This window comes from Mesoplodon bidens, assembly GCF_964165515.1.
Source record: "Mesoplodon bidens genome assembly, chromosome: 13".
Classification (NCBI taxonomy): Eukaryota; Metazoa; Chordata; class Mammalia; order Artiodactyla; family Ziphiidae; genus Mesoplodon; species Mesoplodon bidens.
The window spans coordinates 17,013,875-17,154,945 of NC_138169.1; the positions used below are offsets into that span (position 1 = coordinate 17,013,875).

The window sequence follows — 141,071 nt, forward strand, 5'->3', positions numbered from 1 at the left end:
GTGGGACAAAGGGAACTCACCTTTGGTTCCTAGAAAGGACGTGAACCATGTCACACTCCCCCACATTTTAAAATAGTCTTGACGCCCATGATTCCAGAGGCTCCTAGAGTTAAAGGGTTGAGAATGCTCAGTTTAGTTTTCCCTGGATTAGCTAAAGGCACACCATTTTGTCACTGCCTTTCAAACACATGGCAGAGAAATACGGGAGTGCCCTCTCTAGAGAATCATGGAAGTCTTAGAAATGTCTCTTCTAAAGACAGCAAGGGTCCCGTACGTGGGGCGAGGTATGGATCAGCCCGCAGAGCTGCTGGGGGAGGCCTGGGGTGGCTCAGGCCCCGGGCCACTCACCTGGAGCCGCCTCAGCACTTTACCTCATGTGCTGCAGGATATGAGAGGCCTGCAGGTGCCAGTCTAAAGAGTGGCAGGTGCTTGTGCCCAACTAGCCAGTTCAGTAGGAGTAAGAGAAAGGCTATGAATGGCTCTGGGGACAGACCGCCACTTATTAGCCTTGCGACTTCTCTGTGCCTCAATTTCCTCCTCAGGAAAACAATGAGAAACTACTCTATAGGTTGAGTGGATTAAGTGAAAAAAATGCCAAATGGCATATGTTATAATTACTATTCACGCCCAAAAGGTAACTTTAAGACATACTGAGAGCTTCTACTCCAAATTCCTCATTATACAGATGAGCAAATTGGCCTAGAAATGTTGGGTGACTCGTCCAAGGCTAAACCAACCACCAGGGCAAACAGCTTTGTTCTCTGCAGCCAAGCTCCATTTCCTCCAGGATGTTCGTTCAGTCTGGGCAGCTGTTTTCAGGACTGCTATGACTCTGGCCTGACGGAGTGCCCTTTGCCTGCTCCACCATCATGGCTTTGACAGCCCTTCACAGCTCGTTTCCTGGGAGCTCACACCCTCCTTCCAGACTCAGGAAATACAATTCAGTATGCTCAGGGAGCCTCTGAGTCATCTCCGTCTGTAAATCCACCTTTATCCGTCCATCCTGAACAGAGAGATCTCATCCTCCTCCAGTTTCTGGAACTGGAACTGGTGTTTTTCCTTTGGATTTTGCTGAGTGTCTTCCACCTCTAAGTACATCAGGCTCCCCTCCCAACCTCAGACTGGGGACTGAACACCAGAGGTGGACATAAGCCTTTAAGATTCTAGAGGAAGCACTGAAGACTTACCTCAGGGGCTTAAAAGAGGTCTCCCAGCCCACGCCCCCTCACATAGGAACTTCATCTGCCTCCCCACAGCTAACCGGCAGAGGTGACTGCGTATGCAGACAGCTTGCTGGACATATGCCCCAGGGAGCTGGGAGGACACTGATGACCACCTGAATCCCAGAAGCAGAGAACAGTTACCATGGCTACCAAGAGCTGTAACCATTGACTGCCTTGGCTATGGGGATCAGCTCAGCTGACCTCTCAAGGTCCCTTCCAGCCCTGGGATTCTACATTTACAGTGAGCCTGATGAGACCGTGTCTGCTGCAAGAAAGTAGGAAGTCCTGTGACATATACAGCTCAGGCATAGAAAGCAATTATCTCAGAGGTCACCTTGTCTTATTCATCAGAAGCGCTGAGTCACAAGGCTACTTTCTATCTCTGCTGCATCATTAGTAAGCAAAGCCTTGTTTTTGGTATAGCACTTCAGGCCCTTTATAAAGCGAGTTTGCGACCACCATGTTTAATTTTTCTTCCTTTTACAGCTCTGACCAGAAATTTTGATAGAAGTTTGTTCCATATCGTGACCAGGGAAACAGCCCAGAAACACTTGCGCCTCCGGGCCCGGAGGAGCGTGCTCCGTCAGACAGGACGCTTGGATCACGAGCCTTCTAAGAACTAGGAGGAAGGAAGTCATTCATAAAGGAGGCAGATGCTGAACTGCAACTTTGGTTTCCTCTGGCAATTCTGATTACAGGAATGTGGTTTGTTCTTATTCCACAGAGGGGAAGAGTTTCTCTTTAAAACTTGACTCCCAGAAGCTCCCTACCGGTCTGAGTCAGGACAGAGCAGGGAGGTGGCTAATTCGACCCCTGTAACCTCCACAGCAGGTGAGAACACAGGCCTGGCTGCATCCCTCTTGAAACCCGACCTCAGGACAGAGAAGTCTGTAGATAACTACAAGACTTCCAAGATCAGGAGAGAGATGCCCAGAAATCAGACTGCTGCCTGTGCTTACGAAAACAGCTGCAAGTCTTGCCTTGTTCCTGATGCAGGAAGCTTCATATTTAGTGGATGTTTGGAGATTTTTAAAAATCTGCTTATCAAGATTAAAGCAAAGCCTTTATTAAACATCCCTCCTTCAAACCACCTGCATTTAAACCTATACCCCTCTCCCGACTTGCAAACTGCTAGGGCTATGTGTGTGTCATTGTCACCTGGAGGGTCAGATCCAGTTGGGCTACACAATGCTGAAAAGCCACACCAAGGCACACCACACTGGGCACACCTCCATGGTTCTGTGCCCCTCAGGATCTAGGCAAAGGTTGGCAGCACTGGCCCTGGGACCAGAGCTCAAGCACAGGAGACCAGGAAGCTGAAGTCTGAGCCTCCTTGTTCCAGACCTAGCCATGCCGAGTGGACAAGCAGCTCTTGGCTACCACTGGGTGAGGCTCACCAATGTGCTTTTCCTTCTCATCTCCAAAGAAAAGGGTGAGAGATAGAGGAGGCAATCTTCAGTTGTGTGTGGGTTTGATTTAAGGCTTTGGCTGTGGTCTGCTGATATATTAAAATACTTTCTGGGAATGCCATCTCCTAAGCTCCCCATCAGAACAAGCATATTTCCAAAAATGAAAACATTGAACAAAGAGGTGGAGCTGAAATGCTGATGCAGAGCCCAGTGGACAGGCCCAGGTCTGTCAGGTCAGGATGGTGTCGTCCACCTGCTCCGTGGAGTCGGCCTGGCTGGCCAGCTTCTTCAGAGACCTTCGGTTGCATTCATTCAGCACCTCCAAGCTGGCCACGTCCAGGATCTTGCAGAGGGACTGGGGGGAAGATGGAAACGAGGAGACGAAGTCAGAAAATATGGCTTCAGATTTCTCCAATCAAAGACAAAAAGGAATGTTAACCCAGGACTAGAACCACTGAGGTGGGATCTGGCAAAATAAGGGAATCAGACGGATCCAGGGAAAGCCAAGACAACCACTCATCACGCCTTTCACGTGGTGAGGTATTGTTCAGTGCTTTAAAGGCTGCTCAGCGGGCAGGGGGCTGAGTGACAGGACTCTGGGCCTCAACGGGCAGCACTGTGGGATCTGTTGTAGGGCTGTGTGCCACGTGAGAGTCTACTTGAAGAAGGGGCTCTGCTGCTGAAAGACGTCTGAACCCCTCAGGAGTAGAGGAATGTGTTTTTAGGCACCAGACCTGTCACTCCACTACAATCTGCCTGTCAACACTCACGCATACGGACGGGGTGGCAGTGAAGAGTGATGCTTAAACACTGTCATGCAGAAGGCCTGCAAGGCCAGTGCCCACAGACGCCCAGGGGAGGCACGCCAGTCCCGGATTCCCACCTGAAACACCTCTTCTCCCTGCCTCATCTTGAGGAGGTTGACGATTGCCTGGTCGCTGTAGGCCCTGACGACGGTGTTTTTATCCTTGGTGTTGTCAAGGAGAGCCTTCAGGATGGGCTTGATGGCCTGGGGGTCCAGGGCAGGCAGCGGGTCCCTGTTTGCCCACCAGATCATCTTCTCAGCCACCAGCCTGATGTCACTGGATGGGTTCTGCAAACACTATGAAGAGGAACGCAGGCTTTCAGCCAGGCACATCCAGTCTGTTTCTCAAAGCAGCCCAGACTCTGCCCTGACACTCTCTTCATCGTGGAAACTGACCCCACTGCTCCCCTCCGATGCCATCCCCACTGTGCGAGGGTAATAACCAGGTGTGATTCGGACCCTATTCTCTTCCACCTCATCTCATGCCAGTCTCTCCTTTGCTCACCACTCTCGGCCCACGTGGGCGTTCAGCTTCTGCAAACACACCATGCTGCTTCCTGCCTCGGGCCTCTGCACTGGCTGGTCCCACTGCCTGGGACGTGCTTGGCCCAGATCCTCGCTTGGTTGGTTCCTTCTCATCCTTCAGGGCTCAGCTCAAATGTCAGCCTTTAGAGGTCTCCCCGACAGCCCTATCTAAATCAGGGCCTTCCCACAGGCTTTTTGTGTACCTCCACCTCCAGAGAGATCTTGTCTGCCCTGTTCACCTCTATACCTTCAGGGTCTAGCCCGGCTGGGCGCACAGCAGGTCATCAGTAATAAACGCTGATAAAAGCTGCATGCAGGGTGATGCCGTCATACAGGCTCAATCTAATCGGAGCCCTGTAAACTCTCCACTGTGGGTGCCTGCAGGGTGGTGCAGTCAGCCTTGGGAACCTCACTACTCAGAGCAAGGTCAGCACACCAGCAGCACTGACATTGCCTGGGAGCTGGTTACAAAGGCAGGGTCTCAGGCTTGGCCGCATCTCTTAGCATGCGGACTCTGGTTCTGTCTTGTGTGCACACAACCGTTTGAGAAGCATGCTCTATTACACAGGGGCTGGGGCCTCGCCGTCAGGCTCCCCAGCTTTCCTCCTTGGGTCTCGCAGCCACCATAACGGCCACCACAACAGCCGTACTAGTAAGTGTCATGCCTGCTAAAGGCAGGCAGGGAAGAGGAGGTTTATTAAGATTTGAACCCAGGTCTGTCCCAAAGTTTGCAAAATTGGTGTGCCTAGAAAGAATGCCTAAAATAGAGATTCTTAACGTGATTTGGGGTCATAGGTCTATTTGACATTCTGATAAAAAGTTGGGCACTCCACCAGAGAAAAATTCACACACGACCATTTTGCATTCCAGCCCTATGGGCTCAGAGATGCCGCAGGCTATCCGTGGAGAGCTCCTAGAATACAGAGGACACACTTCTGGTGTCTTTTGGTCACGGGTCCTTCTCACAAGCCTGGCTTCCCTGCTCACCTTAATGAACAGGCTGGAGAGTTTGGCTGGCAGCTGTCCTCCTCCTGTCTCGATGTGATGCTTCATCAGGAAGCCCATGCCCCGGACCCCACTCACAGCAATGGGGATCTGTGGAGAGAGGAGAGAGCTAGACGGGATGGCCTCCGGCTCTGTCCTCGGGGCAGCAGGGCCAGGCACCAGCCCTTCCCCAGGACTTTCTGGGGACCCTGCCTCTTCCCCACCAGTCCTCACCCCCCGGCAGCTCTCATGGACAGGGTCTGCCGTGGCTGTGAGGCAGATGAACCAAGCCCGAGTCACTAGTTCCCAGGTCAGCAATCAGAGATCTTCTGACCTAGAAGGGACCTCTAAATGCTCCAACCTGAACTCCTCACTGTTCAGATGATGAAACTGGGGCCCAGAGAGATCAAGTACTAGTCCAAGGGCACAGTAAGTTACTGGCAAAGGTAAAATTTGAACCCAGGTCTCTGACCACCGAGTCTGGCTGCCCCAAAGCCTTACCCTGTCTGCCATGGCATTGCTGAGGATCATGTCCTGAACTTCACTGCTGTATCTGCCTGCACAGAGTCTGCTGGGAGCCACATTCACAGCCACGGAGAGAGCCAGGCTCCGCCCGTGCCGAACCATCCAGTCGATGCCAGACACGTCCGCTGCGTGCAAGGACACACTGGGGTCAACCCGCACCTCAGAGCATGGCCCACCACCCACGAAGCCCACCTCCCCGACCTGAGACTCATGTGCCAGCTCGGAGCCTGGTGGAAGCCCCAGTCCACGCTGCACACGGACCTCCTTGCCCCTAGTGGACGTCAAGCAGCCATCCCTCACAAACTGCTCCAGACTGTGGCTTGTGTTCTTGGAGCAGAAACACTCGGGGCTGCAGGACCCCCAGAAACTCCATTTTATTTTAACAGCTGAATTTCCAAGGAGAGGGTGGTCCCGCTGCCAGAAGACCCTCTGAGGGGAAGGGGAGACAGAGAGGCCCTGAAGCCCCCCGTGGACACAAGAGGCTTACCCAGCAAGTACTGCTGAAGAACAGTGCTGAGCTCCTCTTCCGTCAGAAAGGCACACAGTTCCCCCAGGCACCCGGCCGAGGAGATGCGAGTGTTGTCCTGACGGAGCAGAGAAGGCAGTGAATGGGGACACAAGCCCACACGGGCTCCACAGGAACCACGGTGGAAGGAAGGCGGACCCTAAGGCCAGTCCTCCCTCCAGGCACTCACGCTCCCACCGCCAGAGCGGGACTGCCACTCACTGCAGCTGCCACTCGGTGCCGTGTTAAAAATTACACACCCAGCACTTAATTTTAGAAAACTCCAGCCTGTGTGCATACGTTAATCATCATTATAATAGCAATAATAACTATATTTACATAGCACCTTTCTTCTTACAAGCCTGAATGCTTCATATTCAGTATCTCAGTTACTATCAACAGCCCTGTGAGGCGGCGAGGGACGCGAGCTCCCGCCCACAGTGCCCAGGAAAGGCGATCAGAGGACCACTTGGAGCTCTACCCCCAACCCCACACCCACCCCCGAACTGCTCATGCGTCCGCCTATGTCCAGAGAGACTCCCTGCTGCCCCGACATTACTCAGGTTTGTCCCGGGAAGTCAAACTGAAGAGCTGATCAACCCAAGGCAATAGGTAAAGGCCGAGTGTTTTGTGTCAAAACCAAAGCCACGTACATAAGCAGCTCCCTGCTGCTCTCCCTGCCAGCTAACTACGGGACACCACATAGTGGATTCAGGTTATGTGCTACAGTATCAGGAAGTGCCAACTTGGCGTGCCTCCCCCAAAACCAACCAACCAACCAGAGCCTCAAGGGCCCATGGGGAGGCATCAGCTGGGCTGGCACTCTGGATTGCCACCTTCGATCCAGCGCAAGTTCTGAGGAAGAGGGTGGTTGGCCAGCACCTTGGGCCTCTGAGCTCCCTGCCCAGGTGCCAAGCAAGGCTAAAGCTGGCTCTCTCTGACACGACAGCCACTCTCTCCAACGGGATCTATTTTAAGCTCCATTGTGGTAAAATGCAAATTGGTTTACATACTAACTTTTGCTTGCACTGTGCATGGCCCTATAAAAACCTGACAGACTGTGACCAAAAGAAGGTGGAGTCTCCCATCTGTACCCCAGAGAAGGCCAGGGTCTCAGCTGGAGGGCCGTGATAGTCGGCCCCGTGCGTGGACAGATGACGGGGTGTAGCTCCATGTGAACCCAGAGGCCTCTCTCCAGAGATCAGCCCCACAGTGTACATCTGGCCACACAGCAGAGGGCTGTCAGAGGGCAAAGAGAAAATTCTTCTCAGAGACTCAAGCCCTCCTGGGCCCGCCACAGCACTGGGCTGTCAAGGGGTACTTCACAAATGCTTCTAGACGGGGTCAGGAAGGGCTACAGTAACGGCATCAGAACAGAACCAGGAGCCACAGGGCTCAGGTCCTGGTTTTGACTCTACCACTTGCTAGGGTGCAGCCACAAGTGAGTCTCACCCTCTCAAACAGTGCTAAGCCCTCCCACCTGGACAGACACCAGACAGTTTCCTGAGGGCTGTGCCCATGCTTCATTCACCTCTGGGCTAGGCCCTTCGGCTCAGCAAATGTTTCCTGAACCAATAAACGAAACTCTTCACTTTACAACTGGGGAAATGAGGGGCAGAGAGGGAAAGTGACTTGTTTAAGACTAGAGAACAAACGAATGAGAGACCTGGGACTTTAAAAACCTTACTTTCCTTAACTATACAACACATCACCGAGATCAATATCGATATCAAGATGCGCCTTGTCTCCCTCACTACCAGAGGCGTGGTAAACCAGAGTGATACGAATGTCGGGAGTGATTATCACTACTGACCAAGTTCTTCTAACACAAAGCAGAGATGCTAACCAAAGGAAAGAGAAGGGAAGCCAGCCGAGCCCCCCAGCCCCGCGTCCACCTGCCGCTGTACCTCGTCATGTCCCAGCGTGCTCAGCAGGAGCGAGACGATGCTCTTCCGGATAACCACATCCACTTTGGCCCCTGCTCCTTGAATCACAAACCTCAGGGCCTGAAGCATGGTGTCCCTACAGAACCAGTGCACCCAACTTAAAACCTGGCTCGGCTTCACCACTGCTCCCGCCGCACAGGCAGGGCCCGGGCTGCTTCAGGAGCTGCCCGGCCTCCCCACGGCCACAGCTCTCCCCACCAGGGCCTCACCTGACACCCGGGTCCTCCATGACCCGGATTCCGTTCAGCAACTCTGTGAAGAGAGGATCCACCTTGATATGGATGGAGATGAGCTTCCCTAGCGCATCAGCAGCCTTCAGGCGCACGCCCCGGTTAGAGTCCTGCAGGGCTTTGGTGAAAGTGGTCTGCAGCTGGGGCAGGAAGGGCTTCAGGGCAATCCCAACCTGTTTGAGAGACCCACACCCAAAAGCACAGCTGAGGTGGAGTCCAGGGCCACAGTGCACTCACTATAGGCACGAAAACAAATGATCACAAACCACCATAAGCTGCCCTGACTCCCACACATAGGCCAGGAATAGATGTCCCGTTAAGACAGGGGCGCCCAGCACAGAGAGGTCACACTCAGTCTCCTCTTCTGTTTTCAACATCCTGCGCTGCACTGGGAGGAGGCAGAGGCAGAAGATGACACCACCAGCACCACCACCACTACCACCACTACCACCCCACCACCAGCACCACCAGCACCACCACCACCGAGGGAGCCGTGGACTTGGCTTAGTGAAGCCCTGTCCACGTGGACAAGTGACTCAAAACCCTTGTCTCCAAATACACTAGAGCAGGCTGGGAGACGCTGTCAGTACCACGGAAGAACATTTTAGTGCAAAGACAGGGAAACGGACCAGGTGTGTAAGGGCAGGTACCATCTACTGAGCATTTAATGTTCAGCCTTCAGAACAATCCTATGAAACAGCCTCAGAAGGTCATCCCTGTACACATGTGCGCCCCCTCATCAACAATCCAGTCTAATCCCCAACCACACATAGAAAAACAGGCACATTTGTGACAAAATACAGGTGGATCCAAGACGAAAGATTTACTTATTGCTAAATGGGAAAATCAAAGTAGCTGTTGGGAGGTTCAACGCCAATTAAGGTTTAGAGATACTGGGGTCGGGGTTTTGCAGGCAGCTGGGAGGCAGACCACAGAATGAAGCTGGCAAACCTGCAGTGGGAACCACCTGCCTATGGGTGGCACCTGGCTTGTGGCTTGAGGGACAAATTCCAGGAGGGAAGGGCTCCATTTGTACACAGAGTTTAAAAAAAAAAAACACAAAACACAGAAAAGAACAGCAAAGAATGTAAAGATGATACTTAATTTAAAAGAAAAAAAAAAAGACTCAATTTCCTACAGAATGAAGCTGATGCTCACGATCCCATTTTTTATCTGGGAAGTTGCTCCCCACACTTTTCTCCCAAAAGGAAAAAGCTACAAATCTTAAGCTTGCTTTTGTTTCCAAACCTCAAGTAAGAATTTTTTTTTTTAATAACAACAAATCTTGGCTGTTTATGCTTTTTTAAATCCAAAGGGCTTAATTATTACACTGTAAAGTATCAGAAACAGTTAACGTGTTCTATCTTTGCTTCTGACACTTTGGGCAAAAACTGAAGTTAACTGCAGTTGCTCTCAGACTTCTTTTTCATTCTCTCCTCAGATTCATTTCACCTCATTTATGAGGTGGTCATAAAGAAGGGAAATGTTTTTGAACAAGGTTTTAATTGTATTTACGTGGCCCTGGATTTTGTCCTTTGACCCATTTATAAATAATAGCAACTGGGCTTCCCTGGTGGTGCAGTGGTTGAGAGTCCGCCTGCCGATGTAGGGGACACGGGTTTGTGCCCCGGTCCGGGAAGATCCCACATGCCATGGAGTGGCTAGGCCCATGAGCCATGGCCGCTGAGCCTGCGCGTCCAGAGCCTGTGCTCCGCAACGGGAGAGGCCACAACAGGGAGAGGCCCGCATACCGCAAAAAAAATAATAAAAATAATAGCAATTAACATGCACTGGTGTGTCGAGTGCTTAGAATGTGTCAGGCCTCGTGCCCGATGTTATTTTATCTGAGCCCTGTGTCACACCGCCCTTCGAGAGGCAAGCAGTCTTAGTACTCTCAAAACATAGGTGAGGAAACAGGCCCAGAGGCTGCATAACTTTCCCAAGGTCATTCTGGCCATACAGCTACCAAGTGGCGGACCTGGAATTGACAATGTGCAGTGAGTCTTGACTCCAAAGTCTTAACTCTCTCTGCTCTGCCAATTCCCCATAATAAGCTGTCACCCCGCCTCCACAGGACACTGCATGCCAGCGTCCTGCACACAAACCCATTCTCTAAGGCCTGAATGGACCGAGAGCTTGAACTCCTCAGTCGCTCACCTTGGCCAGCAAAAGGCTGAGTGTCTCGAGCAGAGCCGCCTTCACGTTCCAGCTGAACCGGTCCCCCAGGATGCGGATCAGAGGGCCAGTGATGCTGACCACGGAGGGTCTCAGGGCATCAGCTGAGGTCAGGCGGATCACCAGGCCTAAAGCTTTGGCTGCTTCCTCTTTCTGTTCTGGGCTGCCAGTCAGGACGCCCTCCCGCAACACTGGAAGGATGGAGGTTACTCCCTGACAAGAGAACCACACCTGAGAGTCAAATCTCAAAGGTTCTGGGCCCAGGTGTCTCCCACCCAGTGCAAGGAGCTCCTGTTAGCCATCCTCTCCTCAACTCCATGAGAGATGGATTCAGGCCGCCAGGGTCGCAGCCCGAGATGGTGCTGGCTGGAGAACAGTCCTGACGGTGACAAGAAGAGCAGAGTCCCAGCAGGCCCACCACACAAGGTACCTGCACTGCTGTCAGTCACTCCGTCTGAGGTGGCTTCCACCGCTTAAACCAAAGATGATGAACCCTGTCCCCATGGGGCCACCACGGGGAGCAAACACGCTGTCTGTGAAGGTGCAGAATGGCACCTAGAGCACTAAGCCAGATTAACACAAGGGCTGCTCCAGCGGCCCCACCTCCTGGGACCCAAGGGGAAGGCGGAGGAAGGCCGCATGCCTGCCGCACCCTGCACGGGCCCTGGCTTACCTTCTTTGGAAGGCAGAACCCTGGCACGTGTTCGCCTTTGCTCTCATTCCCTATGAGCCGGATTTCTTTGTGTAGTTCCTCAATTAGTGCCAGCTGGTTGCCAGCATCCAGTTTCTGTGGGAAGCCGGGACAAAGCAGACAGGATGTCAGAGTTCTAGGTAAAGCCCTCTCAAGACTGTTCCAAAATAATATAGCCGGCGGAAGGGTGTGGGTGGGAGTATAGATAAGACTGCCCACGAATCGACAGATGCTGAAGCCAGGTGATAGGTACGTGGGGGGCCTTAGGAGTCTAGTCTTATAAGCGCCTCGTATTGTCCACAACCAGAAGCTGGCTGTGGGGTCCACAGCTCCTCACCTTGGTGATGGCATTCAGGGCATCCCAGCTCTCCTCCAGAACCACAGGGCTGGAGTCGTTGAAGAGGCGGATCAGGCCTGAGACCAGGCTCCGCAGGTGGCTAGTGTAGTCCACCTTTGAGCGGGAACAATAGATGTTGAGGATGATGGCAGCAGCCTGCCTCATGCCCACTTCAGGGCTGCGGGTGGCTTCCAACAGATCCTCGATGATGATCCGGTGCCCGGTGTCATCCTCTACCGAGAGGATCACAGCCTGACAGTTGGCCATCTCCTAAAACCACAGGGGATGCCTCGGCTGAGCACAGCTCCTCCAGGACAGGACAGGATGGGGCAGGGTTAGAAAGCCTGTGGGAGTGACTGTGACACTCACCAGCTGCTCAGCTGGAGTCCCCAGCTTCTCCTTCAGGGCCAACATGACCGCCGGGAGGATCACGCCAAGATGACGGGTCAGGGCGTCGCCTGCCACAGACGAAAGGAAAGCCAGCACCCGGGTATTGACAGGTGGGGTCGTCAGCTGCGGAACGATGAACAGCAACTCAATAGGTGTCGCCCCGTGCTGGCCGCGGCACTAGGCTCTGGGAGATCCCATCCCACCGCAAGAGTCACCAGCCTCCCCCAGCATCTGAGTTCAGAGCTGGCCTTCACGCAGGCCCAGGGAACAGTGATGTGGCTGTGGCTTCTGGGCCAGAGGGGTTGCCACGTGTTGGGAATTACCTTGGGCACGAGGTAGGGCAACACCACACGGCTCTTGATGGCCATCACTTGCTTCAGACCATCCAAGGCAAATTCTGACACCTGCTCATCATCCTGCAGAGGGGCATTGGGGGCAACGTTCAGGAGTTGGCTCTTGTCTCCACCTCCGCTGTCTTGGACCGGCCGGTGCCAACGTCCTTCTCCACTCTCCTCCCCTCCTCCCTCTGCACCCACATGGACTGACTGTCAAAGGAGAAGCACAGAGCCAAATCCCACCCTGTGCACCCACTCCCTCTGGGGCCCGCACTGCGGCTGCCTTGGCAGAATCAGCCCCCCGCGTGTTGCCTCTACAGAGATGGTAAAAGCCCGACTGGTAGGTGTGGGGCACAGCCACTCACTAGCTGCTTCAGTAAAAACGGGAGGATGTCCTCCAGAGCCTGGTGGCCGATGGTGGAGTGCAGCTGCTCAAAGGTTTTGGCCGCCGCCTCTCTGACCTCCTCCAGCGGGTCACACAAGGCCTTCCTTGCCGTGGGCACAAGGGACTCGGAGAAATACAGCACCTGCAACAGTACAGGTGTACTGAACCCGACGTAGCAGAGGGAGAGGAAATCAGCAGGGGGCGGTGAGGACCTCTGGCCCAGCCAGGCCACCGCTGCTCCCTGGGCTTGACTTTTTTTTTTTAACTTAGATGGTTTCTGTGGAAATGTACAAGTATGAAAAAGCAGAGAGGCTGTGTAATCTACTCCCAAGGAGCCTTCACCAGACTTAATAATTAATAGCCTGATTTTTTCCGGCAAATTCTCCAAATACTCTGGTCTCCTACAGGAACTCCAAACTCGTTCTCATGGCGAGGACCCTAGTGATGTGGCCTCCACTCCCCAGACTCTTTTGATCATCCTCTTAGGAAACTCCAAGTCCTTCTTCAAGTCTCAACTCAAATACTTGCTCCCTGGGACTTCCCTGGTGGTGTGGTTAAGAATCTGCCTGCCAATGCAGGGGACACGGGTTTGAGCCCTGGTCCGGGAAGATCCCACATGCCGCGGAGCAGCTAAGCCCATGCGCCACAATTACTGAGCCTGCGCTCTAGAGCCCGCGAGCCACAACTGTTGAGCCAGAATGCCACAACTACTGAAGCCCGCACGCCTAGAGCCTGTGCTCCACAACAAGAGAAGCTTCTCACTGCAGTGAGAAGCCCGCGCACCGCAACAAAGAGTAGCCCCCGCTCGACGCAACTAGAGAAAGCCCAGGCGCAGCAACAAAGACCCAGCACCATAAATAAATAAATAAAAATTGAAATGAAAAAAAACTTGCTTCCTTATGAAGTCTTTGCATCTGCAACGGGGCCAATGACAGCTCTGTTGCCTCTGCAACCAACTCCACCAAAGCAACGCCCCCTATGAATCTAAGGACTGAATATGAATATGGCCACCAGCAAGGCCTCAGCCTTTGGGGCACTTACTATTTAATGAATCACAGCTCTTTTCGCGACAGGATTTACCTTTATTCTTTGAAAACTGCAAATATAAAACCCCAAATGTAATACGTATACTGATACACACAGGAGGAGAAGGATCCTGTAAATCAGACGAGGCTTTTCAGGCTGAGCAATTGGCTACGTGTTCAAATTTCTGACCTGCCACCCATTCATCGCTTTGGTGCTTCCATCCCAATCGAGGGCTCTACGCCTACCCTCAACCTACTCCCCATGTTGGGGAGGATCAATGCTTGGAGGATCAATTACCGTAGAAAAGTAGGGTCAGTGAAAAGGACTCCCACCCTCTTGAATGTAGCTACTATGGAAACAGTCTCGTTGCTGGAGACAATGCGTTTCCACCCACCGGGTACTCACTCTCATCTACTCCGCTCCCTCTGAGAACGAGCGCGCCCTCCTGCTCTCCACCGCCCTCCACCACTCACACATGCGCACCTCCTTTCTCCGCTAAGTGCACCACACGTGTTACCTGAACTGATGTAGTGACACAAAAGGATTACTCTGGAGCAACCTCAGGAGTGGTGAGGGAAAGACTATCTCCAGTCTCCAAAAGCTACTCCAGGCCTCTAAATCGCTTAGGTCTTATAGCCTGTAAAACCGATGGGAAAGCTGAGAGGGAAATTCCAATGCACGGCTGCCCCGCCGGCACCCCACTGCCAGCAACGCCCTCTGGAGCAAGGTTCACATGTCCCTGAGGGTGAAGTGTCGCTAGTGGTGCAGTTTGTCCTGTAACCTCCCTGGCCCTCTGAGTCAGGTGCAGGACCTGCGGGGCCCTGAGGAGATACTCACGGCATCCCGGCTGGTGGACTTCATGATCTCGCTCAGCCCAATGCACACTCCCTGCCTCTCGTCACTCTTCCGAGACCTCAGGCCTTCCTCAAGGATGGGGATGATCTCAGGTAGGATTTTCTCCCCTAACTTCCGGACGAGATCTCCCAGTGTCCTGGCTGCAATCTGTCGGCAGAGCTCAAGTCAGGACATCGACTCCCTGCAAACCCCAGGGCACCCAGTGCACAACTCCAGAATGAGGGCCCTGGAACCTCCCAGATTTTATCCGAGCCAGACTTAACTTTCCCAAACGCTCTTACCCCTGAAGAGCCCCCACGGTGCTTGCAAAACATGACAAAATAAAATGATCTCTCTGCATCACACACACCTACACAACCTAAAACAAAAGCTGGCACCTTATATATGACCAAGAAACTCATCGTGTGCTGCCCAGTCAAGGGCCGAATTCCCTGGATCAAAAACTGTGGCCTAGAAGTCACTTAACCCTCATGCTCTTGCCCAGGAAAGGGGACCCTGAATTTGGAATAAACACTTTAAGGAAAAAACCCATCTCCTCTGAGGCCTCATGCAAACCCTTCTTCAGAGCCAAATACACATCTGCTTGCCAGGGATGGGGGTTGGGAGTGGGCCAAAGAGGACTGGCAGAAGCGATAATCGGCCCCGGTGGGCCTCTCCTCCAGCTACACCAGCCTTCGTTCAGCCCCTGCTGTTGGCCGCATTCCCGCCCACCTCATGGCTTGTGCACATCCCATCCTGGTATCTCAAGCACTAGTCCCTTGGTCCGGAACAGTCTTTCATCACCTCCCCACCCATTAATGCTCACTCATCGTTCATCACTTCTCCTGAGAAGGCTTCCCTGACCCCCAGCTGGTTGACCTGTTATAAGCATTGGCAGTGCCACATAGCACTTGCCATAGTTGCATTTTCCATCTGTTTTTGTGATTATTTGATTAACATTCATCTCCTCTACCAGACTATAGCTCCACGAGGCTGCCTTTCTTCTCCACTATCTCCCCAGGTCTTGGGCCCCTGCTTAGCACATAGTAGATGATAAATATTTGTTGAATAACTAAGTAAATAAATAAATGCTCCCGTGTTAGATAGGGGACCCTAGGGGCTCTCCCATTCTCTGCAGGCATCAGAGGCTGCTTGGTCAGAAGCAAGGCCTGCGAAACTTACCGTTCTCTTATCTGCACATGTGCTGGCCAGGAAACCCAGCAGGAGCCCAAAGAGGGTGGGCAGGATCTCACGCAAGGTGCGGGGGGTATTGGAGACCACAATCTTCCAGACGTGCAGGGATGCTTGCCGCACAACCAGCTGGGTGTCAGAGCGGCCCATGTACAGGCCTGCCAACACCCGGTTCCGCCGATCTACCCCCAGGGCAGTGATGATTGCCTGCAGCAGTGGAAAGAAGCAGAGAACACGAGGTGGTGAAGCCTCCACAGTGTGAGTGCCAGGGAGTCTCCCTACCATCAGCAGAGGGAGGAAAATCAAAACAAGGCATGCACCTTGTTGGACTGGGCAGTTCCGAAGTTATCATCTTCAGAGGCAGTTTCTGTGGTCATCTTCCCAGTGACTCCTGAGATGTGGAACAGGAGATCCCCAAGGAGCTGAACAGAGCTGAACCTGAGAAGGAGGCCAAGAACAGAGTCACACGGTCGCAGGAAGATGTCTCAGTGCACAACCAAGCACTGGACAGAAAAGAGACTACAAGGAAATGTACCCAAAACACTCATGGTGGTTCTCTTAGAACAGGAGAGGTCACAGACGATACTCATTTCTTTACAGTCTCCCACATATGTTCCTTCCAAGTTATCTACTAATGAACATTACTTTAATAATAAAAAAGGACATGGGCTTCCCTGGTGGCACAGTGGTTGAGAGTCCGCCTGCCGATGCAGGGGACGCGGGTTCGTGCCCCAGTCCGGGAAGATCCCACATGCCGCGGAGCGGCTGGGCCCGTGAGCCACGGCCGCTGAGCCTGCGCGTCCGGAGCCTGTGCTCCGCAACAGGAGAGGCCACAGCAGTGAGAGGCCCGCGTACCGCAAAAAAAAAAAAAAAAAAAAAAAAAAAAAGGGTATTTTTAAAAAGCAGATACGAAAATTTCTATAATAAAGTTATTAAAAAGAGAGAAGAGAGCACAGAGGGAAGTATTAACAAGAAACCAGGAATGTGGATCATCAGAACTACAGACATAAGGAGAGGCCTAGAAGGATAAACTTTGTTTCTCTTCAAATTAAATTATCGATTTATTGTTTTTAATGATTACAGAAGTATCATATTGAAACTGAAAATTCAAACAATACAAAAAAATACAAAGAGAGTGTAAACAATCACCCAGACTCCCAGCACCCAGGCAACCACTCTGACACTCCGGTGACACCCTTGTACACGTCACCCTCCCACATACCATGTGTGAAGTGGGCCTGCACCACATACACCGGGCCACAGCCCGCACCTTTCCATCAACAATAGGTCGAGGAGCTTTCTGTGTCTGCTGACATAGTCCTTATGCCATCCTTTGTAATGGCCAAATCAAAGTTCATGGTGTGGATGTGCGATGACTTTTTTAAACCTACCTTCAGTTTTTCAAATGATAAACAATACCACAACAAACATCCTTCTAAATACATCTTTAAGCACTTGACTAAATATGTCCTTGCAATAAAATCCTAGAAGTAGAATTTTCAGATTAAAAAGCATTCGCATTTAAAATTTTGACACAAACTGAAGGACTGAATAGAGAAAACTTTTTAGAAGAGAATCAGAATTGAAGGCACTGCTATGGGATACCGGAGTTACAAAATGGTTAAAAGTGACAGTTTTTGGCAACATTTTGCTTTTCATTTCTCAGTTCCCCAAACACAGAAGTATGGCTACTAGGTCCTCCCACCTGAGTTCTCACCTTATTCTCCAGAGGTCGTCAAAGAGGCCTTGCTCCAGCTGGGGCAGCAGCAGGGCTATGGCCGTCTCGGCGTACATGGAGATGACCCGCTGGCCCGCACGCAGGGCGGTATCACGCACAAACTCGTTCTCATCAGCAAGAGCCTGTGCACACAGAGGGTGGGTCAGCCAGAACTGCCTCCCCCTAGGCACCCAAACCCAAGAGGAAATGGGACTCCCTGAAGAGCAGGATGAGGACTCCTGCCACCCAGCCCCAATTGGCGGGAAGCCCTAGCTCTCTGGGAGGGTGCACGTGTCCTGCCCTCCTCAGTAATTCTATCCTCAGCATTGTCACTGGTGCCTACTTTGAGGATACAGGGGATGATGGGCCCCACATAAGGAGTGAACTTGTCCCCGAAGGTGATGGGCAGGTAGTTGAACATCATGATATAGCCATCTCGGACGTGGGGTGCAATGTCCACTTTGCTGGCTGTAGCCACAATTTCCGGCATCAGCTTCTCCAACTTCTCCACCCCCAAGCCAGCCATGACCTCGGCCAACCCTGAAAGAAAGGGACAGAATGAGCCCACCAGATCTAAGGGTCCCAAGAGGGCACTGCCGGCCTGGCCCCTGGGCCCGCCCTGCCTCACCCTGCGCGGCGCCTGAGCGATCCACAGAGCTCTGCTCATAGGTCAGTGTCTCCATCAGCCACGGCAGCAAGTCCTCAAAGCATGACTCCCCCATGCCCTTCACCATGGCTCCAAGAGCCTTTGCAGACACCGTCCGCACCTGTCAGGTAATCAAGAGCAGGGATGGCGAGGAGATGTGGCTCAAGACCAGGTGACCATGCAGGAGCAAGGCGGGGTCCCCTAGGGTCTCCCTCCCTTTACAGACAGACGCAAATGCAGCTTATAGGGAATTCTTAGGAATCAATTTTCTGGAACTGGGCTAAAATAACGAGCTCCTGCCCCCTCTCCTCCCAGACTCACCTCAGGTACAGGGTCCAAAAGAGAAGCTTTCAGACCAGGCGTCACGCTTGGCAGGTAAGGAGCCAAGTCCTGCAAGAACAGAAGAGGTGGCTCAGCGGAGGCCCAATTCCGGCTTTCTCCAGCCCTGCTTCACGGTGGACCCTGACTACACCATTCTGCTGACTAGGAGCGCTCACAGGGGTGCTTGTCACTGGCAAAGAACCCCCACCACTCCCACCGGTTCCTTGAAGGCCCGTGTGATTGCTCAGGGAAACCTACAAGGGACCCCAGGCCCATCCTCAAGAGGATGCAGTTCAATGCTCTTCCTCCTCCTGAGACCAAGGGCTGCCCACCCTCGGGAATCTAGGAAATTCTTTTGGCACTCCTTTCAGAATTGCATTATCATCTTTTCACTCTCTTCACCTTAAAAGGTTTATGTCTCTTGATACGGCATTCAGCTTTCAGAAACAGTTTTAAATATAGAAAAAGCCTTATGTTCACTGCACCATCATTTAAAATAGCAAAAAACCTTGGACACTATATGACCAACAATAGAATTATATAAGTTATGATATATAAACTCGTTGGAATATTACATAACTATTAAAAACTCAGTTTTATGAATAACTTGCTATAACTTGGAAATACATTTATACTTGGAAATATTTTTTACATGTAATTTAAAAACATTAACAATAATTATTTTAGCTTTTGGAGGGCTATGCATAAAATTTTTTGGTTTTCCAACTATCCCAAATTTCCTAGGATTGACTAACTTTCGCACTTTCTCTCTTGTGCCCATAGCCTCAGCAAGCAAAGCAGAGCTGTGGTAGTGAGATCACACATCCAAGCCCCTAGGAGCAAGTAAACAAACAAACAAAGTAAATCTCCCAAACTAGGCTAATTTCCTCTGAGAGGCTTACAGAAGCAAATGCTTTCGACAAGAAAACACTGCAAGCAGTCAAAGCAGCAGCCGGTTTCCCAACACTCCTGAAAGGTCAAAGGCGAGGCTGGACCTTTCCTCCCTGTCAATCTATAAAAGGAGCCCAGGGGCTTTCCTGGTGGCCCAGTGGTTGAGAGTCCGCCTGCCGCTGCAGGGGACACGGGTTCGTGCCCCGGTCTGGGAAGATCCCACATGCTGCGGAGCGGCTGGGCCCGTGAGCCACGGCCGCTGGGCCTGCGTGTTCGGAGCCTGTGCTCCGCAGCGGGAGAGACCACAACAGTGAGAGGCCCACGTACCGCAAAAAAAAAAAAAAAGGAGCCCAGTAACACAGGCCTCACCTGGGGGCTGAGCTAGTAAGGACTTGTATTGCTATGTTCTGGAAGATGCCGAGAGCCTAGATTTCTACCCTCCACCCACCAATGGTCCATTTCTCCCCCCAAATATAATCAGGGATCAAATGCTCATAGCTCTCCTGTGTCTATTGTCAGTAGGGACTCTGTGCCCTAAACCAGCATCCATTGGTCTGTCCTGTACGAGCCCCAGATAGGCTGATACCTTCTGGTCTGTCAGGGAGTACATGTTGCCAATGATCTGGGCTGCCATCTTCCGTGTGTCCGTGGAACGGTCCTGGAAGGCTCTCTGGACAATGGGCATGATGAGGGCCAGGGACGGGGCATCAATGAAGTGGACAAACTTGGTGTCCAGCAAGGTCTGCAAGCACTTCTGGGTCTTCCGAGAGGGGTCCGTCAGGGCATCCAGCAGGACTGGGGCAATGGCTGCATGTCCAAACAAGAGAGAGGCTGCTTTGTACAAGTCTATGGTGTGGCAAATCTGCTGGATCCCCAGCACTAGAGGGGGCCAAAAGAGAAGGGAGTCCAAGGTCACCCCTCCCTAGAGCCCCGCAAATCGCCAACTGAGGAAGCCAGCTTGTCTGCAAAGAGCAATTCTATTCTTGCTCCCCAAGAGGAAGCGGTGTGGGGACGGCAGCCATCACCCCTTTGCACTGCACAGTTGTGGTCTGGTGGGGCACCTGTGGGCTAGCTTCAATGGCACTGAGCTGCAGCCTCAGCGCTGGGCCTCCGTGGGAGAGCTACTTGGACAACATGGATCTTATTCTGGAAGCAGCAACCCAAAGTGGTTTTGTGAAAAAACAGTTTGGAGACACCAAAGGCCCCTGAACCAGTGGTGGGAGTGAAGCACACAATACTCAGAGCAGCTAAGCCCAGATACAACAAGCTCTCAAAAGTTCAGCACCATCAGCCCAGCAGAAGGAATTCCAAGAGGAATACCTGGCTTATCTTTTCCACAAACCCAGGGAATTCAACAACTACAAAGACACATGCTGGTCAAGACTTTTAAGAGAATTCCTGGTGGTCCAATGGTTAGGACTCAGTGCTTTCACTGCCAGGACCCATGTTCAATCCCTGGTCAGGCAACTAAGATCACGCAAGCCAAGCATGCAGACCAAAAAAAACCCAACAACAACAACAAAAAACTAATAACCCAGTTAAAAAATGGGCAAAGGATTTGAATAGACAGTTTTCCAAAAAAGATATGCAAATGAAAAATAAGCACATGAAAACATGTTCCACATCATTAGTCATTAGGGAAATGCAAATCAAAACCACAATGAGATGCCACTTCGCACCCAATAGGATGGCTGTAACCAAAAAGACAGACAATAACAGAGGTGGCAACTGGAACTCGCATACACTGCTGCCGGGAATGTCAAATGGTACAGCCACATGGGGTAACAGTCTAGCAGTTCCTCAAAAAGGTAAACAGTTACCACAAGACCCAGCAATTCCATTCCTAGTTATCTAACCAAGAGAACTGAAACCATGCCTACAGGGAAAAAAAAAAAAAACCTTGGATACAGATGTTCATAGCAACATTAATAGCCAAAAAGTGGAAACGACCCAAACATCTACCGATTGATGAATAGATAAACAAAATGTGTATACTCATTCACTGGAATACATTATTGGGCCATAAAAGGAAAGAAGTACTGATACATGCTACAGTGTGGATGAACCTTGAAAACATAATGCTAAATGCAAGAAGCTAGACATAAAAGGCCACGTACTGTATGATGCCATTTACGTGAAGTGTCCAGAATAGGCAAACTCAGAGACAGAAAATAGATTAGTGGTTGTCAGGGGCTAGAGGTAGGAGGGGAAATGAGGAGTGAATGCTAATGGGTGTGGGGTTCCTTTCTGAGATGATGAAAATGCCCCGGAACTAAACAGCGGTGATACTTACATAATTTTGTGAATATGCTAAAAACCACTAAGCTGTACATTTTTGAGAAGTGAATTTTACATTATACAAACTAGTCAATTAAGAAAAAAAAAAAAAGGTCCCAGACTGGATTCCGAAAATGAAGGCATGCATTTGATAGAGATGAGACTGTTCTGGGCCTCAGAAATCCCCAGGGGTGTTGGACATTGTAAACAACAACAAAATCCACATCTACCTATTCATCCCTTAAAAAACAAAAACAAAAACCCATCATCTTCTGAATGAAAACAAGTCTGGAAATACTCAGGCTGAAAAGCACTGAATGGGTACCGATGTTCTATGCTGAAGCTTAAAAATTAACAAGTACAGTACTGGTCAAGGTAGCTGGCTGGGGTTTGTTTCTAGAAATCAATCTTTCCCTAATTACTCAAGAAAGAACCACAGTAAAAAGTAAGCTCCCTAACCTTCCCTCTATCACAGGCCTCCTGGAATGAGAGAGAATAGAAAAGTTCCCCAAAACCTAACACTTTGGATGATGCAGATGTGGTCCAGAGCTTGTCATTTAGCTGTTGACCTCAAGGCTCCCTTAGAGTCAAGCTATTTCTGGGCCAACAACTCAGTTTCCCTACCTGAGCAGTCAACGACTGCTCCAGACCAACAGGAAAACAGACCACTTCCAAACTACTTTCCACTTATTATCGTAGGAAAAGGGCTTCCCCAAATTTAGAGGTTATCTCAATGTGAACATATCTGTCCTCAGAGAGCCTAAGCTGAATGGGTGCATGTTCCCTGCAGTGTCCAGGGATTGGAGGAGGACCCGGGGCCAGTGCCCTCGTGGGAGAGGCATACCCAGGATCTCCGGGTTCCTGATGACGGAGCCAATTTGCCTGAGCGCCTGCTGTCCGGCCTTCTGCACTTTGACGTGGGAGTCGGTGAGCACCTCCGTGAGCTTGGGCACGATGTTGGGTAGGCAGGACGACAGCTGCTTAGGAGCACAGTACGCCATCGCCCCAAGCAATTCCACCGACCCTGCAGACGGCAGACACACGCCCAGCATGAAATCACTGAGCACAGGTTGGCAAGTCGCCTGGGCTGGCTGCCCGGGCAAGGGACACGTGGCCCGCTCCTCTGTAGACTGCTCCAGCAGTCCCGGGAAGAGGGCACAGGGCCTGGCTCCAGCCAAGCAAGCAAAATGCTCCTGAGGCCTGCTGAGACTGGGAGCCTGGGCAAGAGGCTGGGCAGTGCTGGGGAGACTGGCCAGACCTGGCTTAGAGCTGACAGTGATCCAAGGTCAATTCACTGAATTTCTCTGGCCTCAGTCTCCTCATCCACAAATGAGGAGACTGATTAAGATTGTGATTTTTCAAGATGTAGGGGGAAGCCTGAAGGACTGAGGAGGAAGCCCCAATGCTGACCCTCCGCAAATCTGAGCAACTCTGTTTTACAAATTAGGATTCCAAATAAGATTACATTTCTTAAAAAGGGTTTTCGGGACTTCCCTGGTGGCGCAGTGGTTAAGAATCTGCCTGCCAACGCAGGAGACATGGGTTCAACCCCTGGTCCGGGAAGGTCCCACATGCCGTGGAGCAACTAAGCCCGGCCCATGCGCCACGACTACTGAGCCTGCGCTCTAGAGCCCACGAGCCACAACTACTCAGCCCGCGTGCCACAACTACTGAAGCTTGTGCACCTAGAGCCCGTGCTCCACAACAAGAGAAGCCACCGCATGAGAAGCCCACGCACTGCAACGAAGAATAGCCCCTGCTCGCTGCAACTACAGAAAGCCCGCGCGCAGCAACAAAGACCCAACACCACCAAAAATAAAATAAAAATTGATTCTTTAAAAATTAATTTTAAAAAGGCAGTTTAATGGTGGGGGGAAAGGCTTTAAAATCACAGACCTAGCCACAGACAAGCCTTAAAGCTCTGGGATTTCCTGACTTAGGTCTGTGGCTCCTGTGAGAGGCCTGTTCTTTGCAAGAAAGCACACAAACTAATAAAGGAATGAGCTGCCTAACCAGAGTCTTGGCCTCATCCCTGGGCTGGGGAGCACACACAGCACAAGAGCTGTGGCTCTGGACCCCTGTGAGGGCAGTTTTCAGAACAGGAAGTTGAGACAGAGACACAGAGGGAGCGGCCTTACCGGCTTTGGTCCTCCAGGATTCCTCCTCCAGGGCCGCCAATAAGGAGGGGAGCACCAGCTTCACCCCATGAGCGCTCAGGTTGCTCATCACAGCCTTGGCACAGTCATCTGCAGCCTCAAGGGAGGAGAAAAGATGTTCAGGGGCCTCCTCGGCTACGCGAGGGTCAAGGCCTGATGCTGGACCGAGGGTTCTCCTGGTGACCAACACTCACTGGGGGGTCTACTGCGTCAGACACTGTGCCCAGGCCCGCAGACACAGCTGAGCAGGAGAAACGTGGTTTCTCACCTCACAGGGCTTCAGTACTTCACTGGGAACCAGGGGAGTCCGTACCAGTAACCAGTGTCCAAGATGCGGGCAGAGGGCTTGACAGCAGCAGGGGCCTCGAACCACTGCCAGTCATTCCCAAGTGCAGCCTCGGGACTTACCTCACGCACGTACTGGTTCCCATCCCCGAAGCACAGCAGCAGATGGGGCAGCACGTGAACCACGTACGGCTCGAAGAGCTTCCCCAGCATAGTGCAGAGCATCTCGAAGGCAAAGAGCGCTCCTGGGGGAGAAGGCAGGACGGCTGGGAACAGGATGTCCTCTCGGGGCAGCCACAGGGCAAGCTCCCCACCACCGCCTCACCCTCTGGAAACACTCAGGGCAGCTGTGGGACTAAAGTGGCTGCCTCGTGAGGGAGCAGCCCCTGTCCCTCCCCTGAGCAGAAAGGAGGTGAGAACAGGGAGCACTAACAGCTAGAATGGCGAGTCTCTCTCAGCTGAGGGTGTTGCTGAGTTAGAAAAAAGGAAGTCCAGGCCACATCAGCAAGGATGGGATGGAATGGCTCACAGACAGCTGCCCCCCTGCAGCACACACACAAACGCCAGCCTTCAGCAGGGGAGGAAAAGCCAGATTCCCTCCTCTGGCAGCCATGGGGACTGACCTCCCACGCTGGGCGGCACCGAGCTTGGAGACACTCACCCTCTCGGCGGCGAAAGTTCTTCTTGTCCTGGATGGCATCAGTCAGCGCAGCCATCATCTCCTGCTGCTTCAGCGACAGGATGCCCAGGCCCTTGACCAGGCCCGCCAGCCCGTAAGCAGCCCCTTTGCGCTCAGCGTACTTGTCTGACTCCAGCAGCTGCTGCATCAGCCTCTGGATCATCCCTCCAGCGTCCTCCTTGATGGCGGGGACGAGGGGCGGCAAGCAGCTGGCCACGGATTCCTGGACCTGGGGGAGGGGCCTGCCGCGTCAGTGCTGCAGCTCAACCACAGCCAGGCCCTGGCAGCCGATGCAGTCTTCCGCAGCACCTCACCCCAAGACGTCCCCCAGCCCCATCTCAGCCACCGCCTGTCAGACCACACAGAGCATCGGAAAGGCAGATGGTGGTACAAGCTCATGCCTGACCCGCATTCCGTCAGGGTGCACGCTACATCTGTTAGCCAGGAGAGCATCAGCCACTACGGTGCTATTTCTGGTCTGAAGAGAGAACCTAGGCCTGGGCAGGTGGGGTAAAACCTCAGGAAGATTAAACCCACTAACAGAGAAAGATCCAGAGAGAAGCATGCTACCGTGCCTCCTTAAAAACAGTCCGTCTCTCAGTTTTCAAATTTGTCAGTCACAGGGAAATGGGGCTGGGCCTTACAGGGCCAGGTCCAAATCAAGCAGTCCCCAAAGATGCTGTCAATCGTCTTCCAGCCACAGCTCATGAAGCCCGACCAGGGCAGCGAGGCAGTCTGCAGCCAGGGGCCTGGGCAGGAAGCTTGGGAGGCCAGGTACTCTGACAGACTATTTGACCATAATTCAGTAAACCTGTGGTTTTCAACTGTGCCTTTGAGGAGGACGCTCTGGGTTGTCCGAAATGCAAGTCACAGAAAATACGTGTAAATGTGTTTTTCAAATAAGAGAAAAAAAAAAATCCTTTGCACTGTGGCTTGGAGGCTGCATCACAAGGCCCCCAAAACATACAACTAACACAGGGAGAGGATCAGGAAAAGGCTAACACATCAAGAACGATTCTTTTTTTTTTTTAAACCTCTATCCCCAGGGACAGGTTTACTCTAAATGCAAAAAATGACTCTTAGAGGGCTTCCCTGGTGGCGCGGTGGTTGGGAGTCTGCCTGCCGATGCAGGGGACGCGGGTTCCTGCCCCAGTCCGGGAAGATCCCACATGCCGTGGAGCGGACGGGCACGTGAGCCATGGCCGCTGGGCCTGTGCGTCCGGGGCCTGTGCTCCACAGCAGGAGGGGTCACGGCGGTGAGAGGCCCACGTACCGCAAAAAAAAAAATAAATAAATGACTCTTAGAAAATGAGTAGAAAAAATGAAAACATCTAAGAGGTCTACTAGAATAAAGTAACAAACTAACTCCCCCTCCAGAGGTGGGTATTCCTGACTATAAACCAGGCTGCCCCGAGACGAGATGACTCCTCGAAGAGAGCTGGGCCTTCTGGACCCTGATACCCGACTCTGTCCCTAGCATCCCACTGCCCACCCACAGTTGGGGCCCCAGGCCAGGGGGCAGGTACCTGTTGGGAGGGAGTGGAGAGAGCGGCGATGAGCTTGGCGACAATAGGCTTCACTTTGGGGTCGCTCTTTTCCAGGTGCTTGGCTAGAGAGCCCATCAGGACCACCACGCTCTGCCGCACAGCGTCATAGCTGGCATCATTGGGTGCGTTCTTCAGGAACTCCTCAAACACCGGCAGCAGCGAGTTGACGTTCTCCTGGAAAGCCAAGAGCTCCTGGAGCCGCACATCAGCCCATAGGTTGTGCCTGGGGATGACGGTCTCTGCCCCAGGACCAAGCCCAAGTCTGGCTCTGGGACAGGCATCCTAACAAGCTAGCCAGCAGTGCCAGCGGGTTTCCCAGTTTTCTGGCAGGACTGCAGCAGACTTACAAGAATTTAACACCCTTTTGGGGGGTCTTTATGACTCAAAAGAAATACAAATGGAATTTTCCACGGGGGCTAGTGCCCTGCCAGGATTTTGAGCACTCAGCATCCCTGTGGCACCACTGCTCAGCCCACCTTGGCCCAGCTTTCTCCCCACCTCCTCAGCTAGCTGAAATCTTTTACCTTCCCATGCGTGTTGAGCGTCTCAAGGGCTGCATCTAACATGCACTTCCGGACATCTGGGTTTCGGTCGTTGAGGGCATCAGGGACAAAAAATTGAAAGAGTGGCTTCACCTGAGAACTGTCCAAACACTGGGAGAGCTTGTTCAGGGCCAAAGCCAAGCCACACCTAGGAAAGAAGGGGGAGCATGTCAGGGGGGCAAGGGCAAGCCAGAGGCCTCCTCCCCTGCTGGTGGCACCTATCCCAGTATGTCACTAGGAGAGTGAGCCTGCCAACAGCAAACACTGCTGCAGGGTCAGAGCACGACACGGAGCCCAATGCCCTGTGCTTACCCGCTGCTGTGCCCACTGGTTTGGGAACGGGCCTCTTGTAAAACAGAGACCTCCTATCTGCCCAGAGTTTACCTCCTACAGGGTGACCTCGGAGAGGGGACCGGCTCTGCCTCTGTTTCCCCATGTGTGAGTGCATCGCCTACCCCTCTCCCTCCAGGGGAGGAGGAAAGGGAGGTGAAGCAACCAGATGTGAAGGCATTCAGAAGTGGACACACTCTACAAAGGTTAAGTACTATTATTCTTTCAGCTACAGCAGTAAGGAGGGGCCCAGGGACCTCTATAGAAACAGAGTCCCCCAGAGGAAAGGAGAAACGTGTCGTCTAGCTAGCCAGGAGGAGCCAGAACGTGAACTCAGGTCTCTGACTCAGAGGGAGGCCTTGCTGTTTCCCTCCGCTGATCCATTATCCCATGCTGCCTCTTCACAGCACCCAGCCCAGCCAACCTGCCACACCTCAGAAAGCACTGAGTGGTACAAGGCTGAAGCAGCTGTTATACCTGGCTTCCCACTGATCTGGAGGAGATTCTGAGATAACTCGTCCCAAAGCATCCAGCACCGGGGGCGGCCGCTGCAATAGACAGGGTGATCAATGCACTGCAGTGCTCTCTCCAGTAAAGCCAGCGACCCAGGTGAGACGGGAGATGAGGCACAAGCCACCCTGAGCCACAGTGTGGCTCCTGTTTGGAGCAGGTGGGAGGTTGAACAGGGTCCAACCCACCCTCACACACCCAGACTGCATCGCGGTGCACAGACGACTCACATAGAGCTTCTCCTGGTAAATCTCCATAAGCCTGCCCATAACCTCCGCCGCCTGCCGCTGGTAACGCGCCACTGCTTGGGAGAGGGCTTCGGCCCCAGCCTGCCTCACAGCTGCCTCGTGATAGATGACGTCATCGATGAGCAAGGAGCAGAGGTCTGGCTGCAGATCTAGGCCCATGGTTGACCAGAGCCTGTAGCAGACCAAAGGTGGAGGTGGTCAGACAAGGATCTGCAGCACAGGCCCTGCCAAAGCCGACCACCCGACCCTTTTTCCCTCTGTAGGCTGAGCACGCTGGGTCCAGTTATTTCACGAGGGGAAAGAGAACAGAGCAGGAAAACCAGCCTTCCGACGGCTCTCACCTCTCTGCCAGCTTCCGGATCTCCTCCTCCTTGTCAAACTTGACCACCCAGAGCCTCCGTAGAAGGTTCAGGCCATTCTTCTCATCAGTATCAGGCGCTGGCAATACCATGTGGAGTTCCAACAGCCCCTGAGAGGGGGTGGGATCACACCTTGTGAGGCATGACCTTTGGGAAGAGCCTCTGACCTGCCCCCCACCACCCTGCCTCCCTCTAGGGCTGAACTGTCCAAGACGTAGCCACCAGCCGCACGTGGGTCTCCACAGTGAAATCATTTAAAACAAACTCTAACTTTTTCAGCTGCACCAGCCACATTTCAAGTGCTCAACAGCCATACGCTGGCTGGTGGCTACCACACTGGACAGCACAGATGTATATTTCCAGCCCTGCAGAACATTCCACTGGACAGCGCTGGTTAGGGAGTGCCATGAGTCAGTTCAGCTCATTAGCTGCTCTTCAAAGAGCTTTTCTTTCATGAAATGATGGCATGTAGCAGTAGAATCTTTTCTAACATAAAAATTAAAAATTTAACTCTAAACACGCAAGTCAGACAAAACCTCAGAAAAAGGACATTCCCTTTAAGAAATATTTGCCACATGGCCATTGTTTTTCAAATTTTTACCAAGGACCTGTGAAAACTCTGTCACAGAGCAATAGCAGGAGCCTACAGTCTGGCATTTGGGAATCAATGTCTCATACTCCAAGGGGATCCTTTAGTTTTGGGTCCCAAAGCACCAAGAGAAAGCAAGTATAAGGTAGTAGGTTGAAGAAATGAACCAATCCTGTGAGTTACATCTGTCTATAAAAGTACCAAGATCCACATTCCGTTTTAGAAATTAGGTGAAGTCTTCTGAGGTGAAGAAAAAAAATGGGCAGTAATACATGACAACTGCTTAGCTGTTCCAATTCCTAGAATGACCCCGAACCACACTCTGTGACCTCTCCTCTTTGCCTCCAGGACACACTGGTACATATGTGCGGCATCTCCCATCGGGGCAGCTCGAACAGGGACACTGAGGGACAAGGGACGCCAAGGTAGCCCCAAGAGGGAGTGGGCACGCACCCGGAGCGCAGTGTCCCGCACACTAGCACAGGGGGACAGCAAGGCACAGAGCAGCACGTCCACCTCTTCCTGCTCTGCAAAGGCACAGCCATCCTCGCCACTGCTGCTGGCACACAGGGTGGTCAGGGCGTCTGAAGCCAGAACCTGAGGAAGACATCCATCCGCTGGGCTCAGTTCCACAAATTTTTTTCCTACTATGGGGCCAGGCAGGGGAGCCAGGTGATGGGCTGAGGGGCCCAGGGAGGAATCTGAACTGAGAATGCCCACCCCACAGCCCTACTTGGGCTCAGACCCCAGCGCCAGGCCAAAGCCAGTGGCAGGACCCAAGCAAAACCCCTCACCAGCTGAGAACAGTCAGGCTGGCTCTCAAAAGCAGCCCCTCTGCCCAAGGCCAGAACTGAGGGCTGAGAGAAGAACTGAGACCTGAGGTTGGGGTCATGAACTGAGTCACAGCAAAAGCCAACTGGGAACCAGATCACCTGCAGTTGGGGAGAGCCTGTGCCGATCACCCAAGTCAGAAGGCGCAGCATGGCCACACGAGGCAGCAACTCTGGGCCATTCTAAGAGAGAACAGAAGGTAAGTCAGGGTGAAGGTCCAGGGAAGGTCTGTAACCAAGTCCGGTGGCACATGAAGCAGCACCCTCTCACCCACAGGGGAACATTCTGGGTCATACTGCTGACTCCACTGTAGAAACCCTGTCAGGTTTACAACTCAATCCACAGGAGCCAACCCCAGTCAACCAGGATCTTCAGGGACTAAAAATAAATAGACTTTTAACCTTGGTTGAAATTCACAGAATATGAAATACAGGTGGCCCATAAACATATGAAGAGATACTGAACCTCACAAGTAAAGTAAAAAAATGTGAAATAAAACATTACACCATTCTTTCACCCATCGTTGGCAAGATTAACACTATGTGAGGTTGTATTAGGATTGGAGAAAAGAAAACGCTTAGTGAGGGTATAGCTCAGAACATGTCACATAACCTAACAATTCCATGCCCAAGAATCTGTCCTATAGAAATGTTCACAGCGTGCAAGGGACATAAATGTACAAGGGGGCACACCATAGCGATGTTCAAAATATGGAAACGTTAGAAACAACCTCAAAATATCAATCAACAAGTAAAAAGTTAACTAAACCATGGTGCACCCACAGCACAGAACCCCATGCAGCCTGTAAAATTAGATCCATGTGACATGGATCATATGGATCCGGACACCGGAGGAGACCCAGAGAATACAGTCCCATGAAAGAAGCAGTGCAATCCATTTTTGCTTTACTGTGTTTGTGGGTATGAGTTTTGAATGTGCTTTAAAAAAAAAAAGTCCACAAGGGTATAGGCCAAACTGTTAGCAACAGTTACCTCTAGGGAGTGGCATTTCTCTTTTTGCTTCTGTACTGTTGGAATTTTATGCATGCATTACTTTGGCAAATTTTTAGAACATAATCTATTAAAAAGAAAACTCCTCAATGAATGAGCTCCAGTCTCAGAATCATAAGCAAGTCAAAGGGAGAGAGTGATCAGTACTATCTTCTGAGTTAGAAACAAAACAATAAATTAATACAAAATCCTTCAACTTCTTTGGGTCAGAAACTATCAGACACAAGAGACCCATAAGCTTCTGTGAGGTCTTGACAACCGCACTGAATACAACATTTGGCTTCTCTTCACCAATGGTTGCTGCTATAGGTACACGTATATGCTGCACGACCTCCCCCCCCAGAATTGTTCATGGGTCGGGAAGCGTCGGAAGCCCCTGCCTCCCCAACGCCCTCAAGCCAAAGGGGAGCCGAGCTCCCCGGGCCAACCTCGTCCACACGCCCTGGCGGGCTGCTGGGTGAGGCCCTCAGCTGGGCGTGGACAGTGAGGATCTGAAGAATCTGGGCCATGCGCTCCTCTTCCTCCTTGCTGTGGTGGGGCATCTCGGTCAGCACCATCTTCAGAAACGGGAAGACTAAGGAGAAGGCTGGCGCGGACAGGGGCACGGCGTCTGTGAGAGCAAGAAGCAGATGGATCCTGTAGGTCGGGCAGGACCCCGAGCATGGCTGCCTCAGTGTCCATCCTCAGGGCAAGTGGGTGGGGGGAAGGCTGGAGGCCCTGACACCCTGAAGCATGTGGCATGACAAGAGGGACGACAGGCAGTAGCCCAGTTCTAAAGCCAATCCTGCTCCTACCCCAAACACTGCCCAGTTCCACAATGTGAGAGTTAAAACAGACAAGGAGCTTCCAACGGCAAGAACTAAACCCTCAGTGGGAGTCACAGTGACTCAGAATACCAGGGACCAGACTCAAAAATCGTCCATCCCCCCTTTTTCAGATGAGGCAATCAAGGCCAGGGAGGGAAGAGACTCACTGGAGGCTACAGCCTCAGGAAGTCCCGGGGGACGGGGCGCCATAGCTCATGCAATCCCTGCACAGTTCATACCACCTTGTGCCCTTTGTCCGTCCTGTCCCTTACCTGGTTCTCCCTTGCCTGCCCTGCTGGTGATGGTGTGACTGTGCAGCAGGGTCACCGCCCTCTTCACGGCCACTGACAGCTCTTCCTGGCACCATGACTTATCCAGGGCACATTCTGGCTTCAGCAGGCGCAGAGTCACGTGGCTCACCAAAGTTCCTGTGTCCAAGAGAAGGGACCCAGCAGGGGATGACCCTCGCAAAGACACAGAATCTGGCCCAGGTGCAAACCAGGGACACAGGGCAGGGATGCCATGCCCCTCTGACTTAATAGTAATCAATTCTGCTCTGCCTAAGTATCCTCAACCTAATTTCTCATTTCATCTCCAGGACAGCGCCAAAGGGTAGGCAGGCTGGCAAGGAGATACCCTTCTGACACTAAGGAATTAAAAGTGCGCTGAGGGCTTTCTTGGTGGCGCGGCGGTTGGGAGTCCGCCTGCCGATGCAGGGGACGCGGGTTCGCGCCCTGGTCCGGGAGGATCCCGCATGCCGCGGAGCGGCTGGGCCCGTGGGCCATGGCCACTGAGCCTGCGCGTCCGGAGCCTGTGCTCTGCAACCGGAGAGGCCACAGCAGTGAGAGGCCCGCATACCGCAAAAAGAAGGGAATGTCAAAAAAAAAAAAAAGAAAAAAAAGAAAAAAAAAAAGTGCGCTGAGAGGAGGCATGAGCCACCCAAGGGTTATTCAGTTGGGAGTTATTCAGCTCTATCCATGTGGTCCTCCCACGTTCCATGCAACAGTTCAGCCAGCCAGGTAATACTTCCGGCAGGTTCTATGTGTACCACCTGACTCCAGCCTCACCCTGAAGGGAACATACCCCTCAGGCTCAAGGTATGTTCACCCCCAAGGTCGTTAAACAACCCATAAAGCGAGGCCTCCACAATTCCCAGCCACCCAACCTGGTCTTTGCTTCTCCACAGCCAACAGAAAGCTAAAGACCACACAGACCTCTGGTCATCCACACGTGGCCGCTCAGGAGCTCTGGGCTACACAGACAGGCCACGTGGCACCAAACCATCCCACTGCCACTGAATTTAAAACTGCTACAGGGCTTCCCTGGTAGCGCAGTAGTTAAAAATCCTCCTGCCAATGCAGGGGACAGGGGTTCGAGACCTGGTCCAGGGAGATCCCACATGCTGCGGAGCAACTAAGCCCATGTGCCACAACTACTGAAGCTCGCGCGTCTAGAGCCCTTGCTCTGCAACAAGAGAAGACACCGCAATGAGGAGCCCGCGCACCACAAAGAAGAGTAGCCCCCACTCGCCACAACTAGAGAAAGCCCGCGCACAGCAACGAAGACCCAACGCAGCCAAAAATAAATAAATAAATAGGATAAATTTATTAAAAAAAAAAACAAAACACTGCTACAGAAAGATCACCGACTAGCATCTAAAAGTTGGCCCTCAGAATGACGACTCAGCAGACAGAACGGGAGAGAGGAGGTGGCACTGTGTGCTCCCAAGGATACGCTGCTTGAGATGCCTGAGGCTGCGTTCATAGGAAAACAAGTCAGTAGTCTAGGTCACTGCGTGCCTCCCCACGAGCACTCGGGGGCATCTCTGTCCACCCCCATCCTGCCCCGGGGTCGTGCCCACAGCCAGCCAACAAGGACTAACCCAAAGCCTTGAGCCTAGGGGTCATGACACAGGCAGCTAAGGACAGGAAAGGGTTCTTGATCCTGGGAGCAGCGAGGGGAGATTTCAACAAGGGCAGGAAAGAGTCGACCAGGACAGGGATGTACTGGGTCAGGCCGGACGGGTTCTTGGCCAGGATGGTGTCCAGCAGTCCCAGCGCTGCCTCCAGCTCATTGTCCAGCTGTAAGCAGAGTCACCCCAGAAGGCCAGTCAGTGGGGCCCTGCCCCAGGACAGTGAGGAGCAGGCGGCCCAGCACTCTCGTGGCGCAGGCGTGTGGTGGCAGTGACTTCTTACCTCCTGCAGCCGCCTCCGGATCTGTGCCTCCTTGTCCAGCTGGGCCTGCAACATCTCCTTCTGTTTGCTGGTCAGCTGCACCTCCTCTTTTATGCCTTTCTTCTTCTTTATCTCCTGAAGGGAACAGGCAAAGCAAATCCATCTCCAGGGAAGGGAACTCCCTCCCTCCCACCAAGCAGGGCACGCTCAGCTCCCCAGTCAGCACCAGGACAGCTCTACGTCTGTGACGTGGCCCCCCCAACCTGCCATGTGGCCTCCCCTACTCCCACAAGTCCACAGCCACCTGGTTTCTACAGAACAGAGAGAGCAGTAGAGAGGCGATTTCTTGCTGGATTCTCTACTAACAAACACAAGAAGGGCCTTTATACGTTAGAGAAATGAAAAGTCCCTCCAGGTGCTGAAAAGCGTATTCTGGTAGCCATGCAGCTTCAGCCTCCCCTCCTGCCAACCCGCCCTACAGACACTCTCTTCCAGTATAAGCTAAAGCCTTGCAAAGACCGAGTGCACTCATTCATTTGATAAGTCTTTACTTAGCACCTACACGGTGCCAGGCACTGTTCTAGATGCTGGGGAGACCGTGAGAACAAGACCAAGTCTCTATTCTCACAGAGATGACGATCTAGTGGGTGCAGGTAGACCACGAACAGGGAACCAGATACATAAACAAGGTGACTTCAGATCATGACAAATGTTATGAAAGGAATAAATATGATGCATAGCAAATGAGAAGAGGCGTGGGGTCTACTCTGGATAGGGTGGGCAGAGGGGTCCCCTCTCCGCGAAGGGGATATGTGGGCAGAGACGTGGAAGACAAGAAGAACCCAGCCTTGTAAAGACTGAGGGAGGAAAAAAAACAAAAAACAAAAAACAAAAAACCGAGGGAGGAGCAAACAAAGGCTCTGAGACAGGAAAGAGCCCTGTGTGCTTTGCTCCTGTGAGAACCAGTTCTGTCACTGCCGAATACAGCGATGAACCACGATGCCCCAGTGGCTACACTGTGCCAGGCCCTGTGCCTACTATCAAGAGGACAGATAGGTCCCGGCCTTCCAGGAGCTGGGGGGACAGGCATGGAATCAAGCAACACCACTTAGCAGAGGAAATACGTGAACTACTGCCAGCAGAGAGAAAAATTTGTTTTCCTGGAGTTGGGGGTAGAGAAAGCTACCCGAGAAAGGGCAGATAAAGAGTGTGGCAGGAGGACCCAGGGTCAGTGGGGAGGTCGGAGGAGTGTGCCATGGGTCAGGATGACCCAAGGGACCAGCCTGAGGCCACCCCGTGTGTGAGGCCTCCATGTACCCACCTCCTTCAGCTCCAGCTCGATGATCTGCTCCTTGAAGGAGTAAGCTTTGTTCTCTCGCTTCATGTTGGCCTTTTTTATGCTGTCCTGCTGGGCACTGAAACACCAGAGCAGGTGATCAGCCAGGTTCAAAACAGCCACCAGGCCCTTCAGCCTCCCACCAGCCATAAGACCCCAGCTAGCTTTTAAGTCATATGCACCAGGAAAGTGCTGGATACTCTACATGCTCTTGTATCCCAGGCCTAAGTACTGTGCCTAGAACACAGCAAGCACTCCTCCAATGAACAGATACATTGTTTCATTTACTCCTCACAAGACCCTACAAAGGACACATAGTCTCCATCTGACAGGCACTTCTCTGGTGGTCCAGTGGTTAAGAATCCACCTTCCAGTGCAGGGGACGCAAATTCAATCCCTGGTTGGGGAACTAATATCTCACATGCCACGGGGCAACTGAGCCTGCGCACCGCAACTACTGAGCCTGCGTGCTCTAGAGTCCACGTGCCACAACTAGAGAGAAGCCCATGCACGGCAACCAAGAGGCCGCGTGCCGTGGGGAAAGATCCCGCATGCTGCCACGAAAGATCCCGCGTGTTGCAACTAAGACCCGACGCAGCCAAATTAATTAATTAATTGAAAAAAAAAAAAAAAGGAAAGAGAAAAAAAGAAAACTAAGGCTTGGGGCTATTGAGCCCATGAGTCGGGGCTCACCTCTGGATGATGGATTTGTCGTACAGCTCCCCGGCAGGGGTCTGCATAATAGCAAACTCCTCCCGTGTCACCTGGCACAGCGCTGGGTTCTGCACGGAAGCAGTGATGGTGCTGATGAGCTGAGGGAGGACCCGGTCTGGGGACAGGATGGAGAGGGAGCCCATGGCATTCATGGAAGACTGCCAGACAAACACAGACACGGTCAGTGTGCGCCACAGCTGGCAATGGAGAGGGGCCCTGCCAGGCCTAAATGCCCCAGGCAACTGGCTCCCCTTCTTCTTGCCACTGCCTGCTCTTTCTGAGCACTGCCTACTGGAGTGGACAACTACAGTGTGTGCCTGCCTTCTCAGCGAGCTGTACCTACCTGGTACTAGCACCCTGATTTGGGGGGCACATTCCTCTCCCAATCTCAATCTCCGTGGCTCAGGTGGAGCTGACCCCACCCTCTCCAGAGGTGGGCACGTGACCCAGACCAGAAGGATGGGCCTCAGGATAAGCACAAGACCCAAGTCAGGTCAACCAGGGCAGTAAGACCCCATGCCAGCTGAAATGACTGGAAAACGCAAACTTTTCCCACTGGAGCTGACGGGGGACAAGAAGTAAGCCTGGAATAGCTATCCTGCCACTAAAAAGGGGAGACTGAGAATGGAGCCCATACCGTGGAAAGCAGAGATGGGACACAGATGGATGAGACAGAGAGATGGACAGAGAGCAAGAGACACACCACCTACAAGGTCCTGAAGACACCTGAGTCCCTGTCTAGTCACACCCTGGGTCTTACCAGTTAGATAAGGGAACAAGCAAGGTCCCTCTTGTGCTCAAACTAGTTTGCATTTTCTGCCACATGAAACCCAAGGGTTCAACCCAGTTTTCATCACACCTTCACCTGTTTCTCTGAATCTCCCGTCTGGACTCTGACCTGAGACCAGAATCAGCTCACAGGCCAATTACCTGGTTCAGGGGGCTCTGTGTGGTGATCCTGGGAATGATCTGATCCAGGTGCCTGGTAATGAAGGCTTCCGGATCGATCTTCATCCTGGCAAGAAGCGCTGGCCACAGGCCAGATTGCACAGCCACTGAAGGGAAGGGGAGCTCTTTGAGGCCTTCTGCCCGGCCTGCTCCTACAGCACAGTCCCCGCCCCTCCAATACCCGCCCCAGGCACGCACCTAAGGACGGGTGGTGGGAGATGATCAGCATCTCCTGGGCCAGCTGTTCCGTGTTGGTGACATCACCTTCCAGCCCTGGCACCCCAGAGATGATGCATAGAGCCTCCTGCAGGACCCGTGGAGGCACGTAGGCCTTGCCCGCCTCAGTCACCTCCCCAGCATCGGTCACCAGAGCCTCTAAGGGCAGCACCTGTGGGGAAACAACACATGAGCCCCACTGCTCAGAGCCCCATGCAGGCCTGGCACACAGGAGGTGAAGAGGCTAGGGGGGCAGTTGTCTCTCATTCTGTTCTCTGGGCTCCCTGCTGGTGTGGATACTGACACCCAGTGCCCTGCACTGGGACCCACAGGCTATGAGATCGGCCTGGAAGGAAGCACCTAAAACAGCCCACAGGGGGAAAGAAGGCAACAGACACTGGTCCAGGGGACCTACCCTGAGACTGCAAGTCTGTCACTGACCCACATCCCTCAAGCAGGCTTAGGGAAGGAGGGAAGCAGTGAAACAGGGCACAAAGAGCATTGAATTTAGGAGCCGGGTCTTGCGGGTCAACTCCCAGTTCTGCCACCCACTGGCTGGGGGACCCTGAGCAAGTGATTTCAGCTACCAGAACCCTGGACAACTCATATAAAATAAGCATAGTAAGCCTGTCAGCCTTTTAAAGGCATTGTGAAAAACTGAAAGGGACGATGGGTAGAAAACACTTTAGAAATTATAAAGTGCTTTAAAAATGAAGTGTTTTTCAGGCTTCCCTGGTGGCACAGTGGTTGAGAGTCCGCCTGCCGATGCAGGGGACGCGGATTCGTGCCCCGGTCCGGGAGGATCCCACATGCTGCAGAGCAGCTGGGCCCGTGAGCCATGGCCGCTGGGCCTGCACGTCCGGAGCCTGTGCTCCACAATGGGAGAGGCCACAGCAGTGAGAGGCCCGCGTACCGAAAAAAAAAAAAAAAAAAAAAAAGAAGTGTTTTTCCACTACTCAAGAATAAAAAGGTTGAGCTACAGGTCATAAAACATGGGAAGAAATAAAAGCATCTGAAAAGGAAAAGGAATTATATGAAACAAGGTGTTACCCAAACTCCAGGGCAGGGCAGAAGATTCTGGCATCACACAGAGTCTGAGTGAGAACAGCCCAGGAGCAGTCTAGTTAAAATCCCACAGCATAAGCAGGGTCAGCTAAGGGGGTCTGCAAGCCCCAGTTCTGCAGCCCAGATGCCCTGACCTTGTGAGAACTGAGGACAGTCTTCAGCTCCTCCAGGAGTCCGTAGGCCAGCGTGAAGCCCCCGCGAGCAGACAGCAGCTTCCGAACCGTCTGCTGGGCCTGCCTGCGCACGTGCCAGGTGCGGCACAGGAGCACTGCCACCAGAGCCCGGTGGTACTGCCTGTAGCAGAGGGGCAGGGCGTCCTGAGGGAAGGCCAGGCGTGGGGCTCTCCACAGCCAGCCTCCCACCCCTCACACACCGCCAGGTCTCAGGCTCCTGTCAGGGTTTGTGTCATTTGGCCCAAGGGGAAAAGTAAACGAGCCCCACGTACTGAACTTTGTTGCCTGTGAGTCTGTGCGGATGGTCAAGGAAGAGTCTCTCTGTCAGATGCAGCACGGTACAGAGGGCTGGCGGGGGTACAGAAACAGCACAAGTGTTTTTAAAATAGAGAACACATCTAGAAAGAACTGGGAAGAGCTGGAAAATGAACACCAAAATGTAAAGGGAAAGTTACAGTTCACTAGAATTTTTTTTTAAGTTTTTGTTTTATATTGGAGTATAGCTGATTAACAATGTTGTGTTAGTTTCAGGTGTACAGCAAAGTGATTCAGTTATACATACACATGTATCTAATGAATTTTCTTTTTTGCTAACTACACACGTGTATTCTTTTTTTAACATCTTTATTGGAGTATAATTGCTTTACAATCGTGTGTTAGTTTCTGCTTTACAACAAAGTGAATCAGCTGTACCCATACATATATCCCCGTATCTCCTCCCTCTTGCGTCTCCTCCCATCCTCCCTATCCCACCGCTCTAGGTGGTCACAAAGCACCGAGCTGATCTCCCTGTGCTATGCAGCTGCTTCCCACTAGCTAGCTATTTTACATTTGGTAGTGTATATATGTCCATGCCACTCTCTCACTTCGTCCCAGCTTACCCTTCCCCCTCCCCGTGTCCTCAAGTCCATTCTCTACATCTGCGCCTTTATTCTTGTCCTGCCCCTAGGTTCTTCAGAAACTTTTTTTTTTTTTTAGATTCCATATATATGTGTTAGCATACGGTATTTGTTTTCCTCTTTCTGACTTACTTTACTCTGTATGACAGACTCTAGGTCCATCTACCTCACTACAAGTAACTCAATTTCGTTTCTTTTTATGGCTGAGTAACATTCCATTGTATATATGTGCCACATCTTCTTTATCCATTCATCTGTCGATGGACACTTAGGTTGCTTCCATGTCCTGGCTATTGTAAATAGAGCTGCAATGAACATTGTGGTACATGACTCTTTTTGAATTATGGTTTTCTCAGGGTATATGCCCAGTAGTGGGATTGCTGGGTCGTGTGGTAGTTCTATTTTTAGTTTTTTAAGGAACCTCCATATTGTTCTCCATAGGCACACATGTATTTTGGAACAAGCAAAAGTATATTCAATATCCTGTGATAAACCATAACAGAATATGAAAAAGAATGTATATATATATGTATAACTGAATCACTTTGCTCTACAGTAGAAATTAACCATCGTAAATCCAACTATACTTCAATAAAATAATTTTTTTAATTACTATGCAGTTCTAAAAAAGAATGAGAGCGCTCATTATATACTGACGTGAAATTATTTCCAAATCTAGACAGCACAATGCATACAGTAGGAATATTAACACTTGTGTAAAAAAGGCAGAGAACTGATACATAAGGTTATTTATTGGTATAAATATAAGATATCAAAGATACACAAGAAGCTGATAAAATTGGTTCTCCATGGCCAGGGACACTGGGTGGCTAGAGATCAAAGCAAGGGTATAACTTTCAGGGTAGACTCTCTTGGGTCTTTTTTTTTTTTTGTATTATGTGAATATATCTCCTATTCAAAAATTAGCTAAACATTTTTTAAACATCAGGAAGTGACTAACAGTTGTAGCTCATTAAGAGAATGTTGTGATTTGTCAGTCAAAAGGCTTTTCCAATCACCAATTAGCGGCAGATACCTCTAAGGCAACCTAGAATTTTAAACATACGTTTAAAGATCAACTGTTCCTTCTCTGCCAAGATAGAAACCAGAGGTTCTTCTATCTCCTGGTGTGGGTGGAGCCAGCCACACTTCACCAGAGCTTCTCAGCTGCCTCTCAGTGCACGAAAACCTCTACGACAGCACCAGTTACCCAGTCAGCTATAATTACACCTAATATCACAGCTCCACAACTATTAGTGCTGTCTCCACAAATCTCCCACTTCCCTCCCATTTCCCTCGCCTTCCACATCCCACAGGAGTACATTCATTTTTACAAAAGCTGAGCTGTTGGCCAGATCACTCTGCTCCAGGTTTTTGCTGAGCTGTCTGGTCAAAACAACAGGCAGTCAGGGAAGGATCCTCTCTGAAGACCCACCAGAGAGACTCAGCCCCAAACTCGACTTCAACTAATGGGGTAGTGGCTCACCATCCTCTGAAGCCATGAGCAGGAATTTGTCAGAAGTGAAAACCTGCTTCTTCTCATCCAAAATTAGCTGCCAGAAACTGCTCAGTTTGGCCTCTGCAAGAAACAAAAGGTCACTCTACCACACAGCTCCCCACATGCCAGGGCTCGTCCCCGCCATGCTGAAGCTGCGGGGGCTGGCTTTGCTGACAGACTCTCCGCTGTTGCAGCAGGCAGGAGTTCTCCCTCAGCGAGGGCAGTTCACTCCCAGGCTCACTGTCCTCTGGTTCCGAGAACTAACCGGTTCTTCTGGTGGCATTGCCTATATGAAAAGCTTTGGTGGTTCTCTGCTGCCCACAGGAGCCCAGACGAGCTGCTTCCCACCTGGAACTCCCACCTGTTCCAGGTGTCAGGCTGAACTACTTGAGGTCCACATGTGGTGCTTTCCCCGCTCTTCCCTTGTTTGAACTCACACTGGGCCAGCTAGTGAAAACCCTTCTAGCCCTCAGGGCCCTAGTTCGAATGCTCCCTCCTTCATGAAGATTTTCCTGAAACCCAACCCCTAAACTAAAAGAAATCCCTCCTTCAAAACTGCTCTTATGCCACATTTTGCCTTAAACAACAGACAACTTTTGCATATCCTCTCTCTCAGTAAAGCAGCTTAAAATTTGCTGAAACAGGGTCATGTTCTGCCTCCCCGCCACAGAAGTAGCCCAGTGCCTTGGCATATAGTCAGATGGCACACAATAATATATATGAGAAGAGCTGAACTCCATTTCTAACCACAGGAATACGTTCAGCTATGTCCCCATGCAGAGTAGGATGTAGACTAAACAAGCACAGAATACCACGTAGCCACAAAAAAAGGAAAGCTTTTGGAATCTTTTCCAAGATGTGTTCAGTACGCAATATGGCATGTATAGTATGTTACCCAGCATGTTTCGGCAATTACACATGGACCATCTCTAGACACGAAACTGGTTAATACTATCCAAGGAGGGAAACTTAGTGACTGGAAGACAGGATGGCTTAGGGGAAGCTTTTAATGTTATACCCTACAAATGTATAACCAATTAAAAACAACGTCCCACTTATCATCTGCAGGGATGAGCCTCAGCGTTGCACTGTGCAGGGGGAGTGCAGCCAGGGGACTCTGTCACTGTCCTCCTTTGCCCTGTTGCTCCAATGCTCCAGGACAGGGGCTTGTAGATAAAATCCATCCCTGCAGGTGACAAGTGGCCCTACGGCTGCCCAGTGTGGTAAGTGGCCAAGCTAATCCTGTAAAATCCTAAATATCAAGGCACTCCTCCCAAGGACTCTGAAAGAGGCCCTTGTCTGCTAGCATCCTGGACATCTCTGGACTCTTACCAGCCTGTGAGTCAGCCATCGAAAGCTTTGAGAGCAGCAAGGCAGCAGCGACCCCTTCGGTGACTACGGGAACCTGAGTGCTTTGGGAGGCTGCCTTCTCCACTGTCTGGATGAGCAAGGGCAACAAGTCCAGGGCCTGCAACAGTGTGTCACCTGTGGAGATAGGACCAGCACCTTACAGAACACCCCAATCGCAAGGAGGCAAGATTACTTGAGAAAGGAGTTATTCACCCATCTCTGAATGGCTAACGCCCTTCAGTTACCTTTCAAATCTCTCAAATAAGTGGAGTTAGAATCTAGGACTTCAATCAAACTCTACAACCATAAAGCTAGAGCTAGAAGGGTCCTTACTAATCCAATAGTCCAGGTATTCACTTGATGGATAAGGAAACAGACCAAGAGAGGTGAAGTGAGTTGCCCAAGGCCACACAGCTGGCTGAGGGAGAGCCAGGGCAAACCTCAAGTTGACTAATTTCTCTCTGGGGCTCTTATCCCACACCAGACAACCTCCGGACCCAAATCCCAAAACCAGAACCAATCTGCTGACCTATGAATTAAACTCTGTTCAAAAAAAAAAAAAAAAGAAAAAGAAAAAGTAGAAACCTACTAAAACTATAGCTAAATCCATATATGTATGTATGTGTGTATGTATGTATGTATGTATGTATGTATGTATTTAGGCTGGACTGGGTCTTCGTTGCGGTGCACGGGCTTAGTTGTAGTATGTGGGATCTTAGTTCCTCAACCAGGGATCGAATCCTGGCCCCCTGCATTGGGAGCATGGCGTCTTAACCACTGAACCACCAGGGAAGTCCCAACCCATGTTTTCTTAATTACGAAATTGGTATGTAGAGTATTTCACAGTGAAACAAGTATTTCATTTGGATGATGCCATGGATTTGAATCCAAGAAATGTGTATTTTAAAGGTTTATTTTATGTTTGTTTTTAAAGTATCAAGCAGAACTAGCTCAAGCTAAAGAGACTAGGTTAAACCAAGACTTGGCTATTTAGAACTCAATCTAAAATCAAGTTCAATCAGTGCAGCAAAACTGCAAACTGATACACAAGTACAGACACTGTAGAGAAGGGGGTCACCTCTCTAGGGGTAGCTCTGGAGTCTCCTAAACATTTTTTTAAACCCAGTCATCATAAGTTTAAACTTTAAGTGAAATATGAGCCCATCTCAGAGGTGGACATTAGTATTAGAGATTTTTACCTTGGGGATCAAGCTCCTACAGATTTGAAGTTTCCCCTCGCTGTGCTTGGGAAGGAGGTAGATGCTCATGCCCAAATGACAGGTTTGTTAGCACTGAAGCGAGGGCAGTGGTTGTTTCTAATAGGTCCAGTGTAAAGATTATATAATTTACACCTTATAAATCAGTCTTATCAGAATCATTTCTCCATGATTTCAGAAAACAGAGTGACAGGTTTTGGTTGTGGGTCCTCTCTGAATAAAGCTTTGTATTCTGAAGGTCTGATAAGGAGGAGAAAGAAGCCAGAATCTGTTGTGGAGACTGGGCTCTGATTCTAGGCTTTATGGATGACTAAGCTAGATGCTCCCAGTGGCTCAGGAGGAAATGATGCAAAAAAAGCTGGACCGAAAGGGAAAGCCTGGAACGGTGATGACGCCCTGAAGATCACCTCGATCACCTCTGTGAGGGAAGCATCTCACCTCGGAAGCAGACCAACATGCACTGCAGATAGGCGTGCCTCACCGCAGAGGTGGAGGTTTTAAGGCTGAAGGCTTTCTTGAACCATTCAGTGAGCTTCTTGGGCACTTCTGTGGTGAACCGGTTACACCAGAGAGCCAGGACAGAGGTGGTGTGCACCAAGGTGCCTTCGTGAACTAGGGCAAGAAGCAGAAGTCCAGTTAGCCCTATGTCTTAGACCCACGTCACATCACTGCCAGTTGCATGCGAAAGCAAGTAGGAGTAAAGGGAGAGGAAGCAGTGATGCTTCAGGGAGAGGAAGCAGGGCCTGCAGAAGGGGTTCATGGCAGGCTCCAACTGTGAAAACTGGGGGTCAAGGATGGGTCCAGGCTGCACCCTCACCATGGTGCACAATTACCTTCTTGCTGGAGGAAGGGGATGAACAGCTCAGCCACGGTCCCACTCAGGACTTGACTGGAAGGCCCGGACACCACGTGATGACTGACACTCCCGATCCCTGGAAGGCAGGGGATTCCCTGCTCAGCCCCTCATCAGCACAAAACTGCCAACACACCAGTCTTCCTGTCGCTGCCCACCTCCCCAGCAGCCATGCCTCTCCTCTGGCCATGACTGACCCCCCACTCAATCCCCCATCAGATGTCCTGCCTTTTACAGAAGCCAGACTGGGATGTCCAAAACTGTCAGAGGTGTCAAGATCCAATGGACTCACCTTACCTAACAGTTACATTACACCTCACCTACTACTACACTTCCTACTACCCGTGGAGAAATTCTGTACCTGAGAGGACGCTCATCTTCTGGGCTACAATAGTTAGTTTTCCTTCCGAGCCTGAGAGGAGAGATAGCAAAGATTCAAAATTCACATCTGCCACATTTCCCAAGGGGGTGAATAAGGTAGTCATGTGTGTGACATCAAGATACAGTTTCTGATTCCAGAAGCAGCCTTTCTATCGTGTAGCTGGGCTTAACATCACATGTACTGGCTTTTTTTTTTTTTTTTCTAACTAAAGAAATAAATAATATGTTCTTGCAGAAAATGTGACAAACAGAAAAAACATAAAAGCAACATCTAAAAATCACCCATGTTCCCACTACCTAAAATATTATTTAACATTTTGGTGTATTTCCCTCTATTTTTTCCCCCTATGCACACAATAATGCCTATGCCTAAAACTGAGATCACCCCCATCCACACTGATCTGCACATGCTTCTGTTCATTCTTGACACAAGCAAACTCAGAGCACCAAGCCCCCAACAGGTCCCGGTGCCCAAGGAAAGCCAGAGGCCACACCTTGGCCATCCGCATGCCCGGGAAGGACTTGCCCACCTCCGAGGATAGCAAACAGGTGCCTGGCCAGGGCTTCCATCGCCGAGGAGTCACTGCACTGGCGGACCAGGTTCTGCAGCGCCAGCACGGCTTCATCCATCAGGCGGGGGCTGTTGGACTTCAGCTGACCTGGACACGGAGAGCTGCAGCTCAGAAGCTGCCGAGAGCTGGGTAGCCAGGCTCTCATCTTTGTCTTCCCTGCTCCCAACTCTTCAATCCTGGCTCTGTGTTCTCATTATAAAGGATCTCAGGAAAGAAACTACACAACTGTAGTTTATTTCTAAACTGAGCTGTCTCCTACCCCTTTTTGTACAACAGGGACAAGTACAACCAAAACCCAAGGTGCCGTTTCAGGGGCTGGAGAGGGGTTGGGACACTCACCAGCCAGTCCTTTCACGATGTCCAGGGCATAATGGCTGAGATCGAGAGTCACTGATGCCAACAGACTGGAGATAGCTGAGGGGGACAGAAAGCACGCACCACGTTGGCCTCCAGGGGAAATGCCCGTTTCTGCCTGACTCCCCAGCCAATGCTCAGGCCTGCTGTGCAGACACATAGGACATGACCATTCTTCATCTCTGTATGGTCACATGGTGGTCACACCTTTGTCCCACAGTTCTGCTGTAAAGCTGTATACTGCCCCATTCCAATCAGCAAAAAACTGCCCCTCCAACATTCCATCCACACCTCTTACCAAGATAAAGAGAGACAAAGACTCAACTCTCATATCCTATGGTTTCAAGTGCCACCTCCACACCAAGGTCAAACTGTCTAGAGCAGAGGTTCTTAACCTGGTTTCCGGAAGGTTCTTAGACCTCTAAACATGTATGCAGTATTTTAAGTGGGTATACTTTTGTGCATTCTTCCAGCAAGAGGGCCCATTACTTTCAACATACTCTCAAAAGGGTCCCTGATCTCTCTCCCAAGAGTCCAATGAGGTAAACAGTGAATACATCTGCCCCCGCCCCGAGCACTTCCTGCTGCCAAGTAGTGGGGACCCGGCTTATCAGGCAACTTCACCTCCCTCCCACCATCCTGTGTGGCAGGAACCTACTTTCAAGAACATTCTCTGGACTCCTCAGTAAGGACTTCTGTATGGTGGGCAATATCAGATCCTTAAACTCCGAGTGGGACATGTATCGGAGCAGAGGGGGACAGTGATCCTGCAAAGAGAAAGGAGTCAGGCGCCCAGCCTTCGTGGGAACAGACCAAGAATAAAGGGTGGTTCTGAATCACAGAACTTAAAATGGGACTTAGCTTGCCCAGGCGAGTAAAGGCCACCTCACACTCACCAACAGATACTTCTGAGGCTTTACTTTGCTCATCAAGATGTTCTTCATATAAAAATCCAGCAGCGCACTCTAGGGAACACAGAGACCTGGTCAGACCCTGACGTTCTGAGATCCCTCTCGTGGGAGTGTTTCTAAAAAGTACCAATCGGTGCCCAAATGTCACAGTGTCAAGCATGAAGATCCCAGTGATCACGCCATTCCCCATCTAAAAGCCTTCCACAGCTTTCCATGGCTCCTGGGAGCAAGTCCAAGTCCTTGGTATGGCTCACAGGCCTACCTGCTACCCCCTTTCACCCAGACACCCACGTGCCCCTCCAACCGCACTTGCCTCCTCTACGTTCCTGCCCACACGCTGTTTTCTCTGCCCAAAATGCCCTTCCTCCCCTCTTGACCTTGTTAATGCTTATTCACCCTTTAAGTTCCTTCATTAGAGATGTGTTCCCTGACCCACAGCCTAAGACAAGTCCCAACCACAGAGTATCACAGCCTCTTGCGCTTTTCCTTTGCAGCGTGTCTCACAGAGATAATGAGATGACGATATGTCTAACGGCAGCCTCCTCAGATTCAGTCCTGCCCGGGAAGGGATCACAGCTCCCTCACGCACTGCTGCATCCCCAACACCTGGCACAGAGCTTGGCACAAGGCAGATGCTCAGTGGTGGGTGAATAAATGACTGCATGAACAGGTAAATCATCATCCCGTTAACTATGGCAGGATCCATCCCAAGCCACAACTGGAGGGGAAACTTTCCAGCTCCTCAAAGTTCATATATCACCATGAAAGGCCGGGGTCCCAGGTAAGAAAACCAACAAACTTCAGATAAGGCCAGCAGCTGGGGGCCACCAGGGCAAAACAAGCTCCCCCTCCTTCCCTCCAGAGAGTCCACTTGCCTTGTGCCGATTGACCACGTCCATCTCCTTGTGGCTCGTGCAGAACTGCACCAGCAGCCCCAGCATGGCTGCATAGCTCTGGTTGGGTTCTAGGCTGAGAATGGCTGACAAGTATTGTTCCACCAGTCCCGGGTTCTGAAGAGGAACGGGTAAAGCAGGTGTATCAGATGGCAGTGGAGGTGGTATGGAAGAAGAAAGGCCCGCCACCATGCTGCCTCCTGTCACCTCTTTCCACAGCTTGGTGAGCTTCTTCACAGCACCATCCACGGCGTGCTTGTGGGAGCCGCCTAGCACCTCCAGCAGGAGCAGGCACTGCACCTCTACCTGCAGGGACAGGGAGGCTCAGGTCCGGACGTAAGATGGGAGCGGAGATCCCATGGCCCTCATAGCCTGCCCAGGACCTTCGTCAGGCCCGCCAGAACCTGAGGTCATCTCCGCCAGGCCTCTCCCACTCAATTCCAGCCAGATCCTCTTCCCTCCACCCCCTGCCCCCCCCCACTTAACCCTGTCCTGGAACTACATCTGTTCACTCAAGCATTTCGTTAATAAGTATTTGTTGAGCACCTACTATGAGTCAGACAGTAAAAACACCTGGAGAATAAGACAGACACGGTCCTTGCTTTCATGCACCTCATAGTCCAGAGAGAGAAAAAGATACTAAACAAATAAACACACAAATGAATACATAATTCCAGCAAGGTTAAGTGCCATGTGAGAAAAGGATAAGCATTCTGTTTCATATATTTCTTCATCTGCCTTGACTATTCCTTCATTAATTCTACAAGCAATGAACGCTGATGAAGTGGCAGGCACTATGCTAGGCACTGTGGATACAGAAGTGAACACTGATATGCTGATCCTGCCTGCGGCGGGGGCCCACTATCCAACCCAGAGTGAAGCACCTAATAGGTGCTCAATTAAAAAGCCTCACAGAGACTGTATGTAGCACAAACACCCAAGGTCACCGGTGAGCAGTGTGGACTGCCACCCTGAGAAAAAAGGCATGCTTAAGAAGTCTGCCAAATTCCGTTTGCATGTATACAAAATGGCAGATGTACAAAGTTATTCATGGCAACAATTTTTTATAACAAAAGACTGTAACATAAGTGGTCATAAACAGGGAACTAGTTATATATATACTGTGGTACATCCACTCAAAGGATTAGTAAACAGTCATAAAGAATGAGATAACTCTATATAATACTCTGGAACAAATCTAAATCCAGTTAAGGAAAAAACACAAGGCGAAGGAAAAAAGTTTGTATGTATGCTACCACTTGTATAAAAAGGTCTATTTAGTCATATACACAGAGAATACCTCTACTACATAAGAAACTAGTAATAGAGGGGGACCAAGATGGCTAGGGAAGGGGTGGGAAGGAAACTGGTATATCATTCTACACCTGTTGAATACTGAACCGTTTTTTAATTATTTATTTAATTATTTATTTATTTATTTTTGCCGTACGCAGGCCTCTCACTGTTGTGGCCTCTCCCGTTGCACAGCACAGGCTCCGGACGCACAGGCTCAGTGGCCATGGCTCATGGGCCCAGCCGCTCCGCGGCATGTGGGGTCTTCACAGACCGGGGCACGAACCCGTGTCCCCTGCATCGGCAGGCGGACTCTCAACCACTGCGTCACCAGGGAAGCCCTGAACCGTTTTTTAAAAAATTATTATTAAAATGGCTTTTTAAGCTTGCTGATATCACATTCAGAACTATATTACTGTTCTTTCTTCCTGGAACGTTCTAACCCTTAATCTGGGCATGGTTTTTTCTTTCATATCCTTCAGGTCCCTGCTCAAATGGTACCTCCTCCAAAGGCCTTCCTCCCACCACTACTGTCCACCCACTCTCTCTATCCTCCTGCCTGCTTTTCTGCTGCACGACTCTACACCTTGTCATTTATATGTGGACTTGTTTGCGTCCACCCTCTCCCCACGACTGAAAGCTATGAGAAAGTAAGGTCCTCTCACCTGTCCCGTTTCAGCCTCAGCTCCTCGAACAGCACCTGACACGCAGAGGGCCCTCAACAAATACTTAAGGGACTAAATGAACTACTCCTATGTGTACAGTCAACATCAGCAACGAGCAAAGGAAAAACCCAGATTCAAGACACAGAAAAAACCACCACGGTTTCAAGCTCCTGACGCATCCTGTCCCATAAACACAACACTCCGGGGTTGACCCCTCCCGCTCACTAACCCACACTGACTTACCTTGGATAACGGTTATAAGAATTCATTGGAGACGTGCTAGTGAGGGAGCCCATGATAAACCATCTTACAAGAAGGCCTTTTGGTAACAATGGAACCCACACTCTGAAGGTGTTTTTCCAGCATATCCACTAGCTGTGAGGTTTCAGTGTTCTTATCCTTCCATCAGCTGCTCATGGCCAATCTATGGTCATCCCCAGAAGTATGCTGGATAAGCTTCCAGGGATGAGGCCTCAATAAGTCTCACGAGCTGGCTGTGCCAGGCAGAGATGCTCACTCCTCATTTACCTGCACAGCCCTCTGTAAGTTTCTACTGCCCTTTCACACCTCTTCTGAGCCCATCTTCATGGCAACTCTTTGAGGTGGATGGGTGAGTGGTACTTTTCCCCATTTTTGCAGCAATGGGAAATGGGCTCTGAAATTAGGTATCTGGCCAAATCTCATGGCCAAGAGTCAAATCCATACCAAGATCCTCAGACTCCTTTTTTGTTAAACCGTAAGACCATCCCTCTTGCCCTCCACTAAGCATGTCTAGGCATTCAAAAGAATCTCCCAACCTGGCCTATTGGGCCATCTCTGGTTAGCAGGCATGCTGAAAGGCAAGACAGGGAATGTGCAAGGAGCAGGCATAGAACGGGAGGAGAGAATTGGTATTTTCTGGGTTACTTGTTTTCTGCCTGTCTTCCCCATTCTGGCCTGTCACGTCTTCCACACATGCCATGAAGGCAGGGACCACGTTTCTCTTGCTCATCACTGTATTCCCAGGGCCTAGCACCATGCCTGACCCAGGAAAGCTCAAAGATATTTGATAAATAGACGAATGTTATTATGCTGCACTCATGCCCATCCACCAAAGTCACACACCTCAGGGTAACTCAAAGTGCCTGGTCACCCAGCACTAAGAGCGCTGGCCAGAGAAGGTGCTTAAACATGTCCCAACTCTGTGCAGAGAGCTGACCGGCACGCCTGCAAAGACCCGGGGAACCTACCAGTTTGTTCCAGATGTCTCCTTGCCGCTTGGCTCTCGAGGGAAAGACAATGCGCACCAGTAGGCAGGTCCAGGACAGGGCCAGCAAGGCAGCCGAGCCACTGCTCTTACTGAAAGGGGAGGGGAGGGGGGGATGAGGTCAGAGCAGCAGCCTGCATCTTGAGGACGAATGCTCACCGCAAGGCCCTGCCTGCTATGCAAGACCCTCCACTGACCCAACCGGAACTGGAAACTTGTTCCCCACAAATCATCTGTGACAACTCAGGACAAGGAGTGCCAAACTCCCACCTCTTAGCACTCAACTCACAACTATAAATCAAAAGGATGGTTTCCTCCATTCAGTGCCTAGTGGGCATTTGGTTTCTCCTTAAAATGGCCTTACTTCCACTGGTTTCCCAACCCTGTTCCTCAGGAAAGTGGTTTCTCCGCTGGGCCTGACATCTCGGCTTCTCCGTCCATTCAGAAGGCAGACTGCTGGCGCCCCTCAGAGTTGCAAAGGGGAAAGGGGCCGGCGTGCTCGCGCCTGCTCATCTGCACAGACTTCTCACGAGTAGGACTCCACCAACCCCCAGTGGGCCACCACCTTTACCTCTTACCTGGGGACACCTGCTTTGGAGCCAATGCCTGAAGACTGCAGAGAGTGCAGAAGGTTCTTAGCAGTGGCTTCTGGCTGGGCCTCAGCCAACTGCTGGATTGCTGCCTGCAGAGCCCTGCGTGAGGCTGCATCTCTAGGAGGAGGAAAGAAGGGGAAGGTGAACATGTGGACTCGGGGCAGGGGTGGGGGGCTTAGGCCAAGCCTGGTCTTTCTCAGGAAAATTAGACCGCACTGTATTCCAGTGGGTCATAGATGATGGGATTAGGAAGTAACTGGATAAATCTACCTCATCTGAGAGTTCTGGAAGCATCTAATAAGGGCAAATGAGCCTTAAGGCTGTAAGCAAACATCTACCTTTAGGGAACACTTCCTTTAGGCCTCAAACTAGGCCAAGTGCTTTTACACACATGACCGGTGCCAGCGTAGAGACTGAGCACTCAACGTGGCAAGCAACGTTCCAAGAACTTGACTCTTACTGACAACCACCTGAGGTAGATAAAAGCATCATCCCTGTTCTGCAGATGAGGAAACTGAGGCACAGAGAGCTTCAGTAACTTGCCCAGGACCCAGGCAGTCTGGCTCCAAAGCCTGGGCTCTAACCACTACCCTATACCACATTTCTGTACAAACTGCTCTGGACACTGGGCCTTTGATCGGGACTCACCTGTATCGATGCAGAGTCAAGCAGAATAATTTGCAGAGGCCTTTCACTGCTCCCTCCGGCAGATCTAAAACCAAAGATTACACAGAGGTTAGTAAAATAAAATCTACTTCCTGGGCATCTGCTCGAGCCAGGCATTCTGCTGACATGATCTCTGCCCACTGGACACTCCCCGGGCATTTGAGATAGAATTCCCAACAGGAAAAAGTAATGACAAAATAGGACTCTAAAGAAACATCTAGCACGGGAAGGCTCTTGGACAGACATCTGTTAAATGAATGAAACTAAGGCAAAACAAGTGGCCTCGAAATTTAACATGCTGTCGAGTGGAGGTGCTAGAGTACAGGAAACGTTCTGCTTCTTGATCCGGGTGCTGGTTACATGGCTGTGTTTAGTTTGTGATAATTCAGCGACCTCTTCACTTATGATATGTGTACTTTTCTTTATATACGTTCTAACAATTGGTTTTAAAACATAGGACAAAACTTAAGTACTATGAGGGATCAGAAAAGAGAAGAACACCTATAACAGAGAGGTTTCTGAAGATTTTAAGGGCACGGAAGCTTGGCCTAACAGATGAGTAGGCTGTGGACAAACGGAAAGAGGGGCCTGCATGCAGAGTGGTGTTAACAACATGAGCAGAAGCGCCCGGGATAAGAAGGCACAATGCCTGTGCAGGGCGCATGAGGAGGAGGAGGAGGAATAACAACACCCAACACTTAACCAGTGCTCATGAGGCACCAGACCCTGCTCTAAGCATTTTATATACATTAACTCAATTCCTGTAAGGTGGGTACTGCAATTGAGCTCATTTTTAAGATGAAGAAACCAAGGCATGGAAAACCAAGCACGCCAGCTGAGTGAAAGAGAACTGGTGAAACAATAGCGCTCAATAATGGAGAGCCAACCTGTGACAGGTTCTGCATGCCAGACTGAAGCCCGCAGACAAAGAAGGGAGGGTCTGACACGGGGAAATGTACGCTGAGTGTCAGACTGGCCAGCGTGGGAGGCACCGAGAGCAGGAGGCCCACAAAGGGTTTGCACAGGGCCTCACACTTCAGGCACCCGAACGATGGGAGCATGGGGAATGAAGGAGGGGCGGGCACCCAGCTCCCCCAGGGCCCTGAGCCTGGTACTGGTCCATCTGATTTGAGGCTACCTCAGTAACGGAGGAAAAGAGTGACTGGAGCCGGGAACAGGTTGTGGCTAAGAGAACAGTAGCAATAACAGCTAACAGACACTGGGCATTGACCAGAGCCAGGCACTGAGTCAAGCACCGTCCCCATGTGTTCTCATTCACGCCTCACTCCAAGGAGACAGGCTCACAGGTTAAGTAACCTGAACCGGGTCCCACAGCCTGTAAGTGGCAGAGCCATGGCCAGAACGCAGAGCCCTTCACCTCTGACTCTGAACTAGACGCCTGTGACTGGAAAGATCAGGCACAGCAGACACCGCCTCAGAGTCTCAGGCTTCAAGTACAGGGAGGCAGGACTGCGGAGAGCATCAGAGGCCTCAGGGCCAGACTAGGCTGAGCCAGGCCGACCACCCACATCGACAGCTCTGAGGAAGACTTCAACTCCTCGCTCTGGCAGAAAACACCTTGCACCACTGCATCACCTCTGATGAACTCACCTGGTGACCTGCTTGCTACCCTAACAAAAGGAGAGGCCAGAAGAGCTATCACTATGCAATGACTCCTCCTTAGACTCAAAATTAGGAAACTGAGAATTAACAATTTCATGTGGGAGGTTAACTTCCACCAATCAACTTGTATATCAAAGACTACTAAACATTTTACAAACGTAATTCACCCTGAATTGTAGAATTTCAGGGTGACTGAAGAGTAAAATCACCCTGAAAAGGCCCTGAGTAGTTCATAAACTTCACCCACACATGTCGAACTCCTTAACTCCACAAAATGGGGAAAAGTGTAGTATTCAGCAGTTACTTAGCAGGGAGTCAGCCATTATGGTTCAGGGAGTCCAGCTAGGGTCTGTCACATGGCAGTCTTTTCTAACTAGAACTCTGTTCAGAAGTGACCAGAAAGACTTTTGAAGGTGCCATAACACTCATATGCTAAAGTTTTGATCCACAGGAGAATCTCTCAGAAGCTCACAAACAGCAATTTACTTAATTTACACACTACTTTAACAAGCGTGGGTATGTAACCAGGCAACAGTAGATCAGAAGCAGTGAATGAGAATGGGGGTGAGAGGGTGGTAGGAAGTAGGCTTTTTCCTAACAACAAGTGAAAGCTGACAGAAACGGAGACCCAATTCTATACCGCCATGGTTCTCAAACTGCAGCGAACACAGGAATCACCTGCGGGCTTGTTAAAACACAGACGCTGGGTTCCACCTGCAGGGTTTTGGTGAATATGAGTCTCTGGGGTGGAGCTGAGAATTTGTATCTCAAACAAGTTTTGAGGTGATGCTGATACTGCTGGTCTAGGGACCACATTCTGAGAACCAATGCTGTATAGTAAAAACACACCAAAAGGAAACTCAAAAACTAATGAGCATTTATTGGTTGAAGGCACACTAGTCTTATGCATGCCCCATAATTTGCAGCAAGAGCCCTCGGGTTATAGTACAGAATCAGGGTAACTACATGTGCTCAGCATTTCCCAAAATGTGCTGCCCAGACCCTAAACAGGTTTCTGGCAAAAAAGAGGTTCAAGGAAGCACTGGATTAAAATGTGACATCTGGGCTTCCCTGGTGGCGCAGTGGTTAAGAATCCGCCTGCCAATGCAGGGGACAAGGGTTCGAGCCCTAGTCCGGGAAGATCCCACATGCCGCGGAGCAACTACTGAGCCTGCGCTCTAGAGCCCACGAGCCACAACTACTGAAGCCCGTGCTCCGCGACAAAAGAAGCCACCGCAATGAGAAGCCCACGCACCACAACGAAGAGTAGCCCCCACTAGCCGCAACTAGAGAAAGCCCGCGCGCGGCAACGATGACCCAACACAGCCAAAAATAAATAAAATAAGTTAAAAAATAAAAGAAATAAAATGTGACATCTCACAGACTTACATGATCTTGGAATCCTTTACTAGCCAATCACTTGATAACATCTTGCTTGTTTTCACGGAACACTGACTGGGAAAAATGGTGCCCCCGGTCATAAAGAAAATGTTTTTCCATCCAATATATCACTTAAGAAAGATTGTTGGTATCTTTTAGAACTATTTCCAATGAAAATGGTTAAAACTGGTAAAAAGGTTTGGCGCCTAGAAAGATAAACTCTCCACCAACCCAACTGTTTCCGTGCAGATTATAACAAGCAAATACAGACAGTGAAGACAGAAGTTGCTGTGAGGGGAAAAGAAGGCCATGGTTCTAAACAGAGAACCCAGTTTAGTTTGAAATGAAATCAACGAAATGAAAACAAATACCTTTTCCAGCAACACATTTCCCCAGCTCACTGAGGATTTCTCTCCGTTCCTTCACACTGGCTGTTGTCACCTTCCCTGCAAAACGCTTTAGTGTCTCAGAAACCTGTGAAGACCAAGCCCACAGAGAAAAATTTCAGCAGTCAAACTACAAAACATTGCGGGGCAGGGGTGGGGGGAGACAGAGAGAGAGAGCTGTGGGAGGTACAGAACTCAGTGAAGCTCTCTCTAACCCGGGGTTTCTCAACCTCCACACTCCTGACTTTGGGGGCTGCCTTTATACATCGTAGGATTTTGAGCAGCCTCTACCCAATGGACACCAGTAGCAGCACCCCATCCTCCCACCACAGCTGCGGCAACCCCAACTGTTTCCAGACATTGTCAAACATCTCCTGGGGGACACAATCACCCCCAGTTGAGTGAGATGTACTGCTTTTAACCCAACCAGTCAGCCACTCAGTATACCTCATTTAAACTTGGACAAAAAGAGGCAAGGTCAAAGGCAAAGACCTCAGGACAGAAAATATCCCTTCCAAACTATGCAAAATCTAGGGAGGGCCTACTAAATGCCGGGTATGTTCCCTTTATATTATCTCTTGTAAAACTCCCATAAGGAGGAGTATCCTAGCAAGTCATAAACACAGCTGGCTAGCGGGTAAAAGGTCAAGAAATTGAATCCCAGCGCTGCCTCCTACCAGCTGTGGAAACTCAGTCAAATTGTATCATTTCCTTGACTCTCAGATTCCCCATCTATACAATGCAGGTAACAGCAACTACCTCATGACTGTTAAACAGAGACTAAATGAGATAGTGTATGTAGAGCATCTACCTCTCATCCCAAGCACAAAATCAGCTACTACTACCAGCAAGCCTTCCAGACAGGCACCATATCCCCATTTCACAGGTGATGAAGAAACCAACTCCCAGAGAGGAAGCCACTGCTCAGACTGGACTTGTGGGCCACAGCACCTGCATTTCTGAAACTAAACCTGAAACCAACAGGTCTAAAAACTGATGCTAACAAGTCCTTAGCTTTCAACCACCATCCATGTTACCACAACTGCATCCCCTGCACAAGGACATAAGCATGAGACCTAGAAAGAGGGGCGGTTTGCAAATATTCCTGAAAATCTGCTCCTGAACAATATTCTACAGGCTACAAAGCAGGCAGGTTGTGGATACATGAGCAGTTGAGCAGGGCATAATAAGACCCAAGTGGGTAACACCCATCCTCTTTTTCTTTTGAGGGTATTTCACGGACAGGCCTTATTAGTAGAATAAGACTCAAGGGTGCATAGAGAGAGAAAATAATACTGAGTTCTTCTTACAGATAAATCCCTGCTATAATTCTATTAGCAATGAATAAAATCATGTCCAAAACTGTCTTCTACACAAATTATTTGTTTTAATATTGTCTCTTGTTTTTATAGTCATTCACGTATATAATTAAAGAGTCAAAAAGTTCTGGGAGGTTTGCTCTAAAAATCAGGCGCATGCCCTCACACACAAGGACAATCTCTTTCACCAATATTGGCTGATTATTTCGGTAGTTATCGCCATATCTCTAAATAATTTGCTTGTGCTGCTACTTCTGCCTTTCTACCAAAGACCTCTCTCCCTCTTCAACTCCACCAGAGACCCTCTCCATATCCCTGACACAATTCCTTTGTTTCATAATGTGGGTTAGCCCAGTAATTCAGTGTTTACATTATATGCAAATGGTATTCAATTTCCATTTAATAAACTGTTTACTCTCTTGCACAGCTTTTTAAAAATTAACCCTAGAGTTAAATAACGGCTCCCAATGCCCATTCCCTCCTCACCTCAGTTTGCCTTGTTTTATCTGTTCTAATTAATAATTCAATCCCAAACTTTCTGCCACTTGTCTAAATCTCCGTACATTTAGGCAGACCAGGTATTCTACCAAATTCCACCTTCCTGAAGAAGCCTCTCCCAGTGCTTTCCGACCTGCCCCAATTTGGTGGGTGATCTCCTACAGCTGGGACTCTATCACCCTGAAAATGTACTTTCTTGTGTATGGGTAAAGTACATCCTCCATCTCGTGAAGTCCTTGCAAGTTTGAAAATGTTTTGGCCTCCTACCTGAAGTTTGTCTGGGTACAGAATTCTAGGTTGAAGTTTTCCTAGAATACTGAAGACCTTTCTTCACTGAGTTCTAGCTTTCAGTACTGTTGGGAAACCCAACGCCATTCTGGTTCTTGATCCTTCGTCTGAGACCTGATTTCCCCGCCCTGGAAGTTTCTAAGATCTTCTTTTTGAGTCCAAGGTTCTAAAATTTCACATTAATGTGCTTTGTTGTGAGTCTGTTTCCAACCATTGTACTGAGCATTTTTGATCTGAAAACACATGCTTCAGTTCACAGAAAGTATGCTGAATTATTTTGTTGATGATTTCCGTGGATATTGGACCTCCCACACTTTTGTGTGGCCCTGTTTTACACAAAACAAGTTTTCTCCAGAGAGAAAACTTCCAGGCTTTTGCCAAGATGGAGAAAGAAAGCTGGGGCTCTGACTGCATCTGAAAAGGGCTTTCAACCAATCCTCCTAACTTAGCCCCTCCCCACTCACCCTCACTTCCAGAGGTTAGCTGATACCACCAATTCCCAGCTGTCAGAGATTCTGCAACGTAAATCAGGTTGGTTCTCAGCTTTCCTAACTTGGCTTAGGATTCATTTCCCTTGGGTCTGCTGAATCCTTTACCGCTTATCACTTTCTAGCTTCCAAAAGTTTGCCGCTATTGTCTGCTTCCCATTCTCCCAATTCTCATTTTTTTCCCCAACTCTTTACTAGTTTTAGTGAGGCTGGAGGAGATAGCAAAAATAGATGCATATATATAATCCACCCTCTACCTAAAATTCTCACATAGCTGTTTTTCCATGCTAATATTAAATTCCTGGCTATAGTTTCTCCCCCAAAGATGAAAGAGCGTTTCAGGTTCAAGGCTCTTTTTCTTAATCAGAAAATGAATGTTACCCACTTGGGATCCTGTCAGAATAAAACTGAGGAAGATCCTTCAGAGAAGTCATTTGCTGGTGAGATCAGATGCAAAGAGCTTAAATGTTCACAGGTTTCTCTCTAGAGGAGCACCGTCCAGTAGAACTTTCTGTGTTGATGGAAATGTTCTTTTGCACTGTACAATGCAGTAGTCACCAGCCACATATGGCAACTGGTGCACTGAAATGGGGCTAGTGCAACCGAAGAACTGAATTTTTAATTTCATTTAATTTTAACTAACTTAATTAGTCGCTTGGCTATTAATTAACTGGCTACCATACTGAACAACACAGCACTGGAGAAATTTTTTTTTTTGCATTTGAGTTTTAATGTTACACAGCGTGTATTCTCCCAATCCTTTTCAAAATACCCAAGAGACTATGCTTTTCTTTACAGCATTCACTATAACAAACTTGGAACAAATTACCAGCCCCTGGGACTTCCCTGGTGGTCCAGTGGGTAAGACTGCGCTCCCAATGCAGGGGGCCCGGGTTCGTTCCCTGGTCGGGAGCTAGGTCCCCACATGCGAGCCGCAACTAAGAAGTCCCCATGCCGAAACTAAAACCCGGCGCCGCCTAAATAAATAAATATTAAAAAAAAAATTACCAGACCCTCCCTTGCACAGGAAACTCAAAATTCGCATCTTTTGAATGCTCAGCTTAAGGAATCACTCTCTGGCCTCAGGGCCTCCCTATCAAAATCAATTAAAATCTCCTCACCCCGATACCCAAGTGAGCCATGCTGTCCTTTAGAGACCCATTTCCTTCTCCCATAATATCGTCTTTTCACCCTAAAACACGGCTAAAAGGAGGATGGGGTGGAGGAAAAAGGTCTTCCCTTAACTATGAGGTACTTCACAGGTGATAACACTCAGGGTGACAAGACTCTTCCTGAATTGTGACAGTTCTTTTATCTAACGCTGCATCTAATAACAACCATCAACGTATATGGAGTCCTACTTTATTTCACTGGCTCCTCACAACAACCCTACACGACAGGTACTAGTTTAGCCCCATTTTATGGATGAAAAGACTGAGAATTGGCAGGGTTAAGAAACTGGCCCAGCGTCTCAGAGAAACTGAAACTGACCAAGACTCCAACTCAGATCTGTATGAATCCAAAGAATATGCTATAAATCCCTGCACATAGTAGGTGCTTGAGAAATATTTGCTGAATACAAAGTTTAAGAGGGAGTTGGCGTTGGCCGGGGCTCACTGCTGGAGGGCTTCGGAGAAATGGAGCAGAGACTCCCTGAAAGGGGAACTTCGGCAACTCCGGAATCGGGGAGGGCCCGACGGGTTCCAGCCGCCGAGGCCGGAGTCCCTGATTCCTCGAGCCCGCGGCCGGTCCGCGCCACCCGGGCCGGGAGCCGGGACGAAGCCGGGTCCGGGAGGGACCGGCCCAAAGCGGCACCTGGGCCGCGCCCTCCGCAGCCGCCGTCCCCCGGCCCCCTACGCCAGCGGCACTAGCGGTCCGGCCCGACCGCCGCCGTCCGCGCCCAGTCGCCGGCCGCGTTGGCCTCGCAACCGCCCGCCTCACCTGCGTGTCCGCCGCCATCCTGCCGGCGCTGACTCCGGAACCGCTTCCGGAGCGCTTCCGGGTCACAGCGCGGGCCCACACCGCAGAGCGAGGCCGGGATGCCACTGGGGCCCGGGGCCTGGCGCCCCCGGGCGGGATGGCGGCCGCGGCAGCCTGGGCTTCGAGGCGGGCAACTGGACTGGGTACCGGGGTGAGCGCCGGGGACTATCAAGGCCTCCTTCCCAGGGCTTTTCTCAGCCCGGCCTAGTGGGAGACGAGGGTCCCTGAGGGTTTGTAACGCGGCGAGACCGCCCTGCAGCCATCGACCCACGAGTGCGCAGGTCCGCCCCAGACACCTCCGTGTAAGCCTCTCCTGCGTGAAGACCATTTTACAGAAGCGTGTCCTAGATACTTCCTAGAGGAGTTCCCTTGATGACAGGAACTGAGCTCGCTAAAAGGCAGGCAGCCAACTCGTGTCTTATCCTATTAAGAGTTTGTACCCCAGCGGTGGACAATGTGAGGGTTTAAAAACAGGGGTATACCTGGCAGTCAGGGGAGGACTCTGGAGCTGAGAGAAGAGCCTGCCCGGGGACAGCTCCTTAAGACAAGGCCACAGGGTGGGAGGCTGCGGGTAGTGGGCCTCATGGTCCGGAGTTGCTTTAAGTTTTATTCAGCATGCAGACCTGCCAACTCTCTAACTAGTTCAAATACGGTCTGCACAGCTCAGTTGTCGTCCCTGTCAGCAACGGCTTTCAAACTTTTGAGTCCTGGTTACAACTAGCACATTACTGGGTGACCCAGTGCAAATCGGTAAGTGAAACCTAAGATTCACAACACCTACAGCATCAGCTGTTCTATCTCCTTAAATAACAGTCACCACTAAACTCATCATTAATCCCATCACCACCCAGTTTGAAAAACCCTGGCAGCACTCATCCAGTGCTTATCTCAATATGACACCCTACTCAAAGTATCTTGGAGTGACCCAGGATAGTGGCCTGATGGTCATGGAATCAATTCCATTTAATAAGAATAGTTAAAGCTGGGTCCACAAAAAGTACAGGATACTAGGAGGGCAGTACTTCACTTACAAAGAGGACACCAAATGTCAACTCCAAATAAAGCTCTATGATTTCACCATGGCTTTAATTTCTAGCACACAGAACTATAACCTCAAAATGCACAAAATGAGAAATCCAGAGACTTTTAAGAGAAGTAAGCCTTTATTTCCTTGTTTCACAAATAAAGCCAGCTGAGTTGGCTGCTTTTTGGTGATTAGTCAAAGAGACCAAATCCCATGTCCTCGTCCGACTCCTCCGACTCTTCCTTTGCTTCAACCTTGGCTGGGGCTGCAGCGGTAGCAGCAGCAGGAGCAGCAGTGCTGGCAGCTGCCACGGGGGCAGCAGCCACAAATGCAGATGGATCAGCCAAGAAGGCCTTGACCTAAAGCAAGGGGGAAAGTTCATGGTCAAAATAGTCATCTACACCCACTACTACCCACAACCCTTCAGCCTCTGCAGAGCTCTAGTTTTAAGGACCAATTTCCGTATCAGTGAAATCCTCCTCTGGAAGTGACCAGACAGGACGGCTTGGGTATAGCCTGGTGATCTTAGGCCCAGCTCCTACCTGTTAACTAACCCCTCCTTAAGTCTCTTGTAATTTCTAAAGTCGCGGACACGCCTCCCCTGCCTCCCAACCTCAAGTATACAGTTGGCCCTCTGTATCCAGAGGTTTCACATTCACAGATTGAACCAAATGCTGATCAAAAAAAAGAAAAAATTTCCGAAAAGCAAAACCTGAATTTTCTGCACGGGGGCAATTATTTACATTGCAGTTACATTGTATTTACAACCATTTACATAGCATTCACATTGTATTAGGTATTGTAAGTAACCTAGAAGTGTTATTTAACATAACACCACTTTATACAAGGGACTTGAGCACCCATGGATTTGGTGTCCGTAGGGAGCCCTGGAACCAGTCCCCCTAGGGTATCTATACTCTTAAAAATGTATCTGCTACGTAAAACACTATTATAAAAACACTAACTCAACAGGCAGCTATTTATCCTCCTGCTAACAACTGTCAGGTCTGCTGTGGTCCTGGTAGATTTTTTTTTTACCTTTTCAGCAAGTGGGAAGGTGTAATCAGTCTCCACAGACAAAGCCAGGACCCGCTTGTACCCACTGATGATAGAATGGGGTACGGATGCAACAGTTGGGTAACCAATCTGCAGACATACGCTGGCAACATTGCGGACACCCTGTGGAAGGAAGGGAAAAAAAAGAAAAAAATCACACTTCAGGTGTGATGTCTTTGCTGTTGAGTCCAAGCAAAGCTCGACAGCAAACAAGACTTGCTAGATTAGTATACGTCTCACACAGGACACTCCACCTCACACCAAATGCTTCTGGCAGGGAAATTCAGACCCAATAATTTATAAATGCTTTTTGCTGTTATTCTCAACATGGGCGTTCCCTATACCATGATGGTGGCATTTACTTCAAAAGCCACCATCTTGTGAAAATATAAACTATTAACATAACCATTGCATTCCAAGACAGAAAAACATTAAATTAGTTCCAGATGTGAATTTCATTCACTAGTGAGATTTCCAAAAGTAACTGGAGTTAAGAGTATGTATAATTGCAATGTTCTGTTCATCCAAGAAAAAAGGGGTTATATCTCCTACCACCTTACTTGTTAACTAGAGGATATATTAGCGGCAAAAGCTAAGCAATAACAGTCCCTGAAAGAGTCCATCTTCCCAAGACAGGGTACTTGGCAACACTGATGTATTAACTACCTCATCTTCTCATTCCTCTTTTGACTCACTGACACTACTCAAAATCTCCTATCTTACTGCCCGCACTAGAATAACAGCCCTTACCGTGTGCCCAGCACTGTTCTAAGGCTTTACAGTCATTAATTCATTAGATCCTTCAACAATCTTATATTGTTATTGCCATTTACAGACAAGGAAACTGAGGTACAGATTAAACAACTGTCCCTGATAATTACACTGCTAGTCAGCTGCATGGCCAGGATTCAGTCTGAAGCTAGACACACTCTCAACTATAAATGCAAGAAGGGCCTGGAATGGGCAGTGTGTACCTCCAGGAAGCGAGAATGCAGAGTTTCCTCTGTGATGTCAAGTACTTCAGGGTTGTAGATGCTGCCATTGTCAAACACCTGCTGGATGACCAGCCCAAAGGAGAAGGGGGAGATGTTCAGCATGTTCAGCAACGTGGCTTCACTGGCTCCCACTTTGTCTCCAGTCTTAATCAGCTGCACGTCACTCTGAAGAACAAGGGAGTTGGCAGTTAACACTGGACATCCAGCAGGTCGGCAGCAACCGAGCCCGGCTAGCACTGGCAAGCCAGGTCCACTCACCAGGATTTCGATGGTGCCCCTGGAGATTTTAGTGGTGATGCCTAAAGCCTGGAAGAAGGAGGTCTTCTCAGGCCCCAGACCAGTGTTCTGGGCAGGCACGGTGACTTCGCATGGGGCTATGGCACCAGCACGGGCGGCAGCTGGCACCTGAACCAAAAAATGAGAAACAGTGAGAAGTCTTCTCTCCACAGACACAACCTGAGAAAAGTCAGTTTTGTCGCTTTTAAGGAGCCAAAATTAATAAGGTCTCTCCAACCAACCTGATTCTCCCCTTACCTTATTGGCCAGCAGCATGTCCCTGATCTCAGTGAGGTCCTCCTTGGTGAACACAAAGCCCACGTTCCCCCGGATGTGAGGCAACAGTCTGCAAAGAGAAGTTTATGGGAGACGGTCACTTTTCAGCACCGTTCTTCTCCAGGAAAAGGGAGGAGGACACTGAGAAGGGCGGATAAAGATGCCCAGGAGGATGAACTGACTTCTCCAAAGCTGGGTTGTTTTCCAGATGCCCTCGGATGGCCTTGCGCATCATTGTATTCTTGCCCATCAGTACCACGGCCTTCCCTCGGAGAGACATGCGGATCTGCTGCATCTGCTTGGAGCCCACATTGTCTGCTCCCACAATGAAGCATTTCGGATAATCATCCAGAAGTTGCTACAGAAACAAGCCACAAACAAGCAACGTTTCACAGGACAAAAGAGGGAAGAGATTAAGAGAAACCAAATCCTACAATAACTGGTTTCCATCTCACTCCCTTTCTTCTATGCTTTGGAAATGTCTCAGAGACTGGGACAATTCCTCTTACTGCCAGCTGCCTGAGTTAAAACGCCAGATTTTCAAAGATTTGCTTGCTGAGTATGAATGGTGAAAATTATGTTTCTACATTCAATCAAAAAGTTTTAATTGTAACTTGCATTTTTAATTTTTCCCAACCATGAAGCATGTTTCTGTTTCACCAAATCAGCTGCATTAATAGAAAAAAAATACCCTTCCAAGTAAGGTTAGATTTAAAGTATTCAAAATGCAACATAAAGCAAATATAGTAAAATATTGCTTGTAGGACCTAAGTTGTGGGTATGTGATCATTTTACAATTCTTTTAAGTTTTTTGTGAGTCTGAAATCCTGAATAAATGGGGAAGAATACAATGGACTAAACTCTACAACGCATCCTAATGCCTGAAGAGCAGCATGGTTACATTTCTAGGCAGGGGAAGACCCAACTCAAGGCCATCCAAAAGAAAGCATTCACTTAAAAGTTCAGTTTCGGGGGCTTCCCTGGTGGCGCAGTGGTTGAGAGTCCGCCTGCCGATGCAGGGGACACGGGTTCGTGCCCCGGTCCGGGAAGACCCCACATACCACGGAGCAGCTGGGCCCGTGAGCCATGGCCGCTGAGCCTGCGCGTCCGGAGCCTGTGCTCCGCAACGGGAAAGACCACAACAGTGAGAGGCCCGCGTACCGCAAAAAAAAAAAAAAAAAAAAAAAAAAAGTTCAGTTTCCTAATAGGACCTGAATATGCAACAACTCGACTCTTTATAATGAGTCACTCATTACCTCAGACCTTCCCAAACAAGGAGTCAGGGGAGTAAAAGTACTATGGGCGCTATTTGGAAGCCGACAGACCTGGGCCTTAATGCTGTCACCCTAGGAGCCACTTAACGGGCCTGAGCCTGTTTACCTGCAACAAAGGGAGGAGGAAGGGCGCGGATCTCGGGAAATTGGGAAGATTAAATGAGATTTGCCTAAAATGGCCTAATGTGGTAGTAGGCACTCAGCACATGGCTGCTGATTGTCCCCGTTAGTGCCCGGGACCGAAGCAGCACGGTGGTCGGCTGGGACCCACCCCGCACTTACGATGATCTTAAGGAAGTAATTGGACTTCCAGGTCGCCCTGTCTTCCCTGGGCATCACTGCGGTGCGTCAGGGATTGCCACGAGGGTTTAAAGACGATGTCACTGAAGAGAGAAAGGGAGCTCAAGACACCCCGACACAAGTCCCCAAGACATGGCGGGCTCCAAGCCCAAGGCACACGTGGAGCAGATCACGCGCGGGCGCCCACCACCCCGGCCCGGCCCGGGGCTGCATTTGCCGCCGCCGCGGCCCAGGCCAAACAGGCCCAGACCCTGCAGTCCCGAAGCGCCCCCCCAAAGAACCATCCTCCCCGCCGCCAGTCCCGCGTGAGACTGCACGGTACGAACGAACCTCACTCCAGGACGCCTGGCAAAAGGAGAGCCTCTCGCCGGTTTGCATATTTTATAGATGAACGAAGCAGCCAATTAGAAGCTGCGGACAGCGCCCCCATCTATTGGCTGGGGTCAACGTCTGTCTGGAGGAGCCGGATTGATACAGACAACCATTGGATGATATCGGTGCCATTCCAACCAACAGGAAGCTCCCTTTAAACGAAGTAGTTAAAGGAGGGCACTGCTGTGTCTTGGAGGACCTTTCTCAGAGTTGCTTCCCTCTGCCGGACTGGAGCCGCTCTCGTGTAGGCGCTAGAGTTTGCGAGCTGAGTCCGCGTTTCTTCCGGTCAAGTCGCAACTAAAGAGTATGACGTAGAGCTGAGAAATAATTGCTCATGAAAAAAAAAAAAATTGCTCATGGTTTAGAAACAGAATGGTCTCTTGTCTTCTCTGCAGTTTGTTCTTCTCCCTATCGAAACAAAGGAATCCTTTAAAACCTAAGTCGGATCATTTCCTCATCTGCTCAAAACTGTTTAAAGGCTCCCCATTTTCCCCTCAGTAAAAAGCCTAAAACTTAAATAGCCTACAAGGCTCTACATGATCTGTTCCCCACCTCCACCCCTATAATCTAATCTCCAATTTGCCTACTGATTCATTTCCTTCCAGCCGGATGATGTTGCACTAGCTATTACATCTTCCTGGAAGCCTTCTTGCCGATATCCACACCTCCATTGAGTCTTCGCTCAAATATCATCACCTGCTGGAGGCCTACCCTGATTGCCCTATTCAAAATTACCCAAAAACCACTCCCACTCCCCCCTTCCTCTGATCTATCTTTTTGGCAGCACTTACACCTTGTAACACACTATATAATTTATTTGTTACATTGTTGTTTGTCTCTCTCTGCAGAGATTTTTGCCTTGTGCCTGGCACATAGTGAGCTTATAATAAATATTTGTTGAATAAATGGATTCAGGGTTTGCAGACAGATAACCTTGGATGCATATCCTTGTTCTGCCACTTGCTAGCTGTGTCATCTTAGGAAATGATTTCACCTTGCTGACCCTCTGTTTCCCTTTCCTTATCGGTAAATGGGGATAATAGTATTCACATTCTAGAGCGCTATGTCTTAAGACAACACAGTTCCTGGAATATAGGAGGAAATCACTAGATGTCAACTTATTTTATTACACCTTCATTCAACACTTATTTGAACAATTGTGCTACATCAATAAATATCTTTTCGGGGCTTCCCTGGTGGCGCAGTGGTTGAGAGTCCGCCTGCCGATGCAGGGGACACGGGTTCGTGCCCCGGTCCAGGAAGATCCCACATGCCGTGGAGCGGCTGGGCCCGTGAGCCATGGCCGCTGAGCCTGTGCGTCTGGAGCCTGTGCTCCGCAGCGCGAGAGGCCACGGCAGTGAGAGGCCCGCGTACCGCAAAATAAGTAAGTAAATAAATAAAATCTTTTGGGACTTCCCTGGTGGCACAGTGGATAAGACTCCATGCTCCCAATGTGGGGGGCCCAGGTTCAATCTCTGGTCAGGGAACGAGATCCCACACACATGCCACAACTAAGGAGCCCTGGAGATGCAACTAAGGAGCCCGCCTGCCGCAACTAAGACCCGGCGCAACCAAATAAATAGAATAAAATAAATATGTTTTTAATGAATGAGCTTAGATCCTAGGTCGGAAGTGGGGAGGGGTTATCCCTATCTCCACCCTTTTCACTTGACCAAGTTAGAAACCTTGGTATGTTGTTTTCAAGCCTCCTGGTGCCTCTGATGATGAGCCTGTATAGAGAACTGCTGGAGTCCATTACTGCTAAGAGCTCTTTTTAGTGACAATGTATTGATATAACTGCATGCTCAGCATTGTGCTAAGTACTTTGTGCACATTACCACTGTTAATCTTTGCAACAATCCCCCAAGGAGGTACAGTATTAGTATTTCACTTTTATTGATAAGAAAATTCACAGAGGTTAAATAATACACCCAAGTCCATCAGCTGATAAGTGGTGGCTTCAGAACCGAAATCTAGGAGCAAGTTCAAAGCCCACTGGCCTCACTATGCTATACAGTCCCTTCCAAACCCTAAAGCTGTTTCCCTCCAAACGCACTTTTCCAAGTATATACATTTTCACATAGTAACTTCCCAAGGACATCCTGGCTCTGATGATATAAATATAAATATGTCTCTAATTATAGTACATCAATATAATGGAATACCATGAAGCCATTAAAAAACGATGCACATATTTATTTATTGACATGGTTAAATACAAAGTATAATTGAGTGAAAAAACAAATTACAATGAAGTGTACTGTGTTCATTTATAGAAATAAATCCAACGTGGGCTGGAAATATTATCTTTGGGTGAGGGGTGAAGGTGATTTTCACTTCTGAGCTTACCGTGAAAGGGTCAGGGTTCAGACTAGAAGTCAACATGCAGCTTTTGGAGGACCATTCCAAACAACAGGAAAACAGTGAAGTTACAAAGCTGTCCAGGAAGCTCTCAAGGGCCAAGGACTGGAGTTCTGGCTCTAATGAGAGCGAGGAAGCATGCAAATACAGACATGACCACCAGGGGGCAGTCGAGAACCACCCTCAACTGTAAGTGAAGCCACTTTCAACTGGGAAGGTTTTACACGCGAGGTGTGGTGCCGGAACGTGGGAGTGGTGGTGTCTGGTCAATGTAGGAACACAGACAGAGACAAGCCCTGGATTCACATCCTGTCTCTGTGCTCATTCACAGGATACCTTGTGCACGTCGGTTCTATCTGAACCTCTTTCTCCATCCATGAGTGTAAGGCCACCCCCAGGCCCATGTAAGGATGCCCTTGGAGAATCCATGGCAAATTGCAGTGGGCAGGGCCTGACCCATGCAGGAAGCCAGGAGGACCACAACAAGTGCCCTGTGGGACAGGGATCCCATCCCCAGGGCTTTGGCATTAAGTAAGTGAACTTCAATGATTTACCCCCGAACTGTGGTCCTTGTGAGCCTGGGGAGGGTTTGGTATCTTTTCTGGGACTAAGCTGTTAATCTCAGACCACAGAAAAACGGCACTAGCACAGGTGAAAATAATGGCAAACTTTATTGGCATAAATCACAGGAATTGAAATGGGGAAAAGCCAGGTTATAAGTTTACAGAGAAAAAAAATTAAATTCATCAAATAACCATTGACCCAGAGGGTGGACCTCTGAAACCCCAGGTCCTCTAGGGGAGGGGTCACTGTAAACAGAGCAATAAGGCCTGTGGGTAGGCGTGGAGACATCAGACCCATGGCGGGGCTGACCTCCCCAGACCCGGGCTGCTCTCAGCCCTGCCCCCAAGGAGGGGTCCTCTTCCCTCCCTGGGAAGCCTCCTTGAGAGGCTCGGCACACCCAGCCTCTGCTAGGAGGCTAGCGGAGTGGTCTGGCTCTTCCTCACTTTAGACCACACTGGGACCCCGTCCCACTAACCCAGAACCCCAGCCCTACCTGTCTCATCCTTAGGGAGAGCACTCTGGGGGCTTCCTGTTGCTTCAGCGAGATCTCGTCCTTTTGCCCAGAATCCTAGCAGGCCCCCAGCCAATGACCTGGGCTCTTTTCCCCAGGACACCAGTCTCCAGGGAGGGCAGGAAATTTGGGGAAGGGATGCACCCAGTGGAATCAACAAGACTGATGGTCAAAATCAGATACCAGCTTTCCTGAGGAGGCAGAAGAGCCCCAGAGAAGCAGTGAGAAGGCCGAGAATGTTCTCTTTGTTGCCAGAAAGTTCACAGGGGAGTGGACACTCCTAATGGCTTACTTAGGAAACAGCACCCCCAAAGTGTACTTCCCCCTTCTCCTCCCTCAGGAACAGGACGGATGAGGTTCGAAATTCTAGGCCCCAAAGGGCAAGACACCCTTAAGGCCGGTTTCAGTGAAGAGCTTGCTGGCCTGGATAGTAAGGAAGGGGTTTCAAAATACAGCAGTTTATAAAAAACAGTCCTTGTGAGCTGTGAAGTTAAAGAAGGGAAGTCACAGAGCTGCTCCCAGTTCACCTGCTTGTGCTAAGAAAAAATAAAATACAAATTGCTTCCCCCCCTCCAAGCCCTCAGTATAAGGCAAACCCCATATACCAGAGCCACCGTGGCATACACAGGACAGTGGCAGTGCACACGGGGGAAAGGTACAAAAGGAGACGTCTTTAAAATCTCTTCAAAATCATTTTTGTATAGAGGAGTAAAAGCAACTCAGACGATATGAATTCAAACCTCAGTGTAGAAATCTATCAAAGTTGGTACAGTGTCCAGGCACGGGGTGAAATCCCACCTCACACCATCCCCGGAGAAGGAGGAAGTGACTATAAAACATTATTGCTGGAGAGGCCTTTCTCAGTAGAACCAGAGCAGTTACAGGGGTCGGGGGGCAGCTGCCCAGGCCTGGGGAGACTGGAAGGGCAGGAGGCGCATAAGGAATCTTCCATGGCCCCTTGGACACTTCCGCCCTTGGATGGATGGATGGGTGGATGCTGGCATTGTCTGGAGGGAGCTGCTGTCCCCCAATACTCTCAAAACAAGGATAATTAGGTTGTGTGGGGGGGATAAGGATGAAAAGAGGCCCCCATGTGACCCTGCCTGCCCTCCCCACCCCCACCCCCAGCTCCACTGCCGAAATATGAGTGAGAGACGGCTCCAGTGTGGGGTGTTGGCCTGGCCAGGCGGGTTCGTGGGGACACAGGTGGAGCCCTCCAGCCTCTGCCTCTGGGGAGGGTGAAGAGCTGGCAGCCTGGGGGGAGCTGCAGGAGGAGGAAGGAGGCCCAGAGGCTCTGGCAGGGGGTAAGAAACGCAGGCGGGACCCCTCAGGACCCTCTTGCCATCCTGCACCAGCCAAGGACGTGGTTCCAGTTTCAGTCGGGTTTGCCCCTTCACCCCTGAGCGAGGCCTCTGGGTCACAGTAGCAGTTGGGAGGCTGGGCCGGGAAGCGGGGCAGAGGAAGGGATGAGCGCACCTAGCAGAAGAGCTTGACGAAGCAGTTCTGACAGTAAGGCTTGTCGTTCTGCTCCTTGAAGGTGCCCTTGTTGAGCTGCTTGAGGCAGAAGGCACAGACAAAGTGCTCCGGGTGGAACTTCTTGGCCATGGCGGTGATGCAGCGGCCCGTGATGGGCTTCTGGCAGCCGGAGCACAGCGAGCCCCGCCGCTCGTGGTAGTGCACCTCACAGTAGGGCTGCCCGTCGTGCTCGAAGAAGCTGCCATTGACAAATGGTGTGAAGCATTCCTGGAGACAGAAGAGGGGTGGGCCGGGGTGGGGCAGGGGGCTCAGGCTGGGGCTGGGGGCTGAGGCAGCTCCCAGGCGATGGGCAGGAGACACTCAGGGTCATCACACTCGAAACGATTCCCCCTTGCTGAGCATCCTCCACGTGCCAAGTGTGGTGTGCTCTGCTTACTGAAGTCTCCCAATGACCTTGACTTGCCACCGCTAAGTTGTACTGCCTGAATTCAGGCAAGGGTCTTATGCCTGGGCACTTCAGCAGGTGGCTTAACGGTGTGCCCAGAAACCCTGGTGTCGAGAAAAGGGTTCCAGGGTCAAACTCTGCATCCTAGATTCCCATTTGGAGATCCAAAGGCACGCTTAGGTATTAAAGGCTCTGAGAAGTCTGGCAATGAACAGTTTCCCAAACTTATTTGATCAGGGGACACTTACTGGATCTCTAATAACATCTGGGGGGCATTACCCCCCAGAATGCAGTCTGGAAACCATTGCCCATTTCCGCTGAGGCTGCTAAATGCTTGTATTATCTCATTTCACCCTCACACACCCTTCTCCCGAACATGACCCATCTCAGGGCTGCTGCACAGGACCACCTTGCCCTTGGTTTCCGCCAGCCTCAGTACAAGCCCCGGCCCAGGACCTACTGGACTTGAAGGAGTGTACGCCCTGCCTTCTCACCTCATTAATACCCCCAAACAGGGCCTGTAAATCAGATTCAGAAAGCACAGTGAGGTAGGCCCTTCTCTCCCCACTGCCCGCTCTCGGCCCCCTCCAGAGGAGGGCTGGGGGCCCCTTACCCGACACACAAAGCACTCAGGATGCCACAGGGTGTTAAGGGCCGAGATGTAGTTCTCCAGGATGGCTCGGGCGCAGCCGCCACACTTGGGGGCGAACATGTCAAAGTAATCCTTCCGGCAGTAGGCCTTGCCGTCTTTCTCATGGAACCCTGTGGGGGGGGGGGGCAGATGAGGCCTCCAGAGGAGGAGCCACCCTGACTCCAGCCTCAGCAAGGTCTCCCACCATGACCCCGCCTCCCCAGTGCTCCGGGTGACAGCGAGTGAGAAGGTACCGCTCAGTACCTTCAGGCCCAAAGAAGGCTCCACACTGGGCACAGAAGAAGTGCTCGGGGTGCCACGTCCGGTCAAGGGCTGTCACCACTTTCTGTGAAAGCAAAGTGTGGGGCCAGAGCTGAGCGGCTGCCCCACTGGACAGATCCCACAGCTGAGACCCACAGGCAAGGCTGTCCTTCCGCCCCGCCCCAGCCCCAGCAAAGGAAAGAGTGTAACACTCCCAGGATGGGGGTCTCTCCCAGCTGTGCTCTGAAGACCACTGAGAATTCTGACTTGTTGAAGGATGTGATATGTCAGGCACACTCTGTCTCCTTTAATCCTCATGTGCAGTTGAGATCATAGGTTCTATTGTGACTCCCATTTTATAAGGGAAGAAACTCAGGCTCAGAGAGGCTAGACGTTGCCTTAACATCACACAGCAGGAGAGTGAGGGAGCCCTCACTTCACTCCATTTACCTGGGCAGGGCTCCTAACCTCTGGGAGTCTCAGCAGAAGGGAATCGGGGATGAGAGGTAGCGCTGCTTAATGTGCATTAGGACGGGCTGTGCATCCGGCCTGAGTGTGAATCCCAGTTTCCAAGCTGTGTGAGCTCAGCCATGTAATGTGACCTCTCTGAGCCTCAGGGGGCACCACCTGCACCCAGGAACTCACATCCAGGATGGGCCCGTTGCAGTAGTAGCAGCGTGGAGAGAAGAGGTTGTGATAGTCCTTTTCACAGTAGGGCTGTCCATCCCGCTCAAAGAAGTTCCGGGATCCGATCTCCTCCTGGCAGTGGGTGCAGACGAAGTGCTCCGGGTGCCACGTCTTCCCCATGGCGGTCACGACCTGAGGAGGGAGGCAGGATACGGTTCAGGATGCAGGTCTGCCACAAAGCACCCTCCCAGAGAAGCCAAGGTCCCGTGCCCACCTACCGCTCCCTCCCCTGCCCCACCCACCCCATCATCACCTGCCCCGCGATGGGTTTCTTGCAGGCCCCGCAGACCCCCTTGGCGACTGTGGCGACCCCCAGTTTGTTCAGGTCAGACTGCAGGCTCCCCAGCATGCTGTCAAGCTGGCTCCCAGGCTTTGGGGGCCCTCCCGGGGGAGAGCTGCTCCCTGTCTTCCCCTGGGCCATGAACTGTGGAGAGAGGGGAGAGGGCAGGTGAGGACATCCGGGCCTTGGGGACGGGGTTCACAGCACCAGGGGCTCTCCCCTCTCCTGGACAGACGGGCTGGTGGAGGCAGGAAGTACAGCCCCTCCAGGGGCTTCAGAAGCCCTCAAGGTGGGAGTGGCATCTGCAAGACATTCTGGTGTCAGAGGGGCTCACGGTGGGCTTGACCGAGCCCTGGGAACACATGGCAAGCAGGACATTAAGCCCCAGCCTTGGCACTGACCCCTCCCTCGTCCTGCCCTTCAGGGCTGCTCTGGCTGCCGTTCGGAGGCCAGCCGGCCGCCCAGCACAGATCTCCGTCCGCTCTTTGTTCCAGGCCGTGGATCTTAGATAGGGGAGGAAACAAGAATAAGAATTTCTTTTTTCTTAATTAAGAAAGAAAGAATAAGAGACCTTGTCATCGGACCATTTCACAAAAAGGACTTTAGGATGAAATGAAAAGATGGATTTTTTTCCCCTACTAGCAGTACCAAAATCAGGAGAAAAAGCCTAGAGAAAAACAACCACGAGAGAGAGGCCCAGGGAGAGATGAAGAGGGAGAGAGAGGTAAGCCTACCAAAAGGTGCAGGACTTAGGGAGGGGAGGTGATGGGGCCGGAGAGCAAGGAGGCCTCGCCAGGTACTGGGTCTGGGGCTGAAGGGGGGGAATAGGTTTTGGTTTTCCTTCTGGGAATGGCTTCCTCAGATGGAGCCTGGGGCAGGACCAAGGGGCGGCAGGAAGGGGCAGGCAGAGGGGAGGCCCCACGGGGAAGAAAGAGGGCAGCTGATGTCTCGGGGGTGAGAGCGTGGACATCAGGTTAAGCGAGGGTCCAGGGTCAAGGCCAGGTCTCAGGAAGGACCATGGTACCATGCAGGGCTTGTGGATGGAGGAACAGAGGGGGTGTGTATGTGTGCAGAGCGGGAACACCACTAGAGCATAAGGACAGGGACAGGGAGGGCTGGTGTCAGGGCCCCGGGAGGCCTGCCTGCATCGGGGGGAAGAGTGGGTCCTCGTCAGTCTGGCAGCCCATGGACCTCACAGAGTGGGGCGCAGGAGTGGGCGGGGTGGGGCCCTGCACACCGTCTTCCCGTGGCCCCGCCCCAGCACTCTGGACCCCGGGGGGACCTCGAGGAAGAGCCGAGGGCCCCAGGGTGGAGGAGGTGGGCGGGCTGGGCCGGGGAGAAGAGCTGCTGGCCGAGGCGTCTTTGCGATGCTGGAGCAAAGGGCTGGGAGGAGGAGGAGAAGGCAGAACAGAGAAGGTTCTTCTCAGGGGAATGGGAGAGCCAGGAGGGAAGACAACCTGGGAGGAAGAAGAGAGGGAGAGAGATGAAGGCAACGGCGGAGAACACATCAGCTCAGCAAGTAGGGGCTCCCTGGGGCCCTCCCACTCTGGCACCAAGAGTGAGGCTGGCCTCACAAGGCCACGGGATGCAGGACCACCCCCCCCACATGCCAAACTTCCCCTCTGGCCGCTGCTGGGGAAGAACTGGAGGACCTCCGCCCTGGCCCAGCCCTGGGCACCTACTCACTACCTTCTCTACCAGCTGCCCCCTAGCCCGCCTCCCACACGGCTGCACAGTGATGATGACGCCCTCGGTCAGCCAGTCCTCGGCAGAGGCCCCCGCGGCCCCCTCGGCCTCCTCCACCTCCGGCTGGATGCCCAGCCGACCCTGCAGCTCCGCGATGAGCCGCTCCTGGGACGGGGTCCTGCTCAGGGTGGCGGGGTCCAGCCGGCGACGAGGGGAGGGCTCCCGGGACATGGGGTGAGCGTGGCCGGTCTCCCGGCTCCTTCTGATCATGGAGCGGATCTGGTGGGGGGGGGGAGGGAACTGTCACAGGCCACTCTGGGCTCAGCAGATGCTGCTCAGTCCACACTCAAGAGCCCCCAGGAGGGGTGGGCAGGACCAAACCACGAGAGAAGAGCCAAGCTGAGCTAGGGTGGAGGCAGGGGGCAGAGCAGACTCCCTCCAAGTCAGCCCTGACCTTGGGTAAGACACTTCACTTCCAGGGCCTCAGCTTCTCCATCCTTGAAATGGGGTAATGGTATTTTCTTAGCTGCCTTACAGGGTTATTACAAGAATTATTTGAAGGAATGTAAGTGGACATTCTTGAAAGGGCATAAGAATTTCCCTTCCTCCCTCCCTCCCTCCCTTCCTTTTTTTGATTCGTAGTAGAAAAAATGTGGTCTTTCCTTACAGTAAATCCTTCAACCAGGTTTTTTTTCCTTGTTTACATTATAACCTACTTGTTTCTAGCAGTTTGGTTTTTTTTTTTTTTTTTGGCCGCACTGTGTGTCATGAGGGATCTTAGTTTCCTGACCAGGGATCAAACCCGTGCCCCCTGCACTGGGAGCGTGGAGTCTTAACCACTGGACTGCCAGGGAAGTCCTGGTTTGGTTATTTTTTTTGTTGTTTTATTTTACTTTGTTTTTGAAGAGGGCTTAAAATTTTAATCAAGAAGTGAATAATAACCGTTAACATCAGCCACGGCTTATTGGGGACCATGTGCTATGTTCTTTCTAAGCACCTTCCAGGCATTACTTCATTAATCCTCTGGACAACTCTGGGGGAAATGGTCTATTACCCTCATTTTAAAGACGAGAAAACGGAGGCTGGTGCGGGCATTGCCCAAGGTCACCCAGGGAGCAAGTGTTGGAGGCGTGGTTTGTATTCAGTTCTATCTGGTTCCCAAGCCCATGCTTTTCACCATTCCACACACATCCCATCAGGATGTCAGGGGAAGCTCATCTGAAGGAAAAAGCCTTAATCAAGCAAGAGGTAGAGTGCCACTAAGAGAAATTCCAGGGCCCTGGGAGCTCCGCCGGCCCCACAGAGCCCACTGCCCTGTGCTGGTTGTCAGGGTCTCAGGCCACGGCATCTCGGAATCGGCTGCCCAAGCAAACATGCGCAGAGTGGGAGGCTGCATGCAATTAGCCAGGCGTGGTCCGCGTGTGGCCTGCCGGGGCCATGCCTAGCAGCCGTGCGAGCTCACGCCTGCCTGGCCAGAGGTGGAAATCCTCTCCGTGGTGCTGGGTGTGTCCACGACCACAGCCTGTGGAAGTTCTGGCCGTTCCCTCCTGGCCTCTGCAGCGGCTTCGGTGGTGCCCTCTGGCCTCCTGGGGGTCTCGGGTCCCTGGGCTGGCCTGACCAGGCTGCCCCCCGTGGCCGTCTCTCCACCTAACTGCTCCTCCTCAACTGGGGCAGGGCATCTGCTCTCTGGCTCCCCTGGCTCTGGCCTTGCCCTCTCCTCCTGCTGTCCACATGCCTTCGTGAGACTCCAGGTATCCGGGAAGATAGCCTGATGGTCCACGGCCATGGCGGTTGGCTCGATTACTTCCTGGAAGCTGGGCGTAGCTCCCCGGGGGGACTCAGGCCTAAGCGCCTCCAGAGCCCACGGCCACTCCCATGTGGCAGTCACGGCCTCTCTTGGGCACAAAGCGTTGGCCGACAGCACTTGGGGTTCCTCAGCTTCCTGGGGACCTGTGCACCCAGCGTGGGGTAGAGTGTGGCCGGGAGGCACCCTGGAGAGCTCACTCACCAGGCTCGCGTTTGGTGGGTCCCTCCAAAGGCAAGCCTGGCTCCCTGCACCCGGTGGCCCCAGAGAACTCTCCGTAGAGGGAGACCTTGAGTTGGGGGTGTCAGGCATCTCCCCAAGGCCAGCCAAATCAAGCCAGCTGGGGGCCACATTGTCCTCAGGGCAGAGGACCTCCAGGGTGTGGCTGTGGCCTCGAGGGGAGGGTTTCCTAGGGGGTGGCAGGAATACAGAGGGCCCAGGAGGAGGAGAAGGAGGAGAAAGTATGTGGTGTGGGGATGGAGCTGAGCTGGGCAGCAGCCTTGGGGAGCTCAAGGCCACAGCAGAGGAGCTGGTCTGGAGGAGAAAGACAAAAGACAGAGGGGAGAGGAGAGAGAGTTGGGAGACATGAGGAAGGAAGCCCACTGCAAGGGGCAGGCTGGGCCTCGGGGCTCTGAGAGTCCCCGTCTACACTGACAAGACCGTCTACACTGACAAGACCAAGGTGGTGGCGAAGCTGAGGCATGAGGACTGGCCCTGCAAGAAGACCCAGCCCCCAGAAAGGTTTTCCTGGGCTTCATATCCCTGGCTCCCATCAAACCCAGGCAGCAGAAAGCAGCCTCTGAGCCATGCCTGTCGGGCACCGCCCCCCACCAATCCAAGTACAGACGAGGGAGAAAAAGCTAAGGTGAGGTGGGTCACGGGGAGGTCAGTCCAGGCACCAATCAAGGGACAGACAGCCACAGGCAGCTCTCGCTCTGTCTCTCCCAGACAATCCCAGCTCTCCTACATCCCCCGAGACCTTGCCCCAGGGGCACAGTGAGAACCAGCGCAGCTTCTCAAGGGATCTCAGAAAAGCAGCACCGCCTAAAGGGTGCTGGGGCAGGGCTCCCTCAGGCCAACTCCTGAGTCCAGTGTACTTGCTCCTGACGGTGGCCACTCAGAACCACTGGCACATGAGGGCCACAAGCCCAGGCCGCTCCCATCCCCCTGGCCCCGTGAAACCCCAGCCGAAGGGAGGCTTGGAGGCACCAATGGGGCCAAAAGCCGGCTCCCCTCCTCCGATTCCCTAAGTCATGCCCCCGTGGAAGGGTGGAGTCAGCAACTGTTGGCGAGTTCAGTCCCCATCAGTCCCCATCAAAGCACTGCATCCTCTAAATAAAACATCTCGGGTCTGGCAGGCCTGGGGAGGAGATGGGGCGCCTCATGCAGGACTGGCCCAGTGGCCTGACGGGTGAGGTTTCCCAGAGAGAACTTGTGGGAACTCACAGAGACCCATGGAGGATGGAAGGAGGATGGCGAAAGAGGCCTGTGGATTCAGGAGCCAGAGGCAGAAAGAAAGGTTGTGTTGAGGACAGCCAGGCAGCGTGGGAGATGGGGCTCCAGGGCAAATGACCTCTCGGCACAGGATCCCACACGGCCCAGCAGAGCACCCCCTCCCCTACCAAGAGCAGCCATCGACACAGGGTCCTTTGTCCCAGCCTCCTGATCCCTCGCCTGGGTGGCTGGGAGCTGAGAGCACCCAGGGAGGAAGGAATGTCCTGCTGAGCACGTCCTGCCTTCACAGGCTGAGAGGCAGCTCAGTCCCCACGTGGCCGGCCTGGCCCTCCCTCCCCCGTATCCTGGCAAGGCCAGGGCACTGCCTGCGGGGTCCCAGGCTCAGGGCGAGGCACCCAAACACGCAGGGGCCAAGTTCCAACTACTCATGCTGAGGTACAGGAGGGGAAGGATGGGGGTTCTGAGGGGCCAGGGCAGGGAAGAGGGACCTCAGGGCACCTTAAAATCCGACAGCGAGGCCATCAGCTCGTCCAGCTCCCTGGTGGCAGAAGAGGCGGAGATGCGTGTCTGCTGCTGGCTGGAGGTAACTCGCTGGGGGCTGCTCATCTCGCCCTGGTTCACAGTGATGGCGGGGCTGCATGCAGGCATGACATCAGCGGGGACCCCAGAGGCCAGCCCGTGCACCCCCAGCATGTCCCTCCTCTCCCCAGGGAATCAACAATTCAGCTCTGACACTGGGGTCCTGCCACCCCTAACCCCGGGAAGCCCACCAGCTCCCAGTCTCTCCTGGGGACCCATCGTTGGGAGGGGCTGCTGTTAGCCAGCAGGACAGAGCACTGAGGTGAGCTGATGGAGAGACGCAAGGTCAGCTCAAATGGCACTGCTTTCCCAAGAAGACCAAGTCCAAGCCTGCCCGGTCAACAAGCCCCAGCATCCTGTGTATCCTCCACAACACTGCACGTACATGTGAAGCTGTTCCAACAACACAGTAACGCCAAGGAGAGCTAAGACTCGGTAGACACTTACCACGGGTCCTGTGTGCACGTGCTTTACGTGTGTTATTGGGTCTCACCCCTACTGAGGTAGGTGGTCTTATCCCCCTTATCCCATTTCCCCTTATCCCATTCTACAGAAGGGAAAACAAAGGCTTGAGAGACAACACTTAGTAAGTGCACAGCCAAGATGTGAACCCTATTGTGTGGCTCCAAAGCCTGTGCTGACAACTGCTGGGCTACGGGTGCCCTCAGCGTGCACAGTGTCTGTCCTTCCTGATGGATAGTGGCTCGTTGAAGGCAGGCATGGTGTCTGCGTGACTCGTCACCATCCCCCAAGGCCTGGTGCAGGGCCTGGCAAACAACAGGCACTTCAGAGGGAACGGGTGACACTGGGGATGAGACGGCAGACCCTGGAGCACGGGACGGGCTGGGCGAGACCTTCCCCTGCCTGGGAGGGCCCAGTGAAGACTCACACGGGGCTGGGCACAGAGCTCTCCAGCTCATCCAAGAGACTCTCCACGCTGGGCCGCACGTCCTCCAGGCCCCGGCCTCCGTTCCGCTTGGGCTTCTCTTTGGTCAGTGGCCCAGCTTTGCCCCCCAGCGGGCTGTTATTCTCCGGGATGCCGTAGTGGGGGCTCAGAGCCCCAGGCAGTGGGGGGCTTGAGTTGGCCTCATCTTGGGAGAAGGAAAAGAGAAAAGCTGCTCAGCCCTGAGCCCTGCAGGGATCCAGAGGCCAGCAGGTGGGCCTGGTGGGCCTGACATAGTCCTACCTGCAGGGAAGCCTGGGGGGTTATGCTGCACGGCGTTCAGCTCCAGCAGCAGGCGGTCGAGTTCAGAAAGGTTGCTGCCCAAGGAGGAGCTCATGACGGTGGGTGAAGGCTCAGCTGACTTCTGCTTGTTGGGGAAGCTTTGAGAGGCAAAGGGAAGACCTCGGTGAGAGACGCTCCCCAGCTCTGACGGCCCCCAAATCCTCAAGAAGAATAAGACAGAGGGGATACAGCGTCTCCACCGGCCAGAGGACGGAGAGCGGGGAAGTGATGTGGCAAGAAGAGGGGAGAAAGGAAGTCTTGCTTCAGTTCTTGAACCTTCCTCAACGCAGGGCGATGTGAGAGCCAGCCCAGCTGCTGCACGGTGATGGCAGATAAGGCCACCGGGCCAGTTGAGAGGCCTTCTGCCGTCTAACCCAGTGACCCTTGAGGCAGAATCCCCCTCCCCCCCAGCGCTGTGCCGTGCCTGTCCCTGGCCTCAGTGGCCTCTGCCCACCGATGCGCAGGATTCCCAAGCAGGGGGAGGAGCTGGGCAGTACCTGTACACGTGCTCTTCCTCGCCGGTTCGGGGACACGGAGGGCCAACGCCGTCCTGGGGGTTGGAGGCACTGGAAGTTTTAGCACTGGAGCCGTACACAGGGGACGGGGATGGAAGCTGCAGCAAGGACAGTGCTCAGAGCCTCCCCGGGGAGGAAAAGGAACAGCCCGAGTCACCCCCGGAAGGTTCCTGCTCACAGCCAGTCTCACCAGGGAGTTTCCACACTCTGACCAGGAGACAGGTGATTAACACTTGGTCACTGCCCCCTCACGTGGCGGCGGGTGGGGAGAGCCAGACGCTTCCCGCCTCTTCTCCCCACTTCCCTGATCGCTGGCTCTCCGAGCCACTGCCAGACAAGCTCCTTGTGCCCTGAAGCTGACTTCCGAGCCCCTGTCCCCACCTTACCTGCTGGTGGATGAATCGGGAGGTGCTGGGCTGCCACTGGTCTAAGGGGTCAAGGACCGTGCCATTGAGGGCCTCGCTGGACGGGGGTGGAGGGACAGGGGGTGGCACGGCAATCTCCTGGTATGTGTGGTTTCCTGTTGGGTACGAGTAGGGGGTCTCCTCAGACAAGAACACAGGCCGTTTGGAGATGTGGGAGGTCGTGGACTCCAAGTCTGCCAGCAGGGCGTCTGCAGAGAGAAGGCGTGGGGAGCGGGTAAGAAAATGGATCCTGGGGACTAAGGCTCCAGTGGCAGCACCTTCCCTGCCTACACCCAAGAGTTAATGACTTCTGAGCACCTGCTCCGCCCATGGGAGAAATGACCAGCCTCAGGTCAGGAAGGTACCAGCCCAGACCAGCCTGGCTAAGAACAGCTCCCAAGGCTCTTCTCCCCAGCCAAGAAGAAGGTGCTCTGAAGGTTCCTGGGGCCGCCCTGAGGGCTCTCCTACCTCTGGGAGCCGGGCACCTGTGTTCCCTTCCGACAGGGCTGTGCAGCTGGCTGGCTGGCTGGCTGGTTGGCTGGCCGGCTGGGAGTCTGTCAGAAGAGCCTGCCTGGAACCCGCACTCTGACTCCGCAGGGCAAGGCAGAGAGAACGGGCGGGAGGGGCCCCACGTCACAGGGAGGGGCCTGGGCACTGCCAGGTCCCACTTAATTTCCAAGAGCTTAAGCCCGCTCAGCCCCCAGCCTGGAGGGGCCCCTGGGGTGGTACCTGCCCTCCTGAACAGGTAGAAGCCGAACCTCAGGCTCCAAGCTCCTCCCGAGTCTCAGGGTTGCCGGTGAGGGACAAGGCTGGTGCAGCGTTCCCCCCCACCCCCCACCGTCAGCAGAGAGGGGCAGGACTGCTCTGTAGGCTGTTTCTGAGGAAGCCTGGCAAGCAGCCTGGCCCCAGAGGCTCCAGGGCCCCACTATTCTGCTTTTAACAGCAGCAAGGGAGCCGAATCAGCCCTCAAGTGCAAGCTTCCATTACCCTGGCACTAGGCAGCCCACAGCGGGCCCTGCATCTCCCCAGTCCCCAGACAAGAAGGGTACAGCTGGAGGGGTGGGGGCAGGAGCTGCTGATCCTGCCCTCCCGGGCCCCTCAACAGCCCCACAGCCTGGCCCTACATGCCATGCCCTCGTTCCTGCTGTGCCACGGACTAGTTCACTCTCCCCCCCTTGCTGGCCTGCTGCAGTGGGGGAACTCGTTCCCTGGCCCTTGTGATAATAATCACCAGAAAGCAATGGCTGGATCATGGCCGTTTACTAGTAACAGGCACCGTGTTGGGCACGTTGCATACGTGGTCTCAGTTAATCCTCCTAATACCCCATGAAGTTGGAATTCTCACCCTCCCTTTACAGACGGGGAAACCGGCTTCAAGAGGTGGTGGGACTGGCCCCAAAAAACAAAGCCAGTAAGTGACAGGACTGACTCCTCAGAGCCCCAAACCCCAAAAATCTGCCCTGCAAGAGGCTGCTGTGATCACAAGATGGTGTCAGATTTAAACAGTACAACTTCCTGAATGACGGGGCCCAAGCTCTGAGGGCTGCCAGTCTGATCCTTCCTGGTGGCCCTGTCCCCAACCCCACCCCTGCTCAAAGGAAGTAAGAAAGAAGCAAGGGCCTCACCCAGGGCCTGGGTCTGTGGGCCCACACCTCCCAGCTACGTGCCCTGATGTCCTACCCCCAAGGCTGGCAGCACCTACCCCAGGCTCCTACCCAGCTGATCAGAAGCTTGTTCCAAGGCCCGGGATGTCTCTGACTTCCAAGGAAGGTCAGTTCCTGCAGCCCCTGACTCCTCCAGGTCCTTTGGAAGAAGTCTGACTTCCTATCTCTAGCAACCGGAACTAGAGGGAGTCTGTGTGTCTAGGTAACAGTGGAAAAGGAACCAGTGTCCAGGGCCAATCCCAGTGGCCTCTCCACGGCCACACCTGCTGCCTTGGCTTCACAAGGCGTCCTGGCTTCCTCTGGGCCCAAGCCAGCAGGAGGGTTGGGGTCCCTCCTTCTCCATCATGGGCAGAGCCAGCCCCCAACAAGTGCAAGTCCAGTAGGGGTAACAAGGGCAGCTGCCGTGCTTGAATGCCCACCACGTGCCAGGAGTTTCACCTGTGTCACCTCTCTTCCTTCTCACGATACCACTAGCACAGATGGCAAAACTGAGGTTCAGAGAGGCAGAGGCACATCTCCACACTGCCTGAGCTGGCTGAAGTGACACCGCTGGGACCTGGACTCGGGTCTCTCGGGCTCCACTCAATAGAAGACAGATGGTTAAGCTTCCTCGTCAAACCTTCTGAGCCAGGGACACCACCAGCCTCTGTACCAGACACCTTCTCCCACCTCACTCATGACCTGACTCCAAGCCTGGCTTATGGTTCATGGATGGATTCTGGTTTATGATTTAAACAGGCTCTTCTCAACACAGATACAATTGTTGGTCAAAAGGACCAGTCCTGGGGGGTGGAGACAAAAGATCTGTGGAGTCGAGCCAGGCCTGAGTTCAGTCCCAGCTCCTCTATCTACACTACCCACAGCCACAGAGCAAATCACTTAGCTCCCCACCTCACAGCACTGGCGTGAGGTTTATACGGGATAGCAGATGCTATAGTACACGGGAAGTTGCAAACACCACATCTCATGTGCTTTGTGAAATTCAGAAAAAGATTTTCCTCCAAGGAGGTCAGGTTGGGCTGCAAAGTGCTGACTTCTCCTAAGTCCTCTATGGGTAGGGTCTGGGCAAGACAAGAAAAGGGCAACCTTGAAGAGAAATGCAAAAGCAAAGTAATAAAGTAACATTCAAAGGGAAACATTCGGGGACTTCCCTGGTGGTCCAGTGGTAGAGAATCCACGTTACAATGCAGGGGACGTGGGTTCGATCCCTGGACAGGGAACTAAGATCCCACATGCCGCGCGGCAATTAAGCCTGCGTGCCACAACTACTCAGTTCGTGCGCCTCAACTAGAGAGCCTGCGTGCCGCAAACTACAGAGCCCACGCGCCCTGGAGTCTGCGCGCCACACCTAGAGAGAAAAAACCCGCATGTCGCAACTAGAGAGAAGCCCGCGCGCCGCAACGAAATATCCCGCATGCCTCAACTAAGATCCGACACAGCCAAAACTGAATAAATAATAAATCTTTTTTAAAACACCCCAAAAACAGAGTGACACATCTGTGGATGTCAGAGAGCGGAGGCACACCACTGTCCAAACTTGTGTCTGAGTGAGAGTTAGGACATGCACAGCCACTGGTTCTGCGGTGTAGCTTCCTCCTCTCTCTCCATCCATGGTCTTTGCTCTGTGATAGACAGAACTTGGTGCCACTGTCCCACCAAACCCCTCACAAGCGCCCCAGGGGAGAGCCAGGAATACAGGAGGCACGGAGGAGTACTCGCTGGCCTCTACTTTGGATTCCTATGGGTGCCAAGACCTGCTATCTCCCCACAGGCTGCAAAATGGTGATGGGCCAAAGTCTCCTTGCAAGCTCAGCAAGCTCCTCCCCGGCCTGAGTAAACAGAGGTGGCAGATGGAGTTCACCTGCAGTCCACAGGGCGGGTGGGGGCGGGGGGAAGGTCCCCAGTTTTCAGCTACAGTTACTGCCTGGTGCCAGCTCTGAATACCCTAGGGGCAGGCTCAGGATTCCTTCTACACATACCCCGAAGAAGGTGTCAGAGGAAATGGTGCCGCTGGAACACACCCTCTCTCCCACATGTTTGGAGGATGGCTTCCATACACACAGAAGCAGTAAGCAGCCAGGGCTCACTCATTCAGCCTAAGGAAGGCCTCAGACTTCCTCAGCATCGCTCCACTAAGCTTCTGGGTCCAGGCCTGAGACCACGGGAACAAGTCAGAGCGACTAGGACCACCCTAGTCACCCTGGGGAAAGAGGTCTCTCTAGGGCTTCCCAGCCCCTTGCTGGAGGAAATCACCCTAGATTCTGCAGGCGTTTTGCCTCTCCAGACCAGCGGATACAGGCTCTGTCACTTCCATCCAAGAAGAGGGAAAGCCCAGGTCTCTGGGAGTCTATCTAGTGTATGTGTGGAGAGGAAGAGTTCTCCTTTCGAAACTGGGGATGGGGGAGTTAATGCAAAGTTTCCAGTCCACCAGAGGCAACCAGCTTGTTGCGCCCTGGCAGCGAAGGGGTGCGGACCGTCCTCCGCTGCCCGCCAGAGGGAGCTATTGGCTCATCGGCTCTCCGCCACGGGGAGTAATCGAAGGTAACCTCAAGCAATCACGGAATTTTAGAGCCGGGGAAGACCCGGGAGCCCCCAGCCGGCCATGGGTGCACCGGGAAAGTTTCAGTGCCAGGGAATGCCTGACTGAGCTGGAGGGACGGAGCAGGCTGTGAGGAGGAGCACAACGGCGCCAGGGGGGGCAAGCCTCTGGGCCGTGCCTGCAGCACACATCATTTGAAGGCGTGACTCAAGAGTGACACAAGAGACAGACACATGCCCTAGCTTCCAGTGCCCAGCGGCTGCACCTAAGCAGCCACTCAGAGGGGTTGTGGCTTCCACTGAGAGGCTGCCCAGGGGCAAGCAGGTGGGTGGGCACAGCACACGGGGCCGGGACGAGGTGAAAGGCCCTTCCCTGGGGCCCAGCAACCACCAGCGGAGCACAATCCTGAGGACAGAGAGGGTGGGGGGGTGGGGGTGGGGGTTAGCCGCTGGCTCTGCAGCCCTGAGGGGGTTAAGACTCAGGTGTCCAGGCTCTCTGCGCTGGGAGGGAGGAGACTCGGGGGCCGGTCGGGCTGCATTCCAGGGCAAATGCTGCAGCTGTGCCCCTCATATTCCCAGACCAGCTCAGGTGCCCAGGACAGAGGGAGCCCCAGGCCCCCTCACATCCCCAACATAGGGGATCTCCGCCAGACTGAGGCTTGGGGGCCTGGGCTGACCCACAGACACATGGCGCCCAATAATAAGTTAAAGAGACTCAACTAACCACCTCCACCTCCACCCCCAACTGGAGTATAAAGACAAGTCAAGCCTCTTTCACAAGCCTGGCTTCCTCCTACCCAAGCCCAGCAACTTCTTAGTATGTGATAAAGACTATCAAGATCAGAGGCCTAGAGCGGGATGGATGCCAAAGAGAGTGAGATAAAGGGCCATCCAGGATCCCTCAAATGTTGGGGGGGGGCGCGGTTACCAGAGTGATTTCATTCTTCCTCCCAGGCTCCTGGGACACGAGATGTTAGAACTCACACAGGGGAATTCTGAGGCACACAAACTCTGCTCTGTGGCCAAGTTGCTCGTCCAGGCTGCCTAACTGCTCTTGTACCTCGGTTTTCTTGTCCGTCCAATGGGAATTCCACCACCTTACTCACAGGAGTAAGGATTACATGAGAGAGTGGATATAAAGTGCCTGCTTTAGCACAGTCCCTGGAATAGAGCACACGCTCAGTAGATGGAGTTCCCTCCCAGAGAGATGGTTAGCCCTGGAGGGGAAGGAGAAATGCGTTTCAACATCCTGGAGGCAAAGGATGTTGCAATCCTAGATCATCAGTTAGGGGCACCATTCTGGGGAAAACAAAGTCACCATGGAGAAGCCTGCCCAGCAGATCTTCATGATGGGGCAGGTACATGTGGGGCATCATCGCATCCCAGAGTTCACAGGCTCCTCTGCCACACCAGCGCTAGGCTGATCTAAAAGAGGTGGGGTCCTTTGGCCACCAGGAAGACCCCAGCTTGACATGCCTTATATTCTTGATACCTAGCCTAGAAGAGGCCCACAATAAGAACAAGGCTCAGCTCACCCACCTTCTTTCTGCAGGCCAGTGTAACTCAGCTTTCGCAGCCCAGGCAGGTGTTTCCTTGGGAGCTGAGAAGCAGAAGGAAGGTGTAGCGAACACTACCCTGAGAGCTCCAGCACAGCCATAAGGGACTGCCATTGCACAAGGCCTTCCCAGGCCAGGGCCAACTGTCCATTCCCTCCATTTACGGTGAGACCCAGACTCTCACAGAGACAGCAGCAGCTTGGTGAGTCCCTTCCCCACCGGACCTGGAGAAACCCAGCCTTTCAGCCTGCCTACCTTGCTGGGTTCAGAACTGTGGGCAAGAGAGGTTTCGGCTCCCCTGCTGACCACCTGTGCAGGCTTGGTGGCCTCAAGTGTCAGAGCAGAAGCTGCCCAGCCTCCTTACAGCTGCCCAAGCTCAGTACCTAAGCAGTGAGCGGGGCTCGGCCCTTCCTAAGGAAGGAGCTGTGTAAACAGCAGGACCGGCTCCCCTCTACGGGGATGGTCTCATCTCAGCCCCTTTGCTGAGACTCTTCCAGATTAGGAAGGAGAGCAGGACGAGAAGGCGGGTCTCCCCCTCCCCCAGCCCTGAGCACATGAGCAGTTAGAGCAGAGGTAATCTAATCCAGGGCAGCAGGGCACTTTTACATGGTGAGTAACTCCCCAGGAATGGGGAGCTGGGTATATTTATCCTGATAACTGTCCTGGGAGGAAAGACAGATCTGTGACCGGTAAGGGCCCATCTACAATTTAGGCCAGATCTGCTCTGCACTACCCAGCCCGGGGACCCAGGGCCTGGACACCGACTAGGAACTCAATCTCCTGAAGGGGCCTCCCCTGCCGATTTGGGTTCTTGTCAACTGACTGCCTCCTCTCCAAGAATTAAGGGGCCCTGTCTGTCTTGCTTGATGCCATATCCCCTGCAGGTAGAATGAATGGCTGAATGACAGCGGGGCTGTGAGGACGAGGAAGATGGGGAAGGAGCTATGAACAGAGAAAGTAGCCAGTGCCAGGATGCTGTGATTCCAGGCCCAGCCTGCTGGGTGCCCGTCATCGGGTCGGGCATCTTCTCTAGTGGTAAAACGGGCAGAACCCAATTTGTTCCCATGCCTGATAGCAAGCTCTGAGGAGGAGATAACATAATTTCCAGTGAAATTTACACAGAAGCTTTCTGGAGCTCTTCGGAGTTTGTCTAAATCCAAGATATTGCTATTACCTGAATCCCAGACAGTGAACTGCTCTCCCTAAGGAGATGGAGGAGAAACAATCAATACTGTAGTGTCATTTAAATATTTAATAGCCGTGCCTGGAGGTTATGAAGACTCAGCCACCATTCTCCTTCGCTGACTCATGCCTCACTCAACAGGAACTGCCATTTTACTCTCAGCCCTGAAGGAAGTGTGGGCTGGGGGTGACACACAGGAAACCAGGGGAGACGACGGCCAGGAGTCTTCCAAGCTGCTGCTCGGAGAGGTGGGAGGCGGCCCTTTGGAGAAGGCGTTTCTTGCCTGGGCTTCCCACATGCCTTAGGAGGGCGGTTTCCTGTCTGCCCTTCCTTGCAGGGGCTGACACAACATGAGTGTGTAGGCAGGCTGGCTCTCTTTACTGGGTGCCTGGCTGGCGCCCAAGGTCACAGAGCACAGGTAACCAGAGACACGAGAGAATAAAGGCAGAAAGGCAATGCCAGAGGTCACCCCCAGCTCCAGGCAGAAGCCCAACTGTGCCAGGCCCCATCTGCACTGGGCACCCACACAGGAGCCCCCAGTGACCAGGCCCTGGGCCACGGCGGCTTCCCCATCTGATGGGGCTCCAGCAGGTTAAGCAGCAACAGGTGGGAGAAGCTGCCCAGGTATACTTTGCACACCTCCACCCCCCAAGCTGGGCACAGCAGCAGGTCCAGGCTGAGTGGACAGCGGAGTCTCATTTCTGTCGTAAATAACTCATCTCTGGGTCCGGGATCAGCGGGCCCCACCCTCCCCCAGAGGGCCCAGAACCCCGTGGACGCATTTCATTGGACAGATTTCATCACCTCCTCGGGTCACCCAGAGACTCTGGACTTTTTTAAGGTCGTGTCTAGGGTTCAACTCCAGGCCCACCCCGCAGTTCCTTCAAAGGGTAAAACGTGGATTTACATACAACAAGATAGACAGCATCTAACCCATGTGGCTCAGGGGCTGGAATTTTTCTCAGCAATTCCAAATCCACCCAATCCATTCCTGCAATCTGGGCTCTTTGTGGCAAGTCAGTCTGTTGCAGAGCAGGGCGGCTCCGGGGGCCTCTCACCCCTGCTAATCATCAACAGAGGTTAGGAGGGGCTTAGAAGTGAGTCATCCGCCCTACAGAGACCCAAACAGAAAGTTCAAAAGTTGGCCTGTTCCAGGAATGAGCTGTAGTCTTTTCCCGATGTTTGTGGATTTCATAGCACTACTTAGCCCCTCCTGACTAGTCAAGCTCTGACTAATGAACACGGCTCACGGTGGCCACAGGACAGGTCCGTTCTTCCCCATCTCCAGCAGCTAGGCCATTTCCTGACCGCACTCTCTCTTGCTGGCCTTCCCCGGTTCTCCTATAGCACCTGTGATGTCCTGCGGCCCTCTTCCAGCTCCTCACATGTCACTGTCACCAAGTACCATCAGTTCTTCCTTCATGGGGCCTCTCCCCTTTACTTGCCTCCCTTTCTGTCACAGGAAGCCAACAACTTAGACGGGCATCCGAATCCACGCTCGGCCCCTTCTCAAACTCACCGGCAGCGCCTGCCCTGCGCTCCCCCATTCTAACCCTTGCAGCAGACGCCAGCAGTGTGAACTTGAAACCTCGCCCCTTCTGTGCGCATCCACTAGACCGCTTGCCCTCTGAGGGCAGGAACCTCCTCCCCCCCTGCTAGATCCACAGCGCAAATACCCTCATGAGCCTCTTGGACAGTGACTGGGCGTTTGCCAAGCCAAAGAGAGTCAGAATACTCAGCCACCATGACCCTCTCTGCCTACAGAATGAGATCGGAACCCCTGGGGTTGGCATTCTGGTCTTGAGCCTCTCAGAATACAGCCCCGACTGGCCTTTACCTTCTCTGCCGGCTCACTGCAACCTGCCTCGCTGGCCAAACTGGGCCCCCTCTGCCCTTTCCCCAGCAAACTGCCTTTATTCACAGCACTGAACATGCCTCCCACCCCCATCATCTACAGGGATATCCACACCCCCAGAGGGAGCGTGGAGGCCAGGGGCACAGGTAAACCCAGAACACCTTCTGAGGATCAAACTGACTCAGAAGCAAAAAAACACAAAAAACAAAAAAAAACCCTGACTCAGAAGCAAGAAATTGAAATCACTGCCTTAAATTAAAAGGCTACTTTATGGAGTCAGGTGCAAAATGCAAATGAATTGTAAGATAAGAACTGAGGATTCAGAGAGACCTTTTGTACATGCACATAGGGGCTTAGGTGACATTTAAGCAGTCCCACAAAGCCATCCTGTCCATACCATAGATCTGTCTTCTCATGTGGCGCTGGGAGCTGGGACAATGACATATCTCTCTCTATACCCCTCCTGGCATCCCAGCCTGCATGGCAGCGTGGCCGAGTGGAAAGAACGGGCCTTCAAGTAGAGAGGGGGACAGGTTCAAATCCACACCACTCACCAGCCTGGGTGGCAATTCTGGGCTTTAGTTACTCAGATAGCTCACAGAGCACAGGGTGAGTAATCAATGAAAAAGTGTGCGAAAACCACCACGGCTGGGGAGAGCCTCCCGGGCCTCCCGCTGTGCCACAAGGAGACACTCGGGTAAAGAAACCCGCATCATCGCATCATGGCATCATTGCCGACTTTCATCTCCCTAAGGATGGGAGGGGGAGGAGGCGGAGCCAGGGACTGCGGCCAGGAATCTTGGGAGCTGTGACAGGTCTGTCACTAAGTCGGGCCTCCTTGCTGAGCAAACCACTGACCTCATCCCTCTGTTCCTTGGGTTCATTCCAAGTCCTCCTCAGAGAACATCAGCTGAGCCCAGAAGCCTCCAACTCACTCCCTAGCAAGGACAGAGGCGAGAGCGAGAAGTTACAGGGCTCCAACACCCCCCAGCCCCATGCCAGCTCTGCTACCTGCTGGGAAGCCACTGCTGTCTGAGAGCTCTGTGGCATTGAACCTGGAATCTCGGCAACAGAGGAGCTCTTAGTCTCTGACCTCCCAGAGCAAGCCCAGGGCAGAGCAGCCTTTGCAGAGTGCCACAAAGGAACCTAAAGACAGGGCCGCGTGACCAGAAAGCAGCTCAGACAGGAGGGCACGGGGAGAAACGTGCAGGCCTCACAACCCCATTTTATAGATCAGGACAAAGAGGCTCAGAGATGTCTGATGAGTACGCTCTGCAGCCTGGCAGAGTCCCCCACCCCCACAAGGACAGCTCTGCCTGACTGCAGAGCTCATCCATGTTCTTTCCATGACAGCCCACTGGGAGAGGAACATCGCTGTCAGCAGCTGTCCCTCATTCTGCCTGTCACCACTCTCCGCACTCTCCATTTCCAAAGCTCCAGTCTCCAGAGCCCCTGGAGCAATCCAAGAAGGCTGGCCACTGGGGTGCCCCTCTACCCCGGCCTCTGCTGGGGCCCTTGCTCTGGGTCTCCCTTCTTGTCTTTGCCCCTCAGGCAGGGCCCTGTGCCACAGATGAGCCCCTAGTGGTGGCACGGGGAGCTCCATGTTCTAGGCTAACTCGTTGCCTGGTAGGTCTACTTGCAAGACTGTTTTCCACCTTGTTGCCCATCCAAACAGCATGATGCAAGATGGGGCTGCCCCAGGCGCTGACCTCCGCCCTCTTCTTATCTGCACAGATTGAGGAGCCTGGGCCATTGTTCTGGGGCACAGTGGCTCCCCAGCCCCCACCAGAATCAGGCAGAGGTGGCAAGGGAATCATCAGGAGACAGACTGGCAGTCAAGGCTCCACTGAAGGCACTAAACAGCCAACGGAGGGAGGGACAAAGAATCTCTCGCATGATGTACGATCAATCAGCCTGAGGTGTGCCACCACCTGTCCTTAGCTAAGGATCATAAAGTATGGACATTTGCTATTTATTTGCTTTCGCTGTTTGAAAATAAGCTTAAGTGTGTTCATGCCTGTCAGCCCAGCCACATGTGTTCCAATATGCTTTCCTGAGGGAGAGAAAGAGCTGGAAGGTGCGCAGAACCCCAGGCAGCACCCTCAAGAAGAAGGATGGGCAGCTCATGATCCTTATCTGTCACGAGTATCATCTGGAGGGTATGACACTGCAGAACACAGTTGGAACCACTATCTGAGATAGTCAAGAGCGGGGCAGAGGGGGCAAGAAAGAGCCGGGGCCAGTGGCCCCCAGTTGACCCTCAACTACACTTCCACTTCCCTAGAAGTATCTATGCCATCCAGCCCTGGTCTTCCCACTTTCACAAGTTTGGAAGCCATCTGCTTGGTTTGGGGCAAGACAAAATTCTCGGGCTGCCTGACTGACTGTTGGTACCTCCTGAGTAAGGGAGGAGCCCGAAGTCTTGGCCCAGTCCTTCCCAAGCTCCCCACACAGGCCCTGGTGGGATGGTGTCGCTGATCTACAAAGGAGAGGTGCTTCCAGCCATTTCCTGAGGAGGTCAAGACAAATTTCTCTGGAAGCCCATATCCTAGCTGACTCTCTGCACTGGGAATTCGGCCTCTTCCTGGACAGGGAGGGAACAGATGGAGGCCACAGTCCTCACGACTTTGGCTAGCAAGAGTCACACTGGGAAACCACAAGACAAAAAAAGGAGGGAGGGGCTTCCCTGGTGGCGCAGTGGTTGAGAATCTGCCTGCTAATGCAGGGGACACGGGTTTGAGCCCTGGTCTGGGAAGATCCCACATGCCGCGGAGCAACTAGGCCCATGAGCCACAATTACTGAGCCTGCGCATTTGGAGCCTGTGCACCGCAACAAGAGAGGCTGCGATAGTGAGAGGCCCGCGCACCGCGATGAAGAGTGGCCCCCGCTTGCCACAACTAGAGAAAGCCCTTGCACAGAAACGAAGACCCAACACAGCCATAAATAAATAAAAATAAAAATTTTTTAAAAAAAAAAAAAAAAGGAGGGAAAGACCTGCCTGAAAGTAAAAGCATCCAAGGACCGTCAGTCTCGCTGGCAGGGCTCACAGGTAGGGACATCAAGGTACAGAGGAGGAGGACGGGGCGGGAAGAGAACCAAAATAAGCCCCTGTAGTCCGCCACCTAGAAGCCTACCAGCCCCAGAACTGAAGCAGAGAGCCAAGCAGATGCCAAGCCTCACGGAAGAACCGAACAGGGTGGTCTGTGCCCTGGGGCTCACATGGCAGAAAAAGTCCCAGGGCTCAGCTTGGCTTGGCATGGCTGGCCTCCCTCCACCATGCCCAGCTGGTTACATCAGGAGATTGCCTGGGGTGGTGGGGGAAGTATCCATCTCAGCCCTGCTTTGGGTTTTATTGGAGGAGACATCTGGGGCTCTTGGGAATCCAACCCAGCAGAGCCAGGACAGATGGCCAAGAGTGGTACCCCCGCAAGCCCCCCCTCACCACAACTAGAGAAAGCCCACGTGCAGCAACGAAGACCCAACACAGCCATTCACTCACTCATTCATTCATTCATTTATTGATTGATTGATTGATTGGTTGTGCAAGTCTCCTTATGGTTACCAGAGGAGAAAGCAGGGGAGGATAAATTTGGAATTTGGGATTAACAGATCCACACTACTATATAGAAAAGACATACACAAGGACATACTATACAGCACAGGGAACTATATTCAATATTTTATAATAACCTATAATGGAAAAGAATCTGAAAAAGAAGATATATAACTGAAGCACTTTGCTATACACCTGAAACATTATAAATCAACTATACTTCAATAAAAAAATAAAACTTAAAAAAAAAAGTGCAAGTCTCTGTCCCCATCCACCCACTCCCTGTTGTACCCCGAACTGTGAGGTCTCCCTCCATGGGCACCGTCCCTTGCAGGGAGTCGGGGGCAGGGGGGTGCCTGATCCCCCAACTCCACTGTCCTACCCCACACGTAGTTGAGGTAGGAGCTGGGACGAGAGGAGTCAAGTCTCACTGGCTGTGAACAAAGACTCCTGTTTCCACGTGAGAGGGACAAACTTCAAAACCCAGGCTCAAAGTGCAGCCATGGCGCTCTGGCCCGGCGTCCAGGTCCTCTGAGGGAAGATCCCAGGGGTGGTGCCACCCGTAGAGCCAAGGGCAGTTCAGTGTGCAGTGGCCGACAGCAGGAAGTACCAGCAGCCACTGGGGGTGGGGCAGTGGGGCTGAGCCCAGCTGCTCAGGCCCAGGAGCACAGACTCCCGGTGAGGGCAGATTTTACAGTTCCTTCCTTGCCCACGCCTACCTACCTTTCTGGTGAAATAGGAACCACACATGGCTAAGGGTTGGCCCAGATAATCTTCCAAGAGCTCTTTCAAGTAATGAACTCTGATTCTTCTTCCAGAGGGGATTCTAGAGGGAGCAGGAGCCGGGGAAGGGGGGTTAAAGGAGGCAACAGAGAATATGGCAGACGCCACCAGCCCTAGGCCTGCAGGCTGCATCCCACCACACAACTCCCTGGATGTGTTTGTGGGGTTTTTATTGGCCGCGGGACCTTAGTTCCCCAACCAGGGATCGAACCCATACCCCCTGGCCCCCTGCAGTGGAGGTCCCTGTTTGTGCTTTTAAAAGAAATCTGTGTTAGTCTTAATAAATTGAGAGATTTCACATGAAAGCCAGATTGTCTGGCTTCCCAGGAGCAGTCAGAAGAGCTAGCAATAGGAGTCTACTTACCTGTAGGGCCACCACTGGCTGTAGCATGAAATCTAACGCCCTTTCTTTTTGGCCCACTCCAACCATTCACAACACCCACCGGCCTCAGCAAGTAAGTGAGTTTGCAAGGAAATGCAGTGTGAGTTTTGTAGTTGGAAAGCTTCTAAGTCCTAGCTCTGCCACTTGCTGGCACTGCACCTCTTTGAGCTCAGTTCCTACATCTGTAGACTGGGTACGATAACAGCCTCTAACATCACAGGGATGGGGAATTCCCCAGGGCCTGCCTCCTCCTGTCCTTCCACCCTCTCCCTGGGTGCCCCCTCACCTTTACCGCGGTGGCCCCGATAATGTCTACAAACACCATGCTGGGCACAGAGGTGGCAAAAATACAATGTCTGGGGACTCCCCTGGTGGTCCAGTGGTTAAGACTCCGTGCTTCCACTGCAGGGGCATGGGTTCAATCCCTGGTCAGGGAACTAAGATTCCTCATGCCACACGGCGCGGCCAGAATAACAGTGACAAAACAAAACAGTCTCTGGCCCCACAGAGCGCTAACTAGTGGAAGACTGTCATAACCTGGGCCAGGGGGAGAGAGCAGAGGTTTTTTCCAGGCACAGGAAGGAACAGAGGCAGAGGTGAGACACAGCCTGGCAGACAGAGGGGGCTGGAGCTCAGAGCACAAGTCCCAGCTTGGGGGAAGAGGAGCGCAGGACCTGCTGTGGAGTCTGGACTTACAAGGGCAAACCGTGGGGGGAGGGAACGCAGGACCAGGCTTGCGTTTTACACCAGTGTGTGCAGGGGAGCCGGGAGGGAGGCGGGGCTTGACCAGAGGCGGCCCAAGAGTCACAGTGCTCTAAATAAAACTAGGCGAAATCAAGGAGACCTGGTAATTGAGTGGCTATGAAGACAGAGGAGTACAGGATGCCTCCCACGTTTGTTTCCTGCGGGAGGACGGAACATCCACCAGATGAGATAGGGCAGGTGGGAGGAGAAGCAGGGCCTCGGGGAAGAAGGCGCACAGGAGCGTCAGGGTGACAAGGGCAGCGATCCAGGACAGGCAGAGCCACGGGGCTACCCAAGCCCAAGGGCCTTTCTTTTCCCCTGGCCAAGCACCTCTGAATCTCTCCGGGGCCCAGGAAGCAGAGGTTTGGGGAGCGATACAGTGCTGCCACGCCTGTGTGCTCTGGCCCGGGTGTGGGGAAGCTATGAACTGCATGCAGCCAGCTCCGGAATTCTCAGAGCGCTCACCCCTCCCTCAGCCCACTCCCGCGGTGCCCCAGTCCAGCCCTGAAATCCAAATACAAGGCTGCCTCCATCCCCCGACAGCCCCCCTCCGGAAGAGGGGTAAAGTCAAGCGTGTTATCACAGGAACCAGGTCCTTCCTGTCACACAAGCATACAGGCTCACCACTGGGGCCAGCGGGCCCAGGACACAATCTCAGGCCCCAAACTCTTAGGGAAATGCCCTTCAGAACTGGCCCAGGGCTCTACCCCAGCTGAGCCAGGGAAGAATTCGCACTGACAGAGCTCAACACCTAACTGGAGGATAACAGAAGCCCCAGAGGCTGGCCCCACCTCAACTGCCATACCGAGGCCACCCAAAAAGGTCATTCCACTGGGGAAACAAAGGCTAGCGACTGTCCGTGGCCTTGTCGCTCAGGTTAAGTTTGATGAGTTTGTAAGATCCTGTTGGGACAACACACGGTGCCACAGCAGAACCCATGAACTTATTAGCACATACACACAAAAGCCTCCTCCCTCCAGGCCTTTGTACATGCTGTGCAGTCCACTCTCCTGTCTTCTTTTCCAGGCTAAATCCTTTCTTATCCCTTGAGACTCATCACAGTTCAGTTTCCTCTTCTGCAACACGAGTATAAAAAGGATTCGTTCTACCTACCTAAATAAATAGGAACACGTGGTTTCTATGCTGGGGGTGTCTCTTCTGTAAGAGATTTCCAAATCTTATTATGGAAAATAAACATTTTGGAGGGGGCGGGGATTCCAGCTTTTTTATTTTTCCCCTTTTACACAAAACAAAGGAGAAATAATACAGGATTAAAACGGCAAAAGTAGTTAATTGGTAGAACACATACACACAAAAAATTCCAAAAAAAAAAAAAATCCAGATAGGAAGACAAGCCTGCTTACAATGAGGAAACACACATAAATTAAGGTAGTCTGGGGATCTTCCTGGCACTCCAGTGGTTAGGACTCCGCGCTCCCGATGCAGGGGGTACGGGGTCGAGCCCTGGTTGGGGAACTAAGATCCCTCATGCTGCATGGCGTGGCCAAAAAAAAAAAAAAAAAAGTCAAACATATGCTACATGGGTGACAATGTTTATAGCAACATTGAAAGGGAGAAGACAACACTTATTTAGGGACAGATACACCACAATGTACAGGTTTTACAGCATCTTCTGTAAGAGATTCCCAAATCTTATTATGGAAATCCTTATGATTTATATAAAGGATGAAAGTGTGGGGCTTTTCTAAATGTCAAGACTTCAGTTAAAATAAACACACATCAAAGAGTCAGCTTAGGGTCCCATTTCCTCCAGGAAGCCCTCCCTGACCACATTCCTGGCACAGGGTTCCAGGTCCCTTTCCTTTGAGTTCCGAAAGCACCGTGCACACCCCCTATGAGAGCACATATCAAACCGGGAGGAACTGTCTGCCTGACTGCCTCTGTCCCACCAGCCTGTGACAGCCCATTAAGGGCAGGGAGTCTGTCTCCATCCATCTTTACCTCCTTGCATCGAGCAGAGCCCAGCCCCACCAAGCCCATCTGTTGCCGAGACCTGCTCACCACTGCAGTCCACGCCACTCTGGGCTTCCGTGAGCGCTCAATACACGCTAAGCACCATGTGGGCGAGCAACACATAAGCACAGGGCCCAAGCCCTCCCTCCTCTTCTATCCCAGGAAATTTCCCTCTACTGTGATCTAGTTACCTCTCCAACCAGCACCACTCCTGCCCTTTAAAGAAAAAAACAAAAAACAAAAAAATCAAAGGAACACTGCACAAGACTTTGTGGCCTGAGCAGAGCAGCCCCTGGTGGGTACATAAGGTTTCAACTCACTGTGTGGCCTGTCTGGCTTCCTCTGTGGGTGGGGGAGGGCAGGTCAGGGAAGGGGGCTGGCTCACAAGAGTGAGGCAGCTGGCGGGAATCTGGTACCTGGGCAGCCAGGCCCTGGGGCTGGTGGCACTTTCACTTGGCACTGGAGGGGGAGGAGGAAGGCAAGGAGGAACAGGGAGAAATGCAGCCCCAGCATCCTGTAGATCGGATCCTGTCACACCTCTCCCTGTGGGGCAGACAAGCAGGAGATGGGAGCTGGAATGTGTGGATTTTCTGAACCCTGAACCACTGGAATGTGTTAGCAACACCAGCCATGGGGCTCTGTAGTTGGAGCAGCTGGTAGCATCATTGATTATCACCACCGAGCCACAGATGAGACAGCCAAAAAGCACGCACGGATTAGCGATGCAGAGGGAAGCTCCACAGGCAGGGGAAACTCGCCAGGAAAAGAAAGAGGACGACAAGTTTTTGGATGAGAAACTGAAAGAGAGAGGAAAGGAAAAAAATAATGTTTTGCAAACATTTTGGTTAATTTCTTTAGACTTAAAAAAAGCCCTTTTTACAAAGGAACAAAGAGTTCCAGAAATAGTAAATTTGTGGGTAAATGTAAAAGCCTAGCAACATAGTGTGAGTTTTATAATATAAGTAGAAGTAAGATTTATGACAACAATAACACAAAAGACGGGAGGGGAGAATGGAAATATCTATACCGTTGTAAGGTTCTTACATTATATGTGAAGTGGTTTATGATTTGAAGTGGTTTATGATAGACTGTGTTAAGTTAAACCTGTAAACCATAAAGCAACCGTGAAAAAAAAATAAACCAATGAAGTACAGCCAAGTAAGCCAACAGTGGAGATAAAATGGAATCTTAAAAGATACACCATGAATCCAAAAGAAGGCAGGAAAAGAAGAAAGAATAAAGAACAAATGGTAGAAACAGAAAACAAGTGGCAAGATGGTAAACTTACACCCAATTGTGTTGATAATTACTTTAAATGTTAGAAGATCTATACACTCCAATTAAAAGGTAGAGATTGTCAGACTGGATAAAAATGCAAAATTCAAAATAAGCTGTCTATGAAAAACACTTTAAATATAAAGACACAGATAAACAGTTCCTACCAGTTTGATAGGTATAGAACGATGGAGAAAAATATACCACACTCACACTAATATCAAGAAAGCTGGAGTGGTTCTGTGAAAATCAGAGGATGTGGACTTCCAGACAGGAATATTATTAGAGATAAAGAAAGACACTTCATAACGATAAGAAGTCAATTCGTCATGAACATGTAATAGTCCTAAACAGATACACATCCAATAACTGAGCTTCAAACCAGATAAAGCTAAAATCGACAGAAATGAAAGGAAAGAAGACAAATCCACAATCGTAGCTGGAGAGTTCAACTCTCTAATTGACAAAGCTCAGTAACTGAGAAAAAAAAACTTTCAAAAGGAAGCTGAAGGAAGATATAAGCAAATAACCCCAAAGTTGTAGAGCAGCAGGACAGGGAACCCACAGAGGGCTGAAGCAGAAGTGGCTGGGGGACACCAAGGAGCAGGAAAGGCTCCTCTCTTTTTGCGGGGCCCACAGACCTCGCCCAGAGGGGAGGGAAACATACCAACTGACACTATACTTCCCAGCGGTTTTCACTCCCTGACAAATCTGGGTGGGAGGGCAGTGTTCACACCTGCCATGCATCTGTTTGACTTTCCTCAATCACTACACTCCCAAGCACACTGTGATACACACACACACACACGAAATACACACATGCACACATACCAGCCTGTCTCCCTCGCCTCCTCCCTCCCCAGTGGCATCTGAGTGGGAATCAGAACAGTCTACAGGAATCAAAGGGGGCTATATGGGACAGTGACTTACAGCAGTCTCTGGATTCCAATCCCAGCTCAGCCACTTACCAGCGATTCACTTCAGGCAAGTAACTTACCTTCTTCATGCTTTAGCATCTGCATCTATAAGAATACCTACTTCAGGGCGTCCCTGGTGGCGCAGTGGTTTAGAGTCCGCCTGCCGATGCAGGGGACACGGGTTCGTGCCCCAGCCCGGGAGGATCCCACGTGCCGCGGAGCGGCTGGGCCCGTGAGCCATGGCCACTGAGCCTGCACGCCCGGAGCCTGTGCTCCACAAGGGGACAGGCCACAGAGGTGAGAGGCCCACGTACCGGAAAAAAAAAAAAAAAAAAAAAAAAGAATACCTACTTCAAAGGGTTGTTGTGAGGAAAAAACAATATGGTAACGCAAGCCAGGCACTTAGATCTGTGCCCGGCACAGGGAAAAGGTTATATTAATGCTGGTAACTGGTATCCCAATTATGTAAATACATATGCATTGAAGAGATTATACAGAAATGCATAAAAACAGTATTGTGGTTATCTCTGGACGATTATCTCCCTTAGTTTTCGTTATATCCTTCTTTGTGCATCTCTGTACTTTTTAAGTTCTTCTACAATGAATGTGTATAACACTGATAATCAGTATTAAAAAAAGTTAAATATTAAAAGGAACATGAATATAATTAGTCCTTTTCATAGGCATTTATAACAATATAGTAAAATAAACTTTAAAAACAATGAGGAAAACTACTATACATAAAATAGATAAACACAAGGATTTACTGTGTAGCACAGGGAATTATACCCCAAATCTTGTAATAACCTATATTGGAATATAATCTGCAAAAGAAACCCCAAAGAACAAAAAACTGAATCACTATGCTGTACACCTGAAACTAACACAATATTGTAAATAAACTTGAATTAAAAAAAGAGAGGAAGGGACTTCCCTGGTGGTCTCCCAGGGGGCCCAGGTTCGATCCCTGGTCAGGGAACTATATCCCACATACCACAACTAAGAACCCACATGCCGCAACTAAAGATCCCACATGCCACAACTAAAGAACCAAGTGCTGCAACTAAAGAACTGGTGTGCTGCAACTAAGGAACCGGCATGCCGCAACTAAAGAACCGGCGTGCCGCAACTAAAGAACCCACATGCCCCTGTGAAGATCCCACATGCTACAAGGAAGATCCCGCACGTGGCAACAAATATTCCACATGCCGCAACTAAGACCTGGCGCAGCCAAATAAATAAATAAATAAATAAATAAATAAATAAACGAGAGAAAAAAAACAATGAAGAGATATAAACATAAAAGATTTGAAAACAGGTATTCAGATAAATACTTGAACGAGAATGTTCATAGCAGCACTACTCACAATAGCCAAAAGGTGGAAATAACCCAAATGTCCATCAACAAATGAATGGGTAAACAAAATGTGGTCTATCTATACAATGGAATATTATTCAGCCATAAAAAGGGATGAAGTACCGATACACGCTATGACATGAATGAACCTCAAGAACATTATGCTAAGTGAAATAAGCCAATCACAAAAGGCCAGGTATTGTATCATTCCATTTATATGAAATGTCCAAAATAGGCAAATCCATCAAGACAGAAAGCAGATTAGTAGCTGCCAGGGATTATGGGGAGGGAGTAAAGGGAAGTGACTGCTTAACGGATACAGGGACTCCTTTGGTGGTGATGAAAATGTTCTGAACTAGACAGAGGTGATGGTTGTGCAAACTGTGAATGTCCTAAATGCCACTGAATTGTATACTTTAGAGTGGCTAATTTTATGTTATGTGAATTTCATCTTAGTTTAAAAAAAGTGAAGGGTATGTATATCACATGCATGTTTATGTATTTACAAATGTGTAGAAGATGGGTGGGTAAGATACACAGCAAACTGTTAACTACAGTTACCCCTGGTGGGGGAAGGAAGGAAGGACTTTCACTCTGTACCTTTTTCTTTTTTGTTTTTACAATAGGTATGTATCTTCTTTGCCATAAAAACTTTTACAAAGTAAGTAACAATACTGGATACAAAATGGCACGAGAAAGGTCTCTAGAAGAAAACAAGGCTTGAGGCTACACTGTGGCAAGTGTGTGGTTCTAGAAATGAAGAAAACTAGGAACCCGGATATTCCCCAAGAAGGGCTAGAAAGAGGGAAAAAAGCACAGGCTTGTTCTGCTATGAAGTGCCCCAGGCAAGTACTTTCTCCTCAGAGGGTCTCAGTTTGTCCCTCTGTAAAACAGGTGGGTTGAACCTCATAAGTGATTTTCAAATGATTTTACATTTTTATTTTCAAATTTTTGAAAAACCACAAAACCCCTTTTGCAATTGCAGTCTTCAGTGGAAGCCCAATATATAAACAGATACGAAGTGAGCAGCTCTGACTGAAGAGGTGATCGGCAGAGACCCCAACCACAGGAGTGGGTGACATCCTAAGGCCCCTTCCACTCTAAGAAAGACTGAATCAGTCCAGAACCACAGAGAAGGGAGAGTGCTGACTGGTCACACGCAACAGATTTGGAGGAAAAATCTCACAGGCAGTAGAAGCAGGGAGAAGAGAATGGGCGGAGCCGGGATGAAGCCCAAGCCAGTGACGAGGAAAGGAGCTTCTACCGGCAATGCCATCAACAGCCAGCAACCAGCAAGCCCAGGGTCCCCCAGGGGCAGATGAGCTGTGACACCCCTGGCCCCATGCCTCTGTCCAAGATCAGGCAGATAGATAATAGCTGTCTCCAGGTCAGAATTCCTGCTGCAAACAGGGTGCAAACAGGATGTTTGGGAACAGATGATCACAAGTGACCACAGGAAGCATGACAACCACCTCCAGGTGACACTCCTCTTCTTCCCCAGCTTGTTTCTGGCGTGGCTGCCTCAGCAGACCAGGCAAAAAGACTTCCAGTGCGGCTCTCCAAAGACAAAGAGGCGGGAATTCTTGAAAAGTTTAGGACAGGGCAGAAGAGACCATCTGAGGGGTTCAGACAGGCAGGAAACAAGGCCACCGAGCTATCTCAGCAGCTCCCTCACCCCAAAGATGCAGCTAGGCTGACGCTCCTAAGGACGGTGAGGAAACCACACATCCACTTGTGAGGACACAGGACTTTCCAAGATGGGCAGCATGTAACCAAGCGAGCCCAGGAGGGCACCAGGTCAGGTCTCCGACGAGGCACGAGTGTAGTGTGCCAGGCGCCGTGGCCGCTCCTTCATCCCCGCCCCATGCAGCTGTCCTGCAGCTCACCAGTGATGAGAACCCACCCCAGCCGGTCAGCAGAGTCCAGAGGGAGTCCACGGGGCAAGTGGTAAATCCGTAGGAAACCAAGTGCAGGCTGTGGGACACTCCCATTTCCACCCAAGGAAGAGGAATATTCCTGGAAACAGAGAGCAAGGAAAAGCCTGGCCACGACTCTCTGAGCCACTTCAAACCTGAATGGGGTCTGGGACTGACCCAACAGATCGGCTGTCCCTAAATGGGTACAGAGGCAGACAGGGGGCAGCCTAGGTACTGGGTCCACTCAGCTGACAAAAGCCACAGTTCACGGCCCAGAAAACCAAACTCTCCCTTGTTCTACTGCTACTAGGAGCCTCACTGGCCTAGACCCATCCTGGGAGGTTTTGTAGATGTCACAGACCATCCTTTACAGCTTGCCTTCGCCAGAGGAAGGCCTGCAAGTTCTGGGAGAAGCCCTGCACTAATCCCAGAGCAGCTCTCTGGCCGCTCTCAAATTTTAGCCTTAGATGAGCAATCAGTATAAACCAAGCCACCAAACAACCTCCTCCCCCACTGCTTCCTCCTCAAAGCCACGGAAGAGCCTCAGGGGAAGCGAGATGTCACATAATCAAACCCCAACTTAACACCACCAGCACCAGGACATGACCATTTCACCTGCGAGCAGAGCCCCAAACACTCGTCCTCACCCCACAGGGCCACAAAGTGTCCCAAATCACATTCTCGGGGGAGCTAACAGAACTCAGAATCCTCCCCCAGGCCCAGCTAAATGGCCATCCAGGTGCGTGTGCTCTAAATGCCCGCCACCAAGGCCACAGCAGACACAGGCAGCAGAGTTGTCAGGTGGAAAGGTGACAGAGAAAGCCAACCCCCCCAGAGCAATGTCTAGATTATTCCAGGGAATAATAATAAGAATGATAATCATTACCGTTTATTGAGTACTTTACAGCATTTCAGGAAATGCGCCTGTTTCACAGATGAGGGGACTGAGGCTCAGGGTATAAGGTGACCTGTCAAGGTCACACAGTTGGCAAGTGGCAGCACGGATACAGACCCAGGAGAGGAGGGGCTGATAGGCGAGCCTGTGTTCTGTCTGTGGCACTATGCTGCCTCCCCACCTGCCTGGAACCCAGAGGGTTTCTGGCTCAGATTCTCCAATGGAGGAAGTGGTTTGCTGGAGGTTCAGCATCATGGTGGGTGTCTGCAGTTCACACTCATTTAATCATCAGCTACCTTCAAATATTTATTAAGCAACCGCAGAGAGAACCGAGCCATACTCGGAGGTTAGAGACACTTGAACAGCAGGTAAGATCCCTGTCTTCAACGGGCTTACAGGGCAGAGGGGGAGACAAAAGGAAAAAAGCCCAGTGTACACAGATCTGTGAAGTTACAGTGAAGCGGGAGGGTCAAGAGGCTGGCTAGTTTTAACCGGAAAAAAAACCTTCTCAAGAAGGTGACTGCAACTGAGACCTTAAGGGCTGAGAGTGAAAGGAGACAGACAGGTCAGGAGGCTATTTTCTGCAACATGGACAAAGGGTCCAGTCTTCGGGCAGAGCTAAGTGGTTGGAGTGGTCAGAAGTCAAAGCTAACTCAGAGAATGCAGTTCAAGAAGCCCCCTAGACTTGGCAACTGTGTGTTTGCCGTAAATGCAGGGCAGAAAGAAAGCATTTTTAGAACCTTCCAAAGTGGGCCCGCTGCAGGCAACAGAGAGGGCCGATGCAAGGGCGGGAGCTGTCGAATTCAACAAACCAGTGCCATGAAGGATGGGCTTCCAGTGTAGCCGACTCTGATTTTTCGAAAGAAATAACATACGGATTTTTGGGTGCAATCTCCTGATACTTTAAATACTAGCAACTAATTCAGAACATTTTTAAATACCACGCAGGCCAAGTAACACGGGTCTGCAGGCCAAACCCAACCTGCGAATTCCCGTCTCTGCGTTAAGGTTTCCAACATGAAGAACCGAAAAGAGAAGGGGTTGGGCACTCAAAGACCTAAGATCAAGTTTTTGCAACATTATCTGTGGTGATACTGGGTGTGACCCCTTCCTCTATGTGCCCTGAGTTGCAGTTTAGCTTCCTCATCTGTAAAATGGGGGAAGCTACCACATACCCCAAAGGGCTGTTGTCAGAATCATCATCAATGACGAAGCACATGAACATGTTTCCTCAACCTTAAAATGTTGCAGAAATGGGGCTTCCCTGGCGACGCAGTGGTTAAGAATCCCCCTGCCAATGCAGGGACACGGGTTCGAGCCCCAGTCTGGGAAGATCCCACATGCTGCGGAGCAACTAAGCCCACGATCCACAACTACTGAGCCTGCGCTCTAGAGCCTGTGTGCCACAACTACTGAAGCCCGTGCGCCTAGAGCCCATGCTCCGCAGAGAGAAAAGCCACCACAATGAGAAGTCTGCACACCGCAATGAAGAGTAGCCCCCGCTCACCGCAACTAGAGAAAGCCCACGCGCAGCAATGAAGACCCAATGTAGCCAAAAATAAATAAATAAAATAAATAAATTTTAAACTGTTGCAGAAATGGTTTAACACAGGCCAAGAGAGGGGAAGGGGCAATAACAGAGAGAGCAGACAACAAATGAGGCCGTGAAGAGAGAGTGAGAAGGAAATGAGCTGGGTCTTTGCTGGCGTGCAGACCGGAAGAATCTGGACAATAGAATCCACGTCAGGGGTGGAAATATAAATTTAGGAGTTGCCAACATACCAGTGATAAAAGAGGTCACACAAGTAGATAAATTGACCTGGGTACCTAGGAGAGAAACAGGGAGCCCAGAAAAAGCCTTTGGGAAAATGCAATTTTGCGCCCCACAAAGGGATCAGAGAAGGAGGGGGGAAGGAAGCGGGGGGTTCTGCGGAGAAGCAGATTTTAAGGAAGGGAGGGGAAATATGGCTGCTACAGAGTGAGATGCATTCTTAGCAAAAGAGAAAACGTGGAAGAACGGCCCAGGCTGCATTAAAAACAGAAAAAGGAGCAGACTAAAGAAGTTAGCAGGGGCAGACGGGGGTGGGGAAAGGAAACCAGAAGGAAAGAGGATCCAGGTGTATCTGCGGATGGGTCACATTAGACCGCGGATGTCGACACTGATGGGAGATGCTGGGGGGGTAGGGGGCCGCGCGGGGAGTTACAGGAGGTGTTGAGGTGGAAAAAGGGGGATACAGCAAATAGCAGACCGTCCTGGAGGGTCTGTCTGCTGTGTGCTGAGCGCTCCCACGTCCATATCACGAGGCCTCCTGACAACGAGGGAGGCGGCAGCTCCAGCTCAGTTCACAGCCCACTTGCAGCAGAGGGTCTTTCTGTTGCTGCAAGAGGACTGAGTGTCCATGGCTCATTCAGGAAGGCTCCCAGGCCGGCGTCCAGGAGAGTCGAGCCGTCTGAGGATCCTTGCGCTGAACCGAGAGGAGATCCCCGGAGGCCTCGGCCCACCTTGCTCGTGCTAGCTCCCCCTGGGTTCCACTCTTTCAAAAGGCTGCAAGTGTGTGACTCGTTCTCTCCAACAAGAAAACAGAACAGAACATGGCTGTTTCTGCCAAGCGAGTTCTGAATAAGCTGCATTCCATTTCATTAAAACAATTACCTGAGTCCCAGCCAAGAATTACATAAAGCTTCCTCCCAGCACCACCCCTCCCCACCCCCACCCCCATAAAACACACATCATCCTGCTCCTCAAACAGGCAGTCAGGCTGGACACACGGCTCTGAGACCTCCCTAGGACGACCCCATGATCATGACCCAGCGGCCAGCCTCTGTATCCTTGCTCACTGACAGACAGATGTGAGGCTCACAGAAAACCCTCGTGCGAAGCACTCCCCTTACGAGGGCCGACTGGCTGCCCAAAATGCTTCTAGTAGGCACCAGGGCCCTCAAAGCCAAGGGGGCCACTGGTTCCAGAACCCAGCTATTTCTCCCAAATAGATGGGAGGCCTGGTGGACAGGATTTGAGTCCGCACAAACCAAGACAAGAGAGACCTGGGAGTGGGGATTCCAGGAGAGGGAGCCTCAAGTCTGGAGAACTGGACAGCCAGCGGAGCTGCAAGCAAGAGCCAGGGGCCACTCTGGCCTCCGTTGCCCACAGGCTAATGGTGTTCCTTTGGCCACAGATAAGAGGTTCGTGATGTGAAGCGAATGGCATTTCGTCCCCTCCCCCAGTCTCCAGCTGCCCAGAGGCTGCTCTCTGCCTTTTGTAAAGCGTTGCTCTGCATCCCACCCAGGCAACCCCTTCCAAACTCCAACCAGAGCCCAGCATCTCCCTTGCCCTGACCCTGGTCCGGTTAACATCACCACACCCAAAATAACCCCAGAGGCTCCCTCCACACCAGGGAAGCTCACTGTCTTTGCCTGGCCCTGTCCTTTTTCTGCATGGGTCACCATGTGCCCCCATCCCCAGCTGAGAGTCACCAGTCACCACCATCCCAGAACCACTTGGCTCCTGTCTCTACCCACCCAGGGAGGCCGAGAGTCACTCAGGTCAACCACAGGTAGTCACTTATGAGCACCCCTGACCGAATAACTCCAAGCCCACTACGGAAAAGCAAGGTTTTCTTACTTTTTTCCCAGCTTTTTATCATGAAAATGTCTAAACATACAGAAAAGTTGAAAGGCCATTGCAATGAGCACCCATATACCCTCTACCTAGATTCAGTCACAGTTAATGTTTTTGCCACTTTTTTGTACACACTTGCACAAATTTTCTCTCTCCTTCTCTCTCTACATATATACACAGTATATACACACATCCCCCTTTCTTTTTTTTTTACTACATCATTTAAAACTAAGTTGCAGACATCATGATATTTCACTCCCAAATACTTTCGCATGCACCTAAATAACAATGTTCTCCCATAAAACCACAATACCACAATCACACAAGAAATAAGCATTAAAAGGCCATCTTTAAGGGAAAATTTGGCCACTGGGGCTCTGCCGGGCCTGGCCAACCACATGTTCTGCCTGTCACTGGCCTAGCATCCAAGGCCTCCCTGGAGAGGCCAGCCCTGGGCCCCACTGGTTAGGCAATCAATCCATTAGTTGGAAGACTTATCTGGATGTGAATGGACACTTGAGGCCGGATGTGACTCCAACTGAAAAGGCAACGTGGACCTGGGAGGCCGTGGTGGCTCCAGGCCTATCCCGGGTCAGGAGACCATCTCTGGACAGCCTGCCCCCCCCTTTTTTTTTGGCCGCACTGCCCAGCATGTGGGATCTTGATTCCGTGACAGCGATCAAACCCAGGCCCCCTGCAGTGGAAGCGCAGAGTCCCAACCAATGGACCGCCAGGGAACTCCCCTGGATACCCCTATGAATCTGCTGGTTTGTCAAGATTTCTGGGAAAATTCAACTTCCTAATGCTTTCTCTCCCTCTCTCCCACAGGACATCCTCAATTCTCCACCTCAAAAGTTTCCTAGGACTTCCTCCTCTGGAAATGGGCTGGCTCCCAATGGCAGCCATGTGCAAACACCTGAACAAAGACAGGAGAGTGTATGGGGTGGGGGGGCACAGAGGGCTCTGATTCCAACCACAAGGAGTGAAGAGGGAGCTCAGAACCCGCCCCAGGTGCTCCGCAGCAGCTGTGCTGTAAGCTCACAGCCCTGTCTTGAGGCGAACAGGTGACTGAAGAGGTAACAGGTAAGAGAGGAATGAGGTCCTCCACTGAGCAGGAGACACTGCCACAAGTGTCCAGCATCCCATCCTCAGCATGGCATCCCCAAGAAAGAACAAATGAGAGGGAAGAAGCCACAGAAAACAGGAAAAAGACAGATGTGAGACACTGAACAGAGAATGTGTGTCTGGGAAGGGGCAGAGAAGATTTTTAGCATCCTAGAAATGGAAAGCAATCAAACCAACAGGCAACCCAAGGGCTTTCCAGGTGGCGCAGTGGTTAAGAATCCACCTGCCAATGCAGGGGACACAGGTTCAAGCCCTGGTCCAGGAAGATCCCACATGCCGTGGAGCAACTAAGCCCGTGCGCCACAACTACTGAGTCTGCGCTCTAGAGTCTGTGAGCCACAACTACTGAGCCCGTGTGCCACAACTACTGAAGCCCACGCGCCTGGAGCCCATGCTCCACAACAAGAAAAGCCACCACAATGAGAGGCCCTCGCACCGCAACAAAGAGTAGCTCCCACTCGCCGCAACTAGAGAAAGCCTGCATGCAGCAACGAAGACCCAACTCAGCCAAAAATAAATAAATAAATAAATAAATAAATAAAATTTATTTACAAAGAATCAGCTTGCCAATGCAGGGGACACGGGTTCAAGCCCTGGTCTGGGAAGAACCCACATGCCATGGAGCAACTAGGCCTGTGCGCCACAACTACTGAGCCTGCACTCTGGAGCCCGCGAGCCACAACTACTGAGCCCATGCGCTGCAACTACTGAAGCCCGCGCACCTACAGCCCATGCTCCGTGACAAGAGAGGCCACTGCAATGAGAAGCCTGCGCACCACAACGAAAAGTAGCCCCCGCTCACCGTAACTAGAGGAAGCCTGCGTGCAGCAACGAAGACCCAATGCAGCCAAAAATAAAAATAAATAAATAAAGTTTTTTAAAAAACAGGCAACTGAGATCGATCCAGTATCATGAACAGACATGTAAAAATGGTTACAAGCCCAATCTGCATTTAAATCCCAGCTCTGCCACTCACTAGTTATAGAACTTGGGCAAGTGGGCACACCCTTTCTGTGCCTCCATTTTACCATCTGTAAAATGGGTAGTAGTAATAATAACGGAACCTACACCTCACAGGGCCAACATGATTCAATGAAACAATGTATGTAAGGTACCCAGCACAGGGCCTGCACATAGTAAGTGCTCAATAAACATTACAGTAAGAGTTCTGCAAACATTGTAAAAAAGAAAAAGTGTCCTGCAGATGGCTGTTATTATTAACGAAGGCACTGAGACCAGGACAACCCAGAGGAGGGCTGGAACGAGAGTGAAGCTGGGAGGAAGTTTTTTCAACATCTCTGGTCTTGTAACAAGGTAAAGGCCCAAGGGAAGCTTTGGAGAGTCAGCACACTCAGGCACGATGAATAAATGGGGGAGGAGGGCTGGTCAGCACATCCACAGTTAATCTGGCCTCCCACTGGCCAATGCACAGCCACCCCTGGGGAAACTGGAAGGAAAGAATACTGAGATGTTCCCTCGGGGGACTTCAAACCCCCAGTGGCAGGGCTCTGGCCCCCAGCGGCCTGAACATTTCCACACTAAGCTATGGCTGCCCAGCAGAAAGGGCACCTGCTTAAGAATCCAGCACTCCGGGGTCTGAATTCCAGCTCTGCACCTCACTAGCACACAGCCCCGGAGAAGATCTGGCCCTGACGCAGAACCCCACTAGGAACTCACCATCACCCCATGGGCCGCGCCTGTCACAGGCCCAGCAGCTGGGTGCCCTGACCCTAGCCTAACACACAGAGGCACCACAGATGGGTGAGCCCAAAGTCCAGACTTTCCATGGAACAGAGAGGCTCCGTAGCCCGGAATGCCCCAGGCAACTCCCCTGCTCCCCAGTACTCCCCCCAAGGACAATGAGGCACTGTGTTCCAGAGGGTCAAGACTGCTAAGAAGCTGCACGAAGACAGGTCCAGATTCCAGCAGCAACTGGGCATTGCCAACAGCTGGCTATTCCCCCTGCAAGGGATGGGAAAGGCAAAGCTATCAAGGCCTGAACCAGACCACCCTTTGCCACCATGACCATATGGGACGGCCCCCAGGGCAGAAATGTAAAAGGTACCTAGCAATTACTCAGGAGGCCCCATGGCTCATCCCCCTGGTTAATTACCGAGCACTTACTACCTTATTATGATGAAGATGACCAAATCTGGAATTGGATCAATCTGGGTTACAATCCCAGTGCCCCCCACTGAATTTCCCTGACTCAGATTTCTGCATCTGTAAAGCGGAGATTAAACACCTCCCTCTCAGAATGGCTGGGATGATACCAAGGAATGCTGAGTAGGATGCCTGGCTCCCATCAAGCGCACGTGATCATTACTAGCCCCCAGCTGTGGTCACTGTCCCTACCCCCACCCCAAAGTGCACTAGACACATGAAGGAGGGGAGAGAGAGGAGTCCGGTCCGAAAACATAATCAGAGTGCATCTCAGTGTTATGGGAACTCTGTCCATGAAACTCCAGCCAGAAGTCGAACAGGGAGAACTCCCAGCCAAACCAGCATCTAAACAGTAATGAGAAAAGCCACCAGCAGCCACCCCGCAGCACAAAGCAGAGAGAACACACACAGAAGGGCAGGACATGCTGTGTTTATGTTTTTCTGCCCAGAGAGCTATAAATTTGTAACTTATTAAACAACACAGTGAGTCTGTCACTAACAGCTACAGGAAGGGGAGAGTTCCCCAATTTTTCTTAAGACCAAAAAAGTCACAGCAGAGACTCTGACCCCTCTAGACTTGCTACATGTCAATCGCCCCTGTTTCAGGGACCAAGAGGCTCACAGCTGAGAGCACTCTCAGGAGAAAAATAAAAACAAGAGGCCTGGCCTATGTGTCCAGCCTAACTAGGAAAACAGCTGACGGGCAGGGTGCTGAGCAGCCATCCAGACAGCTGATGGGGCCTGAGCGCAGAGGCAAATTCCTCTCTCCTCCTGCACAGCCCATTCCTCCCACCCCAGGCTCCGCTCAGCCAGGCGTGGCTGGCCCCCTGGGAGCTTAGGCCAAGGAAGCTGGGCAGCCCAGATTCAGACAACTGAGGAGCCTATGGGGGAAAGCAGCAGAAGTTACAAGTGGCAGCCATACCCCACTGCGACCCCTCCTCAGGAAGAAAGGCCTCGGGGTACACAGAGCTGCAGACCTAGGAGCTAGGGATTAGGCTTTTAGCCATGATTTTGTCATTCTGTGGCTGTGCAGCCCTCGGCAAGTGAATCAACCTTTCTCAGCCTCAGTTTTCTCAATTTGTAGAAGGCAGGTAGTAACGATAGCAGTGGCCCTAAGGGGCTCTCAAAAAGGGCCGCTGTGAGGACAAGATGAGATGAGTTGAGGTACGGGGAAGCACTCCACGAACAGCAAATTTAAATTCCTACAATCCACTCTGCCAGGGCACTCTCTTTCCTTTCAGAGACGAACTCAGTTTCCTGGCCCTAAATGGAAGACTGTCAGAGGACAGGAATTCCAGCCTTCAACTGCGAACTCTAAAAAGACTTTCTCAGTCCTTCAAACAGCAAGGGGACTGTCTAGAAGCAACAGAACCCCCATCAGCGTTTCAGAAACAGTAACTCTGCTCGCAAATTCCCACTGGGAAAGCACTGAGACTTTCAGATCCTGATTCGAAAAATATCCCCCCAGACTCCTTTCAGCTCAGTTATTTTTATGTGAAAAAAAAAATACCTGCCTGAAACCCATGCCAACCTTGAGTGTGTTGGAAAAATGGGTGCCAAGCCAGACCCAAAGGTAGAACTATGCTTGGCAACCATCTCACTCTGCAAAACAGGCAGGACCGGACACCATACCCAGCTCCAGGATCTCGGGGTCAGTGGGGTGGGGAGGCACCCTGATCCCAAAAGGAAGCCTCCGGGAAGCAGTCAAGTCCCAATCCTCCTCCCTGTCCCCTTGGAAATTCAGTGCCTACAAATAGCCAGTCTTAATTTAGTGCCCTGTGTGCTCAGGGGAGGCCCATCAGTCCTGTCTGATGAATCCACCCCTCAGAGCCTGAGACAGAGAAAGCATCAGCGGTCACACAAGCCACCCACAGTCCATAGAGGGAAGACAAGGCTCCTACAGAGAAGAAACTTTTCCCCCCTCAACTGCCCGGCTCAGAGGCCCTCCAGCTACAGGCGTGAAGGGGAGGGAGGGAGAGTGAATCCTCCCACTCCAGAGTTCACACCACTCAAGGCATTCCTAGAACCCTGGCACCAAGCTCCCTGGGTTTAGTGTCTGGTTCCAGGAGATACTTTCCCCTGCCCTAACACCAGATCAAGACTGAACTGAGAAGAGTAACTTGCGAGCTCCACTAACAACGAAAACAGTAAAACTCTGTTCTGGGCATCTTAACTTCCTTACCTGAGTGGCTTCCCGCAAGTTATGCTGCTGAGGGGGTGGAGGGAACGTTACCAGCCTGGACAAGTTCAAAGATGGCCATACCTTGGGGCCCACTTCCCACCTCATTCCTCTGGCATTTCACCAGTCTGTCTCCCCAGCTTACTCTTCTAGAACGAGGCTGATCTGTGATATAAAAGGGGAGGGGCTGGTCCACAGAGTGGCCAGGGCAGTCAGTGAAATGGACTGGGGGGATCGGTGGGACAGGAGGGAAACTTGTCTTTGTGGCGGCTCAGAAGCTCATCAGAGGCTGTGTCCTCAGAGACTTATCTCTACTTGTGAATCTGACCCGTAAAATGAAAGGCGTCGGCTCGGTGGGGCTACCCCTGAAGTGGGGATGTCAGTCTGTGAAGGGGTGGTCCTCGAGGGGGTGGGAGCAGATCCTGGAATTGAGGGCCCCGCCTGTGAGATTAGGCAGCTGATCCCCAAGTTGGGTGTTCCATCTGTGCGATGGGGGTGGGGGAAAGGTCTGTGAAGTGAGGGTCCCACAGCTGAGGAGCTGGTCAGGTCCAGGCAGTGGGGGCCCGTCCCTGAGGCGGACGGGGCGGGTCCTTGACGTGGGTCCCTGAAGAGGGTCCCTGAAGCTGCTCTGGGAGATGGGGGTGGAACCCCGAGGTCGAGGGTCCGGAGGTGGGGCTGTCCTCGAAGCGAGGGGGTGGCAGCTGTGAGGACGGTGCGGGTCTGGCCTTGGCCTGGGACTCAGGCCCAGCGCGGGATCCCGGCCCCGCAGAGCCCCGGCCGGCCGAAACCAGAGCCGGGACTCGGGCCGTCGCGGGTGGGATTCCGCTTGCCGCTCGCTCGTGCCCGCACCGGCCCGGGGCCGCGCACCCCTCGCTGCCTACTCCCTCGGCCTCCCGCTCACTCACCGAGGTCGTCCATGGCGGGGCCGCGGGCGCCGGGAGCCGGCTCAGCGTCGCGTTAGCTGCCCGTCCCGGGGCTGCTCGTCACCGCCGCGCAACTTTTCCGCCGCGAGCCTCGGCCCGGAACGGAACGCGCCGCCGCCGCGCGCGTCCCGCCCCCAGCCGCCCCCGCCGCGCGTCCCGCCCCCAGTCGCCCCCGCCTCGCGTCCCGCCCCCAGCCGCCCCCGCGAGCACGCGCGCCCCGCCCCCGCCGCGCGCTCCGTCCGTGGTCGACCCCGGGAGGCTGCTGGCCCCGCCCCGTGAGCACGCTGGACCCGCCCCCGCCGCCGGCCCACGAGAGCGCGCGCAGCCTGGACGGTGGGCGCCGCTGGGCGAGGCGGCAGCGCCGCCTTGTGGCCCAGCAGGCAGGTGGGACGCTCCCAGGCCTTCAGGCCCTCTCCTCTGTCAGTCTTTCTGTCTGAGAGTCACATGCCTGACTGGCTAACAGATCCATCTGCCTGTCTTGACATCTCACAATCTGACCTATGTCTGTCCATCCATCACATGTCTGTCCACTGGAGAGTCAGATTTGTCCGTCTATCTCCCAGTTAAGTCGCCTCCCAAGGGGACTCTAAATCAGTACCAGGCGAGGCAGGGAACATTTGGAGGACCTTTCCTCAGGGCGCCCTCTGGATCGATGGCAGTGAAGCTCGCAGCCCAGGCTTTGGGGCCAGATTCATTATCTTCGAGGTTATATATCCTTTAATCTTCCACATATCCATCCTCTCTAGACGGAGATTTTTCCGAAACTCTGCATGGAGCAAAAAGGACCCCACCTTAGACGGTAAAGGAAAAGCTACAGGGAGGTTACACCCAGCGCTGGGTATAGTTTCCTAAAACACCCCACTGCCATCCCAGACTCCAGAGGGGTTTTGCTCCCACAGACTCAGAAATTGGGTAATAGGGGCTTCCCTGGTGGCACAGTGGTTAAGAATCCACCTGCCAATGCAGGGGACACGGGTTCGAGCCCTGTCCGGGAAGATCCCACATGCCGCACAGCAACTAAGCCCATGCGCCACAACTACTGAGCCTGCGCTCTAGAACCCATGAGCCACAACTACTGAAGCCTGTGCACCTAGAGCCTGTGCTCCACACCGAAGAGTAGCCTCCACTTGCTGCAAATAGAGAAAGCCCACGCGCAGCAACAAAGACCCAACGCAGATAAAAAAAAAAAAAGTTCCCCTTCCCACAGAAATCCAGCCCTCAAGACCCTCTGTGTCAGGTTAGGTCCTCCAGGAAGCAGATGTTGAGATAGAGTTGGAGGAATGCCTGTGAGAGAGAAAGAGGAAGAGGCAGGACTGGCAAGGAGAAACTTGGATATGACAAAGATAAGCCAACTCAATTGGGAGCCCTGGAACAAAATTTCATTAGAGGAGTCCCCATTGGGCAGAAATGTCCAGGTCCCAATTCCCCCACCATGTTCAGCCATCAGCTGGGGATGCCCATGAAGTGTGTGGCCTTGTCCTGAAGGCCCTGCATCTGGAAGCTGTCATTTCTCAAGCTGGATGATAAGCTCTTTTTTGAAGGCAGAACCAAGTGGCTCTCCTCTGTGGATGCCACATTCTCCTCCATTAAAATTCAAGAGCTAAGACTGCTTTCCAGCTAGGCAGTCTACTGCATGCCCTTCCAACACCTTCCATGTACTCCTGTGTTGTAGGCACGTCTCTCTGCTGTAATTTACATTTAGTGGTACGATTGTTTGATAAACGTCTTTCTCCCTTTCAGACTAAGAGTGCACAAGGGCAGAAACCATGTCCATTTTTGTTCATATCTGTACTTAGTCTGTGTGTTTCACGTAGTAAGCACTCAATATATATTTGCTGAATGGCTGGCAGATGTTGTGCCTGACACTTGGAACAAAGCAAACTGTAGTCCCTTTCCTCAGAAAGTTCACAGTTTAATGGACGATTAAGATAGTGAGATCACTCATTCATTCACTCAATGATGAGATATTTATTGGCACTCCCTTCAAACAGGTCCTGTGTTGGGGCTGGTAATACAATGATGAATAAGACTGATATGGTGCCTGCCTTCTTGGGATTTAGCCCAAAAGGGCATACAGAAGAGCAAACAGGCCTGTATGAAGGATGAATAACGTCACACCATTCCCAGCTGTCTGGAACAGCATATGCAAAGGCCTTTAAGCAAGACAGAGACCATGGTGCATTGGAAGAACTAGAAGGAAATTGCAGCATGGAATACAAGGTGAAGACTGATAATGGGGGTACAGAGGGGTCAGCAGGGGCGCCTATCCTGCCTCAGACACTGGGCTAAAGCTGGGAGAGGCATAAAGAAGAACCCACAATTAGTCTAATTCACATTAAGCCCTGGAGTTTCTGGGGTGAACAGTATGCGAAAACTGTAATAGGGGATATTACAACGGGGATGTAATGTCACATTTCCTCTAGAGAAGGTCAAATGCGTTCTCTTCAGAACAGTAGTAACAATTATAATTGTACTGTCAGTATAATGAAGAGGCTGTGGGCTGGGTGCTTGCCATGCTTTTTTGCATTTAATTCTGACCACAAGCCTAGGAGATGACCACTATTATCCCCTTTTCCAGTTGGAAAAGTTAAGAACAGAGAGATTGAGTTACCTAAGGTCACAAAGCTAGTAAGTGGGAAGACTGGGATCTGAACCTGGGAATTCTTTGCTAAGGCCTGTGCGGGAAACCTGCTACTGTGCCAGGTGAAACCATTATCCTTAGACCAATCCCAAGACATACACTTGTCCCTGTCTCAAAGGTCTCAAACCTTTTTCAAAGCAATATTCCCTGGAGAGGAAAAACAAGACCTCAACTGAGCCGTCAATTTTGCCCTTGGTGGGTGGAGTTCTAAGGAGAACTCAGTCTTTGGAGTTCAGTGCTGGTGACCTTGGACACTCAGACCCCTGCTTGGGATTTCCTAATGTAAAGAGCCCCAAAATACCTTTTCCTGGGACTTCCCTGGTGGTCCAGTGCTTAAGAATCCGTCTTCCAATGCAGGGGACACGGGTTCGATCCCTGGCTGGGGAACTAAGATCCCACATGCCACAGGGCAACTAAGCCTGCGTGCCACAACTACTGAGCCCGTGCTCTCTGGAGCCTGCGAGCCACAACTAGAGAGAAGCCCACAGGCCGCAACTAGAGAGAAGCCCACGTGCCGCAACGAAGAGCCCATGTGCTGCAACGAAAGATACCGTGTGCTGCAACTAAGACCTGATGCAGCCAAAAATAAATAATCAATCAATAAAAATTTTTTTAAAAAGGATCTTTAAAAAAAAAAAAAAACCTTTTCCTCCCCTCGGGGACTCCCATCCCCCAGCCATCAGACTTGGTTAACTCAAACCAGGTTTTCTCATACTTCCTAAGGATGAACTGGCATTGCCTTTCCGCGCTACCCAGACAGGGGTCCATACGGCGTTGCTCTGGATTCCCATCGTAACTTAAAGGGAAATTTTCACAATGTCCGGAGCCCTTGATGTCCAGCAAATGAAGGAGGAGGATATCCTCAAATTCCTTGCAGCAGGAACCCACTTAGGTGGCACCAACCTTGACTTCCAGATGGAACAGTACATCTACAAAGGGAAATTGATGGCACCTACATCATAAATATGCAGAGAACCTGGGAGAAATTTCTGTTGGCAGCTCGTGCCACTGTTGCCATTGAAAACCCAGCTGATGTCAGTGTCACATCCTCCAGGAATACTGGCCAGCGAGCTGGGCTGAAGTTTGCTGCTGCCGCTGGAGCCACTCCTATTGCTGGCCGCTTCACTCCTGGAACCTTCACTAACCAGATCCAGGCAGCTTTCCGGGAGCCAAGACTTCCGGTGGTTACTGATCCCAGGGCTGACCACCAGCCTCTCACAGAGGCCGCTTATGTTAACCCGCCTACCAGACTGTAACCAGTCTGTAACACAGACTCTCCTCTGCGGTGTGTGGACATTGTCATCCCGTGCAACAACAAGGGAGCTCACTCAGTGGGTCTGATGTGTTGGATACTCACCCGGGAAGTTCTGCACGTGCGTGGCACCATCTACTGTGAACACTCATGGGAGGTCATGCCTGATCTCTACTTCTACAGAGATCCTGAAGAGATTGAAAAGGAAGAGCAGGCAGCAGCTGAGAAGGCTGTGACCAAGGAGGAATTTCAGGGTGAATGGACCGCCCCACCTCCTGAGTTCATTGCTACTCAACCTGAGGTGGCAGACTGGTCCGAAGGTGTGCAGGTGCCCTCTGTGCCTATTCAGCAGTCCCCCCACTGAAGGCTGGTCTGCAGCTCCCACTGCTCAGGCCACTGAATGGGTAGAACAACCACTGCGTGGTCTTAAGCTGTTCTTCCACAAACTCTTAAAATGGAAATAGGTTGACGGAAAATAGTCTCAAAAAGAAAAAAAAAAAGAACTGACATTGACAGGACATTGACGGACAGCCCTGCCAAAACTGAATTCAGGGTCCTCACGGTGAGAAGACAGTCTCCAAGAAAGTAGATCCTCCATGGGATCACTCCACGGCCGAATGTTCTGAGGCCCTCTAGTCCATGGAATGTCAGTGTTTTCAGACATGTGCTGTTCCTTCCACCTGGATGGCTCTTGATGCCTCTTCCTGTCCCAGCCCACAGGCCCCTCTACTTAGCAGTGTGGGGTAGAGGTTAAGTGCACAGCTCATTGGACTGACTCCACCCAGGTTCTAATGCCAGCTTTGTTCCTTGCTGGTGGTGAACCTCAGACCATTCACTCTTTGTGCCAGTTTCCTCCTCTGTAGGAAGAAGATAAATAATACCTACCTGTCAGAGTCATCATAGGATTAAACAAGATACCACACATTTACTACTTAGCATAAACCTTGTCACTAACAAGCACTCTCTAACTCAGCGCTATGCCCTAGAAACAAAATGCAAGCCACATATTAAAAATTTTTTAATTTTAAAATTAGTAATTAAATTTTTTAAATTAGTAATTAAAAATTTTCTAGTAGCCACATTAAAAAAGATAAAAAGAAACAGTTAAAATTAATCTTAGTATATTTTACCTAATCCAGTCCATCCTAAATGTTATCATTTCAACTTGTAATCAATATAAAAAATATCAATGAGATAGCTCATTTTTTTAATAGGAAGTCTTTGAAATCATATGTGCATTTTACACTGACAGCACATTTCATTTCCACTAGCCACAGTCCAAGGGCTCAGTAGCCACATGTGGCTAGTGGCTACCACACTGGACAGCACAGATGTCAATGATAGCTGGCATCATTATTTGGGGGGATTTCAACCTAAAAGCCATTTCCCCAGAAAACCATTCCCTGGCCTGGTAGACTATGTCAGGGCTCCTGTTATTAAGACCTTTTTTTTTTTAGCACCCTGAAAGCACTCCTCATAATTATACAGTTGACTCTTGAAAAACACTGGTTTGAATGGAGCGGTTCCACCTACAAGCAGATTTTTTTTTTCAATAAATTCAGATAGTACTACACAACCCATGGTTAATTGAATCTGCGAATGCAGAACTGAAGATACAGAAGGCCGACTATGGCACTTAAGCATCCAGGGATTTTGGTACATTCGGGGCTCCCGGAACCAATCGCAGATAACGAGGGACGGCTGTAATTAAACACTTCTTATGCACTCGTTTGCATCTGTCCATCTCCTACCAGATTCTAGGCTTCAGGAAGGCAGAGACTAAGTCTGTCTCATTTCACTGCTCTACCCCAGTGCCTGACACAGGACACAGCACATAGTAGTTGCTGAATAAAAATATGTTGTGTGACTAACATTTGTTTTTCACTTTCTTTTTTTTTTTTTTTTTTTTTCCGTGGTACGCGGGCCTCTCACTGTTGTGGCCTCTCCCATTGCGGAGCACAGGCTCCGGATGCGCAGGCTCAGCGGCCATGGCTCACGGGCCCAGCTGCTCCGCAGCATATGGGATCCTCCCAGACCGGGGCACGAACCCGTATCCCCTGCATCGGCAGGCGGACTCTCAACCACTGCGCCACCAGGGAGGCCCTAACATTTGTTAAGTACCCATTTAATGAATTAAGTTTACCACTGCACTAATTGATGTTGGGAAGAAAGAGGGGATTAAGGGGAAAAAAAGATTTAGAAGAATAAATTCCAGAGCTTACAATACAGATGTGGAAGTTTTCTTTACAAAAACAGTGGTTGTTCATTGCAGAAAGAATTTTAGAAAAACAACAACAGATAAACTGAGATATAAAAATTAAAAGTATCCATAATCCCCCCAAAATTAATGACCAGTTGTAGATTCTTCTAGACCCGTCTTTTACACACATTGACACACATATTGGGAACATTTATTGTTTAGCATGTGGGAAGCAACATGTTAAGTCTTTTACATTATCATCTCATTTAATCCTCACAAAGATCCAATGGGGGTTTTATGCCTATTTTCCAAACCAGGAAACTGAGGCTCATAAATGAAGTCACGTGCCCAAGGCCACACAAGTACGAGGTGGCAAAGTCGGGATTCAAACCCAGGACTGTCTGACTTTACAGTCTAGGACATGGCTCCTGAAGGGGAGCTTGGGGACTGTGTCACACACCCCTTGGCAAGTTCAAGTTTCCCAGAGGGCTTGGACACAATGCCTTGAGGAGGCCCTGCTGTTTCTGAATTTGGGGGGAGGGCAACCCCCCCGACTCATTGTCCTGCTTAAAATCTTCCTGACACCAGAATAAAGCCCAGTGATTTTCCACCAACTCTCCTTTCTCCTTTCTCAGCTCCAGTCACAGGGAAAGACTTTTCAATTTTTTGGCCACATCGTGCAGCTTGCCAGATCTTAGGTCTCTGACCAGGGACTGAGCCCAGGCCCTCAGCAGTGAAAACGTGGAGTCCTAACCACTGGACTGCCAGGGAATTTCTGGGAATGACTTTAAATTCCTCCAAGCGGTCACATCCTCCTGGCTCCAGAACCCTGCAGGTACTGATACCCAGGCTAAAAGGCATTCTGTCCTCTTTCTCCTGGTTAACTTCTCTCCTCCTTCAGTTCACAGCTCAACACCCCCTCCTCCAGGAGGCCTTCCCTGACCACCACCCAGGCTTGGATAATTGGTCCCACAACCCCCACCAAAGCATATAACTCTGTGTCAGGCACCATGGGGAGACTTTTTCCTATATTATCTCATTTAATACCCACAAAATCTCTACAGCACTGGCACATTGAAATGACCTGGGAAGCTTTTATTTTATTTTATTTTTTTGGCTGTGTTGGGTCATCGTTGTTGTGCGGGCTTTCTCTATTTGCATTGAGCGGGGGCTACCCTTCATTGCCGTGCACAGGCTTCTCATTGCGGTGGCTTCTCTTGTTGCGGAGCACGGGCTCTAGGCACGCGGGCTTCAGTAGTTGTGGTGCACGGGCTTAGTTGCTCTGCGGCATGTGGGATCTTCCCAGACCAGGGATCAAACCCGTGTCCCCTGCATTAGCAGGTGGATTCTTTTTTTTTTTTTTTAAACATCTTTATTGGAGTATAATTGCTTTACAATGGTGTGTTAGTTTCTGCTGCATAACAAAGTGAATCAGCTGTACATATACATATATCCCCATATCTTCTCCCTCTTGCATCTCCTTCCCATCCTCCCTATCCCACCCCTCTAGGTGATCACAAAGCACCGAGCTGATCTCCCTGTGCTATGCGCTGCTTCCCACTAGATATCTATTTTACATTTGGTAGTGTATATATGTCCATGCCACTCTCTCACTTCGTCCCAGCTTACCCTTCCCCCTCCCCATGTCCTCAAGTCCATTCTCTACGTCTGTGTCTTTATTCCTGTCCTGCCCCTAGGTTCTTCAGAACCTTTTTTTTTTTTTTAAGATTCCATATATGTGTTAGCATATGGTATTTGTTTTTCTCTTTCTAACTTCATTCTGTATAACAGACTCTAGGTCCATCTACCTCACTACAAATAACTCAATTTTGTTTCTTTTTATGGCTGAGTAATATTCCATTGTATATATGTGCCACATATTCTTTATCCATTCATCTGTTGTTGGACATCCGTGTCCTGGTTATTGTAAATAGAGCTGCAATGAACATTGTGGTACATGCCTCTTTTTGAATTATGGTTTTCTCAGGGTATATGCCCAGTAGTGAAATTGCTGGGTCATATGGTAGTTCTATTTTTAGTTTTTTAAGGAATCTCCATACTGTTCTCCATAGTGGCTGTATCAATTTACATTCCCACCAACAGTGCAAGAGGGTTCCCTTTTCTCCAGACCCTCTCCAGCATTTGTTTGTAGATTTTTTGATGATGGCCATTCTTTTTTTTTTTTTTTTTGCGGTACGCGGGCCTCTCACTGTTGTGGCTTCTCCCGTTGCGGAGCACAGGCTCCGGACGCGCAGGCTCAGCAGCCATGGCTCATGGGCCCAGCTGCTCCGTGGCATGTGGGATCTTCCCGGACCGGGGCACGAACCCGTGTCCCCTGCATCGGCAGGCGGACTCTCAACCACTGCGCCACCAGGGAAGCCCGATGATGGCCATTCTGACTGGTGTGAGGTGATACCTCATTATAGTTTTGATTTGCATTTCTCTAATGATTAGTGATGTTGAGCATCCTTTCATGTGTTTGTTGGCAATCTGTATATCTTCTGTGGAGAAATGTCTATTTAGGTCTTCTGCCCATTTTTGGATTGGGTTGTTTGTTTTTTCGATATTGAGCTGCATGAACTGCTTGTAAATTTTAGAGATTAATCCTTTGTCAGTTGCTTCATTTGCAAATATTTTCTCTCATCCTGAGGGTTGTCTTTTCGTCTTGTTTATGGTTTCTTTTGCTGTGCAAAAGCTTTTAAGTTTCATTAGGTCCCATTTGTTTATTTTTGTTTTTATTTCCATTTCTCTAGGAGGTGGGTCAAAAAGGATCTTGCTGTGATTTATGTCATAGAGTGTTCTGCCTATGTTTTCCTCTAGGAGTTTTATAGTGTCTGGCCTTACATTTAGGTCTTTAATCCATTTTGAGTTTATTTTTGTGTATGGTGTTAGGGAGTGCTCTAATTTCATTCTTTTACATGTAGCTGTCCAGTTTTCCTAGCACCACTTATTAAACAGGCTTTCTTTTCTCTGTTGTATATTCTTGCCTCCTTTATCAAAAATAAGGTGACCATATGTGCATGGGTTTATCTCTGGGCTTTCTATCCTGTTCCATTTATCTATATTTCTGTGTTTGTGCCAGTACCATACTGTCTTGATTACTGTAGCTATGTAGTATAGTCTGAAGTCCAGGAGGCTGATTCCTCCAGCTCCGTTTTTCTTTCTCAAGATTGCTTTGGCTATTTGGGGTCTTTTGTGTTTCCATACAAATTGTGAAATTTTTTGTTCTAGTTCTGTGAAAAATGTCATTGGTAGTTTGATAGGGATTGCATTAAATCTGTAGATTGCTTTGGATAGTATAGTCATTTTCACAATGTTGATTCTTTCAATACAAGAACATGGTATGTCTCTCCATTTGTTTGTATCATCTTTAATTTCTTTCATCAGTGTCTTATAGTTTTCTGGCAGGTGGATTCTTAACTACTGCGCCACCAGGGAAGTCCCTGGGAAGCTTTAAAATATATTTTTTGCCCAGAACTAATGCTCAGAAATTCTGTTTGAATTGACCCAGAATGCAGCCTGGGCAAGAGGATTTTTAAAAGCTCCCCAGGTGATTTTAAGTGCTCAGCCCGGGTGGAGACCCACTGGCTTCTGAGATAGATGTGATGATCCTGACACTCCTTTTACAGCCAGAGAACTGAGGCACAGAGAAATTAAATAAGTAGCCTAGGGTCACGCAGCTAGTAAATAGTGGAGCAAAGATTTGAACCCAGAAAGTCTGGTTTCAAAGCTTCATGGAAAAAAAAAAAATCAATTGGTCTCAGTTCATTTCCCCAGTGATGGAGAGCTATAAGCAAGCTCTCTTCTGAGACAGACACTGAAGGCCCCTTGGGCACAGGATATTTTTAACCTAGAGAAGCCAGTGATTCTTGCAGACAGCCTGCAGGGACTTACACTGGGAAGATTGTTTGGGGGCTGGTGGACCCGTTCCCTGCTGAGATACTCCTCAGAGTCCAGCTCTTCTGTCCCCTGGAGCCAGTAGATCCAGGCTAGCTTGGGCGACAGGGTGGGAGGGGGTGGGGTGGGGGTTGGCTCCATCTGGAACTGATGTTTCCAAGGATATTTCCATACATGGTGGAAGGGGAGAGGGTCAGGATTACCTCACCCAAGCCAGCCCCTTCTCTCTGCTTTCTGCCTGGAAAGGAGCTAGAGAACAACTAAATGTTGGAGCTGGATATGAATTCACTCTCCTTCTTCGTCCCCTCCCTAACCCAGAAGAGTCCTGTGAAAGCTGCAGTGTTTCAAACGTACACATCGAATATTCTCCAGATGCTCTCCTATGTTGCTTTGTGGGAGAATACACAGTACAGTCTTGGGGGACCCAACTTGGGGGCATCTTTTAAAATACAAAATATGGGGAAATCCCTGGTGGTCCAGTGGTTAGGACTCCACTTTCACTGCCGAGGCTGCAGGTTCAATCCCTGGTTGGGGAACTAAGATTCCACAAGCTGCAAGGTGCAGCCAAAATAAATAAATAAATAAATAAAATGCAAAATGTGAATGGTTTTTGTGCAAGCAATCTCACCTACAGAAATTTCCCATAGAAACAGCACACTAGTAGGCAAAATTCCCCCCAAAAAACCCTATGAGTAGGCAAAGATGCACATCCAAGGATGTTCATCATAGCATTGCTTATAATTGGGAAAAACTGGAAACAATCCAAATGTCCATCCATAGGGATTGGTTAGCTGAAGTGGGATATATCCATATGGGAAGAGGGGAGCTATATGCTGACATGGAAAATAGGTCTATCATATATTAGTTTAGCAGAAAGAAAAAGGAAATAGTAGAACTGAATGTAGAATATAATCCAATGTTTGTTAATAATTAGGTTGACACGTAAATAGAACAATTTGGAGGAATAATCTCACCTATCTGTGGCTATTTTATCTATCCATGGAGGTGGGATTATGGTGATCTTTGACTGCCACTGCTGCATATATATAATGTTTGGATTTTATATACCAACATGCAGTAATTTTACAACCAGAAAAAAATTAGGTTGTGAAACTGAAACCAATAATATGTAAAAATCACATGGATCCACTTGAAGATGGTTAATTTTACGTTCTGTGAATTTTAATTCAATGAAAAAAAAAAAAAAGTCATTGTAACTCAAACTACCCAAAGAAAGATTCCAGTAGAGCTGAGAGCAAAATATCACATATATGTTTTATAAATTTTACCTTTAAAAAACTTGTTTTGCTTTCCTTAAGCTTTTTTTTTTTTATCCTTAAGCTTTTTGTTCATATTTTTTGTGAGGTGTTTTTTAAATTTTTATTTATTTATTTATTTATTTTTAAGGCAAATCCATTTACTCATTATTTTTGGTTGCATTGGGTCTTTGTTGCTTCACACGGGCTTTCTCTAGTTGTGGTGAGTGGGGCTTACTCTTCGTTGTGGTGCACAGGCTTCTTATTGTGGTGGCTTCTCTTGTTGTGGAGCACAGGATCTAGGCACGCAGGCTTCAGTAGTTGCAGCACACGGGCTCAGTAGTTGCGGCATGTGGGCTCTAGAGCGCAGGCTCAGTAGTTGTGGCACACGGGCTTAGTTGCTGTGCGGTATGTGGGATCTTCCTTGAGCAGGGCTCAAACCCGTGTCCCCTGCATTGGCAGGCAGATTCTTAACCACTGTGCCACCAGGAAAGTCCCTTTTGGTGGGTTTTTTTTTTTTTTTTTTTTTTTTTGCGGTACGCGGGCCTCTCACTGTTGTGGCCTCTCCCGTTGCAGAGCACAGGCTCCGGACGCGCAGGCTCAGCGGCCATGGCTCACGGGCCCAGCTGCTCCGCGGCATGTGGGATCTTCCCGGACCGGGGCACGAACCCGTGTCCCCTGCATCGGCAGGCAGACTCTCAACCACTGCGCCACCAGGGAAGCCCCTTGGTGGGTTTTTAAAAATAAGTTTTTAATTTATTTTAATTTTGGCTGCGTTGGGTCTTCATTGCTACGCGCTAGCTTCCTCTAGTTGTGGCGAGTGGGGGCTACTCTTTGTTGTGGTGTGTGGGCTTCTCATTGTGGTGGCTTCTCTTGTTGCAGAACATGGGCTCTAGGCACATGGGCTTCAATAGTTGTGGCACAGTAGTTGTGGCGCAAGGGCTTAGTTGCTCAGCAGCATGTGGGATCTTCCCAGACCAGGGATCGAACCCCTGTCCCCTGCCTTGGCAGGCAGATTCTTAACCACTGTGCCACCAGGGAAGTCCCTTGGTGGTTTTTCCATGCTTTTCTTTCTTGTATGCTTACAAATGAGTCATTATTTTACTTACTTGCTATTATAAATTCTAAGAAAATCACACACACACGCACATGAGTGTTTGCCAGAGCATCATCTGACTTTCCAATCAATACAAAATTTGCCATAGGAGGGAGCATTCATGTTCTGTCTCCTCCAGGCCTGTTTTGACACCCAGATTATTCATCTTGGCAACCAGCTAAAATGAAAAGAAATGGTTGGAGTGCATTTTCAGACCACACTATCAAGCAAGTTTTTAGCTGCTTGAAATTTCAGCCTCTGGGTAGCACATGTTAGCTCCTCTTGTAGTTCCCACAATCGTAGTGGGGTCTTCAGGATGCCCCTTTGGGTAGTTATCACTGACCCCCTCTTTCCATCATATTTGCTCAATTGTAATACATTGGCTCCGCAGGGGACTCTTCTTCCCTTTCCTGGGACCACAGGTCCTGAACACAGGGTATTCCTTGGTCCCAGCAAACCTACCCTAGGTTCCAGAGAAGAAGTGACATTAATTTGTCTTACTTAGCCATATTCTGATGACTGATCAGGAAGTGGTTTAAGGGAGTAGTTGTGGAAAGCAAAGGGCTTTTATCATCAAATGTCGAGGATTGTTCATTCCACAGATTACTGATTACATAGGGGCAAGTGCACTTTTACAATAGAGAGAGACCCAGTTACTGTTTTACCCTGGTGCTTAAACTCAGCATCGATTATAGTGGCAGATGCAATACAAAGTTCACAACGCCATCTCTGAAGTTCTGTTGAATTGAATCAAGCTGTGGTCTTGGTTACAGGAAATAAAGGGAACACAGTCAGTGAAGTTGGAATGTGAGGCTTCTACACGATAACTGTCTTGGACCCTTCAAAATATCAGTGTCATGAAGGAAAGAGAAAAGGCAGCGGGGGCGGGGCAGGGGCTTCCCTGGTGGCGCAGTGGTTAAGAATCCGCCTGCCGATGCAGGAGACACGGGTTGAAGCCCTAGTCCGGAAGATCCCACATACCCGGAGCAACAGACACCGTGTGCCACAACTACTGAGCCCATGTATGGCAACTACTGAAGCCCATGCGCCCAGGGCCTGTGCTCCGAAGCCACCGCAATGAGAAGCACGCGCACTGCAACGAAGAGTAGACCCCACTTGCCGCAACTAGAGAAAGCCTGCGCGTGGCAACAACGACCCAACTCAGCCAAAAATAAATAAATAAATAAATTTATTTTTAAAAAAAGTCAGGGGCACTTGCCTAGATTTTTTTAAACTGCAGGTGGAAAATAAAATGGAAATGGAAAGCCACTCTGGAAGATAATTTGACAGCTTCTTACAAAACTAAACATGCAACTGACTATACGACCCAGAGAATTAAAAACTTACACTCATACAAAAACTTGTACAGGAATGCTCTTAGCAGCTTTATTTATGATCGCAAAATACTAGGAACAATTCAAATGTCCTTCCATGGGTGAATGGTTGAACAAACCTGGTACTTCCATATAATGGAATACTACTCAGCAAGGAAAAAGAATGAGCTAGTGATACATGCAACAACCTGGATGGACTGCAAGGACATATTATTTGATGAAAAAAGTCTATCTCGGGGCTTCCCTGGTGGCGCAGTGGTTGGGAGTCCGCCTGCGGATGCGGGGGACACGGGTTCGTGCCCCGGTCCAGGGGGATCCCGCATGCCGCAGAGCGGCTGGGCCCGTGGGCCGTGGCCGCTGAGCCTGCGCGTCCGGAGCCTGTGCTCCGCAGCCTGTGCTCCGCAGCGGGAGAGGCCACGGCAGTGAGAGGCCCGCGTACCGCAAAAAAAAAAAAAAAAAAAAAAAAAAAAAAGTCTATCTCAAGAAGATCACATACAGTAGAATCCTTTCCTGTAAAATTCTAGAAAATGCGAACTTATCTATAGCGACAGAATGGGGGAGGGGTAGTGGGGAGAGATGGGAGGGAGGGATGGATTGCAAAGGAACACCAGGAAACTTTGGGGAGTAATAGATGTGTTCGCCAGCTGGTTTGCAGTAATGGTTTCATGGGTGTGTATGTTTTCAAAACTCATCAAATTGTAGGCTTTAAATATGTGTAGCTTATTGAATATCAATTATGCCTCAGTAGAGCTCTTTGTAAAAAAAAGGGGGGGATGGGGAGAATTGTTTCTGTAAGAATTAAACGAAACAAAGCATTTTAAGCACTTTGCATGGAGTCTGGCGTATGAAGTAAGCACTTCATGTGGAGTCTGGCACACAGTAAGTGATCCATAGTTGGTGGTGTTGGAACTTGTCTGGTCTCCAGAATGGCTCCATCACATCCCCCCATAGTATTGAAATAATCTGTAATTATTTTGTTTATCTGCGGTTTCAAAACGGTGAGTTCCCTGAAGCAGAGACTGTGTGATTTGCCGCTAGGGCGGTTTTCCACAGTGTGCTGCTTTGAAGCAGTAGATGCTGTTCCACCACCCTCGCCCTTACAAGCCGCATTCTTTTGCTAGAGAACAGAAAAATTTCATGGGTGGTGGCCTAATTAGGTCCAGCTGGATCTGCCACGCCCAGGCTTAGGACTTCTCAAGCTTTCTGTGCGTGGACACGCCTGGTTCTTTTAACATCACGAGCCTAGAAGCAGGTGATATAGTGGAAACCAGCACCCCACCAACACTAAGAGAATTTTATTCCAAGGACAGCTGTAACCGGGACTCCACAGTGAAACTTAACGAAATCCACTGTGTCCTTTGCCCGTGATCGCTTTAACACGAAACATTTGGATGACATATTTGCAGATTGTCGTCTGTTCCTGCGAATTTGTGACTTTCTTAAGAGTCCTTGTCTAATTTAGTTGTGATGGAAGTGAAGTCGATCACTGTGCAACCGTCAGCTCCCAGACGACAACTATCCCAACCAAAACTACCTTTGCTGTATCGGAGCACACTCGAGCTGCGACCCAACTTAAACTAAAAAAGACAACAAAATCTCTTCCAAAGCAGGTATACTGAAAGGCAGTAAAAACGAAACAGACAAGCTCTCTGCTCTCAACAATAATGTAAACCCAGAAACACTTCAGTAAGAGTAAAAAACTCCTAGGAAAACCACAACAACCAAAACACTCACCTCATTAACATAAAATAAAAAAATTCTACATCTATTATTAAACCTGCATTCTTCAGTCTCCGTAGAGACTGTCAAAAATTGCCAATGCCGACTATATTTCAAGTCGTCATGGCGGGGTATTGGGAAAAGTTTTCAATTAGCAATAATCGCGCCTCGGATAAACCTCATTGGCTACGATACTGCCACTGCGCAAAGCTAGAGAACGTGAGCACGCACCTACCTCCCCCATGGATGACAACTGCCTTTACTATGAGGGTGAGCGACTGACAACGAGCCGGAAGATATGAAGCATTTCCCTGCAAACATTTCTGTTTAAAACCCATGTGACGAAGAGCTGCTGGGTATTAGAGCATCTGTTGTCGAACCCTAACCTTTTGAAAATAAGAACGCCTTTCGCTAAGGACGCTGGGGAATTTTATGCAAATTACCATGACATCACCAAGACGCTCCGGGTAATGACTCCCATTCTAAAAAACAGCGGCAAGAAAAAACGAAAACAGAGAGTAATCCGAAAGGGGAACGAGTAGGTGGAGATGTGGGTGTTATAACCAAAAAAAAGGGCTTCCCTGGTGGCGCTGTGGTTGAGAGGCCGCCTGCCGATGCTAGGGGACGCGGGTTCGTGTCCCGGTCCGGGAAGATCCCACATGCCGCGGAGCGGCTGGGCCCGTGAGCCGTGGCCGCTGAGCCTGCGCGTCTGGAGCCTGTGCTCCATAACGAGAGAGGCGACGGCAGTGAGAGGCCCGCGTACCGCAAAAAAAAAAAAAAAAAAAAAAACCCTCAGAAATGAAGTAAATATCTTAATTGTTAATACGACTTGGACAACAACTAACACGCAAGCGTAAAGAACGAACTAACTGGGGGGCAGATATGAAACGAACTTTCCATAAGTTAATCGTTTATGTTGAAGACGAAACCGAAAACGACAGGAACACGTGCTACATTTTCCTAGAAAAACAATTCCCCCCCAGTAAACAGTGAAAACTTGAGATCGGATGTAACGCTGCTGGTAACTATGGATATTCAGCGTATCCTCAACGCTGTGGGTGAGGCGGGTTCTCTCGCGTACTCTAAACGTTGCTAGTTATTTTGGCTTTTCAGTGTATTCTCAATGTTGTGAGTGACTTTGAATTTCCAGCGTATCTTCCCGGAGGTTTACGGCAGTTAGGAAAACACATACTTTCTTTAAACCTGCATTCTTCAGTCTCCGTAGAGACTGTCAAAAATTGCCAATGCCGACTATATTTCAAGTCGTCATGGCGGGGTATTGGGAAAAGTTTTCAATTAGCAATAATCGCGCCTCGGATAAACCTCATTGGCTACGATACTGCCACTGCGCAAAGCTAAGGAAGGTAACCCCCTACTCATCGTTCCCAATAAGTAAGGTTCCTATTACAGAAAGGTGAGTTGGCGCCTCAAGGCAAAGCCCTTAATTATTAATGGGCTGAAAATTATACAACCATATTAAGAAGTCTCGGAAATATATAAGCTGTTTCTCAGTATTCAGTTGCTTGATTTCACTTAGTTTTGAGTGGAGAATGAAGCAAAGCATTGTGGGAGGGAACATGCTAATAAACTTAATTCAGACTATAAATTGGGGAGGATGAGAAATGTGCTCAGTGTAAGGGTGCTGTGGTAAAATATACATAACATAAAATTTACCATTTGAACCATTTCTAAGTTCAGCAACCATCACCACTGTACATCTCCAGAACTTTTTCATCATTCCAAACAAACTTCCCATTAAATACTAACTCCCCATTCCTCTCTCCCACAGCTCCTGGCAACCTCTTTTCCACTTTCTATAAATTTGGCAACTCTCAGTACCTCACATAAGAGAATTACACAATTATTTGACCTTTTGTGTCTGGCTTATTTCATACCTGTTTTTAAGGTCCATCCATATTGTAGTATGTTTCAGAATTTCGTTCCTTTTTATGGCTGATATTCTACTGTATGGAATTTTTTTTTTTTTTTTTTTTTGCGGTATGTGGGCCTCTCACTGTTGTGGCCTCTCCCGTTGCGGAGCACAGGCTCCGGACACGCAGGCTCAACGGCCATGGCTCATGGGCCAAGTCGCTCCGCGGCATGTGGGATCCTCCCAGACCGGGGCACGAACCCGTGTCCCCTGCATCGGCAGGCGGACTCTCAACCACTGCGCCACCAGGGAAGCCCTGTATGGAATTTTGTTATCCATTTATTCTTTGATTGACAGGAGGTTGCTTCCACATTTTAGCTATTGTGAATAATGCTTCTATGAACACTGACATACAATTATCAGTTTGAGTCCTTCTTTTCAATTCTTTTGTGTATATATCTAGAAGTAGAATTTCTGGATGATGTGCTATGTTTAACCTGAAAGGGTTTTCTGTGGACATCTTAATTCAGAGGAGAGAGGCTATTTCTACAGTTCATGAGTTTGAAGTAACTTTCACTGTTACTGGCTCGGCAAGTGGAAAGCTACTAGAAACCTATATCTGAACTTGTTTCAGCTCTGAGCTGTACTCTCCAAAAGACTTTTGGTTTTTGCTACTCACTAAGATGCAACTAGTACTCTGAGAAAATATTTCCCCCAAAATTTCATTATGAAAAATTTCAGACATGAAACGTTCAAAGTATTGCTCACTGAACATTTATGTAGTCATCAACTAGATGTCAAAATGACATAAAAAGGCCTATTTGATGCTGATGTGCAGTTAATTTTTTTCCCACAGCCATAATTGTCAGGGCAGGAAAAAACAGCAGAAAAAAAGAAAGGCTAACAGTCTGATTAATTTAGAGTATTTGATTTTGATCCAACCAAGGACTTTGTCATTAATTCCTAGTGCGGTGGAGTTGTGAGAAATAAAAAGACTAGAGTCATCCAAAGAACTTCTCAGCCCTTGAGAATGTCTCGATTGGGTGGCTCATTACACCCTGTCAGTAGCTATCAAGGGAAATTGTTTCACCAGCTGTCTTGGATGACTTCATCTTCCACAGATGACTTCCCAGCACTAAGAAAAATAGAAAACTCAGCTAACTTCTCCCCAGAACATGAAATTCTTTGGGGCCTAAAAGCACAATAATCCTGTGTTCCTGGCCAGTCTTTTAATGATGCTTATTCCACTTGAAGAACTGGAAAAATAATGTGGCTCTGAAGCTTTCCATAATAAAATATGCCGGGGATTGGGGGTAGTGTCATGTTTTGACATTTCCATAGGTTTTAATCAAACACCCATGTGTGCAGAAAATATTCTGGATTACAATTTTGTTTTCTTTTTTTAAAATTTATTTATTTTTATTTATTTTTGGCTGCACTGGGTCTTCGTTGCTGTGCGCGGGTTTTCTCTAGTTGCGGCGAGCAGGGGCTACTCTTGATGCAGTGCACGGGCTTCTCATTGCGGTGGCTTCTCTTGTTGCAGAGCACAGGTTCTAAGCACGCGGGCTCAGTAGTTGTGGCTTGTGGGCTCTAGAGCGCAGGCTCAGTAGTTATGGCGCAGGGCCTTAGTTGCTCCGCGGCATGTGGGATCTTCCCGGACCAGGGCTCGAACCCATGTCTCCTGCACTGGCAGGCGGATTCTTAACCACTGCACCACCAGGGAAGCCCTATAATTTTTTGACTTCATAAAAGTTCCCAGTCTACATTTAAAAAAATTAACTTATTTGTTTTTATTTTTGGCTGTGTTGGGTCTTCTTGGTGTGTGCGGGCCTTCTCTAGTTGCAGCGAGCCAGGGCTACTCTTTGTTGCCGTGGGTGGGCTTCTCATTGTCGTGGCTTCTCTTGTTGCAGAGGATGGGCTCTAGGCGCGCGGGCTTCAGTAGTTGTGGCACACAGGTTCGATAGTGCAGGCTCAGTAGTTGTGGCACATGGGCTTAGTTGCTCCACAGTGTGGGATCTTCCCGGGCCAGGGATCGAACCCGTGTCCCTTGCATTAGCAGGCAGATTCTTAACCACTGCGCCACCAGGGAAGCCCCCCAGTCTATATTTTAATCCTTTTTCCCCCCCAGCCAATGTGGTCAGGTTAACTAAGGTACAAAAGACTCATGTCAGGCGGCTCTCTCAGCCCAGTGACCTATTTGAGGTGTGGCTGGAGATATTGTTCCCAAACTACTGAAATGGGTTACTTTACCAATATTTACTGCTATGCATTCAATGAGAGTCAGACTCTGACTCCAGCTTTCATACTACTCCTCTGGGCTTCAGTTTTGTTTGTTTGTTTGTTTGTTTTTGGCGGCACAAGCAGCTTTCGGGATCTTAGTTCCCCGACCAGGGATTGAACCTGCGCCCTCGGCGGTGAAAGCTCGGAGCCTAACCACTGGACTTCCAGGGAATTCCCCTCACTTCATTTTAAAATGGGGGAAGTGGTTCCTTAGAGTGGTCTTCAAGGTCAGTGCTAGCTGTTTTAGAACATATCCTTTGATATGTTCTAAAACACTTAGAAATCGATGTCTTATTTAGGCAATGCTACAGATCAGTGGTTCTCACTGGCTACATATTAGAAACAACTGTGAGGTTTGTAAACCGACTTGGTGCCCAAGTGTCTCCCCAGACCAATTAAATCAGAATTTCTGGGGGTAAGACCCAGGCATTGTGTTGGTTAATTTAGTAAAAACACAAGATGAGAAATAAGGGACTTCCCTGGTGGCACAGTGTTTAAGAATCAGAATCTGCCTGCCAGAGCAGGTGACATGGGTTCGAGCCCTGGTCCGGGAAGATCCCACATGCTGCGGAGCAACTAAGCCCATGTGCCACAACTACTGAAGCCGGGGCGCCTGGACCCCGTGCTCCGCAACAGTAGAAGCTACCACAATGAGGAGCCCTCACACCACAACGAAGAGTAGCCCCCACTGGCCGCAACTAGAGAAAGCCTGCACACAGCAAGGAAGACCCAACCCTGAAGACCCAACCACGAAGACCCCGTGGAGCCAAAACAAACAAAAAAAAAAGATGAGAAAATTGGAGAAGCCACGTGGGTAAACACATTAGTCCCTGTATATTATATTTCGCTTTAATTGTTCATTTTAACTGTCAAAACATCAGTTTTTCAGCTATTTGTGAATGTATTTCTTCACAACTCACTGCAAGGTGGGAACTTGATTCCGTTTCCATGAGTGGAAAGGTTCGGAAACACTGAAGTTGAGGATGAGTCAAACCTAGATCCATTACTAAAGCTTCTAAAGAATGAATTCCTAAGTTAACGCTGTTTGGATGTACTATTTTGCACTCAGAACACTGACGTCCAAGCTCTAACCGCTTCTCGCTCAAAGAGATGATGGCTTAGTAGACAGCTGCACATCGCGTACCAGGGTTCGAAGCCTCTGACCACAAAAGGCCAACAGGGGGCGCTACTGGACAATCTGGGTCCCTCGATTGTGAAGCCCAGAGGATTGTGGGACTTGTAGTTTTTCTTGCATCATTTCAGGTTAATGAACTACATTTCCCAAAGTGCAAATACAGACAGTCGGTCCTCCTGTAGGGCGCGGAGTGTCCCTTAATCTGTGAAAGGTAAGTGGGTTCTGTGTGGGCTGCAGGTTTCTATAAATTGAGGATTCCACTTCTCCTCTTTGCCCTTTGATGGGACCTGGGAGAGAGCAGCTGTTCCAACAGAGCGTCTTTTCAGCGGGGTTTCCCGAGCCCTCCGATCTCAGGAATCGGGATTATCTGTTTAGCTGTTCACGTGTTGCTGTGGACTGTCAGGGAGAAGTCAGGGTCCTGATCCCAGATCTGGAAAGCCCAGCATAAAATAATGTTTACATATGGGGTGCGTGTCACTAGAGAATTTCTGCATTTTATCGAATACTACATGAAGGCCTTGTTTTTACAGCTAGAAAAAGCTGGGGTAGAATGCCTTGTCAGGTCTCACTACTCTTCATCTTGTCCAAGAAGCCCTATTTGCAATTGAGGGTAAACTAATAGAATATGGGGGAAATAGAATAAAAGGTATGCATGCTTAATTACATTAATAAAATCAAAATCCCGAAAAGTCTGAGCAACAGTTTCATCAGCTAAACTGGAACTCTAATGTGCTTTAGTTTATGAAGAAGTAAGATAATTCTGATTTATAAAATGGGAAGTAGGTTTATGGGACACATGGTCCCCCAAGGGATGGTATTAACTAAAAATATAAATGTATTCCTCTGATAGAGACATCTTTAGATACAGTCATATATTAACAATGAGCAATTAAGGGACGTAAAAAAGATATTGAGGTAAAGCATTAACTTTTTGAAGTTTATAAGAAATTCAGTTCTCACCAGCCAGGTGTTACTGGGAGAGACAGGCCTTATATTATGCTAGAATTCTGCTTTATCAATTTTTTAGTTTACCTCCCTCCTTTTTAAAATATATTTTATTTTTTAGAACCCCCCCCTTTCTTTTCAGAAACCAAAATATGCAGTTTCCCTTGGATGCAGAAAGCCTTGGCAGATTTGCCAGCCATAGTTAATTTCTATCTGATGGCCACAGCATAGGAGAGCTCTGGCTGTAGGTTCTTAGAGGAGATCAGGAAGACAGATTGGCTTGGGCTGTTATGAAATAGTCTAGTGTGGGGACAAAGTTTTATTTTGTGGAACATATTAGAAATTCATGACCAAAACAAATTATTAAAAAGATAAAAAAAAAGGTAGGCTTGTTGTTTCAGGTTGGACTTCAAAGGACCCAGGAGGGTGTGGAATCAGTTTGTACTGGTGAGGGCCAGCTGTTAAATATTTGGGAATTTACTGGCCAGTTGTTAGATAAACCATTGGTAGCCTGAAACTGGCCACGATAGGATTATTTTCTTTTATCTTTTTTTGAAGGGGAGGGTAAAGGGGAAGCCAGTTTACCAACACACCCCTAGCAAAGGTCAGTTTTTTCTCTAAGCCTGGGGCCCCAGTGTTCAATACATCTGTGAGTTATTAGATGCTGAACTAGCTCACACCCTTCCAGATTTTACCAAAGATTGATTTGGATTACAAAGCAAGATTATAAATACACTCTAAGTATCTGTGGGGGGAAGGGGGCTGTACCTTTCAAGTGAATTGTTTATCTGGGAGCTGTCCTTCCAGGTATTGCAGTCATTGATTAATTCACTATCAGTAGGCTGTTCTCATAAGCATGGAATCCACCACTGGAAATATGGTCTGGTTGGATAGCTTTCTTTTTTTTTTTTTAATTTTTTTTGCCTGCATTGGGTCTTCATCGTTGCGCGCGGGCTTTCTCTAGTTGCAGCGAGTGGGGGCTACTTTCTTTGCGGTGCGGGGGCTTCTCATTGTGGGGGCTTCTCTTGTTGTGGAGCATGGGCTCTAGGCGCGTGGGCTTCAGTAGTTGTGGCTCGCGGGCTCTAGAGCGCAAGCTCAGTAGTTGTGGTACACGGGCTTAGTTGCTCTGCGGCATGTGGGAATCTTCCCGGACCAGGGCTCGAACACAGGTTCCCTGAATTGGCAGGCGGATTCTTAACCACTGCACCACCAGGGAAGTCCCTGGATAGCTTTCTTGTTAGGTAAAAACCTGTACTCCTCTCCAATACATTTTTCTCATACCTAGATATTATCTTCCAGAGGACAGTATTGTATGCAATGCCAACAAGTTCCTATTCCCCAGCCATTTCTCAATATTGTGCTGTTGGCTCTTGTCACCCTTCTCATAAAATATTTCAAAGTACCAGTTTGCTGATTATTAGATACCTTTTGGGTTGGCAGCTTCCAGATGTAAGTTGAAATCTCATTAGTAACCTGCTCCCAAATCCCGTTTAGGGTGGGCTGTTTTGGGGAAATAAGGATGCTACCCATCCATTCTTTATTTTTTAGTTTCTTGCCTAGAGTTAGTTAGGGTTTGTCTATATATTTTTAGGCTAAGCTTAGCCCTTTTTTATCTCTATTCTGTTGATAATCGTGTGCTCTTGCTTTCATTTTTGTCTAGATCAAGGGCAGCATGAGGGAGGCATGTGTTTAAGTTACCTGCCCTAGTTCACTTTGTCTATTTAATTTCAAATATGTTTTCTCCAAATACTATATGACTGCTAAGCTAATATGGTCCAGATATTGGAGTTTTGTCTACCTTTAAGGCAAAGCATTCCACATTTTAGCTTCTCTTCAAACTTCTCCATTCTTTTCTCCCTGTCCCTCTCCCTCCCCCTTCCTTCTTTTTTTTTTTTTTTGTGGGGGAGAAGTTTTTTTTTCCTTCATCTCATGGCTTTTGGCATTTCTGTACTTCCACTGTTCTGGGCATACTAGAGCATCTGCAATCCAAACATTCCTCTAAGAAATTACTTTTTTTTTTTTTTTTTTTGCATGGCCTGTGGGATCTTAGTTCCCCAACCAGGGATTGAACCTGCACACTCAGCAGTGAAAGCACAGAGTCCTAACCCCTGGACTGCCAGGGAATTTCCCGCCACCAATTTTTTTTTTTTATTGTGGAGATAGGTAATATAATGAACCCCCATCCATGGACCCATCACCCAGCTTCAACAATTAACAACCCTTGGTTAATCTTGTTTCATTTATATACTCCACATTTTGTTTACCCATCCATCAGTTTTGTGAGGGGTTTTTCATTAAATTAAAATTTTAAAAAATTTAGGTATAGTTGAAATTTTCAGGTGTACAACATAGTGATTCATACTTTTTTTTTTTTTTTTTTGCGGTACACGGGCCTCCCACTGCCGTGGCCTCTCCCGCCACGGAGCACAGGCTCCGGACGGGAAGGCCCAGCAGCCATGGCTCACGGGCCCAGCCGCTCCGCAGCATGTGGGATCCCCCCGGACCGGGGCACGAACCCGTGTCCCCTGCATCGGCAGGTGGACTCTCAACCACTGCGCCACCAGGGAAGCCCAATGATTCATAATTTTTTAAGTTTATGTTCGATTTATAGTTATTATGAAATATTGGCTATACTCCCTGTGTTGTACTATATATCCTTGTAGCTTATTTATTTTATATATAGTAGTTTGTACCTCTTAATCCCCTTCCCCATCTTGCCCCTCCCCCCTTCCCTTGGTTACCCTGGTTTTCAAAAACCAGTTTCTCACTTGATGCTTTTTTTTCCCCCTCTCTAGAATGAGGATGAGCTTTGGGTTAACTTTCAGGACAGCAAAAGGCCGCTGGGTGCCGAACCTCAGCCAGCAGTGCTCACACGGATCCACTGGGTTATTTGTGCCACCAAGTCTTCCTCCGGACTCTGAGAAGGTCAAAGAGTTACAGCGCTTTATCACCCTTTCCAAGAGACTCTTAGTGATGACCGGGGCAGGAATCTCCACTGAGTCGGGGATCCCAGACTACAGGTCAGAAAAGGTGGGACTTTATGCCCGCACGGACCGGAGGCCCATCCAGCATGGGGATTTTATACGGATCGCTCAAATCCGCCAGCGGTACTGGGCGAGAAACTTTGTGGGCTGGCCTCAGTTCTCCTCCCACCAGCCTAACCCTGCACACTGGGCTTTGAGCAACTGGGAGAGACTCGGAAAGCTGTACTGGTTGGTGACCCAAAATGTGGATGCCTTGCACACCAAGGCGGGGAGTCAGCGCCTGACAGAACTCCACGGATGCATGCACAGGTGCAGGAAAGCCTAAACAGTGTGAATGCAGACACATGCTCCATAAGAGCAGGGACCTTGGCCGTCCTGATCACTGTTGTCTTCGTTAGACCACGAGGAAATGATTTGGGAGGCAGTTATTTACTTTGGAGTTGATCCCAGCAAACTCAGTGAGGGAATGGGAAGTGAAACAGGGAAAGTGGGAAAGGCAGGGTAAGGTTTTGCTAATGAGTGGGTTACTGCTTGGGGCATCTGGGGCTCAAGCGTGTCAGGGGCTCTCTGACTGTAGAGCAGCTTCAGAACCGTCTCACTGGAAGTCAAGGGGAACTGGGGCGTTTATCCACTGCCTCCCATCCTTCATTGGCTGAGGGTCACTCTGGGGGAATTAACTCCCTAACACTTGACTCCGCTCCTCCGGAGGCTTCCATGGCCAGGGAACTCCCTAAACAGGAGAGACACAGGAACTTGTAAGAGAACTGTGGGAGGTGCCCTCTGAGTGTCCCGAGGGAACTATGAGCAGAGCACCAACAGCATATGCTACAAACTGCTGGGTCTCCAGTGCCTAGACACAAAGATCACAAGATAGCCAGAACCCAATAAATATTGATGAAATGACCATATGTAGCCCTGGCAGTAACTTGTAGCTAATTGGAGACCGTTTTCTTATCTGTAAGCCCCAGAGATCATCCTCTGGGACTGAAATCAGTCTGCCAGTCATAAAATATTTATTGGGTGTCTGCAACACGTGGTGTGCTACTGGTGTGCCACTTGCTGGTGTGGAGAGGTCAAAACCAAAATATAAAACGTGGTCTGTTTAATATGTGAGAATTTTGTAATCTGTTTGGTGGGAGAGCAAAAAATAACAGGTTTAACAACAAACCACTCCACATGTGATTGTTAAATTATGTGGTTCTTGATAGACATGTTTTACAGGTTCAGAGAAACAGAGTTAGTAAAGATTGGAGTAATCAGGAAAGCTTTTATGGGTGAGGTGGGGCTGGAGAATAGCTCAGGTATGACTAGGCAAAGGAGGGAAAAGAGGGCTTTCCAAATGAAGGGAACTTGTAGAGTCTGGCCTGGTCTCGTTGGAGGCTAGTATGAAATCAGATTCTCTGGGAAGGCTAGACCCAAATCCTGGATGCATTTGAAAATCATGCAGTGCAATTTGGGTCTGTTGTGAGAGACCAAAGGGTACTGTTAGTGGTTTCTGAGCAAGAAAGCAATATGGTAAAAATAGCATTTGAGGAAGCCTGGACAGGATTAGAGAGTTAGAGTGGCTCAGGAAAGTCAGCTGGAAAGACTCAGACTAAGGTGGCATCAGGGGATGGGAGAGCTAAGGATGGCTATGGGTCCATTAAAATTTTTTTTCATGATGAAAATTTCAAACATCCACAAAAGTAAAGAGAGTAGTATGATGAACTCCCACAGACCATCACCCAGATTCAAAGAGCTTTATCAAGATTTTTTCACATCTACTTATCCTTTCTCTGTCTCTTTTTAAATATTTTAACACAAATCCAAGACTTCTTGTCATTTCATAGGAGGCCTTTTAAGTTAAAAAAAAAAAAGCCAACACAGTCTGATGATTGACTAGATAGAGAGTAAAGGGAGAAAACTGAGTAACAAGTTTTTTTCCAAGGGTTTCAGCCCAAGTAACTGGAGGAAGGTGATGGAGAAGCTGGGGAGGGGGATTGAAGACAGAAGTTAAGTTTGACAGGACCATCAAGGAGACTTGGACTAAAGTTTGGGGGAGAGGGCAGGAGTGGAGTCCTGTATAGAGGAGGAAACTGTTAGCACAGAGGCACTGCAGCAGTGACCACAGAGACACCCTAGGGAAGGACAGTGGAAAGAAAACAGGTTGGAGGCTGGAGGAGCAGAAGAGGAACCAACTTCCATTTTTCTTTCAACAGCTGTTTAGTGAGTGCCTGCCATGTGCAGGCACTGTTGTGGGCGATGGGCACAGAGCAGTGGGCAAAGGACTCAAATTTCTCTCCTTTTTTTTTGGAGGGCCATGCAGCTTGTGGGATCTTATTACCCTGACCAGGGATTGAACCTGGGCCCTGGCAGTGAAAGCCCAGAATCCTAACCACTAGGCCACCAGGGAACTCCCCAGAAAGTGTTTTAAAGAGAAGATGGCAATGGACAGCGGCAATTACAGCAGATGATTAGAGCAGAGGATGGAGGGGGAAGGGGGAAAAAAAAACCTGGTTTTGGCACTAAGGAAATTATGTGGTAAAGGCTTTGCAGTCGTGTTAAGGATAAAAGTGAGCTAGCAGAAGGTTTAAGCAGGGAGTGTGTAGTAAGGAAACAGATGCACGTTTTTCTAGAAGGTTGGCAGTGGAAGGAAGGTGGTAGATAAGAGGTCATGAAAAGGTATTAATAAAGCGGGGAAAAAATGGTGGGTGTCAGGGAAAGAAAGTGGTGACGGAGGAGCTAGAGATGGTTGGGGGTAAAAGGTCTTTGGTAGCTTCGTGCCTCCCCAGCACAGCTGGCCTCCTCTGTGGTTTCAGGGTCCTCTGCTTGGGCTGCGGCGAGCAGACTCCCCGAGGGGTGCTGCAAGAGCGGTTTGAAGTCCTGAACCCCACCTGGAGCGCTGAGGCCCATGGCCTGGCTCCGGACGGTGACGTCTTTCTCACTGAGGAGCAGGTCCAGAGCTTCCGGGTCCCGCCCTGCTCTCGATGTGGAGGCCCCCTGAAACCGGACGTCATCTTCTTCGGGGACACGGTGAACCCTGACAAGGTTGATTTTGTGCACAAGCGGGTAAAAGAAGCCGACTCCCTCCTGGTGGTGGGATCGTCCTTGCAGGTAACTGACTTGCTGTCGGGATGGTAACTGCCCCCTTTGCGGGCTGGGGAGCCCAGGAGAGGCTCCCTATTGGTTTATCTCTTCCTGCCTCTAGAGAGCTCTTATCTGCGTCTTCTGCTCCGACAGGTGTACTCGGGCTACAGGTTCATCCTCACTGCCCAGGAGAAGAAGCTGCCAATTGCAATACTGAACATCGGGCCCACACGGTCGGACGACTTGGCATGTCTGAAACTGGATTCTCGTTGTGGAGAGCTGCTGCCTTTAATAGACCCATGCTGACCACAGCCTGATATTCTGGACCCGGAAACTGGGACTTTCACTTGAATTCTGCTGCTAATGGTAAAATGCCTTCTCAGATACCAGATTCCAGTTCCTGCTCAACTGAGAGCACTGACAAAAGAGAGGAGGGTCTAGGTTTCTTAATGTATGGCCACTCTTTTTTTTTTTTTTTTTGCGGTACGTGGGCCTCTCACTGTTGCGGCCTCTCCCGTTGCGGAGCACAGGCTCCGGACGCGCAGGCTCAGCGGCCATGGCTCACGGGCCCAGCTGCTCTGCGGCATGTGGGATCTTCCCATACCGGGGCACGAACCCGTGTCCCCTGCATCGGCAGGCGGACTCTCATCCACTGCGCCACCAGGGAAGCCCTGGCCATTCTTAATTGAAACTAATTTTTTAATGTGCATTACGCTATATTGTTCGATAGACTGATTTTTGAATTCTGGGCACCTAGCTATTTAAGACAATGTTCCAAAATCTGCCATTGCCTTTTTCCCCATTTAAAAAAAATAACAGCTTTATTGAGATATAATTCCTAGGCCATGAAGTTCACCCTTTAAAAGTACACTTTAGAAGTATATAATTAACGTGTTTTTAGTACACTCACAAAGTTGCACATTAATCACCACTAATTCCAGAACATTTTCATCATCCCAGGAAGAAACCTTGTACCCATTAGCAGTGATTCCCCACTCCCCACCCCCTGGTCCCTGACAACAACTAATCTTCTTTCTGTTTTTGCCTATTCTGGACATTTCATACAGTATGTAGCCTTTTGTGTCTGGCTTCTCCACT

At 50.5% G+C, this 141,071-nt stretch overlaps 4 protein-coding genes and 1 pseudogene across 8 annotated transcripts in view; 2 read left to right on the forward strand and 3 right to left on the reverse strand.

The window, feature by feature from the left end:
• Window positions 1–2,264: 2,264 nt before the first annotated feature.
• GCN1 (GCN1 activator of EIF2AK4) lies at window positions 2,265–59,241 on the reverse strand. The gene is made up of 58 exons (XM_081253315.1): window positions 59,201–59,241; window positions 54,652–54,754; window positions 51,260–51,323; window positions 50,597–50,728; window positions 49,998–50,110; window positions 47,022–47,116; window positions 46,797–46,931; window positions 45,907–45,975; window positions 45,669–45,777; window positions 44,996–45,070; window positions 44,615–44,743; window positions 44,065–44,115; window positions 43,684–43,782; window positions 43,289–43,462; window positions 41,616–41,768; window positions 40,272–40,364; window positions 38,159–38,234; window positions 37,848–38,007; window positions 36,631–36,820; window positions 36,415–36,539; window positions 35,464–35,642; window positions 34,756–34,849; window positions 33,456–33,569; window positions 33,143–33,341; window positions 31,533–31,688; window positions 30,883–31,064; window positions 29,546–29,626; window positions 29,067–29,210; window positions 28,007–28,134; window positions 27,648–27,837; window positions 27,385–27,455; window positions 26,560–26,725; window positions 26,015–26,209; window positions 24,471–24,717; window positions 23,933–24,054; window positions 23,507–23,621; window positions 22,213–22,392; window positions 19,678–19,898; window positions 18,201–18,269; window positions 17,862–18,000; window positions 17,577–17,773; window positions 17,234–17,376; window positions 15,837–15,954; window positions 15,508–15,723; window positions 14,329–14,493; window positions 12,446–12,607; window positions 12,069–12,161; window positions 11,725–11,868; window positions 11,356–11,625; window positions 11,001–11,114; window positions 10,310–10,540; window positions 8,132–8,325; window positions 7,884–7,998; window positions 5,959–6,055; window positions 5,448–5,596; window positions 4,950–5,057; window positions 3,516–3,734; window positions 2,265–2,987 (listed from the first exon to the last, which is right to left on the reverse strand). Exons 1-58 carry the CDS (start codon window positions 59,216–59,218, stop codon window positions 2,862–2,864), a joined length of 8,016 nt encoding a protein of 2,671 aa, XP_081109441.1. The 5' UTR covers window positions 59,219–59,241; the 3' UTR covers window positions 2,265–2,861.
• A 1,142-nt stretch (window positions 59,242–60,383) lies between these two features.
• On the reverse strand, window positions 60,384–64,867 carry RPLP0 (ribosomal protein lateral stalk subunit P0). Its single transcript, XM_081251624.1, has 8 exons — window positions 64,771–64,867; window positions 64,423–64,523; window positions 63,049–63,224; window positions 62,849–62,936; window positions 62,573–62,719; window positions 62,294–62,479; window positions 61,302–61,442; window positions 60,384–60,622 (listed from the first exon to the last, which is right to left on the reverse strand). The coding sequence occupies exons 2-8, from the start codon at window positions 64,474–64,476 to the stop codon at window positions 60,455–60,457; spliced, it is 960 nt and encodes a 319-aa protein (XP_081107750.1). The 5' UTR covers window positions 64,477–64,523; window positions 64,771–64,867; the 3' UTR covers window positions 60,384–60,454.
• A 2,953-nt stretch (window positions 64,868–67,820) lies between these two features.
• Window positions 67,821–112,421, reverse strand: PXN (paxillin). Of its 3 annotated transcripts, XM_081252697.1 has the most exons (15): window positions 112,281–112,421; window positions 79,679–79,905; window positions 79,275–79,390; window positions 78,739–78,875; window positions 78,442–78,643; window positions 77,472–77,607; window positions 75,183–76,052; window positions 73,718–73,993; window positions 73,171–73,485; window positions 72,430–72,531; window positions 72,002–72,172; window positions 71,707–71,880; window positions 71,065–71,146; window positions 70,783–70,931; window positions 67,821–69,991 (listed from the first exon to the last, which is right to left on the reverse strand). In XM_081252697.1, exons 1-15 carry the CDS (start codon window positions 112,291–112,293, stop codon window positions 69,725–69,727), a joined length of 3,237 nt encoding a protein of 1,078 aa, XP_081108823.1. In that variant the 5' UTR covers window positions 112,294–112,421; the 3' UTR covers window positions 67,821–69,724. The 3 variants fall into 3 exon arrangements, with proteins under 3 accessions (XP_081108823.1, XP_081108821.1, XP_081108822.1); XM_081252695.1 differs by lacking the exons at window positions 73,171–73,485; window positions 73,718–73,993; window positions 75,183–76,052 and having other exon boundaries at window positions 112,281–112,416; XM_081252696.1 differs by lacking the exons at window positions 72,430–72,531; window positions 73,171–73,485; window positions 73,718–73,993; window positions 75,183–76,052 and having other exon boundaries at window positions 112,281–112,416.
• A 3,012-nt stretch (window positions 112,422–115,433) lies between these two features.
• On the forward strand, window positions 115,434–116,621 carry LOC308626970 (small ribosomal subunit protein uS2-like; annotated as a pseudogene). Its single transcript has one exon. The product of its transcript is annotated as a small ribosomal subunit protein uS2-like (transcript).
• Window positions 116,622–132,972: 16,351 nt separating this feature from the next.
• SIRT4 (sirtuin 4) overlaps window positions 132,973–141,071 on the forward strand; it is a 12,663-nt gene continuing 4,564 nt past the window's right edge. Inside the window, exons 1-4 of one of the 2 annotated variants that reach the window (XM_081252165.1) lie at window positions 132,973–133,189; window positions 136,719–137,216; window positions 139,706–140,000; window positions 140,127–140,339. In XM_081252165.1, the coding sequence (XP_081108291.1) occupies window positions 136,720–137,216; window positions 139,706–140,000; window positions 140,127–140,279 (945 nt within the window). In that variant the 5' untranslated portion in view covers window positions 132,973–133,189; window position 136,719 and the 3' untranslated portion in view covers window positions 140,280–140,339. The remainder of the gene's footprint in view (window positions 133,190–136,718; window positions 137,217–139,705; window positions 140,001–140,126; window positions 140,340–141,071) is intronic. The other variant, XM_081252166.1, reaches the window with a different exon arrangement.

What these genes read in the sequence shown, in the direction of transcription:
- GCN1 (XM_081253315.1), bottom strand. An exon ending in CCCCTTCCTCCAGCAAGAAG is followed by an intron (nt 43,463 to 43,683) that starts GTAATTGTGCAC and finishes TTCTTGCCCTAG; the next exon opens with TTCACGAAGGCACCTTGGTG. An exon ending in CTCACAGGCAACAAAGTTCA is followed by an intron (nt 38,008 to 38,158) that starts GTACGTGGGGCT and finishes CCTCTGCTACAG; the next exon opens with GCAGTACCACCGGGCTCTGG.
- RPLP0 (XM_081251624.1), bottom strand. Translation starts at nt 64,476, where the DNA reads ATGCCCAGGGAAGACAGGGCGACCTGGAAGTCCAATTACTTCCTTAAG. An exon ending in AACAACCCAGCTTTGGAGAA is followed by an intron (nt 62,937 to 63,048) that starts GTCAGTTCATCC and finishes TTCTCTTTGCAG; the next exon opens with ACTGTTGCCTCACATCCGGG. An exon ending in ACATGCTGCTGGCCAATAAG is followed by an intron (nt 62,720 to 62,848) that starts GTAAGGGGAGAA and finishes TTTTTGGTTCAG; the next exon opens with GTGCCAGCTGCCGCCCGTGC.
- PXN (XM_081252697.1), bottom strand. An exon ending in CCCCCCAGGCTTCCCTGCAG is followed by an intron (nt 78,644 to 78,738) that starts GTAGGACTATGT and finishes CCTTCTCCCAAG; the next exon opens with ATGAGGCCAACTCAAGCCCC. An exon ending in GGATTTCCACCTCTGGCCAG is followed by an intron (nt 73,994 to 75,182) that starts GCAGGCGTGAGC and finishes CCCCCCCACCAG; the next exon opens with ATCCGCTCCATGATCAGAAG.